The sequence below is a fragment of the Quercus robur genome, chromosome 10 (assembly GCF_932294415.1).
Source record: "Quercus robur chromosome 10, dhQueRobu3.1, whole genome shotgun sequence".
In the NCBI taxonomy this organism is placed as follows: Eukaryota; Viridiplantae; Streptophyta; class Magnoliopsida; order Fagales; family Fagaceae; genus Quercus; species Quercus robur.
The window spans coordinates 43,025,963-43,170,141 of record NC_065543.1 but is presented as its reverse complement, the minus strand read 5'-3'; the positions used below and the strand labels follow the sequence as shown (position 1 = coordinate 43,170,141).

Here is a 144,179-nt window from a genome sequence, read left to right as displayed (position 1 = left end):
TTTCCAAAACAGGGGTGGCTCGCGGCTTGACTAAGTCGCGAGTTCCAGTCGCGAGTTAACCGTATGGCCAGTTGTCCTGTTTTGTCCTGTAGTGCTCCAGCTAGCATGACTGTTCATCTTCCAGCATGCTTGGCACGTGTGCATCTGCTGGCGGGTTGAAGCCGCGAGTCCAGTCGCGAGTCCCAGCCGCGACTCTCTGTTTTCTTGCACACTCTTGAGCAATCTTCACACTATCTCACTCACTACCCTTACAACAATCCCACCTAAATACAGGGTTACTAAATGCTGAATTACAAGCAAATTTGGCACGGAATAAAGCCAATTAGATGGTTGAATAAATTCAACCTTACAGGATGAAACAAAGGAAAACAATCAAGGTTTGGGTGGCTGTTCTTGTACTGTAAACAATGATTCGTGAACAGTAAACGTGAATAGTAAAACTAAAGAAAATAGATAAATTCTAGGAATCACACCTAGACTTCCTAAGCATCACACCTAGGGTTCTTTAGCATCACAACTCGGAGAAGGTTGCATCACACAAACCATAAAAGAAAGCTTCATAGCTCTTAAATTTTGAAAACATTCATCAATAATTAACTCAATAGAAAGTACTACAACATTTTAAATAGAAGACTAATACCTAATCCTAGTTGAACTAGCATTTCTTAAAACCCTAATAAGACTTGGACTTGGACTCCTTGGGCTTTACTACTAAACCCAAACTAAATAACCAAGCTTAAAATAAAACTAAAGTAAGACCCAATAGACTACAAGCGCAACCCATTATAGAATATTAGGAAATTACAAAATTGCCCTTGATACATAAAATCAAATAAGATATAGGAAATTTGTCTTCTCACTGCTTCCTGCATCATAAACATTTTCATTCCTTTTGTCTTTTGCTACTTTATCGTTTGTGAGAAAGGAATTTTCATGGATGCTACACACGTAAAAGTGTAAAACCAATTGCTATCAGAAGAAGATTATAGAGGGAGATTTTGTTAAAGCTTATAAAAAGGCTATGATTCCAAATCCTAGAAATGTCTAAAATGTTCATTATTATTTCCAGTCATCTTCCCAGTGGTGTACTGGTGTTATTATAGCACTTGGACAGATGTACAGGATATTTGTTTGCTTTCCAAACGAAATATGCAAGCTAATTATTTTGGATGTGAGTGCGACTGTGATTGAGTTCAGTTCTCACAACATAAACAACATGATATACTGAGTCAAATGTGGAAAGTCAATATTGAGAGAGATTATAAAAAGACTAGAGAATTTTGCCCGTAATTTTGTAGACTCAATAGCTCAAATCTAAGAGATATTTGTTGTCTAGGAAACAACCATTCTCACATTTGACAAATTATTAGGGTTAGTTTGCAATTCACTATAAATATGGTGTGGTTGTAGTAAGGTCCGTCTATTTCAAATAATAATGTCCTCCCTTAACTAGTAATAAGCACTTTGTCCCAAGCCATTAGGATTTTCTTCAAATTAATAGAAACTTCAAATTCCTATTAGACATTTTTCTCAAGAAATTTTGGGAAGGAAGGAAGAATAGAAACAGTGGCCAACAAAGGAATTTTTTGGCACACATCTCACTGTTGCAGTGATACAAAGCATGCAAAGATTAGAAGAGGCAACTCCACCTAGGGGTCAATGTCTTGATGTAATTCTTTCACCTTGGTGTTTTCTACATAGGATAAATATCTTATTCATCCAAAAGGAAAGATTTGCAAAATGAAGAATTCTGCAGCATTCCATTTGGAAATCTCTGAAATACTAGAAAGGAAGCAAATTATTTGGACTCAAAAAGCTCAACCAGATTGGTGGTTGATGCGAGAGAAATACCAAGAATCTTCATATGTTGGTGGTGAACAAAGGAAGACTTGATAGGTACCTGCAACCATGATTAGTTTAATGATACCTTTAGGGACGATCCTGTCTCTGGTAAAACTCACTAAAGGGGAAGTGAAAGGTCGAAGCCTTTCTTGGCTCAGCTTCATTTGTTGAAATGTAGGCAAATAGATGAGTTCTGTAGAGCTCCCATTGTCAACCAGTACTCGATGAATGTTAAATTCCTCAATTCTGAGCATTATCACCAAAGGATCGTCATAGGGTTGTCTGACACGGTGGGCATCTCTTTCAAAAAAGACGATATCTGGCTCGCTACTCCTTGACATCTTTGGTGACGGGAATAGTGAATGGATGCTGTTCACTTCACTTGCGTATGTCTTCTTCAGTGACTTAGAAGATCCTCATGTTACTAGTCCTTCTGAGATCATCCTTATTTCACCTACGAGAGTCTTCTTACCTCTTCTCTCTTGTTCCCTATCCTTCTCGTCCTTCTGCTGACATCTATATGGCTCTGTCTTATGCACAAACTTCTGCAATTTCCCTTGACGAATCAAGGTCTCTACTTGGTCCTTCAAATGTCTGCATGTCAGTGTGATGTCTGTGGTCTTGGTGAAATTTGCAATACTTGTTACTTTGACCTTCAATCCAGGAGGTTCTTCTTTCTATCTGTTGCATGCCCAATACTCTGTGCTTCCTTCTTTCTGTTGAGGTTATGGCTAGTTCCTTCATCCTACTTCCTTTTGCTTTTCATTCTTTTAGCGATTACTACGTCCTCTGCATTCATGTACTTCTAGGCCTTGTGGAGTAGCTCTTATACTGTTTTTAGCAGACTCTTGGTGATTGAGAAAAAGAAATCCCCAAGTAGCAGTCTTGCTTGGAAAGTTGTCAGGATGACCTGATCCTTCGCTTCATCCACCTGTAGTAGCTCTTTATTGAAACGCGTCACATATTGCCTCAATGACTCTCCCTCTGCTTGATGAATGTTGAGAAGATTTCCAGTTGGCTTCTTATGTCTCTATCCTCCAATGAAATGATGAACGAAAGCCTTATTGAGCTGCTCGAAGTTTGCAATGGTACCTGGGATTATTTTGTTGAACCATACCCTAGCTACTCCCTTCAACGTTGTTCGGAAGGCCCTGCACATTACTTCATCCGGGGTCATCTGCAAGAGCATTAGAGTTTTGAACGTCTCGATGTGGTCCAAAGGATCTCTTGAATCGTCAAATGACTCTAGCTGGGTAAGACGAAACTTTGGTGGGAGAGGATGATTCAATACCTCAGTGGTGAATGGTGAGTCTGTCCTTCGAATCATTCCGTTTAGGTTTTCTATAGCTCTATCCTTTACTACATTCCTGAGTTTGTCCATTTCCCTCCTCATATTACGGAGTTCGTTCTCCATCTTGGATGAGTTTTCTTTTGACGTCCTCATCCTCCTGTTGATCTGGCTATCTAATTCTTCTTCATTTTTGTTTCCTTCGATTCTTCGAGGTTGTTCTTCTTCATTCTGGTTCTTAGTAGTCCGCTGTCATTTTCCATTTTGGGATTCAGCAGCCTTTTGTAGTTCTTCATTCTGGCGAGTTAACTCTTCTACACTAGCTATGAGAGCTTGAATCTGTTATGTGGCCTATTCAGAATCCATCTCGTGCTACGAGGGTCTCTTTTGTCACTTGGAAAAAACAGCTTGAATGATTAGTGTTTCCCACAAATGGCACTAAACTGATGATGCAAGAAATCAGCAATTAAGCTCCTCGTCTTTGTAGATGGACGAAGTTAGGTTGATTACATCTTCGATGTGAAACTTGTAATAAGACTTGAAATGAAATGGGATACACTGATGTGGTGTTTGCCAAAAATACTTTGATGATTAAGTCAGAAAAAGAAAAGGTTTTTGGAAAGAAATTGACGTGGGAGTAGTTTTTGGATGAATTTTTGGTGTACCTTTGGATTTTGTCACTTCTTTCTTTTATAGTTATTCCTGACCTTAATGGTCAATGAATTTCTTATTTATGTCCAACGGTTAGTGCATTACCAATGGGAGCTCTGATGTACACAGCTCACTTGTTACTGTTGCTCCGTCCGTTACTCATTGTTATCAATGCACGTAATAAATATGTAATGCTTGTTGGGATCGTCATTATAGAGAATGACGATTCTGGTTATTTTTTGAATCATCAAGAATAATCTTCTTGTATTTTAAATTGAGTCAAGTTTTATTTCATATGATATTTTGAATTAGAAACTTTTAGAAATAATTGTGATAGACTTTATTTCAGATTTTCCAATCTTATAATCTTCTTTTTGTATACTAAATCGTGGCAGGTTTTATTTCAAATCGATGTATTTTGATTTAAAAAATTTCAAAAAGAATTATGACAATTTATATTTTGATGTATTTCCAATCCTATGTGATAGGATTTATTTTGGTTTAAAAAATTGAATTAAAACCTTTTATGCCATTGTAATTGTGATACTGTATCTCCAAAGAACATTATGGTTGGACATCAGTCCTAGGCCTTTTTAGTAGTTATGGGGTCCTACATTATGTAGTTATTGCATAGTTGCACTATGGTCTTCATTTGATAAGATATTAGTAGAACATTTGAATTTTTACACTTTGAAGATATTGATAGATGTGTGACTATATGAAGAAACTCTTTTGGATCTAGGAATCCAACTAATTAAAATTCCTAGAGAAACATTTACTTTCAATAACATTTTTTTGGGGCTACTTTATTGTTTGTGAGAAAAGAATAGTAAAGGATGCTGCACATGTATAGCCAATTACTATATGGAGCATCACCATAGAATTTGGGTCTCCAGGAGGAGATTCTAGGGAGAGATTTTGTTATAGATTATAAAAAGGCTACGTTTTCTAATTCCTAAAAATGTCTAAAATGGTTATTATTATTGTTAGTCATCTTCTCAGTGGTTTTATTTTGCACAACTGTAAGAATGTATAGCATAATTGTTTGCTTTCCAAACAAAATATGCAAGTTGATTATTTTGGATGCGAGTGCGATTGTGTTCTAGATCAATTCTCACAAACGAAATAATACACTGAAGTATACGTGCAAATTAGTATTGAGAGAGATATAAAAGGCTTGTTTGGTGAGGGATTTCAAGTATTGTTATTCAAAATGATGTGAAAATCGTGATTTAAAAAATGTTGTGAAAACACAAGTTTAAAGTACTCTTAATGAAAAAGAGACTAGAAATGTTGCTTGTAACTTTGTAGAGACTTAAGTACTCAAATCCAAGAGATTTTTGTGCTCTATGAAACAACCAATCTCACATTTGATCAGTTACTATAGTTAATTGTACTTTCCCTCTTTAACTATACTGAAGTTGTAAGGTCATTATATTTCAAAACCGAATAATGTCCTACTATAAGCACTTTGTCCCATACCATTAGGATTTTCATCAGATTTGATAAAAAATTTAAATTCTTATTACCCATTTTTCAAGAAATTCAAATTTCTATAAGCAGCTTAAGATTTGTAGTTTTCCTTCAAAAACTGATAGGAATTTTTGTAAATTAGTGAGAATCAAGAAGAAGAAACATAGCATGGATTATGAACTATGTCAATCTTATTATAGCGAGAAGATTTTTATTAGAGAATAAAGATAAGAATGAATACTGGAAGGAAAATAACAATTTAGCATGACTCAAGTATGCTATTGCAATAGATTACATGATGGATGTCATGCATTGTACAAGACTAGACATTGTCTTCACAATATGATTATAACTCTTTGAATAGAATCAACAATAATGGGAACTTAATCTCGAATAAATTCAATCAAAAGAGGTTAAAAGGGAAACAACAAACTTTTAGTGTGTGATTAGTTATGATTGTTACATTGTGAAGGATGCATCTTATACTTGTAATGGAATTCAATAATATAGTGAAATGTTTATGCAACATGGACATAAGAAGTAGCTTCACCTATGTAAGCATAGAAGTGGTTCCACTTCTATACAAAAGTTAATGCTTTCTCTTGTAAATTCTTATAATCCAATGAGTTGCATAAGACCATAATATTTAAGCAAATTTCCTCATTTCGAATTGTATTTTTCCGCATACTCCTGCTTATTCATCTTAACATTCTCATTTTCACTACACTCATTTTATGGATAACCAGCCAACTATTGGTAAGATAGAGCATAGCTGGTCATATAGCAGTCTTCTAATTTTTTGCCTTTAACTTAATCTATGGTCACATAGTACTCCTAATAAAATTCTCCACTCCATCCACCCTGCTCTTATGCTATGATTCACATCCTCTTCAATCTTATGAAATATTGGTCCAAGTTATCGAAAGACCTCAATCTTCAGTATCTCTTGATGCACTTCTTCACTTCTAATTTTATCCACTTAAAACTATATCATTAATTTGCAAAAGAGTATACACAATGGGACTGCCTCTTGAATTGATTTAGTGAGCTCATCCATCACTAGTGCAAAGAGATATGGGCATATTGTTAATCCTTGATGCAAATCTATAGTGATAGAAACTCACATGCAATTCATAAACTTGTTCTCACACTAGTTACAACTTTATTATAAATATCCTTAATCAACTTAATATACTTTAGAGGAACTTTTTTCTTCTCCAAAACCCACTAGATAACCTCTCTAGGGACCCTATCATATGCTTTGTCAAGATCAATGAAAACCATATGAAGATCTTCACAAGTCTCTATATTTTTCCATTAGTCATATAAGTAAGAAGCTTCTATGGTGGATCGTCTTGGCATAATTAATTCTCTGATATTGTTGTTTCCCATCTTAACCTATGTTCAATCACTCTTTTCTAAAGTTTCATAATGTGACTTATAAGTTTAATTCCATGGTAATTTGTATAGTTTTGATTATCCCCTTATTCTTGTAAATAGGAATTAAAGTACTTTTCTACTCACTAGGCATTTTGTTTACAGTTAAGACCTCATTGAAAAGGTTTGTCAACTAGTATACACCCACATCACTTAAGCACTTCAAACTTCAAAGGGGATTCTATCCAGTCCCACGACTTTTCCCATTTTCGTCTTCTTTAGTGCATTCTTTATTTCAATCATCCTAATTCTTTGAACAAATCTGCAGTTTCTATTCTCCATTGGTCTACCCAAATCACTCCATCTTTCATACCATTTCCATTAAAAAGGTTATCAAAATAACTTTTCCATCTCCTTTTTATTTGCCCTGCATTGACTAACATTCTTTGATCTTCATCTTTAATGCACCGAATACCATTCAAATCCCCTATTTTTATTTATACAAAATTATCATATTGTGCTGCATAATGTGGATGTTGAACACCAAGCTCATAGTGTACAATTAAAATCTCAAATAAACTTTCTTTGCTGCTTATAAAAAAAATTGAGAAAAATTTTTTCAATCAAATTGCACATATTATCAAATTTCGAATGATTTGTAAGCATCAAATTTGGGACCCTAGCTTTGGCAACTTCTTCTACTCCCTTTTTTGTTTGTGATATTGCCATGGTTGGGTCAGATGTAGCATCCTACAAATCTTCTAACTGTTCAGTATTTTTGACGTTGTAACCAAAAAATCATAATAAAATAAGTAAATAAAGGAAGGAAGAAAGAAAGAAATCTTGCTTCACATAAAACGTTAAAACCTTAAAAATTAGCTAGTGATTTTTTTTTTTTTTTTTTTGCAAAAATACAAATTAACCTTTGGATATTTAGTACTGTTACAATTCATATGCCGAATATAGTACAATGAACCTTTGGATAGAGTCATAAGTGGCTTTTTTTTTTTTTTCGTTAAACAACTTATGCCATCTGATTGTCTTCTTGTTCCTTTCAAGAAAATGCTTGAGAAGCTGCCAGAGAAATTGATTTGAATATCTGTAGGAGCCACTCATATATCTGATAAAAGAACTGATAAATCTTTTGAAACAAGCTAGGTACTGCTTTTAGTACCACATTAGCTGCGTAGTAGATTTGTTGGTATGAATGACGCAGTACCCCCACAATTAGGATTGGCCATAAATTAACTATGAATAACCAATACGGGCAAATGAGTATTGCGAGAGCTAGCTGAAATGCAACGATTCCACAGAGCAAGCATATGAGCCTGCATTTTGAGCGGTGCTCGACGTCTTGTGGCTGTAGTTTGTTCTCCAGATATGCAATGCCATAGGCAATTATAGCCATGATAAGAAGCAAGATGATGGCAAAATGAGAGTCGAGTGGTGATTTTCCCAAAGCTTGAAAGTGTAAACCAATTAAGGCAGCCAAAAATGGAAGGAGAAAGGTAAGAAACTCATGAAAGGCTTCAAAGAAACCGCAAGTTTCATCACTGGCACCAAAAAAAAAATAATAATAATAGTCTTTAATATTACTTTTCCTCCAAACATAGTAAAATTAAAATCTCACAAAGTCTACTTTAGTTTCTTCACCAAAAAGAAAAAGAAATAAGAAAAAAAGAAAGAAAGAAAGAAATGAAGACCAAGTCCACCAACACGAGTGCAGTGTAATGCCAAGAGATAAACAAGACACCAACAATAAGTATATGTGAGAGAATAAAAAGAATTTATTCTAGGAGAGAATATTTTCTTTAACACTTATTTTATATCCATGGTTTTACGTAACATCCTTAATTTTTTTTTCTTTTTTTAGAATTTACACAATATCCATAATAAACAAAAAGTAGAAAAAGTATGGAGGCAAATTTGAACTCTGGTTTTCCTCATAAAGGAGACTAGTCAATGTCATTAAACTACAAGACACTTGACATTCAAAGTAAATGGTCATGTTAACGGGTGCCCTTAAGGCAATTATTAATAAACCATTTTAAACAAAAACAAAAACTAGGAGTTCAACATTAGGGGGCATAAACTCTAGTCAAAATCTCAAGCGTTGACTATTCTAAATTAACAAGCATAACAAGAAACCCAACTGGCAAAGGAATAAAACCCATCTCATTAGGGGTGTCAATGTTCGACCCAACCCGCGAACACGACATGAACCCGGCACGGGTTTTTTCGGGTTAGGGTTGGGTCATAAATGGGTCGACCCGAAAGCGACACGATAAGAAACGTGTCATAAGCGGGTCAACCCGTATAACCCGCAATAGACATGTTTGACACGCCAATTTATTTATGTCAACTCGAAATGACCCACTTAACACAACCCGTTTAACTCGTATAACAAATAAATATTTATTTTATTTTAGATTTGTCAAATATCTTTTATATCCAACATATATTTTAAATTTGAAAAGAAAAGTGAGTAATTACAAAAATTTATAAGGGATGTAATTGGAAATTGAAACTTTATAGACTCTAGAACTACTAATACCTTTTTTTTAGGTGGGGCATAGAACTTGCACAAATGAAATTGGATGAGCTTGTGGAAGATGTTATGAATTTGGACATCAACAAAGAATCTATGGATGATAATCGTGGTCATAGTCAAGATTAGTCTATTGTTTGCTCAAATTCTTTCAATATTGATACTTAGCATTTAGCGAGTTCCAAGGATATTATATTTTTGTTGAACTATGTTATTTTATTTTTGTTAAACTTTGTTATTTTGAATTTGGGTTGAAGTGTATGCACTTCTTTTGGAGTGTAAAGAACTTATTTCTAGATGAATATTATATTTTTGTTGAATTATATTATTTTGAATGTGGGTTGAAGACTTGAAGTGTATGCACTATTTTTTGGGATGTAAAAAAAATTATTTCTAGATGAATATTATATTTAATATTATGCAGGTTGAAATGGGTTGTGTTACATTCGTGTCAACCCAACACGACTCGTTTATTAAACATGTCAAATGGGTTGGGTCAGGTCAACCCGCCTTATTAACAGGTCGGGTTAGGGTTGAAAGATTATGACACGATTATTAAATAGGTCAGGTTAGGGTTGAGTCATTTAGTCGAATACCCCTACCTTGACACGACATGAATCCGACATGCTAACCCGAATTGACACCCCTACATCTCATCTTCCTCATTTTTCCATCTCATTCACACTCTGTTTTCATTGGATGCACAAAGCTCATCTATCATTGGCCTTAAATATCAGGGAAGCTTGAAAAACTTGAAAGAAAACATACAACCATGCCAGTACAGAAAAATGTCTTTTCCCCTTTCCTTCTTGCTAATTTTATACTAATCAGAATATGCCCTAACAATGGTAATAGACAACTCTTTTCTTAAATCTTCAAAGAGCTCAAAACAACCAAGCAAAAAACGCATACCATCATACCCCCTTACCCTTGAAAGAGGAAATTATGACTATTTGATAGGGAAATTGTGTGAGGCTTTATGGTTTTCATAGGTAAGAGTAAGGGCTTAACTTGCAGTTGTGTAGAAGAAGAAAAAGATAGAAATTAACAGCACTCAGAATTGACTCCAGAATTTAGCTCATAGGCTTGTTCCTGCACAAGTTTGGTAGTGGGCAAAAAAAACTTGGCTACAACTTATTTTGGATTCCATATTTTTCTACAAACAACTCCTGATCCATATTAGGAGGGAGATCATCATTTAGATAAGTAAACTTCTTACTATCAAAAGAAAAACCTCAATAGCCTGGGCCCATTGCACATAATAACTCCCCTTAAGATGAATCAAAGTAATAGAGAGCATATCAAAGGGGAATAAGAAATTGGGCTATATACCTTCCTTGGATTCCAATAAGCACAAAATTAAGATAAAGAAAGTAAACAAGAGAATAAGATGCAGCACCAGTGAGCAATACTAAAAATAAATAGAAACCGAAACAATGGCTGACACTCAGTCCACAAATTCCCGAAAGGCAATCACCCACACTCCTCACAACAACCCAGAAATTAGATAGGCAACACAGCAGTTCCAAATCAACATATCTAATGCAACCATGGAGCATTAAAATGTTACTACTTTACAAATTCACATATTCAAGATTTATTTTGAGGGGCCATGCTTGAAGTCTAGTTGAAGTAAAAGTCATGTGATGTTAAATGTCTAGTTGTGTCTTTGGGTTAAAACAGTTTTTAATATGGGATTTTATTTAGTAAGTTATGGTCAATTTTGCATTTAGGAGCAAAATTGTAATTTCAGCAATCCCTATGAATTAAAGATATTTTGGTAGTTTCGTAACTTTAGTTGAGTCTAGAATTTTTTAGGAGGTCTTAAATATCTCACATTTTATTTTATTAGACTCCAATGACCCATGGATCAGAAGTGTGACATGAAATACAATAGGATGCACTACCTGATTGGGCTAAAGTGGACGCAAAGGAAGAAGCAACTCCCTTTTGCTGAGCTAGGAATTGAGCATACTCTTCCTTGGGTATGGAGATCAATTCTATCACTAGAGTCATCTTGGGAGTTTAATGTGGCCAATGAAGGACAAAGTTCAAGAATTAGTATTCATTGCAGTTTTGCCTTTGAATACAAAATTGACCATAACATGTTAATTACAACCCATATTGAAACCATTTTAACCAAAGGACACATAACTAAACCTTCAAAAACAAATGATTTTTACTTTAATTGAATTTCACACATAGATCCTTAGAAGAACTTTGAAGTAGTAACAAATTAATCTTCAATGACTGCATCAAACCTGTTAAATGAATATATTATTAATATTAGCATTGATATACCGTGTTGAATATGCTAGAGTGGATGCGGAAGAGGAAGCATAGAAGAGGAACACTGAAAGCACGAGGGTTACGTGGTTCAGCCTTGTCGGCTTACATCCACGGAGGAATCCCTTAAGGGCTACATCTTTATTGTATATAAGAGTGTAGTACAATAACCTGTGTTACAATGAGCCATAACATGAGCATATATAGGCGACTAAACCCTAGACTACTAGTACAAGCAGGACTGGGCTTGGGCCTATTACATTTGGCTAATATGTCTAATATATATCTCTAACACCCTCCCTCAAACTCAAGGCAAAAGCTTGATGAAGGCTTGAGGTTGGATAAGCATGAGAAGATCACTTGGAGATGCCTTAAAGAATGCTTTTGAAGAAACCATAATGAAGAATGTGCCAATTGACTAATTTTGGAGTCTCAAATGTAGAAACGGAGCCCAAAATCGGAATCTACGCGAAAAACTGAGCAAGATAGGCCTTTTGGAAATTTTGACTTTTGGTCAAAGGTCAATGCAAAAAGTCAAAGTCAACTGGTCCATAGTCAAAGTCAACAGTCAAAGTGCTCACGGGTCAGATCCAGGTGGTCTGGGTCGGGTCGGTCCGGGTCAACGGTTAGCTAGGTGACGTGGTGCTGACAAGACGACACTGTTGACGTGGCTGATGACGTGTGGATGACGTGGACTAGGGCTGATGTGGAGGTGCTTGCATGGCTGCTGACGTGGAGTGATGATGTCATCCGGTGACGTCAGATGACATCAGCAGTAGTTTTCCGGCGCTGGCAGGAGCGTGCGATGTTCACTGGCGCATGAAGGAGAAGCCAGAAACCCAGGTAGTGCGTGGAGGTGCGTTCAACATCGATTGAAAGCCATATTTCTTCCGTAGGCAAATCGGTGGTCGACATGGCCGATAGGACGGCACGTGTGGCCAACGGATGAACTACACAATCGGAAATCGTGGCGGTGCGTGGGAAAGATCTGGAAACGCAGGCGGCGCATGTTGGCGCGTGAGACCTCGTATGATTACCATATTCTCAGGCCAAGTGGATCGGTGGACGACAAGGCCGTCTTGGCGGTGCGTGTGACTGAGATCCGAGCTGGGAGTCGAGAATCTTCGGCGGCGCGTGTGAGAGTTCCAGGAGCCATTAGTCGCGCGTGGTGGTGCGTGCGGCCGCCATTGGAGGTCGGGTTTCTGGGTTTTGGTCGCGATATGCCGTGGAGCACGTATGTCTTGTTGGTTTCATCAGGCGAAGTCTTGATGTGCACAGATCTGATAGGGAGAGACACTGATTGCTTGGGTTTGAAGATCTGGACACTGCAGTGAAAGCCATAGCGGCTGCGAGATGCCGTGGAGTCTAGATCCAGCCGACAAGCATATGACTTTTGATGGTGGTGTGCACATGAGAATCTTCTTTGCTTGCTAGAGATGTTTGTTTGATGCCAAGAACGGAGTTTGGCTCTGATACCATGTTAAATGAATATATTATTAATATTAGCATTGATATACCGTGTTGAATATGCTAGAGTGGATGCAGAAGAGGAAGCATAGAAGAGGAACACTGAAAGTACGAAGGTTACGCGGTTCAGCCTTATCGGCCTACATCCACAGATGAATCCCTTAAGGGTTACATCTTTATTGTATATAAGAGCGTAGTACAATAACCTGTATTACAATAAGCCATAATATGAGCATATATAGGCGACTAAACCCTAGACTACTAGTACAAGCAGAACTAGGCTTGGGCCTATTACATTTGGCTAATATGTCTAATATATATCTCTAACAAAACCCATTTAAAAAAAAAAAAAAAAAAAAGAGTAACTCTATAGCTAAAACATATCATGAATTGAGCAATAGTTAAAAAACTCAACTTACATAAAACAAATCCCAAATGAGAATGGACAGCACCCCCCCCCCCCCCCAAAAAAAATAAAAAAATCAATTTCAACCAATAATTTTAACAATTACATATTGATAAATATAATAGACCTAATATGCTTTATCTGACCTATCTAAATAATCCCAAATTATGCATAGCCAGAAGCTAGCCCCTATAAGAACATATTTATACAAGAACCCAAATCTGTTCAATAGGTGATAAAAAGCTTCCAAAATTGAAACCTTCAATAAATTAAGAGCCGAATTTAAGTTGAAACTTGTAGAAAACAAAAATGCAAATAACAATCAAATTTGAAAAATTGAAAAACAAAGGAGAACACAAACCTGTTAAGTAGGTAAACAAGTGCTTCAAAAATGAGTTCCACCACTTTAATCGCAACTGTTTTTAAGCTGAGAATCGTTGAAAACAAAAGTTAAAAAATCAATTATTAAACAAAAAATGATCCAATCATCTTGAAAAAAATGAAAAACAAAGGAATAGAGAGATAAAACCAAGAACCCATACCTGTTCAATAGGCCATAAAAAGCTTTCGAAATAAAAGCCTTCAATCTGATCATTGTGCTCACAGCTTCATCTGAGTTAAAGCTGGTTAAGAATGAAAAAAGAATATCAATTATTAAATAATAAATAAAAAAAAGATCCAAGTAACAATCAAATTTGTAAATTGGAAAAAAAAATAAAGAAAATCAATGTGAATGCGAGCTATTTAATATTTATGCCCAAACGGGGGTTTGGATCCAAGTCGAGCCTCTGAAATCCTGAAGCTCACAACGCTTCTGTCCGCCGCCGACTGATGCGGATGCCATTGCCATACCAATCAATATTATTATTATTAAAAAAAAAAATTGACGGTTGACAGTGACACGAACAACAATGCCAAGTTTGCAAACCAAAAAAGAAAAGAAAAAAAAAAGCATTTTCACAGTCATATTATTTATACATCAGATTATAATTGTATTTATAAATAGTAGAAATTTTCTATAATATTTATAATACTATTTTGATAATAAAAATATTTATTTTATTATTATTAAAATTGAATGAATAAAATTTTAAATTTATATATATTCTAATTTCACTATATATATATATATATATATATATATATATATATATATATATAGTTATTGTTAATTATATAGTATTTCTATGAGAGTCAAATTATCATTCACGTTACTTCTTGCAAAATTTAAGGATAAGAATCGATTTTTTTTTTTTTTTCACATATTCACTTTGTAAAATCTCACATCAAATTATTTATTTTACATTACATTATATTAACATATCAATTTTTCTTAATTTTTAAAATTATTTTTTTCTCTTTACACATAACAAGTAATATCCATTCTCTTCTTTTATCATCGAGATACATAAAAAAAAATAAACAATTATATACAAAGTGAACAGTGTCTGTGTAAATTTATACAATCACGATAGCAATTTTGCATATTAACACAATTATACACAAACTGATGTGAGCCATTTTTAGACAAAATTGTGTAACTTCTAGGCATTTTTCTATTATACACTAATAGTACTAAATACCACAAGGTAATAATTCATTGGTATATATATATATATATATATATATTAAAGAGAATACTTTCCTCCCTTCACACAGTTCATGTTGTAACTTGTAACCCAATACCACAAAGAACAATCGACTACGGCAAAAGTTCAAACAATAATATCGTAAAATCAAAAGATCAAAAAAGATCCAAACTGGCAATTCCAAAGCCTCAAAAACATATTTAGCAACAAACAAAAGCATTTAACTACGATATTGAATTCAATTAGTACAATTCAATTAAAAAAAAAAAAAACAATGGTACTATATATATTAGTACACCAACTATATCATGAACAGAAAAAAGTTTTTGAGGGAATTATGAGCCAATTAACTACGATATTGAATTCATAAATAAATAAAAAATAAAATAAAAACTATGATATTGAAGAAGTTTTTGAGGGAATTATGAGCTAATTAACTACGATATTGAATTCATAAATAAATAAATAAACTATGATATTGAAGAAGAAAATGAAAACACTACCGGTATGTTTCATGATTTTGTAGTTCACGTTCGGAAATATTACTTCTCTCTATTTCAGACATTGTGGCCTGGCTGTGGTTTAGGCTGTTTTTCTGAAAGTTTAAATAACCATTGTGGTTGGGAGTTACTAGCACTGTGGTATTGGATTTTTGACACGGTGATGTGCACTGATTTTGACACTGTATTGCACTGTGGTATTAAATCCACTGTGATGTGTACTGATCTGTGATGTGTACTGATTTTGACACTGTATTGCAATGTGGTATTAAATCCACTGTGATGTGTATTGACTTTTGATACTGTAATTTGGGAATTGGTGTTAGACTGTAGTTTGGGAATTGGTGTTGGTATATTGGATTTGGGAAGTACTAGCATTGTTCACGTGTTGGATTTGGGAGGTACTACCAGTGTGGTATTGTTGGGTCAATTGTGTGAATGAATTTGGTTAATTTTGGAGAAAATAGGTAACTAGCATTAAAAAACTAACTATTCAGTTAGTTGGCCTAGTTTGCTGTTAGTGTATAGCTTAGACGTCCTCCACGTGCCACACGCGCTTACACGCACCCCACGCGCCAGCTCTGTTTCGCGAACTGCCACGTCAGCCCTAGTGTGACGTCACCCTGCCACATCAGCACACGTCAGCCGTTGACTGGACCAGACTTGACCGTTGACTTTGACCGTTGACCAAGTCAAAATTTTTCAACAGGACCTGTCTTGCTCAGTTTTTCGCGTAGATTCTGATTTTGGGCTCCGTTTCTGCATTTGAGGTATCTAAATATCACTTTTTGGTCATTTTCTTCATTATGGCTCAACAAAGTGAACGAGATATCATACGTCCTATCACCATCATGTTGGATGGTCCTACTAGCTATCATGCATGATCTCAGAATATGACCGTCTTTCTCAAGGGTCGTAAACTGTGGAGATATGTGACTGGTTCAATTCCTAAACCAGTACCAAACCCTAAGTCCAAAGCCACAGCTGCTGAAGAGTCTTCCAAGACTGCTGTTACAACAGATGATTATGAAGAACGTTTAGAAGAATGGGAGAGTATTCAGAGTAAGATCTTATCTTGGTTTATCAATACCTCTATTCCCTCCATTCATAATCTTCTTCCTCGTCTCGAAACTGCTAAGGCTGCTTGGAAATTTTTGGCCGATCGTTATAACTGTACTAATGATTCAAGCTTGGAGTTTCACATTGAATCAAAACTTTATCAAATGCGCCAAGAGACAGGTCAGTCTATTTCTGATTTTTATTCTCAGACTTCTACTATGTGGGAACAACTCTCTGTTGCAGATCCTCTACTGGTGTGTTCTAAGGACATTGAGCTCTTTGTCAAATATCGGGATCGCCGTAGATTTATGCACTACATGATGGGTTTACGTGAGGATTTTGAGCCTACTAGGGCTTCTCTACTTAGCCGGTCTCCTACTCCTTCTCTTGATGCTGCAGTAAAGGAGCTCATTTATGAGGAGAATCGTCGGCCCACTTATCACATAACATCATCTGATCATGTCTTGGCTACACCCTCACCACAGCCTCCCATTGTTGCATTCACTGCTTCTCCGCGAATAAACTCCGGGCGTCCCACCTCTCAGTCTTCCAAAGGTGCTCACTGCAAGTTTTGCCGTGCCAAAGGCCATGACATCTCTGTTTGTCGTAAGCTACAGAAATTTGTGCAAGAGCAGAATAAACCTTCTCTTCCTCAGGCAGCTACTGTATGTCCTTCAGATCCATCGGTTCCTACAGGTCCATCTTTGGCTTCCTCACTTACTACGGCTGATATTGAGGCAGTTGTTCAACAGGTTTTATCCCGCACTTCCACTGCCCTTTCTGTCACCTCAGGTAAACAACCTTGGTTTTTTGATACTGCATGTTGTAACCATATGACTCCTGATGAATCCCAATTTTCTGATAAGGCACCCTTAGAACATCCAATCACCATTTACACTGCTGATGGAACTCCTATGCCTGTTAGTCATAAAGGAACAATCTCTTCTCCTTGTTTATCCCTTAGTGACACTTTTCATGTTCCAAAGTTATCCCTCAATTTGCTTTCTGTTGGTCAACTTTGCGAATTAGGCGTAGATCTTCTATTTACTAATCATGGTGTGGATGTGCAGGATCCCCGGACGGGTCAAGTGCTTGGGACAGGCCGTAAGGTTGGTCGCATGTTTGAGGTTCATGACTTGAAGATTCCTTCACAAGTTGTTTCTGCAGCTGCTACCACTGCCACCTCCTCACCTGATCTATGGCATGCTCGTCTTGGTCATCCATCCTTATCTCGTCTTCAATTGTTAGCTTCTCAAGGTCATTTAGGTTCAGTTCAGTTTTCAAAATTTGATTGTACTTCCTGTCATTTTGGCAAACAAACAAAATTGCCATTTAATAAAAGTGACTCATTTTCTTCTGCTCCTTTTGATCTTATACATTCTGATATTTGGGGTCCTGCACCTGTTCCCACTGAGGGGGGATCTAAATATTTTGTCATATTTGTGGATGATTTTTCTCGGTATACTTGGATTTATCTGCTTCACCATAGGTCTGAACTTGTGTCTATTTTCCAAACATTTCATAAAATGATTGAAACACAGTTCAATCGCACCGTTAAAGTCTTTCGATCAGATAATGCTCAAGAATATAATGATAAATCTTTCCTATCCTTTTTAGACAGACATGGTACTCTTCCTCAGCGGTCTTGTCCTTACACCTCTCAACAAAATGGTCGTGCAGAACAAAAACATCGTCACATTCTTGATGTTGTCCGCACCCTTCTCATTTCTGCCTCTCTTCCTGAGCGATTTTGGGGTGAGGCCGCACTCACTGATGTGCACACTATTAATCGTATTCCTTCACCAACTACACACAACAAATCACCATTTGAGCTTCTCTATGGTCAAACTCCTGACTACTCCTCTCTTCGGGTTTTTGGTTGTGCTTGCTTTGTCTCTCTTCCTCCTCATGAACGAACAAAGCTCCAACCTCGTACTCGTCTCTGTTGTTTCCTTGGTTATGGTGTGTCTCAAAAAGGGTTTCGCTGCTATGATCCCATTTCTCATCGCCTTCGTGTCTCCCGTTATGTTGAGTTTTGGGAACATCGTCCTTTCACGAGTCTTCAGCAGTTTCCTACATCTTCTTCCTCAGAGTCTCCCATTTTTACTGATCTTTTCCTCCCTCTCTATCCTGAACTTGTGGAGGATTCTTCAGCATCGACTGCCTCTCCAGACGACTCATCTCCGGTTCTGTCTCCGGCATATGACCCGCCTGTCTTGGATCCTGTGGCACCACCCTCTCCTGAGTCTCCTATTGGTCCTGAACTTCGTCGTTCCACTCGGGTACGCATTCCTCCCCCTTATCTCACTGATTATCATTGCTCTTTTGCTCTTGCCACTCTCTATGAACCTCACACCTATCGTGAGGCTCATACTGACCCTCTTTGGCAGCAAGCTATGAATGAAGAACTAGATGCCCTTCATAAGAATCACACGTGGGATATGGTTGATTTGTCTCCTGGTCAGTCTGTAGTAGGTTGTAGGTGGGTTTACAAGATCAAAACCAAGGCTGATGGATCTGTTGAACGATACAAGGCTCGCCTAGTTGCCAAGGGCTTTACTCAGGAGTATGGTATTGACTATGAGGAAACATTTGCTCCTGTTGCTCGTCTTACATCTGTTAGATGTCTCATTGTTGTGGCTGCTGTTCGCCATTGGCCTCTTTATCAAATGGATGTGAAGAATGCTTTCCTCAATGGAGACCTCCATGAAGAAGTATACATGCAACCACCCCCTGCCTATCCACACTCAGGCAATCAAGTTTGCAGCCTTCGTCGTGCTCTTTATGGCCTCAAGCAGGCTCCTCGAGCTTGGTTTGAAAAGTTTAGCTCAGTTGTTGCTTAGCAAGGTTTCACTTCGAGTCCTCATGACACTGCTCTCTTTGTTCGAAGATCCTCTGCTGGTATCACTCTTATTCTTCTTTATGTTAATGATATGATTATTACTGGAGATGATTCTGCAGGTATCCGCTCTCTTCAGAACTTCCTTAGTCAGCATTTTGAGATGAAAGATTTGGGCACTCTCAGCTATTTTCTTGGGCTTGAGGTTACCTCATCCTCTGATGGATACTATCTTTCCCAGACTAAATATGCTTCTGATCTTCTCTCCAAAGTCGGTGTCACTGATAACAAGACTGTTTCCACTCCTTTGGAATACAATGCAAAGCTCACACCCTTGGACGGTGAACCTATATCCGATGCTACTCGCTATCGTTAGTTGGTTGGCAGTTTGATCTATCTCACTATTACTCGTCCAGATATTTCACATGCCGTGGGTATGGTTAGTAAGTTCATGGATGCACCTCGTTCTGTCCACTATGCTGCTGTTCTTCGGATTCTCCGATATGTCAAAGGCACACTTTATCATGGTCTGCATTACTCCTCTCGATCTTCTCTCGAGCTTCATGCTTATTCAGATGCTGACTGGGCAGGTGATCCGACTGATCGATGCTCTATCACAGGTTTCTGTTTCCTGTTAGGTACTTCTCTGGTCTCGTGGCGCAGCAAAAAGCAGGATGTGGTTTCCTGTTCTAGTACTGAGGCTGAGTATCGTGCCCTTGCTGACACCACTTATGAGCTTGTTTGGCTTCGCTGGCTCTTGGCTGACATGGATGCTCCACAGCCCACTGCCACTACTCTTTATTGTGACAATCGTAGTGCTATCTACATTGCTCATAATGATGTCTTCCATGAACGCACTAAGCATATTGAGATCGACTGCCACATCACTCGCCAGCATCTTAAGAAAGGAAATCTCCAGTTATTCTCCATCTCCTCTGCTGACCAGCCTGCTGATATCTTTACCAAGACTCACCCGCCTGGTCGTCTTCGAGATCTTATATCCAAACTCCAGTTGGCTTCCTCCTTGCCACCTCGAGTTTGAGGGGGGATGTTAGTGTATAGCTTAGACTAGTTTAGCCCATTGGGCTTAGCCTAGTATACTGTACTTGTAGTTTACTTCTTTTACTTGTACTGCACACATATCTAGCCTATATAAGGCTCTCTATTGTACATTATTTCATACACATCAATATACAGACTATTCAGTTTTTCTCACACTTTATATTCTTAACATTTGCAAACAATTTGAGTTAGTAACAACTCGAGCCTTAGAGGCTCGATTTAGGGCCTCTAAATCGAGCCTTTGAGGCTCGGTTTACGTTGTTTGATGTGGCAGAATTCCACGTGGAGTACACGTGGAAATTGAGTGTCTGAGACTCGATTTCCACGTGTACTCCACGTGGAATTTTGTCACGTATACGGTCTCTAAAATCGAGTCTCTGAGACTCGGTTTACTAAAAGTAAAACCGAGTCTCAGAGACTCGATTTTTAAAGCTTCACACTGCCCCCTAGCATGTCTTGGTCATGTCCATGTTTTTGTCTGTTTTGAGTGTGCAGAGAATATCTGACCAACACTGTTTTGGGTATGCATTGGTCATATCCATGTTTTGTTTTTGGGTGATTGGTCATGTCCATCTTTATGTCTATTTTGAATATGCAGAGTTTGTCTGAGTAGCAATAAAGAAAAGTCTCACACGTCTGTTTTGAGTATGCAGAGAATATTTGAATAGTAATAAAAAACTCTCACACAACCTCACACAACTCTCACACCTTTAGCAACTTGTATCATAGAACCTCAACAACTCTCAACTCTCACAGAACCTCTCTCAACAACTCTCACAGAATATCATACAACTCTTATACATCAGCAGCAAAACATTGCTCCTCTCACTCTCATACAATTTCAGCAGTATATTTGCTCATCCTCATGTCAAGTAAGGGTCTCCTCCTCGCTCTCTAGTTGGTTGTTTAGTGTATATAGCTGCTTTAGAAAGTGTTGCTTGCATTGAATTTGTCATACCATTTCTTGATAAAATATTTGTTTGTATTAAACATTTATATTTGTTTCCTGATAAGATATTTGTTTGTATTGAATATTTATATTTGTTTCCTGATAAGATATTTGTTTGTATTAAATATGTATATTTGTTTCATAATATTAGTTTTTTTTTTTTGAGTAATCGGCTTGGAAGCCCAGGCAGGGCTCCTTATGTATATTAGTTGGTTGTTTAAATATGTATATATATTTATATTTATATATTTATACAACTATATATTTAAATATTTAAATATTTATATTTATATATATTTATATTTATATATTTATAGAAATATATTTATATATTTATACAACTATATATTTATATAAATATATATATTTATATTTATATTTATATTTTTATATTTTTATATATATTTATATAAATATAAATATATTTATATATTTATATTTATATATTTATACAATTATATATTTATATAAATATATAAATAATAGACACATAAGGAAACAAAATAGAAACAGGCAACTTTTATGAAATTCCAACCATGAGAAAGACATTATTGAATACAGTAAAAGCTATGAAAATAATTGGGGCACTGGTCCAGTTGCACCTAATTAAGCAGCTGGCATTTTTCCATTTTGTGGATGACATAAAATTGATGACATATTAGCAGATCCAAAACAAATTTACTGTCCTGACGGATTTTTTATTTTATTTTTTTATGATTTAGAGTCAAAATTTGAGTTTGTATATCACATCTAGTATATTTCACTGTATATTAATGCCTTGATTTTCAAATTAGATGATATGTCTAATTTGATTGATCATGATCATATTCACATTAGTGTTTTTTTTTTTTTTTTTCTGATGAACCCTGCTTTATGTTATTTCATTAATAGTAGTGTAATAGGGTATGCCATTAATTTAAAATTACTTGAATGATGTTGTTACATAATTGCACTCATTCATATGCACATCCTCATGACTTTTGTTGTTTGCTTTGATATTTTTATTTATATTTTTGTTAGAGCTGAGTTTAAATTTTGTAATGGGGGTGAGTTTTGTCTTTAGTTTTTTTATTTGTTTGAGTACGAAATTATAATGATTGAGTGTGTTTGTATGTGATGTGGGGTGAGTATATGCAATTGTTACACTTTTAGAAGTTGTGATTTTTGTACTTTGAGTAGATAGAAAAGGTTTTGTAATTGATGTTAAATGAAAGAGATCAAATATGTCACTAACATAAATTTACTTGGCTCTCTAATAGGTTCACAATCTTTGAAGAATATTGACATAAATGCATACTTCGGTGGACCCCTTTACAATCCTGAAGGGATTGACAGATTCCCATTTAGAGGGGAGGGTATCGAATGCTACTACATGATGTTACGTCGTAAGTTGAAGACGTTGACTGATTTGAAGAGGAAAATAATGGACGAATTGAAATTGAACCCTGCTTGGTATGACATCAAGATTATTTATCATTACCCACAAGAAGTCCTTCATGAGCGGATAAATTACGGGTATATGGCGATTAAAGAAGATAAACATGTAAAGATGATGTTTAATAGGATCTAGAAAATGCCTCAAGTAAATGCTGCTAAGTTGTATGTAAGTTTGGAGGCGGGTGTAGACAACACTACTGAGGTGGTGCAACAAACAACTACGGCTTTACAATTTACAGCGCTAGATGATGGATGCAATACAATGGGAGGGTATGCAATGGGAGGTTATACGCTCCCATCTCAAGATTATGTTGCGAATACTAGTGAAACCCTCTATTTTCAAGAGACACATTTAGAGGAGGAAGACGAAGATCATGCTGCGAATGATGGTGAAAATATTGATGATATGGATCAGTACGAAGAGAGGATTGAGCAAGGCGACTTTGAGAACGATGTGGATGAGCATGAAGTCGTTCCTAATTTTGAAGAGGAAAATATGGAGTACCATGATAAAGGTGATGCAGATGATGATGATATTGGTGTCCAACATGATACAGATACGACCACTGGCTACAGACCTCCTGTGGACTCATTCTACGCAAATACTTGGGAAGATATGGTTGATCTTTCACGTCTTCAGATACCATTTCTTTGTACTTGGGAAGATGGGATGCATTTTTGTAAAGGGTTGACTTTTGCAAATAAAGGTGCGGTGAAGCGAGCATTGATAATATATGCAGCAATGGATAATAGAAATTTCTCCATCCAAAGGTCGACCACAACTCAATTGTGCGCCGCATGCGTTGACAACAACTGCAAGTGGTACGTTGGGGCATACATGAAGCCTAAATTCAATGGTCTGTGGATGATCACATCTTATGTGGGTCCACACAGTTGTATACCCTTTGGACTGCGAAGAGACGGTAAAATGATGGATTCTAATTTTGTTGCATCAGAAATTGTGGAAAGATTGCGAAAAAAGCACACTGTTACTATTGATGAGCTTTGAGAGATCATACGTACTAAGTATGATCATGAGCTTTCTTACTATAAAGTATGGGACGCAAAACAAAAAGCAATTGCTAAGATTTTTGGGGATTGGGAGGAGTCTTACTAAAGGTTGCGAAAGTTGTTGTTGGCATACTTGGATCAGGATTCGGGTACCCAGTACAACTATCACACCATACCTAAGCCATTAGAAGGTACTACGTTACTGCGCTATGTATATTGGGCATTCGCTCCATGCATTGCTGCATTCCAGTATTGCAGGCCAGTGATCAGTATTGATGGAACTCATTTATATGGTAAATACAAAGGGGTATTGATGATTGCAATGGCAACCGATGCTAACCAAAAGGTTTTGCCTATTGCCTTTGCTGTTGTGGACAAGGAGTCAGGGCCTAGTTGGGGGTGGTTTTTAGAGTGTCTCAGGACTTTGATAGAGCGTGTTATACCTAACAAGGACATTTGCATTATTTCTGACCGACATAAAGGTATCAAATGCGCCATTCGAGAGTGGCCTAGAAGGCAAGACGGAAGAGAACGGGTATATCATCGATATTGCCTTCGACATGTTGCTAGCAACTTCAACACACACTTTGATAACTTGACTCTAAAGGCATTGGCCTTGAAAGTTGGATATGCGACTCATGAAGCTAAATTTGAGTCCATAATGCAAACCATTAAGGAGGCCGAGATTAATTTACTGAGGGGTGTAGACCCTACTGATCGCCGGATTACACGTTATATGCCATACACATATCTAATGAGTGAGCATCTGGACAAATGGACCCAGTCACATGATGGTGGAAGACGTTATGGGGTAATGACAACCAATATCTCTGAGTACCTTAATGGGGGTGTCCGCGGTTTGCCCATTGCTGCAATGGTTGAGTTCACTTTTTTTAAACTTGTTGCATATTTCCACGATCGACATAAACAAATTACTTCTGATCTCTCTTGAGGTAAGATGTGGAGTGATTATACAATGGAGATCTATAACAATAGAGTAGAAAATTGCAGGACACACTCTGAGGAATTATAATCATGCAGAGGGTATATATCAAGTGGTTACCCCGTATAATGACCATAGAGCTGGAGGGAGAAATCACAGTCATGATGTGCGCATATTTGATGGAACCTGTGGTTGCGGAAAGTGGCAAAACTTGAAGATCCCTTGTTCACATGCAATTAAAGTTCTTAAAGGTCTGCATCTCGATGCGCTCAGCTATATTAACCCATGTTACAGTTTGAACAACGCCATTCTCACATATTCACATAATTTTGTGGTGCCAAAGTCAGAGTCATTATGGAAGGACGTTCGCGGACCACGGTGGGTGCCTGACCCACAATTGTTACGGGCCAAAGGTCGTCCTACAATGTCAAGAATAAGGAATGAAATGGATGGGGTACGGCGAGAACGGGGAAGCCGGAGGGAAGATCCGGACTTGAGGGAGATTCAATCGAGGCAACGATGTAGAGTGTGTCATCAAGAGGGGCATAACCGCAGATGCTGTCCCAATTCCCATGGGGCTTCGACAAGTGGTAGTGCTATAAACTAGGCAAGTGCCGTCACTGTTTTTATATAATATACTCAGAATGTCATTTGGTTTTTGTTCTTTGCATTTGGAAACTAATAACCGTATTTAATGTTTGTCAGGCGAGTGGAGACTCGATTTTGGTAAGTGACATTGTACGTGGGACTTATCGTTATCTTCTGTATGGACAAGTGCTAGGTGATTATGTAGAGTATGTTGTATCAGTATGGACAAATGTTAGGTGACTATGTATAATATGTTATATCAGTATGGAGCTTCCGCTAGGCGAATATGTAGACTATGTTGTATTAACTTAGTTGTTATTTTGTTTATTGTTGTAAATTACGGATAATTGAACTATTTGCTATCCATTGTACTCATTACATTAGTTGCGTTGTGCAGCTTTTTCCTATAATGCGAACAATGATATTACTTTGGCATTAGTAGCTACTACTTTGGCAAGTTCAACCACAAGGCCCTTCTAGTATTGAACTGCCATTGTGTGCTAAGAGGGCAACTATAATTTTATTGAGTAGTTACTGTTTTAATCTGGTTGTAGAACTTTAATGTATGCTCCCTTTGCCTATCATATGCTTGTATGTAGTTGTTTGATGTGTTCTGGATCTAGTCAATCTGTTGCAGGGGAAAACTAATTCTGGTCCCATGCTGCAGGAATACTTGCGCAAAAAAAAAAAAAAAAAAAAAAAAAAAAAAAAAAAAATCCTAGTAGAACTCGAGTATCTTATACTCGATTTCCATAAATAGAAATCGAGTCTCTAATACTTGATTTCTATCATGGAAACCGAGTATAAGATACTCGAGTTCTAATGGGATTTTTTTTTTTTTTTTTAATTACCCCAATTTGAGAACTAATTTCAGGTAATTTCAAGTACAGATAAATTTAAACTATTCGTCCCTAATATTTTTTTTAAATGTACCACATTTATCTAAATGAATAATACATCCTTCTCCAAAAAAAAGAAAAAAAGGAAGAAAAAAAAATGTACGTTGTTTAAAGAAGAAGAATAATAATACAGGTTCTTTTTTTCTTTTATTACTCTTGTATCACTCAACATCTCATGTCTTCACAATCCAACAATACACAAAAAGCACACATTCAGTATAATTTCATATCACATTGTAATGCACAAACTATAAGCAAGAAAATTGAGTGGAATATTAAAAGTTCAAACTTGTTCTTTTAATTTTATTTTGAATATAATTCAAGTTCTAACTCATTATTATATAAGACTACATTTTCAAATTTAGTTCATTTTCTCGTCGATTAAGCTCAAGTTTATTGGCAAGCTAGTTAATTAACTTATTCTTTTCTTTTATATGGTAAAATCATGTCTAAAATTTTTGATCTTTTCACAAATTTATGAATTTTTACTATAAATGAATTGTTTATAATATTAAAAAAAAAACTATAAATAATAATTTGATATCATATAAATCTATTTACAAAGTTATTCAATACAGTTTCAAGTCTATGTAAGTATACATTTACACAAGTAAATATATAAATCGTTAAATCTAGTTTTATTTCGCGAATTTGTTTATGAACACATTATTATGTTTGAATTTAACTTATTTTATTGTTGAGCTTAAACTTAGACTTCAACTTGAATAGTTTGCTAAACAAATAAAAACAATTTTTTACTCTAATTAGCTCATTTACAACCCTACCAAGGTAACCAAGCTAACACTAGAATGCACCCCCACTTAAAACTGAGATCATAACCTCTAATAAGGTCATCTCTTTCATCTTTATTGGTTTTTATTTTTTAAAATATCCAAACTTTTTTGAATATCTAACTATTCCCCAAATATATTTTAACTTCATTCCACACACTTAATAATTCCAAGAAATAATCTCTAAAATCCAACACCTCATGGATCTCATAAAACCTAGAGAACTACTAAACCAATGCTTGGAGGAATCAAATTGTAGGATCCAAAGCATTATGAAACCTGATAGAATTCCTAAACTTTTTTCTTTTGGAGTGTATATATTGCATATCATTAAAATAAAATAAAAACAAAAAAATTAATTCATAGTTTTTAACGATTGAAGTAAAAGATTGATTTAAATATATTAAGTTTAGACATCTAATTTAATTCCAAAAAATAAATTGAGAAAATAAATTCATATAAAGGTTTTAAAAGTATATATAACAACATACATGAAACGTTGTATACACATTGCACTACAATGATTGTGTAGTTGCACGATTTCCTGGCCCAAACCCTTTTGATCAAGCCCTGGCCCAAGATGCAACACACAATAAATACTTGTACAGGATGGGTCAAAGAACTTAGCCTCAGTGAACCTAGTCGGCCTAAGGTATGGAGAATGTTGTTGCAAGTATAAAAACACCAGAATGGATACTCCACAGAAAGTTCTATTTCCTGAGTGCTGAATACAGTTTTTTCCGTCCCCTTCTTTGAGGGACTCCCTTACATTATATAGCTCTCTCATTCTTATCTGAACCTTACACTTGTTGATCATCTAAGCCCCCACTTGAGTACCTGTCCTATCAGACACCTTTATCACTCCTTTGTGAGTTACAGTGGCCAAGGTAGTACTGTTCAGGGGTCTTTTCCTCATTAATGCGGCTAAGAGAGTGGTTGTGGCACATTTAATGTGGTGGTAGCAGCTTTCCATGAGATATTTTGGGTTTTATTCTTTTTTATATACTTGGAGGACGAGCTGCAGTGGTTGGGGCGAGCTTTTTGATCTGGACTTCGTGGTGTCCGAAAAGGTGTTACTCCTCGGACAGGTTTATTTTACCGCAGTTGGGCTTGAATAATGTTTTGGTTATGACTTCTCCTCGGACATGATGCTTCTCGGATGGGCTTGTACTTAACTAGCCCATTATTTTGGGCCGGGCCCCACAGATTGTTTTTAAAAAATTGGCTTCAAAGTAATTAAAATTGAAAATTGCTAAAAGTACTACCAAATTTTCTATATAAAGCTTATAAATTGATGTGTTAATGAATGTGATTTATTTAAAATTTGGATTTATAACAAAATTTAGAGTTTGAAATTGAAATGTCAAGATATGGAGAAGAAGAATAGAAGCCCAAAACCGAGCACAACTAGCACTACATGTTATGATTGATCCCTGAGTGCTATGTCCCATGCTACAGCTACACATGCCTAGAAAACTAAGCCACATGTGCTTGTCCACTAAGCACAGATTTTTAATTATCATTCTGGTCGTCTAACCAATAGATTAATAAAAGATTGACAGTCATTGTCTAGGGACATTCTTGTCAGATACTTGAAGTAAAACACATATTACATAAAAATGTATCACAAAAGAATATTTAACAAAATAAACAGAGATGCCAATGGTATTTTAAAAACTTCAACAAAGTGTAGGCACCCCCGCTCTGTTTTTTATATCCATACAAAGAACAGAACTATTGGCTGTGTGTGAAGAACAAAGCCATGGATCAATGGCTCAAAGGGTGGTGGAGTGAAACAAAACATTAACATATAGGAACACTACTTCCATAGCTTCCGCAATGACATGTTTTTCTCGGTCTCCTTCTTCATTACCTTTGCCACTGCCATCTCAAAATCTTCTTGTGTTACATGAACCCTCCTCTCCCTCAGAGCAAACATCCCAGCTTCTGTGCACACATCCTGCAGAAAAAAAAATAAAAAAAAAAAAATAAAAAGGAAAAAATGTGTGATAATATGATTATGCACAGAGAAAACACACAATCCTTCACTTCTGAAGACTTTAATAGCCCAGTGCAATAGCTCGTTATGGAATTAACAAGACTATACTTATCATTCTGTCCAAATCCATCCAAGAGACTTGAGATTGTTTAAATTGAATAAAATACTGGCAATCTTTAAAGGGGAAAACACTAAATAAAATCAAACAAGTTCAAAACAAGTCAACAACTGCCGCTGCAGCTATAACCTGGGAGCATTACATCAAACAACCTGTTTTTTTTTTTTTTTTTTCTTTTCCTGATATGTAAGATCAAACAACTTGTGGTTAATGCGGTGATAACCTTCCCTGAGTACAAGAATGAAGCCTATTTTGACATGCTTGCCAAATACTTTCAATAAGAGATGAATCTGTTTAAATAGTTGAAAATTTTAAATTTTTATTGGCAAGTTACATGCACCCTGGGTTTAACTTTGTACCTAAACTTCACCTTCACAAGGAAGGAAGCACTTGAACTAGAGGTCATCTCCATATTTGAAGTTTTTAACCAAGGCTGTTTAACCTAATTGACTCAAGTTCACATATTTTTGCTTCATAGACTCCCTTAAGCATTACAAGTATCAACACAAGATTTGGTTAAGATAATTCAAATAGTTAAGAGCTAGGTATTAAGATTCTCAGTACATGATGGCTTATGAAAAAATAGAGAAGGAAAAAAGTGTCTGGCAATAGGTGCCGATGCACTTCACCAGCACAAACTACTGATTACACAAGTTTTGGGACATATCCAAACAGTTTCACGCTAGGAAGCACAAACACAGCAAAAATAGCCGCATGTCCGTTTTGGACATGAACACACCTCAGAAGGCTGCATGCATGTCTGTGGAGTGTCATTCAAAAAAATTGTTTTTAAATCAGGACACAAACTCAATAGTCATGACACGACTGACCAAAGAAAAAAAAACCATCAGCCATCCTCAACTTTCTCAATGTTAGATTGGTGACCCAATAGAGCAATTGCATCTTGTCAACTATTATTTATTATGGTCTGGTTTTGACTTTTAATCATTCTTAAATTAAGGTCCAGTAAAATTTTGACTTGTAATCATTATTTTTATAATTGTTAATTAGTTATAGTTATAAACTATTATTTATTAGTACTTTATGGTCAATTTATTGTTAAAAATTATCATTTAGTTTTGTATTGTTCTATTTCTTTTTGAAATTGAATCGTTTGTAGATAAAATGACTACCAAATATCGGATTGGTACTAAAAAATGATGCCCTAAAATATATAAAATGTACCTAAAAATATGTATTTATTAGTTATTTAAACATGGTGTCCCCAGTCCCCACCATATCATGTCCTAATTATTTGAGAATTGTTGTGTCACTGTGTCTTGTGTCGGTATCCATGCTTCCTTACATTAAAGTTCAACCAATGAATTAAAAAAAATCACCAAAATCGCATCTAATTACTCACAACCAGCCATGGCTCAGTCAATGGAGAAGTAAATAACATCCAAAGCCAGACATTAAAGCCCATTCATCTAGTGTGAAACATACCTTGAGCTCTGCACCAGATGCACCATTCATCTTCTCGGCTATTTTCTTCAGATCAATCCCACGCATCAGGTTCATTCTTCTTGAATGTATTTTTAAAATATCCAAACGAGACTGCATTTTATACACATAAGTATATGCACCTTGTAAGAATTACATTCATTATTACCATGCAACAAGGAATTCATTTCAGATTAGACGTTATAGGCACCAATTGAAATATTCATAAATTTCACTCCTACATATTGTAACCAATTAAACATTTATATATTTAAATATATATCTCTTAGGTATATTCAGAAAGAAGGTCAGGAAGAATAAACGCACAAGAAATGCAATGCTTAAAAGAGAAAACAAGACTACAACAAACTAAAATTGACTCATACATCAATTAGAGGAATATTCAACTAGAAGGTCAGAAAACTCCATGCTAAAAAGAACTCAAAATTAAATAAGATGTTGCTTTAAAATTAAAATATCAAAACTACATGAGTACATGACATGACACAAGAAAACAGACGAGCTGCAAATTGCATCTGATAGAACGTCAATTGCAGGATTAGAAGAACAACATTTCAGCAAATTTAAATTACCCACCAAACAGCACATAGCGACCACTTTCCAATCACAAGATAAACTGAGATGTTACAAACTACAGATTAAGATTACTAAGGCGTGCCAAGAATAAGTAAAAAGTATCTCCCACAACTGAGAAATTACTATTAACCTTCAGAAACTAGAAACACTAGAACACATTTAAAAACAAAAAAAAAAAAATCAAACAAACAAACAAAAACAAAAGTACTTACTATGGAGAATAAGAGCAAATATGTACAAAATTATACACAAAAACACTACGCTGTTAGTCACAGTGACATGTACCTCCTCATTAGGATTAGGAAATTCAATCTTCCTGTCAATTCGCCCTGGCCTAAGGAGAGCTTGATCCAGAATATCAATCCGATTGGTAGCCATCAAAACCTGTCAAAGATCAAGATATTGTAGGTAGAGGTCACAATAAAGAAAAGTACCAAAAACTAAACAACCCAATCTGCATAATGAAAACACACAGGATACCTTTATTTTATTTGATGCTTCAAATCCATCCAGCTGGTTGAGAAGCTCCAGCATAGTCCGCTGCACTTCACTGTCACCATTGCCACTACCAGATTCCATTCGAGCAGATCCAATACTGTCTATTTCATCCATAAATATGATTGATGGAGCATGTTCCCTGCCAAAGAAAAAGAGAGAAGTTGATATCCAAAATGCTTAGTTTAATAGAATTGTAAAACCAGAAACATTAATGCATGACAATCTCTCTTCTTTTTTGTATTCAGACTGCTGAATGATCACTGGTAACTCTACAACTGAAACAAATCAGATACAGATGAATATATTTTGTACCACATCACAAATCCAATGAAATTGTAAAGTGGTTCCTTTGTATATTCAAAGGTGCCACTTGGTGAGACATCTAGGCCAGATATATATATATATATATATAGACATATAATTTTATTTCATGGTATGAAAAGACTTCAATACTAGTCAGCTGAGCACTAACACGTAAAAAAAATTTCTTTTTCCTTATCCATTTTTCCATAAACAAAGCAAAGCCTGTTCAGCTATAAAGAAAGCATAAAAAGCTATACAACAAAAGGAGGAACAGGGGAACATGTGAAACACACACACACATATAATTATATAACATTATGAAGAAACTGAGCATGTGATTTGCGACAGTCTTGCTGCATCGTTTTTCCATCTATAATATTTGCAACAGTCTCTCTTGTCGTGAGCACGTGGTATGTTTGAAATTCCTACCAGGACGCGTCTGTACGAGGATGGTCCAACTTGTGCGCATAAGCTAGCCTAAGGTGTGTTTCAGTTAGGCCAGTCCTGACTCTCCTACCCCATAATCATGGGCCGTGGTACAATAGGAGCAATCCAGCCCAAAACACAAAAAAGACCCACCACAAACATATAAAGTAAGTAAGAATAAGTAAATATTTAATATGAATTGCACGTCAATCTACTCAACATTAATAGTAGATCTAGAACTTGAAATCTTTATACTTGCAAATTACAACTCAAGTTGGCAACCAGCTTCATTCATTAGTCACTTCATCTACAATAATTTTTTTTTTTTAATATAACCTAAGTATACCATCAAAGCAAGAAAATAAATATAGTTAACATTTTATAACTATGACTATTATATAAATTAAATTACATTCAAATCCACGTAGCCAACCTTTTTGGTCCACAACGAAACTTCCACAATTCTCAGGCAAAAGACAAGATCAGTATGGAGTAAGAATTTATTTTCCAAGGCCAAATTTAAATAACCAACTTTTTTATTTTATGCAGACCTTTCTCTTTATATAGTCATAGTTAGCAGCTTCGGTTTTGTTCATAGTGTAGTGCTAGTGTCGTTGTACGTTAAAAGCTGGAATTTTGTTTTTAACATTTTTTTTTTGGGGCGGGGGGTGTGGGTGTGGGAAGAATTAATGGTGTGGCTGGAATTTTTATTACTTATTTATGATAAACTGGAAATTTTATTATTATTTAAACACAATGTGCTCCTCAAAATAAACCAAACAATGATAGTATGAATTATAAAACAAATTTCATTTTTTTAAAATACATTTTAAAAAAATGGGTCGGGTCATAAGTCAATCCATTTTTACTCCAGGTCGAGTTATTGGATCAGGTTTAATTTTGCTAGGTCTAGCTTAAAGGGTAACAACAAGCTATTAATAAGTGATTAATTTAATACAAAATTTTTTAAAGTCACATTCATGATAGATTAGTCCTCACTATTACGTTGTGGAGGTTAATTTTATAGTTATAATGGAATTTAACATATAGTGAAATGTTATAAAGAGCAATATATTAGTCCTCACTATTACATTGTGGAGGTTGAAATGTTATAAAGAGCATTAGATCATTCACACCTGGTATGTAAAAATTATCTCATTTTATCATCTTAAAAACTACTTTATTTATTATACTATACCATTTTACAACACACCTAACCTCCCAAACTCTATTTCTTTTGTCACTTTATTTAAATATTTTTTTAAATCTTTTTTTACTGTTTCTCTCTCTCTTCCTCCAGGCAACCAGCTCTAGCAAAACCCATTAAAAAACTGCCACTCACATCCCATTTAACCCACCAAACACCAAACACCAGCCAGCATCCAACACCACAACCACCACGCCACCACCATGCCAACTTGCAAACCCATTAAAGAACCACCAAACCCACCAACAAGAACCACAAAAAAAAAAAAAAAAAAAACACACACACACACACACACACACACAAACCACCAAAAACCACTAGACACCGGCCACAAAAACCACGCCGCCACCAAGAGAAAACACACACAACACAACAACAACAACAACAACCAACCAAAACCCACAACCCATAACCCCATGCCACCACTGCACCACCATGCCCCACCCACCACAGACCCACCACGACCCACACCCACAACCACCATGCCTCAAACCCACCACGACCCAAACCCACAACCCACCACTCCTCCGCCACCAAATCCGACTCACAATACCTCTTAGCCAGTAGATCGGTGGAGAAGCTTTGATCTCTGCTTCATCGGCATGGAGACCCAACCACTAGAGATGTGAGGATAGAGAGAGTGAGAAAGAAATGGATTGAGACCAGAGAAAGGGAAAGAGAAAGACAAATGAGAGAGAAAGAATCAAAAGGATTAAAAGAATGAGATGAGGAATAAATTTGAATTTTTATTTTTACAATTAAGTTATAGTGCCATCATAAAAATAGGATGGCAATGTAGCACAATTGTAAATTTTTTTGCAATTCTAGGATTTTGCAAGACCGGGTAATGGAGGGTTTTGGGACATTGATGCTAAATATTACTAACATATGGCATTTACAAGATCCAATGTAAATGCTCTTAGAGCATTCACAGCAGTGGTGCTAAATAGCTATATTGCTATTTTTTAGCACCACTTATCACAAATGAAGAGCTCCAACAGTGGAGTTATAGCAAAAAAATTTTGCTTCTCCGCTACAGTGCACATCTAAAGATAGATGTGCACTGTAGCTCAAAGGTAAAAAAATATATATTATTTTATAGTCTGTTCACACTAGGTTAGAATATTTTATTTTATTTTTTCTTTCTCCTCCTTCCCCATTTCTACCCGTTGCTCCTCTCTCCCCCTCAGTCGGTCCTCACACTCTTCATTTCTTCCCGTTGCAAGCTTCAATTCCTCCACTCGTTGTCACAGACCCACGCCCTTGACCCATCCGAAGCTCAACATCACCGGCCCACACCCTTGACCCACTCCGTCGAACCAAGCCATTGACCCACTCCGTCGAACCAAGCCGTTGACCCATTCCGCCGACCCACGCTGCAAACCCGTCTTGCTCACTCTCGAAGTCTCTGCTCTGACCTTGCCGTCACAGACCCACAACAAGAGCTCCTCCTCCTTGCAGCTGATAAGTCTCTCAAACTCTCACTCTCTCTACCTCACCTCTCGCTTGCCTCAATTCTAAATCGGAATCATTGTGGGTCTGTGATATATTGTTGTAGAATGTGATATATTGCTGAGAATGGGTTTGTGACTACTTTTTTTTTGTTGGCTGGTTGGGTCTGAGGTATATTGCTAAGAATTGAAATCATTGTGGGTCTCTCAATCGCTCATTTTTTTTTTTTTGAATGATATACAATAATATTTGTAGTGATTGTGGTTGTGATTTGTATTTTGTTGGCTGCTTGGTTGCCTTTTTCTTCTTTTTTTTCTTTTTTTTTTTTTCTTGCTGTGGACTGGTGGTGGTGGTGGTTGTGGCTGTGGCTGTGGCTGATGGTAGAGGTGGTTGTGGTTGGTGCTGATAATGTTTTTTGGGTAGTGGGATATATATATATATATATATATATATATATATTTTTTTTTTTTTTTTTTCTTCTTGCTGGTGGTGGTGGTTGTGGCAGTGGCTGATGGTAGAGATGGTTGTGGTTGGTTTTTTTGGGTAGTGGGATTTATTATTTTATTGTAGTGGTTATAATATTTTATTGTGGTTTTTATATTATTTTATTGTATTGAAAGCTAAAATAGATCTATTGCTGCAGCATATGTATAGGTAAAATAGATAAAGTGACTTTTTATGTAGCTAAATAACTAAAATTTTGCCTTCACTGCTGTGAATGCTCTTAGTATTGGTGGTGCTAAAAAGCTAAATTGCTATTTTTAGCACTATCATATACAAAAAGTGTATATTTTACCTACTCAACTATAGTATACAGCCATTAAATAATATTTTTTTATTCCCACCTCTCATTAAAATAATATTTCTTTCTTTCTCTTTTCTATTTCTTTTTTTCCTCCACCGTTTCACTCATTCTCTCTTTCTCGAAAACAAAACTCTCACCTCTCTCTCAATCTCTCGCTCATCATCCTCCTCATCAAACTTTCACCTCCAATTCATTCATCATCCTCACCGTTTCGGCTAGCTTGAAGCATTTTTTTTTTCAGTGATGGAAAAGAAAGAGCGAACTAAGGGAGAGAAAGAGAAAGGACTTTTACAAAATGAAGACTACTGACCCACCTGTTTCTACTCTCTAATAGTGCTGTTGCGTGAACTTGTAAATTGAAGGAAAGAAAAAGAAGAATGGTGTGAACTGGGAAGAAGGAAACAAGAAGAAGTATATTATATTATTATGGAGTGGAGATTTCATTTTTTTAAGGTCTTGTGGTGCAGATTAAGCATTGGTGGTTATTAACGTCCACTAGAAGAAGCCTCCCCCTAGTTGGTAAAAGTTAAACACTGATGGGGCCTCACTTGGAAATTCAAGTAAGGCTAGAGGAGGTGGGATCATAAGGGATAGTGCTGGCAGATGGATTAAAGGATTTTCTAGATCTATCGGGTTCACAACCAGCATCACAGCAGAGCTCTGGGCTCTTAGGGATGGTTTGTTGCTAGCAATTCAGCTCGGGGTGCAAAATCTGGAAATTGAACTTGATGCGAAAGTAATTGTTGATTTAATCCAATCCAGGAACTGCCCTAACGCATTCTATTCTTCTCTGCTGGCTGATTGCAGATCTCTTATGGGCTAATTTCCTCATTCCAAGGTGTAGCATGTGTATCGAGAAGCCAATAGGTGTGTGGATGCACTTGCTAAGAGAGGATGTGCTATGTAGGAAGATTATGTTGTTTTTGATATTTCCCATCTAATGAGATTTCATCATTAGTGTATTCTGATGTAAATGGGAGAGTTTTTGTAGGCTTACTGCCACTAACTTAGCCCTCTTAGTTTAATGAATATTCTGTTTAACCAAAAAAAGAGAAAAAAAAAAAAAAACATTGGAAAATGAAGCATTATTATATTTTGAAAGTGGATGAGATGAGACATGAGAGTGACGGTTGGAAAGTGAATTAAGAGAAAAAGAAAAGAAAAGAAAAGAAAATTTAAATTTTTGTTGAGTTAATATTTTATATAATAAATGATACCTTTACAATATTTTACAATAATTTCACAATAAGTTTAGCTGCTAAGTGATCAGGAATAGTTTTAGGCCGAAAAAAAATTGTATGTGTGTATATAATTTGGGATTAAAAAAAAAATATTATTGTTATATTAGATGATTATTTGCAATTATGTGGCAGTGGCGGTGGTGGTTGCGGTGGCAAGGATGGTTATGGTTGTGGTGGTTGTGATTGTGATTGTTATTTATTGTATATATAATTTGGGATGATATTGGATGTTTTGTAAAATGAGAAGGTAAAATAGATAAAATAATTTTTTGTGGTGCCAAATAACTAAAATTATGACTCCACCAATGTAGATGCTTTAACATAGAGATAATAAGTAACTTCACCTATTAAGCATAGAAGTGGTTCTTCTTCTCAAAATAAAAAAAAAAAAAATTGCTTATTAATCTAGGGAGTTGCATAATACCATAATATTGTTAACAAGTTGTGAATTTCTGGTGTAAAGGATGTTTTGTGTGTATATTGTTTTCGGCTCTAAGTCAATGGGTTTTAACTCTTTTAGGTTACTTAACTTTTTGGAGTTCTTTTATGTATAACAAAGCATTAACTCAAGTCATCTTCTCTTTTCTTAAAAATAAAAAATAAAAGTCATCTCCTCAGTGGTGTTATTGTTGCACACTTGCAAAGATGTACAACATATTTGTTTGCTTTCCAAACAAAATATGCAAGTTGATTATTTTGGATGTGAGTGCGATTGTGTTCTAGTTAAATCCTCCAAGCAAACGAGATGATACATTGAGCCTTGCGTGGGAAGTCAGTATTTAGAGAGAGATTATTGAGACGGGAGAACTTGGCTTGTTAATTTGTGGTCTAGGAAACAACCATTCTCACATTTGAACAACTAGGGTTAATTGCACTTACCCCCTTACAAGTATGCTGTAGTTGTAACTTGTAAGGTCCATATATTTCAAAACTGAATAATGTCCTCCCTTAATTATAATCACTCCGTTACATACCATTAAGATTTTCACAAGATAGATTGAAAACTCAAATTCCTATTAGACACGTTTTTGAGAAATTTTGGGAAGGAAGAACAGTAACAGTGGCCAACAAAGGTGAATAACAGAATCTAAAGGCTCAAATTGGCAGGTGAGCAATGGAACAACTTGGTACATGTCAGGATGCTAAAGAAGATCAAGACATTAAAGTTCAACATTCACAGACTGAAGAGAAACTCAAACAGCAAGAAGAAGAAAGACAGAAGAAGCATAATCGACAGTACTTTTATTATTTCATTCATGTACAGACGACTTGTAGTTTTTGTATTGTATCAGTTTTGTTAATTAGTAATAGGTGTGCCAGACACGTGATATAGGTGAACAGGTGTCAAAGATTAATTGGTTGATCAAATTCTGTTTTGAATGGTTAGTTAGGATCTGCAGCTATCTATTAGGCTCTGTTAATAGTATATATAACATAAGTGCGAATATCTGAATGATTCTATTGAGAAAATCAGTTTTCATTCTCAATTTGATAGGACAAGAAACAGAACAAGGAATGGTGGATCAAATCTCTGTAGAACATATTGGGTCAACTTCAAGAAATAAACATTGCAGTGCCTAGACACTGATCAATAGCAGAGGTAGACAATGCCCTTTCAAATCGGGGTTTTAAAGGCCCCTAGTCCATTTGGATTTCAAATGTTATTTTATCAAAATTACCGGAACACCACAATAAATGTGGCGAGGATATCACATTGCAATACTGGTGTTAGGAGAGAATCTATCTAGAATTGGCAAGTGCTGCAGTGGGAAGTCATTTTGATGCTAGATGGTGAGCAGGATCCAACAGAATCAAATGGAGGGTAACTGCTTATGTGCAAAGACAGATTAGGCAATAAAGCATTACCAGGATGTCACTCTTGGGAATGTGACACAAAACGATACTGCAATCAATTTAATTCTTAGACCAGCTATGACTCTTCAACTAAAAAAGGGAATCACAAGCATCATTATCCTATCAAGTGGTAGTGCACAAATATTAGTTAGAAGGGTCCATTCCTGCATCTTGACAGACAACCAATCTGGCTAATGAGGCACCATGGCAATATATGCATGTTTTTGATCTAGGCTTGGGCAACTGTTTTGTCTGTTTGTATTATTTTCTGATCGCTGCTGTGGCTGGGTCAAATGTGGTGTCCTAATGTTCTGGCTTTTTTCTGGTTTTGTTTCCCTAACAGAGATATTTTTGACAAAATCACAGGAAGCAAAAAAAATGGAAATCTTGCTTTCCACAACCTTTTAACCATAGAAATCTAGTTGCGGAAATTTGAAAATTTGCATTGCAACTTTTACTAGCTTAGCAGTTGGATGTGAGATCTTTAGTAAAGTATAAACATATGTTGAATATAGTATAATCAATCTTACTTTGAATAAGTGTAAATAGATGCAGACTTCCACTAACAGAAAAATGAAAATTTTGCTTACATATATCTGGTAATACAACAACAGTCCCACTTAAACCATTTCTAAACCCTGATTATCATTGTCTTCTCGTTCCCTTGAAGAAAATGCTTGACAAATTGCTGATTGGAATATCCGTAGGAACCAGTCATATATCTGATGAACTAACTGAAAAATCTTTTCAAACAAGCTAGGTACTGCATTGAATACTAAAATAGCTGTGTAGCAAAGAAGTTGATAAATTTGTTTGCACAAACACAGAACCCCTACAATCAGGATTATCCATAAATTTACGATGAATAGCCAATGGGGAGGAATGATTGTTGAGAGAAGTAGCTCAATAGCAATGATTCCGAAAACTAGGCAGATGAACTTGAATATGGCATGGTACTCAGAGTCTGGAGGTTGTAGTGTTATCAACACATATGCAATGCCGTAGACGATTGTAGCCACAATGAAAACCAAGAAGGTAGCAAAATGTGTTTCAAGTGGAGAGATGTGAAAGGGTTGAAAACGTAAAGTAATTAAGCCACCAAGAACCGAGAAGAGGAAGACAAGAACTTTATGAAATGCTTCAAAGAAACCGAGAGCTGCATCACTGGCACATACACAAACAAGAAGTCCTTCAGCATTAATATTACTTTTTCTTGCAAACATAAGAAAATCAAAATCCCACAAAATCCACCTAAATTTAAAATAAATAATAAAAAAAAAAAAACTAAAGGAAATCACCTTAGCTTTATTAGGTTTCTCTTTCAAACCTACCAAAATGATTGCAATACAACTTGAAGAGATGAACAAGCCACTAACAATAGTATTTCATTCACCCTTACTACAAGAAATAATATCTGAAAATTTATCTTATCAAGAATTCTAAAAATTCACTCTTTATATGTGCGTGACTGCAATGCTGAGTTTGTAATTTTTAAAGTCATTCAATAAGCTATAGGTCTAATATAAGACTTATTGTTCCTCATTCATGCAGAAGTATTGATGTTGAAATGTAAACAACTACAACAATCAAGCCTTAGTCCCAGAACTTTTGAAGTGGCTTGAGATCCTCAATAGACTAATGAAAGTTGGCCACATATTTTCTTTTCTGCCATTCTATCATATCCAAAATCATACTCTTTGGTCAATTCTATCTCAGAGTCATCTTGGGAGTTTAATGTAGCAAATGAAGGACTAAGTTCAAGCATAGTATTCATTACAGTTTTGCCTTTGAATACAAAATTGACCATAACATGTGAATTAAAACCCATATTGAAACCATTTTAACCCAAGGACACATATAACTAAACCTTCAAAAACAAACGATTTTTACTGTAATTGAATTTCACACACAGATACTTAGAAGAGTTTTGAAGTAGTAACAAATTAATCTTCAATGACTGCATCAGACCCTTCAAAAAAGGGTAACTCTAAAACTAAAACATATCATGAATTGAGCAATAGTTAAGAAACTCAACTCACATAAAACAAATCCCAAATGCGAATGGACAGCCCAAAAAAAAAAAAAAAAAAATCAAAAAATCAATTTCAACCAATAATTTTAACAATTACATATTGATAAATATAATAGACCTAATATGCTCTATCTGACCTATCTAAATAATCCCAAATTATGCATATCCAGAAGCTAGACCCTATAAGAACATATTTATACAAGAATCCAAATCTGTTCAATAGGTGATAAAAAGCTTCCAAAATTGAAACCTTCAACAAATTAAGAGCCGAATTTAAGTTGAAACTTGTAGAAAACTAAAAGGCAAATAACAATCAAATTTGAAAAAAAGGAGAACCCAAACCTTGTTAGTAGGTAAACAAGTGCTTTAGAAATTGGTTTGACCTCTTCGATAGCAATTTTTAAGCTGAAACTCGTAGAAAACAAAAGTTAAAAAATCAATTATTAAACAAAAAATGATCCAATCGTCTTCAAAAAAAAATGAAAAACAAAGGAATAGAGAGATAAAACCAAGAACCCAAACCTGTTCAATAGGCCATAAAAAGCTTTCGAAATAAAAGCTTTCAATCTGATCGTTGTGCTCACACACGAGGGTTTGGATCTAAGTCGAACCTCTGAAATCCTGAAGTTCACAAGGCTTCTGTCCGCCGCCGACCGATGCGGATGCCATTGCCATACCAATCAATATTATTATTATTTAAAAAAAAATTGACGGTTGACAGTGACATGAACAACAATGCCAAGTTTGCAAACCAAAAGAAAAGAAAAAAAAACATTTTCAGAGTCATATTATTTATACATCAGATTATGACTGTATTTATAAATAGTAGAAATTTTCTATAATATTTATAATACTATTTTGATAATAAAAATATTTATTTTATTATTACTAAAATTGAATGATTAAAATTTTAAATTTATACATACATTCTAATTTCACTATATATATATATATATATATATATAGTTATTGTTAATTATATAGTATTTCTATTAGAGTCAAATTATCATTCACGCTACTTCTTGCAAAATTTAAGTATAAGTAACTACTTTTATTTTTATTTTTATTTTTCACATATTCACTTTTTAAAATCTCACATCAAATTATTTATTTTATATTAAATTATATTAAAATATCAATTTTTCTTAATTTTTAAAATTATTTCTCTCTTTACACATAACAAGTAACATCTATTCTCTTCTTTTATCATCAAGATACGTAAAAAAGAATAAACAACTATATACAAAGTGAACAGTGTCAATATAAATTTACACAACCATGGTAGTAATTTTATAAATTAACACAATTATACACAAATTGATGTAAGTTATTTTTAGGCAAAATTGTGTAACTTCTAAGTATTTTTCTATTATACACTAATAGTCCTAAACACCACAAGGTAATAATTCATTGGTAAATATATAAATATATATATATATTTAAAGAGAATACTTTCCTCCCTTCACACAGTTCATGTTGTATCTTTGTAACCCAATACCACAAAGAACAATCGACTGACAAACGGCAAAAGTTCAAAAAATAATATCGTAAAATCAAAAGATCAAAAAAGATCCAAACTGGCAATTCCAAAGCCTTAAAAACATATTTAACAACAAACAAAAGCATTTAACTACGATATTGAATTCAATTAGTACAATTCAATTAAAAAAAAAAAAAAAAAACAACGGTACTATATATATAATTAGTACACCAACTATATCATGAACAGAAAAAAGTTTTAGAGGGAATTATGAGCCAATCATGCAACTACGATATTGAATTCATAAATTAAAAAAAAAAAAAAAAAAAACTATGATATTGAAGAAGTTTTTGAGGGAATTATGAGCCAATTAACTACGATATTGAATTCATAAATAAATAAATAAAAAACTATGATATTGAAGAAGAAAATGAAAACACTACCGGTATGTTTCATGATTTTGTAGTTCACGTTCGGAAATATTACTTCTCTCTATTTCAGACATTGTGGCCTGGCTGGTTGCTGAGGCCGTCTGTGCTGAAGTTATTGTGAATTGTGTAATGGTCGAATTGGTTTTTAGGAAGCTGAGGCCGGCTGTGCTGAAGCTATTGTGAATTGTGTAATGGGTGATGTTTTTATATTGCCATGGCTGTGTATCGTATCGATTACATGGCTGATGTTTTAATATTGCCTGCCATTGCACCTTGACTTATCGATTACATTGTTACCGTTTACATGGCTGAATCGTTAAATGGCTGATGTTTTTATATTGCCATGGCTGATCGTTTACACGATACATGGCTGATGTTTTTATATTGCCACGGCTGGTGTGGGGCTAATTGCACCTTGACTTGTAGGCTAGTTGTGTTTAATTTTTGTGAATGGGTTTGGTTAATTTTTGTAACACAACACTGTGTTTAATACTTCCATGAATATTCCACGCTTTTACACAGTGAAGGAATATCATTCCTTATAAGCATATTTCTATGCACTTTCCTAGGTGATGTGGGACTCTAGAATTGCTTATTTCTTTTGTCCTTTATACAATGTTTATTAATAATGGTAACAATTCCTTGATCTTGAACAGATTGTTGAATTGTTTGATTTCGTTTTAATTTTGCACAATTCCTGATCTAGATTAGGGAAAGGAAGAGAATAAAATGTTTTATATATATTTCTTCTGCAGTTTGAGATATGATTTATTGTCATTTTTCTAAGGCCTTGTTGATTAATATCCCCATTTACAAAACCCTTGATTGGATTTATAATGTTGCAGCAATTATACACCTTATTTGATCCAATTTATGGGGTCTAGAAATTGGAGCAACATAACCTAACTCTTAAAAAAATTGATGTTTTTGAAAAAAAAATTGTGTCATACTTATTTTTGGTGTCATGTTTATTGCAACTTCTTGTGAAATCCTTAAGGTCTCTACTTATTTGTATTCTGTTTGAAACTACTATTCTTTATAACTAGTCGAGTTTTCACATGATATGCGGTGCAACTTATTATTAGTTTTCTTCAACATTTCGATAAGTGTTACCAAAAATCTCGTAACTTAACTGATTGGTACCTTAATTTTCAATAAAAACATTCAGGATTCAGATCTCCACCCCTCAACTATTGATGTATAAAAAAGATATTTCAATGAATTTCATTGTAAAAAATTGTAATATTTAGTTATATTATATATAGAAAAAATAGAAATACACTAAGAGTAGTATAGTGATTTTATACAATATATATGTGTTTACAAATTGAAAATTGCATGATATAATAGCTAATATAGATAGACATGTTTCATGCCTACTAAAAATGCATATATCCTTCAAATTATTATTATTATTATTATTATTATTATTATTATATATTTTTACATTCTTGATTGTGTGTTACTAAAAATTTTTTCCCCTTTTTGTTGGACATGGTTTCAGTTGTTGCAAAAACAACTAAATTTGAGTTAAAATGCCATATTTCAAATCAATTGTTTCTCACATAAAAAAATCAATTGTTTCTCTATATAAATCTTAGAAAAATGATATTAAAATTTCATTTTGCATAAAATAATTAATATAACAAAATAAACATATTTATTATATTAGTAATCTTTCTAATTACATAGAATATATACTACAATGTTAGTTCCACACACACACGCACGTGCGCGCACAAAGGAGTTAGGAAATTTAAAGAATTAAAATTAATTTTAGTGAATTCACAAATATTTAATTTTTATTATGGCTTTTGTGACAATTGTTGTCAAAGCAACTAAATATAAATAAGAATGTTATATTCTAAATTTATTATTATTATTCCAACTAAAAATTATTTTCTATATAGAATTATAAAAATAATCATATAAATTCATTTGATATAAATAATTAATGCACAACAATAGATGATTAATATATGCATTTACTCTATTGGCTAATTCAATGAACTAATACCTTAATATAAATGCCAACTTTGCTGAAGTAGAAAACTAAATAAAGAGAACTTCAAGGAATGCGCCACATGGCATAACCTCATACTCTCCAACATGAGGTCTTTGCTTTTATATATATATATATATATATATATATATATATATTGAATTGAATGATTTGAATAAAAATGATATTACCTTTGTATGTGTATCATTAATGAACTATTTCAAACATCATAAAAACTTAAAATTGTCTATTGTTTGGAGTTTTAATTTTTAGAGCCCATAACTCTATTCATTCTTTCATAGATTCAATTCATATGTAGATAGTTTTCCATTTGTAATTCATTAGGCTACTTTGTGACTATTTTCACAAGATAGTCTTGTTTCAATAAAATTATTTCTACCTATCAAAAAATTTTGTTTAGAGTTCGTTTGGTTTTGTTCCTATTCAAACTTTCGAACATTTCCCTCCTATATAGGTGATGGATAAGAGTAATTTCAGGATAACAACAGATGATGAGATTGAGGTTACTATTTCTTCGTAGTTAAGTCATCTAAAGTGTGAAACTACTTTAATGTGGTTATCTGGCTACCTATTACAAAACCACATTTTGAAACATCATGCACATTATAGCCAAGCATCTATAAATATGCTTACTTGGGAGTTATCATGGGAACTTTCTTTTTAAAATTTTTTTTTTTTGTCTATTTTCTATTTTAGATTGAATGTAGCGTGATAAAAGGCTTTTGAAGTTTTGTCATGGGAGTAGTCAGTGCTTGTTTGAAATTTTGTTATTCTAATATGTTTTTACAATATGGGTATCCTCTTTTTTTCACAAGATCTATTGTTAGATGTTGTTTGTAGACACCGCATTTTGTACCTCTTACTACTCGAGCCCCCATTCCCCAAAAATGCTCAAACTCTAAAGCCCAAGGCCAGTTTAGAGCCCAATCAGATATCAAATTGATTTGAGGAGTGTTAAAATGAAAATATAACCTCTTAAATGAGCAAAAATATATTTTTTGAAATAAAATGACAAGAGTAGCCCTCAGCCCACGTATGTGAGCAATGGCCTGCATATGTAGGCAAAAGCATGCGTACATAGGCACATTCTTATGCATGCAGCTTGGGTTTCAAAAGCATAAGAAATGCAAGTTTTCTACAATAGAGGCTGAGGTTTGGAATGAATTCCACATTGTCTAGGAGCCATTCCAAACCCCATTTTCTCCACTATAAAAAGCTTTACATGGTACATTTTCAAAACACACAAAAATCTCATGGGAAAAACCTAAGATTTATTAGAAAATAGTGAATCAAAGAGGATTTTTTCACAAAACACCCTCAAGTCAATTTTATTTGATTGGGATCTTTTCTGGCTCCAATCCTATGAGTTTAAGATTACTAATCACGTGTTTATTGACTATGATAGATTTGACTAAGGGGAATGGTCAAAATCAAAACTTGGGAACTCTTTTTTTTGAGGTATCAAAGCTTTAACTCTTTCTTTTAATTTATTTTCTATCTTTCTTTCTATGTTTTAATCTTGTTTTTTGCTTGGTTTATGTTTATACATGTTAGCCCAGGTTAGTTTATAGTTCTATTTATGTTTTAAGCATGCTAGGTTGTTAGAATTAGGGTTTTTGTAATTGTGCTCTGTTTTCTATTTCGGTTTCTAGGTTAGGGTCGTTGAACAAGTCCTATGCATGCATGTCATGAGCATGCGTACGCAGGTGCTTGCCCAGAAACCTTAATCCAAATTCCTTATGTTATTTGTTTTGCTTGTTTCACATGTTATATCTCTTTTTAAACCCTTTTTTATGTTTATATGTATCTGAGTCTTTGTCTTACATGCTTGTTTGTCTTCAACATGCTTAGATTAAGGTTTTATGTTTGTTTCTTGTTTGTGATGCCATGAGCATGCATTCACATGATCATTCATGATGCCATAGGTGCTGTGTTGCTGATAGGTAAGTAAATGTAAGCCATGCATAGGTATGAACATGCATTTGATGATGTATGTCGTTTGAATGCTTGTTTTATGTCCAAATGTAGACTTTATATGATTTGGTGTTTGCCATGATATGCTTGTTGCCATGTTCGGTTTGCTGCCTTGCCTTGAGATGTATGATAGGGTGTTCACATGTTAGATGTATGATAGGGTGTTCACATGTTAGATGAATGTTAGGGTTTCTTAGATGTGCTTAGGTTTGGTTCTCTTTTGCTCTAGGTTGATATATATATATATATATATATATATATATATATATATATATATATATTTTGGCATAAAGATGCCATAATTGTATGCTAGATGCATGTTAGTGTGTATATGAGTTTAGGATGCAAATGTTGAATTGGTTCTTAATAGGGTTAAGACATAAGACACAACGATGGGAGGCCAACCTTAAGGTTAGGTGATCTTGGGTGCCTAACACCTTTTCAAGAGCGTATCTAAACTCCGAACCTATACTCTGGTAGTAAGATCAAAGGTCTTTCCTCGAAAAGACGCTATATATATGGTTCCTAGATCATTGCAAAAACTAGATGGCGACTCCAAAAACTACCCCTTGTGTCCACATTGTTAGGGTCATATTTTCAATGTATTGGCTTATCCTTTGACAAAACACACTTTACTTGTAATTGGGTAGATCTAAGTTGGATTTAATGTATCAATAAGTGTGTGAAGTTTACTTTACAAGTGGTATCATTAAAGACATGAAGATTAATCCAAGAAACAAGTGAATAAAAGTTGTTTTATTAAAGCTCAACACTAGCATCTATTAAGGATTAATGAAAAAGTTCGATACAAGCTTGATTTATCAAGATTAATAATTTCAGAATTCTCAGATCTGAAATTCGGCCCATGATGACTTGGTTGATTAGAGTCTCTCTTTACAATCCTAGACCATATAAAAGGCTTATTTTAAAAGTCATCAAAGATATAGAGACTTAGATTAGAGAACTCATACACTCTGTGAAAAGTTACTGCATTTTGTGAGCCTTAGGGTTTTGTAACTAAGTGCTTCCTGATCATCAATGTGCTTTGAAGTGAAGAACTTTGCAGCTAACAACAATCAAACAGTTGCTGGGAGCTAGTCACGTACTGGGGTTCATGCATACGAAGAAGTCTTTTACAAGATCAAGTCCAACTGGGAATTGGAGTAAAGGTTCAACTATAGGTTAGTATTTTAGGATAGTATAAGGTAGTGATAATATTCCTTATTTTTATAATTGCTTGATTATTGATTAGTGGATTATTGGGAGTAGTGACCAGAAATTCACCCGGTGGGGTTTTTTACCTTACAAGTGGTTTTCTCCAGTGTCAACAAATCACTGTGTCATTTAATTTCTACTGCATATTAGTTTATTTGGTGATTTGTTGGTGCCTCCACGATTTGCGTGTAATTTGATCTAATTAATTAATTTGGGTAATTAAATTAATTAACTGGGGTCAATCTATAACCTAATAGATGTCATGCAGCAATAATTCCAAGAGGAGTAAACTTCAAACAAGTTTTGCTTGGAGAGGATGGATTAAATGCTAACATTTTTTTGGTTTTATAATGTTTTGATTGTGGTGGAGAGAATCATCTTCTTGTATTTTGAATTGTGTCAAGTTTCATTTCATATGAATGTATTTTGAATTAGAAACTTTCAAAAAAAATTGTGATATACTTTATTTCACATGTGTGCTGTAGAACAAAAATACGACATTTACATCAAGGCTAGCTACAGTTACAAACTTATTGCAGTAAACACGGGTTTGGTTCTCTAATTCTAATTGGTTTTCAATTAACAGCACTGCTAACTCGAATGATACACTATAGTGAATTAATGACAGTTGACGCATGGCATTGCTCAGGTAAGAACATTGACAACAACAAAACATGTTATAATCAACATAAGGAAATTGTGGAAAATGCACCCATCACAAATCTAAGGTCTTGACATGATCATATAGACAATCATGTAATATTAATTTAGAAGCTTCATTAACACAGTAACTTTTAAAAAAAAAAAAAAAAAAACACTAATATCTTTTAAGATTTTCATTTATTATATTCATTTATTCTAAAATTCAAACTATATATATACAATGACTTCTCCAATTTCTTATCCCTCTAATAGGAAATTCAGGATAGTTTTATATGGAAGTCTGTAAATAATTTTTATTTTAGAGGAGGTAGTAAGTGTGTTATTCCAAATAAGAGGAAAAGAAAGTGTAATACCAGAAAATCTCAGAAGAGTTAGGTATAATTTGACCCCAAAAAAATATATTTCTCGATTAGATCATTAGAAAAGAAAATATAGTGATGTCGGAGAGTAACTCATTACCTTTATGCTATCAATTTACATCAATTAATTGGGAGGTCATGACCTTGTACACAAAGTTTGCATATATACATCTCATCGTTTTAGAGAATGCTTTGATTTTCTGAGCATATAGAACCTCTTAGTACGTTGGAACAATGCAATGACAAAAAGAAATCCCAAGAAAGCCAAGGATGCCATGATAAAAAGAGATAACAGAAAGCAGCGAGCACCAACGCAGGAGTGATCTTCACCACTTGCTTCCTTATCGTATATATAGACAATAACTCTGACAGAGAAAATATATGATCCTATGGGACTTGCTATTCCTATAGTGTTGAAAATGGTACCCAAATGCTTAACACCAAATAAATCTGAAGTGATTGTGGGCATTAATGACCACTGTGAACCATCACAAATGCCCATTATGATCGAACCCACATATAATGCTCCAGGAAATCCAAAAGCAATAACAATGTGGCCAACAACCATCATTGCTAGAGTAACAGTCATCAACAACGGTCTTGCCAAGCCTCTTGTATGTAGTAAATAATCTGATAAATACCCAACCCAAACACGGCTAAGGCAATTCCATATGTTCCATAAAGAGAAGAAATTATTCACCTCCACAGTTGTATAATTGTGAGATTGTCCTATTTGGCTAAAGTTGTTAAGCACAACCTGCGTAGAGCCCATTCCACATACCATTGCAATGAACAACAACCAGAAGTTTACAGTGCGCATGGCTTGCAAAAGATTCATACCCTCTTCATCAAACATAATTTTGTCATCTAAAGCAACATTAACTTGATCCTCACCTCTGGGTACTTCAAGATATGCTAGATCCTTTGCTACAATTGATTTAGACGAGGAACACCTTGACTCGAGGTTCACCATTGAAATATTACTCTCAAAGGAAGGCGTTTCTAGAAATCTCTTGAAGTCCTCCTTTTGGGCTTTGATTGCAACTCCAAGAGGTGATGCGAGTAGAAGCAAAAGAAGTATAAAGCTGAATATGCGTGCCCATAAAGGTAAACTGAAACTTTTTTCTAAAATTACCATGATCATGAGATAACCGGCAATGATTAGAGTCAGTGCAGAGAAACCATTCAAGTGATTCTTATCATCACTTGCGTTGGCTTTATAAATTCTCACCAAAAGCATAAGCACAAGAGAGACAAACGTCGGCCACAGAGCGAGCATTAGAAGGAATTTGCTCGGCTCGCCCTTGTAGAATGTGTCATATGCTTGAATTATTATTGCTCCACTAATTGCAGTACATCCCTAGGAAAGAGAAAAAGTAACATTACAACATAGCATAGCTCAGGCATGAGGGTTGCAAAAGGACTCCTTGCTGTTTGTTTGTTTGTTATTATTATTTTTTTTTCATAAAAGAAGTCATATATATACGCATATTTTAAGCAATCAATTAGGATTAGAAGTTTCACGAAGACCATGACTTCCATATAAAAAATACACCACTTAGTTGTTGTTGGTATCAACTTATAAGCTCAATTTTTAGCTTTTATATATAGTTTTTAAAACCTCATTTTTCTGCATTTTCTCATTTTAAAAAAAAAATTCAAAGTATAAGTATACTTTAACATACTTCTAGCAAAATGTTAGATAAGCTATTTCCAAAAGACACTTAATTTGATTATTAAGTCAGAAAAAGGTAGTGACATATCTATTTGCTTGAAGAAAACTGTAGTCATATTGTCAAGCATCAGGCTATAATACAAATGATGACAAATAAAGTCTAATCAATTCTTCTACACCACAATTTCTGTACTATAATTTTTTTTCACTATTTTGATGTGGTCCATTTGTGATTCACTGACAATCACTTTTACATTGACCCATAACTTTTTCTCTACCATTAATCATGTAGTGTGCCGAGAACTGTGGGTCATTTCTTGAATTGTGTAAGGTCCTACTTCTATTGGGAGAACCTCAGCCCAATGCCCAATTCGAGCCCACATAGCCAAGCAGTTGGGAGTTAGTTGAGCATATAAAGAAGTATCCAAGATATGCCTGGAACAAGAGATAATGTCTTAGGAGAGTTCGCCCGCCGAGCAATAAAACCAGCGTCAGACACAAGTTACTAGGGAGTCATTTTAACAACAAGAGATGGGTCCCCTCTAATCAGTGACACGATACAAAGTGATTTGCTGACATGACAAATATCCCTTCATCGTGACTACTCCACTCAAAGAAGGGTATAAATAAGAATGCAATGGTGAGAAGTAGGGGGAGGGAACAAAATTGGGGAGAGAGACACGAGAGAAGTGAGAAAGATACATTCTAGGGAGAAGGTAGTCCCGTTCGGACTTGAGAGAGGGGGCTTGCTACTTGGTAGCCTTCACGGCCGAGCTGAAATTAAGATAGTTTAGTATTGAGGGATCACCATAACACCACCAGTGATGCCACCAATCACTTCTTTAGACTTCCCATTGTGAGAAAAGCTCAATCCATAGTACAAGTAAATTAGGGATCTAGGCTCAACGGTCCAAGGTTATTGGAAAATGACCACCACAAATCACATTAAAAGTGTGGCAAAATTTATATTACAAAAATTCTATTCTTAGACTTTCTCAAATTTAATTGCACAATATATTGTTGACAAGAATCATTTTTGCCTTTAGTTAAGGCTTCAATCATTGGGGAGTTTGTACTTTGTAGTAAGATTCAAAAGATGGTTTCAATCTCATTACTTGATTATGATAATCTTAAGTTTGTTATTTTCATCCAAAATTGTAGGAAAATTTTATTGTCATCTTCATGAAGAATGAAGTCATCCTTGATTATTTTATTTAGTAATTAAATAAAATTATTAACAATTATAAACTTTTTTTTTTGTCCAAATAATGCAAATGATACTATAAATTTTATGAAATGAAACTTACAAAGTAGTATATCTAACTTCAAAATAGAAAACAAAACATAATTAAAAGATTTCTTTATTATGTTATTAATATGATACTCATCAAATTATTTGTCATGCCATAATTCATTTATAATAAAATAAGATTCAAATGACTTTTTAAAAGAGTCAAATTACTTTCAATTTAGGGTACGTTTGGTAGAGTGTAATAGCAATTGTAATGTAATAGCTATTCCTATGGTTTAGATTTACAGTTGTTTGGTTATGTTTTTATTACCTGTAATAATCATTTCATATGAATCTCTATTCCTTAAAATGAGGAATAGACATTCCTTATTAAAAGTACTGAATCCCTATTCCCTTGCTAAACGTAATACGCTTTGCTTAAACAAAATTCCCAAAATTCCCAAAACCCCCCTCTACCTGCCTTCTCCAAAAATTTCTTTCTCCTTGCTCTAAACAAAAATCCCAAAATCCCCCACTACCCATATTTTCTCCAAAACTTCTCCTTGCTCTGTTAACAAAATTTCCAAAATCCCTCACTACCTGCATCTTCTCCAAAATTTCATCTCCTTCCTAAATTTTCCATCTCTTTCCTCTCTAAAATTTTATTTTCCCGCTGCTAGAGATCTATTTATATGGGTATTGTCTTTCTTTCACCCTCAGTTGCTGCTCCCTCTTCTCAAGGAATTTTTTTTTTCCTTCTTCCCTTAGGTCTGTGATTTCCACAGGTATTGCACCCTCTCTCTCTTCTTTTCTCATTTATTTGTATGGGTATTTCCTTTTACTCACCCTCAGTTGCTGCTCTCTCTTGTCAGGATTTTTTTTTCTGCCCATAGATCTGCAATTTCTACAGGTACTGCTCTCTGTTTCTGCTATCCATATCAATTTCTTTTTTTTTTTTCTTTTTTTTTGACATTATATCAAATTTTCCATAATTGATATTTGTATAGCTGTGAGGTTCTGTGAAGCAAAGATTAGAAACACTGAGCGTAATCAGCCAACCAATCTAAAGCAAATCAATATATATATATATATATATATATATATATATATATATATATATATATATATATATCACGGTCAGCTAGCCAATCTAAAGCAAATCAATAATATATATATATCACGGTCAGCCAGCCAATCTAAAGCAAATCAATATAATATATATATATATATATATATTTTTTTTTAACAAAAGATTTTTATTTCAGCTGTGTAGTTTGGCATATATATATATATATATATATATATATATTAACGTGTCTAATATATACTATATGTAATATGTGGGGATCCTAAGCTCCTAATTGAAACAAAGAACGTACATCAATAAAAATGAATGAATGGGATTTCAAATTGAGATATTTAGTTGTTGGTAATATTTACAGATGAAAGAATAATGAAATAGTGATACTGTTTGTTGGGAAAATTTTACAGGTGTTAGACAACGTTGAGAATAAAAAAAAAAAAAGATAAGTTAATTTTAGTGCAATGAAATGAAAGTAATCCAAAAAAAAAAAAAAGGATTGGGTTTATTAAACCAAAAAAAAAAAAAAAAATCATTAGAGGTCTCCATTCCAGATTGGGATTATTAAAGCAATCCTTATAAAAAATGTATTTATTATAATAAGGGCATTTTAGGCAATTTCATTTAAAAAGCTTTCATTACATCGTTTTAAGATGTTGTACTAAACATGTGGAATACATATTCAGGGTTCTATTACTATAGGGTTACCAAACAACTGAATAGGAATAATTATTACATTACAGCATCTTCCATTCCTTGTAATAACTATTCCTATTCCTATGTAATTATCATTACAATCTACCAAACGTGCCCTTAATAAAGCTCATTAGTTTTTGTTACTTCCTAATATACTTCCTAATATTGAGACTCTTTTAAAACCAAAAATTTTAGGACCATAATTAATTTCACAACTATTTTATATAGCAAATTTATCCTATTGTCTTTACTTTTAAATTAACCCACCACTTATTTTTTCAATAATTACAATTAGTCACATCGAAAAGTTAGCATGATTTTGCCAACAATTTCATTATGTAGTAGGAAAATCAAACATAATAATTATGTAGATAGCATGCCAAGTATGTGACACTCAATTTTGATTGTGGAACTCGAGTTCCGTATTGGAGAATAAGACATAAGAAGGAAACAAAGAAGAAAGCAAAACTTGGGTAGCAAGATCAAATTAGAGAAGAGAAAGAGAACAAATCTAACCAAAGCAAAGCATAGATCTAATAGAAAGATCGGACCAAAGAAGAGAAGAGAGAAACCGATCTAGAGAATAGAAGAGTACAGATCCACCTCAACTTTGCCACCACTTAGAACTCAGTCTCAAAGACCAAGTGTTATTCAACTAATATATTTGGTTGTGATGCTAAAAAACGAAAATGTAGTAAAATAGCTCTTCAAAGCCAAAAAATTAAGCCAATCATAGAAATGTACCTTCATGATGCCCACAGTGGTCCCACTATAATCAGGGAAGTTTTGCACACCAGAAACTATATTGGCTGTGTTAAAGAACGGCGTGGAATGACTTGCCAATATCATGTAGAAACACATCAAAGGAACCGGAGGCCGTTGGATCAATCCAACAACAGAAGCCCACGTTAGAAAATACCCCAAGAAACTCTGTATTGCTCCGACCAGGTGGACCAACCATGGCCCACATAAACCAGAGTTACTATTACTGTGCGTCACGGCGGTGTATAGAACCCCAGCAAGGATCCCGGCGCTTGAGCCTATGTCTCTGGAAACAGCCACAGTTTCGAGCGTTGATTGGTCATAGCCTTGACTAGATTTCAAGATTGAAGAGTAGATGCCGAAGGTGTACGCGCCGCTGCTACACTGGATCCACATGCTTGCCACCGCCGCCATCCATTTGTTGCTCAGCCTCTCCATACTTTTTTTTGGCTCTCTGAGTTTTTTAACTTTTTTTCTGCAGCCTTGACTATATCAGCTATATATATATATATATATATATATATATATAATCTGGGAAACTGAGTATTAGCTTTTTAGGGCACCGTTAAATTTAATTTAAAATTGTTGTTGGTGTTGCATTATTTAAAATGTATATATATATATATATATATATATATATATTTTGTCATTTGCGTGTACCTATGGACAGTAATTTTCTAACTACTCCATGATTGGATTACTCCAAAAAATAAAACAAATGCTGAACCCAGCCTCCTTCTTCTTCTTCTTCTCAGGTCGCCACCATGTCGCCGGTATCCATTAGCTTGAATAAACCCAGCCTTCTTCTCTTTTCTATTCTGTTGTAGTCTTATTATAGATTGATTTCAAACTTCAACTTTTCATTTTGCTTTGCCACGTGATTTGCCTTGAAAATGACAAAAAAAAAAAGTATCAAACTTATTTACTTTACTTTTTTTTTTTCTCAATAAGTTTTTATTTTTATTTTCCAATTATCTAGGTACATACATGTTAATGTTTATTTACCTAAAAAAAAATATATATGCTAATGTTTATTTAATTATTCTAGAAAAAGTATTATTATTGTAAGGATCGGATTTGGCTTCCTAACCTAAATGATGGATGGACTTAGGTCCAAAAAATCTAAAATAATAAATTTGTAGAGAGTGGGTTAAAAAAACTAGGCTAAAATGAGTTGGACGACAAATAAAGTGGGCTCAAATGACAAGAACAAAAAGATAGATTGATTTAAACTAAAAAAAATCATTTTCGACACAGTCCGAGGAGATCGATTCTTATATAATACTCCCAAGTTTGATTACAAATTTATTTCTTGATTGCTATAGTGTTTTTCTCTTGATTTCTCAATCCTCTTCTCTCATTGCTTCCTTCTTCTTTTATACTCTCTTCACCTTTTGTCTTTACCCTTCATGTGCAGGCCAGATGGTTTTTTTTTTTTTTTTGAGAATCCGGCCAAAGAGGGGCCAACTATTTAATTGCTGAAGCATCAGAAACATACAACTTAAAAATGTCAGGGGGGACATGACTCTTCCAAACTAAAATGGGAAAAGATCTTTTTGCTCTCCGGGCTAGGGCATGTGCTAGAGCGTTGCCTTGCCGACACGTGTGAGAGAAAGAAAAAGATTGTAAAGAGTAAACTGAAGACATAATGTCTTTAATCAAATGACCCATAGAAGGGTGGTGAAAGGACTAGTTTTTGATTGCTAGAATTGATTCCTCCGAGTCACCTACAAAGATCGAACTATGCAAGCCGTTTTCTTGGAGGAAGCTTACTGCTCTTCGGGCAGCCAGTGTTTCTAGAGCGACAATGGAGGATGGCAAGGGAATGATCTCAGACATCGCTGCCAGCACTTCACCTAAAGAGTTTCGGATCACTACATCTATGCCGGCTACTCCTAGTTCTTCAAAAATGGCTCCGTCGAAATTTGTTTTCACTGTGCTCGGATCAGGTGGCTTCCAGATGACCTTATTTTGTGGCTGCTTTAAGATGGGCTTGGCATGAAGACGTTGGTACTCTTGGAGGTACTGCTGTGCTAAATCAGTGGTTTTTTCCAGAGGTGCCACGAGTTCCTTAACTCGAATTTTGTTCTGCCTACACCAACTAAACCAACAAATTGTGATAAACACATCTGATCCTTGGAGATTTCGTAGAGATAACCTGAAAACATCAGCAAACGTTAGGAAGAGGTTGTTGCGGCCTGTAGATCCGTGAAGAGTGTTCCCCAGGCTGGCCTAATTTTTTCACAGCCCCACAGTGCATGAGACACAGTTTCAGGTTCCTTGTTACAGTTGGAACAGATTGGCATCTGCGCTACCCTACGCTTCACCAAGTTTTCCATTGTAGGAAGAGAATCTGTACAAGCTCTCCATGCAAAGGTTTTGATTTTGTTTGGCACCTTCAACCTCCACAGGCTAGCCCAGAATTTTTTATTCTCCCCAGATTCTGAAGCCGAAGCAGCATCCACCTTCTCCATATCACAAATAAGTTGATACCCTGTCTTAACTGAGTATTTTCCATCCTTTGTTTTTGGCCAGATGAGTATATCTTCCTGAGGAGTTAAGCAGATTGGGATTGACTTGATTCTTTGTGCTTCAAAAGGTAGGAAGCAAAAATCTATGAGCTGTATATTCCACCAACCCGAATTACAATCAATGAGATCAGTGACCCATGCATCAGTATGTAGAACCGAAACAGGGGAGATGACCTTTCCCGGTCCATCTCCAGGCAGCCAGCTATCTTGGTAGACTCGGATATTGAGTCCATTGCCTAATCTCCATTTAGCACCTGCAAGAATTACTTTGCGAGCACTCAGGATGCTTCACCAAGCATAGGAACCTAACTTCAATTGAGCGGAAAAGATATCACCATTTGGAAAGAATTTTGCCTTGAAGACTTTGTAGAAAAGGGACTCTTTGTCATGGATTAATCTCCATACTTGTTTGGCGAGCATTGCTTTATTGAATTTCCTTAGGTCTTTGAAGTTCAAACCACCTTCATTTTTTGGCAAACAAAGGGTCTCTCATTTCTTCCAATGTATCTTCCTCTTATCGTCCCTCTAACCCCAATAAAATTTCTTTATCATAACCTCTATATCATGGCACAATCCCAAAGGTAGTTTAAAGCAACTCATTGCAAAAGTTGGGATGGCATGGGCAATGGCCTTAAGTAGGACTTCCCTTCCCGCTTGCGACAAAAGTTTTTCCTTCCATCCCTGTTACTTGCCCCAAATCTTCTCCTTGATGTAATTCAAACTTTCCTTTTTTTTTCTTCCCACCACCGCTGGAAGACCCAAATATTTTTCATACTCTTTGATTTCTGGAACCCCTAGGAAATTTTTCAAAGCAAGTTTGGTGTCATTGGAAACTGACTTGCCAAAAAATAAAGTTTTCTTCAAGCTATTGATTTTCTGCCCCGAAGCTAATTCATATTGGGACAAAACAGTTTGAAGTGCCTTCACATCCCCCATCTCCGCCCTATAGAAAATTAGGCTATCATCGTCGAAAAAAAGATGAGAGATTTGTGGGCCATTCTTGCATAGAGAAAAGCCTTTAAGCTCACCCGAAGCAACAATTTTTTTGATAAGTCCATTCAGACCTTCAGAACAAATCAAGAAGAGGTAGGGTGATAAAGGATCCCCTTGTCAGATCCCCCTTATTGGTTGGATTTTGCCATGTGGTTCACCATTTATGAGGATTGAATAAGAAACTGTTTTAACGGTCTCCATCACCAAACCTACCCATTTAGCATGAAAACCCATCTTCAACATCAATTGCTCAAGGAAGAGTCACTCCACCCTATCATAGGCCTTACTCATATCCAACTTCATCGCCATAAATCCCTCCTTGCCCCTTTTTTATTGTTTTCATGTGATGTAAAGTCTCAAAAGCCACCAAAATTTTATTTGAGATAGCTTTGTCAGGTTGGAAAGCACTCTGGGATTCTGATATAACATGTGGTAGAAGACTTTTCAGCCTATTAGCTAAAACTTTGGAAATAAGCTTATAAAGAACATTACATAGAGCAATAGTTCTAAATTCAGAAACTCTTTCAGGACTTTTAACTTTTGGAATGAGAGTAATATAAGTATGATTGATACTGGCTGGGATAGTACCTGCATTTAGACAAGATAATACTGCACATGCAACATCGTCACCAATGGAATTCTCATAGTGTTGATAAAAGATGGGAGGCATACCGTCCGGGCCTGGAGCTTTCAGGGGGGCCATTTGTTTTAGGGCTATGTCAACTTCTTGTCTCGTAAAAACTTTGACTAAACCCACATTCATTGTATCAGTCACTGTTCGAGGGATAGTATCAAGGACAACCTCAACCTAGCTCGGATTTGAGGATGAGAAAAGCGTTCTGAAATACTCCGTAAACAGTCCACCTATTTGATCATCACCTTCACCCCATTCCCCATTTGAATTTCTTAACCGTTTGACACTGTTTCTTCTGAATCTTTGGGAGGCTTTTCCATGGAAGAAGCTTGTATTTTGGTCGCCTTCCTTCAACCAATGTTGTTTTGAACGTTGTTGCCATAACTTTTCTTCACTAGTCAAAAGGTCTCTTAATTCAGCCCTTAGATAGTGCACTCGGTCAACACAAGCCCCATGAATAGCCTGCTTTTCAGCTTCCTCAATTTCCTTTTTTTTTTTATCCCTTACGGCCCGAGTGATATTGCAAAAAGACTCCTTACTCCAACATCTTAACTTTTTTTGACAAGTCATCAAATTTGATTCCACAACTGACATAGGAGAGAGTGAAAAAAGAGAGGGAGTCCAAGCCGATTCGACCGTTGTGTGGCAAGCATCTTCCTTTAACCAAACCTGTTCAAATCTCCATGGTCTAAGTTTCTTGATTGGGATGCCTTCAGGGTGAATGATTAGTGGCTTGTGATCAGAGAAAACTGAGTCGAGGTGGATAACAGATGAGCCTGGAAAGAGTGAGAGCCATTGGGTGTTTGCTACAGCCCTATCCAGTCGCTCCCAAACTGTGATGCTCCCTGCCAAACGTTTGCTCCAAGTGTATTTCTGTCCTACATAACCCAAATCAGCAAAACTACACTTATCAAGCACGTCACGGAAGTCTCGCATCTGATTTTCCAGTCTGGCTTGCCCACCCAGTTTCTCATGAGACTTAACAATCTCGTTGAAATCGCCGGCACATAACCACGGTAGAGGGGAGTTGTGATTTAGAGTTTTCAGGATACGCCAAGATTCAGAGTGCTTGTGGGTTTCCGGGTATCTGTAAAAACCGGTAAAGCGCCATGGGTTCTCCTTGTCGGCGTTGATCACGGCGTCAATGTAGTTTAGAAAGGAGTTAACAACCGTTAAATCAAAATCAGATCTCCATAGCAAAACCAAACCGCCTCCTTGCGTTACCTTAGATACAACATGCTTCTGTCCAAGGTCGAAATTTTTCAAAAGTAACCGTAGCCTTGCTTCATCTAGCCATGTCTCGGCTATAAACACAACTACGGGATCTTGTGCCAGGACCAAATTTCCGAGCTCTCGAATTGTTTGTGGGTTCCCAAGCCCACGACAATTTCAAACTAGAAAACTCATTGCTTATGGCAGGGCTGTTGAACAGCCTCTGCCAAATTTTCATTGTGAACATTGACCAAAGAAGAAACCAGACGATTAGATAATGAGCTCCTGGACCTAATACCCTTACAACAGCCTCTCGAGATTCTTCTTTTTGGCTCCTTGAGAAGAAAGAAGGATTTCGATGTCATTGCACTTACCGCTTGCTCATTACACGTCACCTCTGATTGTGTAGGTGCCTTTTTAATTGCTTAAGGCATGCTCCTGATGCTTCGACATACAAGACGCGCCTTCATTAAATTTTTATGGCTTTCTGCTCCCAACATTCTATGGTACGATGCGAATCCAACGGCTGAGGATTTCACTGGGAATCGAGCGGGAGTTTTTCCGCTTCTAACTCCCTCCTTGATATAAATACTACTCAAATCAATCATTCATCTCACTTTAGCATTCATTTTGTTTTAGCGTACATACACTGAACCTACAAACTTTCCCAATTCACTCGTGCCCTTACAAATACTCAAAGCCTGTCCGAGGATACTTTTCTTCTTTCTATAAGTTTTCACAAACCTTTAAACTTTATTTTTCTATACACTTTTCTTTTCTTTGTGTCTTTTCCTCCTTGGCTCTTCTTCCTTCTCATTATCTCCTTAGTATCTACAAGTCTTTCTTAGAAATGGGTAGGTTCGCTCATTTCGTAAACTCCATGGAGGGAATAGAGAGTTTTAGAGCTCTGTATAGGATTTCTCTAGGAGCGTTCATTAAGTATTGTAAGGAGGGAGAGTGGCACGAAAAAAGGCAAAAGGGAGAAGTAGTGATCCTAATGATTGCCTTCATAAAGGGTGGGATAAGAATTCACATGGGCACTATAACTAGGGATTACCTTAGGGCCCATAGGTTAGCTTCCACCCAGTGTGCCCCAAACATGTTTAGAATTTTAGGAAGTGTAGACGCCCTTAATGAAAGAATGGGTTTAGGGTTAACCCACCATGATATTAACTGAGTTTACAACCTCCACCATTTAAAGGGACAGGGGTATTACCTAAAATTCAGGTACCTCGAGGTTAGGCTCATTTAGTAACAAAGGCCCGAATAAGGATTTCATAATTGTATAAGGGGAATGGCACGATGGCCTCCCCTGCCCGACGAGAGAGGGGCAGCCAGGTAGGATTTTAGACCTAAGATGATTATTTTAAAGTTACCTCCTTTTTCTTTTCCTTTTGTTTATGTTTGTGCATGAAATTCCCTTTGATTTGCTTTATTCTTGACTAATAATGTTTTTTGTCTTTCCCAATGGTTTTGCAGACAAAAACGCTTCTATCCCCAACTTCAATCTTGTGAACCAGCCGAGTTTGGACAAGATCCTGAAGGCCGAGGTGTTCGTCCACATAGACGGCTAACTCAGGGCAGCCCACCTAATATTGGATTACATTCCAATATCCAAGAGTTTCTAGGCGCCTAAGTGCGTCATTAAAGCTAAAGATCCTTGGCTGCAATGAATTAGTGTTGCTGCTCCAGGCTTTCTCCTCACCGGCCTTGTTCCAGAAGGCACATTCACCATCGAGCCCATACCCGAGGGCATACCAAAGGTAGCCTTGCCACCACAACAGACAATCGAAGTGGCCACTTCTTCTCACCCTGCCAACACAGAAGAAGAAAAAGAGGAAGAAATAGTTGAAGTATCTGATTCCGAGGACGAGTTTGAAGTCTTCAATCAAGTTTTGTCCCTAGCAACTTCAACTTTTGACTTCGGCCATCCGTTCACACCAATACTAAATGAGATGGGGATCCAACACAGGTAAAGGTCCACCCTTCAGGAACTGCTGGAGTCCCAACCAGGGAGGGACACGTCGGGGAAGGCAGCCCAGACTAAGCCTCCCCCCCCCCCCCCACCTGCCCTACCCCTCTAACTTGAACCTACTGACCTAAAAAGGAAAAGGGAGCCAAAGGGCAAGGAGGTGGTGGAAGTTGAGAAGATGAGTGATCTTTAGGTCACACCTCTAGCCTGGACCCGCACCCCAATGTTGGATAGGGTTCCACTGCCAGCCAATGCCTCTATTAGGGACTTCCAAGGAAGGATGGCTGGCTACGTGGCTGATGCGGTGGAGTAGGCTCTACTGCTCCCCAAGGACATGGCCGAGCTCTGGCCCATGAGGAGGTACCTCGCCATGGTATGTACTCCACTTAGCCCCTTTTTCTTCTCTCTCTCTCTCTCTCTCTTTAATTTTTTTTTTACTGCTTTCCTCTCTTTCTTTTTTTTTTATCTGTCTCTTTCCTCAGCAGGCTGTTCAAGCCTCATTTCAGGTGGAAAAGATAACCAACTACTGCCACTGGCAGATGAAGGAAGAGGAAGGAAGGCGCAACGCTGCAGTGAAGGCCTTCGATGTGGCCGAAAAGAAAATCCAGGAGCTCAAGTGTAGGGTGCTTAAGGAGGAGAGAGAAAGGAAGAGCGCTATGGCTGCCCTGGACAATGCTGAGAGGCAGGTTGAAGGCCAACAGGTGCTTCTTCACAATGCCGAGGATCAGCTGGCTACCTCTAAAGTATAGATCGTTGCCCTCAAGAAGAAATTGAAAGAGGCCAAGAAGGCTAAGGAACAAGCGAAGAGGGCCCGGGATCAAGCCAAGCAAGAGGGATATGACATTGGAGTGGCAGAGACCGAGGAAGCCCTTAGGGCTGAGATCTCGGGAGTGTGTAGAAATTACTAGTCCCAAGTGTGGTATGAAGCTCTCAACCAAGCTGGGGTTGAGGCTTCATCTGTGCTTAGGAGGGCAGAGAATGTATACTACTCCCCTGCCATCCAAGTGTCTGTTCCATCTGGCTCGAGGACTGATACCACCTCCAAGGTTGCAGAAGTAGGTAAAGACAGCATAGCCAATGTTCCAACCTCTTCTGACACCCCTTCTGAGGAGGCCGAGCAACCCGGGGTCACAGAAAAAGAAAAGAACGCAAATCAAGGAGTGGCCACTGATGCCATAAAGCCCCCAACTGTCACCCAGGATCCTCCTATCGAGAAAGAAGCTCCTAAAAAGATGGAGATTGTCTTGGCCACTCTCCCCTTGCCTGCCAAGGCTAATCCTACAAGCAAGGGCCCCGAGACATCAGAAGCAGCATCCACCCAGCCTAAGAAAGCCCTTCCTAAGGAAAAACTTGTAATAAAATAGAAATAGATTTTAGTGTTGTTCTTTCTTTTGTGTTTTTCTTTTCTTTTGTTTTGCTTGCAACTTCTATTTTGGTTTTCAAAGTTTGTAACCAAGTTGCCCCTTTTGTACTCAATCTGCCTTGCTTGAAGGCTTTAATTAATGAAAGTTATGTATATTTCCTTTCTTCCTATGATTCTCATAATGGTGTTGATATAATTTCTATCTTATCTAACACTTAATAAATATAGTAATGAGGTAAAACTCTTCTCATTAATTTGCATAAGTAACAGAAAGGTTATCCTATCTCATATGGTCAGCAGCAAAACAAGTTAAATCTACTAAGTTCATCATCTTGGCAAAGCATAATTTTAACTTCAAGGACATACACAGTGATATGGCCTACATACAGGTTTAAACTTAATCTGCACCCTACTCATTAGCAAGTTTAAAGGACCAGAGTGATAATCAATTCTCAAACAAATACAGATATGCCTGTAAATGCTTTAAGTGATGCTCATGAGCATCCACTTGAGCTTGTTATCACACTGAAAATTTTTGCTGTTTAAAGTGGCTGATCATTTTCGACATTCAAGTAATCAATAAGAAGCACTAATTTACCTTAAATATGTAGTCGAAGGAGTTTGAAATAACTAAGGTTTTGCCCTGACACTTGGTAAAATGATAGGAAGTATTAATTTACCCAAAATATATGGTTTGAGGAGTCAGGTATAGCTGAGATTTTATTTAATACTTAGACGGATGTCAGGGAGTATTAATTTACCCAAAGCATATGGTTTGAGGAATAAGGCATAGCTAAGGTTTTGTTTAATACTCAAAAAAGTAACTTAACGTATCAATTTACCCAAGACATGTGATCCGAGGAGGCAAGCATGACCAAAGTTTTGTTTGATACTTAGAAAGATGTCATTAAGTATTAATTTACCCAAAGTATGTGATATGAGGAACTAGACATAACTAAGGTTCTATTTAACACTGAAATAGATGTTAGGGAGTATTAATTTACCTAGAGCATGTGGTCTGAGAAACCAGGCATAGCTAAGGTTCTGTTTAATACTCAAAAAAGTAACTCAATGTATCAATTTACCCAAGGTATGTGGTTCGAGGAGTCAAGGATGACCAATGTTCTATTTGATACTTAGAAAGATGCCATTAAATATTAATTTACCCAAAGTATGTGGTTCGAGGAACTAGACATAGCTAAGGTTTTGTTTAATACTTAAAAAAGTGACTTAACATATCAATTTACCCAAGGTATGTGGTCTGAGGAGTCAAGCATGACTAATGATTTGTTTGATACTTGGAATAACAATAATATGAAGCTCAACAGGTAATGTAATAAACGGGAATGTGACAAGGAAGACTTTCATTAATAATAATACATTTTCAAGTTATTACATTCCAGGACTGTAGTAAAACATTCTCATCTAGGTCTTCAAGATGATACGCACCTATTCCAGCCATCGAAGTGATGCGATATGGCCCTTCCCAGTTGGGCCCTAACTTTCCCCATGCTGGGTTCTTTACAGTACCCAAAACCTTTCTTAACACCAAGTCTCCAGGTGCCAGTGGCCTTAGCTTCACGTTAGCATCATACCCTTACTTGAGCTTGTGTTGATAATAAGCTAATTGGACCATGACACTTTCTCTTCGCTCTTCAATTAAGTCTATGCTCTTTCTTAATAGCTCATCATTGTTGCTCGAAGTGAAAGAACTCATTCTCAATGCTGGAAATCCAGTCTCTAGAGGAATAATAGCCTCGGCTTTATAAGTCATTGAAAAGAGGGTCTCCCTAGTGGACCTATGAGGTGTAGTCCTGTACGTCCATAGGACATGTGGCAACTCTTCTACCCATTTTCCCTTTGCGTCGTCCAACCTCTTTTTAAGCCCACTTACTATGACCTTATTGACAGTTTCAACCTGTCCATTCCCTTGTGAATATACCGGGGTGGAATATCTATTCGTTATGCCTAGGTTACAACAATATCTCCTGAAAGCTTTGCTATCAAACTGAAGTCCGTTGTCCAAGATAAGGGTACGAGGGATTCCAAACCGAGTGAAAATATTTTTCCAAACGAATCTCTTGGCATCCACGTCCTTGATATTCGCCAATGGTTCAGCTTCAACCTACTTGGTGAAGTAATTTGTGCCGACCAACAAATATCTTTTATTCCTTGCTGCCCTTGGGAAAGAACCTACAATGTACAAGCCCCATTAAGCAAATGGCCAAGGGCTAGATAGAGGATTAAGGACATCTCTTGGTTGGTGAATGCTTGGGGTAAATCTTTGGCATTGGTCGCATTTTTTCACATACTCTTGTACCTCCCTCTGCATATTTGGCCACTAGTATCCCTGAGTGAGGGCTTTGTGAGATAAAGACCTGCCTCTTATGTGACTTCAACAAATCCCTTCATGTAACTCTTCCAAGAGTAGTTCAACTGCTTCAAGGTGTATGCATAGCAAATACAGTCCAGAAAAAGATCTTTTATACAACTTTTGGTCCTCGGACAGCTAAAACCAAGGAGCCTTTCTTCGTACCTTATCGGCCTCGAACTTACTCTTAAGCAAGATATCTTCCTTAAGGAACAATACGATATAGTCCATCCAACTAGGACCCACCCTAATATGATAAATACAAGCCACATTTCTCCCTACTTTAGTAGGTTTACACAAGTCTTCCACAAGGATCACTCAAGGTAAACTTTGTGCCGAAAAGGTTGCTAATGTGGCAAGAGAGTCAGAGTGTGTATTCCTACTTCTAGGGATTTGTGATAAATTAAAAGACTCAAATCCAGGCTGTAAGTATATTACCTAGTTCAAATATTCCTACATTCTGAGATCTCTGGCTTCTAGATCTCCTTGAACTTGGCCCATAACCAACCTTGAGTCAGAGAAGGTTTCCACTACTTTTCCACCCATTTTCTAAACCATGGTCATCCCTACCAACAGAGCTTCATACTTAGCCTCATTGTTTGTGGCTGAGAAGCTCAATCTCAAGGATTTCTTAATTGTGATCCTCTCTGGAGATATTAAAACTAGCCCCACTCCAGATCCTCTATGGTTCGCAGCACCGTCAACGTATACCTTCCAGGACAAAGGTTCTTATAAGTAGATTGCACCAACCGATTTTCCATCCATGTTTTGCTTTTTTACTCTCTTTTCTAATGAGGTTTCAGCAAACACGGCCACCAGATCGGCGAGGACCTAACCCTTGACAGAGGTGCGAGGCATGTAGTTGATATCAAAAGCCCTAGGATCATACCCCACTTTGCAACCCTTCCTATGTAATCAGCACTTCGAAGTAGAGATTTAAGTGGGAGCTGGGTTAAGACAACAATTGTGTGAGATTGGAAATAGTGGAGGAGCTTACGTGTAGCATGCACCACTACCAAAATGGCCTTCTCCAGTGGTAGGTAACAAACCTTGACCTCATATAGTGATACTCACATAGTAAACTGGCCTCTACACACCACTATAAACCCGCACCAACATTAAGCTTACCGCATGGGAAGCCACTGCGATATAGAAAAACAAAACCTCATCCACCTCAGACCTAGACATAATGGGGGGACGAGATAGATATTCTTTCAACTGCTGGAAGGCTAAAACACACTCCTCGATCCATTCAAATCCCTTCCACTTGTTCAGCAATTGGAAAAAAGGTCTACACCTGTCTACTGACCGGGAGATGAATCAGTTTAAAGTAGCAGTCATCCATGTTAGCTTCTAAACCTCTTTGGGATTCCAAGGTGGTTGTAAATTGTTGATTACTTTAATCTGGTCAGGGTTGACTTTAATTCCACGGTGTGTAACCATGTACCCCAAGAACTTACCCGATCCAATCCCAAAAAAACACTTAGAAGCATTGAGTCGCAATTTATGCCTCCTCAAGATCTCAAAGATATTCCCAAGATTGTTAATGAGCTCAAATTCCAACTTACTCTTAACTACCATGTCGTTTATGTAAATCTCAATGTTCTTTCCTAACAATGGCTCAAACATCCTAGTCATCATCCTCTGATAGGTAGATCCTGCATTCTTTAGACCAAAGGGCATCACTTTGTAGTGGTAATTCCCAGTAGGAATAACAAAAACTGTTTTCTCCTAGTCATCCAAGGCTAAAGGTATTTGATAGTACCCTTGAAAGGCATCCAAAAAGCTCATCCAAGGATGGCTTACAGTCGCATCCACTAGTTGATCAATCCGAGGCATGGGGAAGGGGTCCTTTGGACAGGCTTTGTTTAAGTCTGTGAAGTTTACATACACCCGCCACTTCCCATTCTTCTTCTTTACTACCACTATATTAGTCAACCATTCAGGGTAGAATACTTCTTTGATAGCCCCAGCTTGCTTAAGCTTGTTCACCTTTTCCTTAACAGCATCGAAATGCTCTTTGGATAAGCGCCGAGGTGGTTGTTTTTTAGGGAGGACAGTTGGGTTGACATTCAAATGGTGGAAAATGAAGTCAGGATCTACCCCAGGAGCCTTATAGGCATTCCAGGTGAACATATCAATATTCCTCCTAAGAAACGCTAACAGTTCTTCCTTCTTTCGAGGTGGCAACTAAGCTCCAACCTAAAAAAACTTCTTCGGATTTCCATCTATAGCAATTTTCTCCAACCTCTCACACTTTGCCTCTCTCGTCACCGCATCTGTAGGTAGGATTGAAATCCTTAATTGCTATGAGCCCCCCTATGCAAAGGCTAAGGACTCAGCCGCAAGCTGATGCATGATGGCAGCCACGAGACACTGCCTAGCCATGGACTGACTCCCCCCAAGCTCCTCAATCCGGTCCCTTGATGGATACTTCACTTTCAAATGCAGAGTTGAAGAAACGGCCCTTAGGGCATGAAGCTAGGGTTTGGACACAATGGCCATATATGGAGAGTATGCATCCACCACAATGAAGTCCACTTCAACCACCTCTGAACCTGCCTGCATGGGCAACCTAATCTGACCCCTTGGGATGACAACTTTCTCATCAAAATTCACCAAAGGTGAATCATAGGTTGTCAGATCCTTAGGCTTTAAGTTCAACCCTTTATACAAATCAGTGTACATAATCTCTGCACTACTGTCTTAGTCTATCTTCATCCTTTTCATATCATACCCTCCTATTTTGAGGGTGACCACTAAAGCATCATCATGTGGCTGGATGGTTCCAATCTTGTCTTCATCTGAAAAACTCAGCATCAATTGGATTTGGCTTCCTAGCCTAAATGATGGATGGACTCAGGCCCAAAAAGTCCAAAACAATGAATTTGTAGAGAGTGGGTTGGAAAACTGGACTAAAATGAGTTGGACAACAAATAAAGTGGGCTCAAATGACAAAAATAGAAAGATAAATTGATTTAAACTAAAGAAAATCGTCATCGGCACAGTCCGAGGAGATCAGTTCTTATATATTGCTCCTAAGTTTGATTACAAATTTGTTTCCTGATTGCTACAGTGTTTCTTTTTTGATTTCTCCATCCTCTTCTCTCATTGCTTCCTTCTTATTTTATACTCTCTCCACCTTTCATCTTTACCCTCCATGTGCAAGCTAGATGGTTGGTGTTGATACTTGTCCCATCAACACCTTCCTAAAGTCTTTTATGTAGTAACTGTAAGGCTGAAAACCACTGTTCAGGTATCACCTTCACATTAATGCTGCCAGAGGGTTAGCTGCAGAGCATTTAATGTGGTGGTAGTAGCTTTCTCCTTAAATATTTTAGGACTCCCCCCTTGTCCTATGTTTCTGTAATGCTTATCTATATCAATAGAATTTCCTACAACGTTCCCCTAGATGGCAGACCATCTCTTCGGACCTCAGCTTTGGTCAGTCGAGGAGGTATTCATCCTCGGCCCACCCTCCTAGGCCCTTATAACCAAAACCAACTTTCTCTTTCACTAACACAGATTTCCTTGACAATGTTTACCCCTCCTCGGACGTCCTTTCGTCGTCGTATTGGACCCCAAGCCCAATATATACATAGATAATGAGCTCCTAGGCCCAATATCCCTACAATTATTATCATTATTAATTTATCATTACTATTATTTGGTTTGAGATCCATATATTTATTAAAATATGAACTAATAACCTAAGCCACTTAATAAATTATATAGGTTTTGACTAATAATATATAAAGAAATATATGTATATAAATTAAATAGTGGTAACTTTGAAATAGTACAATAAAATAAACTGGTACCGAAATATTCTGTTCCAATAAACAATTCAAAACAGGCACTGAAACGGCGTTCATAACATGTTAATTAGACCATTGCATAGTTGATTATTTACAAAAATACCATTTTTTTTTTCCTTTTAAAGTTTTAAACTATGCATTAGATTAGTATTTTGAATATTTTAGATTAATAAAGGTAATTCTGAAACGGTATGCTGAAATAGACTGGTACTGAACTATTCCAATATAATGGGCAAACCGAAACAAGCACTGAAATGGTATTCACAACATTCACATTAACTCATAATGGCTAGAGTCTATAGACTCTTTAATCTTTATCTATTGGGTTTTTTTTTTTTTTTTTTTTTTTTTTTTTAGGTATAGACTAGTTTTCTGTGTTTTGTATTATAGTGGGATTTTTTTTAATATACAATGCATTCTATTAGCTAATAAAAGGCCCTTAATTTTTTTAATTTGGGTAAAAGGGCAAATAGGTCTTAATCAAAATATAATATAATATAATATAAATATATTATCTATTTCTATTTCTATTAACTATATAAAATGAGCAAAAACTTAACTACTAGTTTTGGTTTAGTCAAGTTTTGAGGCAAAACAGTGTGTTTGGGTGAGACAAAGGCAAAATTTAAAAAGGTGCATTTTGCTGAGAAAAAAAAAAAATTCAACACAAAGAGAAAAAGGCGGCAAGAGAGAAAGAAGGGACCAGACGAGTCAGTGAGAGAGAGACTGACTAGGCCTCTCTCTCTCATGTTGGATTACAAACTATCCCTGTTAAGGGACAAAATTGATTTCTTTCTCATATTTTTTTATTATTTGATTGGATTAATTTTTGGATGGTTATGAGTTTTTTTCTTTTTGGTTGCTTTACTTGCAATGTTGGATCATGAAGATTTTGGGTTTGGGGACACAAATGGAGGAAGAGAATGACAATTTTTGGGGGTTATCATTGGCAATTACAAGAGTCTGTCTAAGTGATGTCTAAGCTCAAGCCAGGTCTTCTATAATCTTTTTCATTCTTATAAATTTGAGAGATTGTCCTATTTGGCTCAATATATATTGTGGGGGTTAAAAGCAACCCAAAGAAAAGGATCTTTAAGAGAACTTCTGTGACAAATACTAGGGTGATTGACAAACACAATTTATTTAGTAAAAATACATGGTGAATACTCCACAATGGGAAGCTTAAACAACTGATTTGTAGAAACAAGATTGCATCAACATCGAAATAAACATACTCCAGAGGAAAAACAACCTTTTCATGTGGTGTTGGGTTTCAAAATGTAGGGCTCACTCACTCCTACTTACTTTTCTCTTTCTCTCTTCCCCTTTCTTTCTCATTATATATATATATATATATATATATATATATATATATATATATTATCCCCAAACAGTTGCCAGTCCCCCCTTTTTATAGGCATGTTCTCTTCCCTTATCCTCCCAGTCGGCCTATTCCTAGCCGAATTCTCTTGGATATTTCTCTCCTTCTTTATTGGTTTCCCCCATTTCTTATCCTGAAACAAGATTTTTGGGGGTGTTTGTACTGTTTAGGTTGTCTTATACATATTTAATGCATCAAAAGTTAGGTTGAGAACCCTTCATTAATGAGAAGGTAAAGATCTCTATTATCCTTATCTGTTTAGGAGATTTCCCAAGTTTATATAAGGGCACTTGGTGGATTGTCCACGCTTGTGACCTCTGATAAGTCTCCTGGAGATGGAGTGTATTGTGAATTTCAAGGGAATGATCCGTAGAGATTTTCTTTGCTTCTTAAGTAGATGGGCCTGGCCCATTCCACTTCATGGGATCCTCCAAGCATTTGGGCCTTAGCCCTAGGTGTAAATTCGTCCATCCCCCACATATATATATATATATATATATATATATATATCATCTGTCTTTGCATGTACATATTGTATGAACTCTTGACACGTGTTGTATTTAAATATTTATTACAAAGCGACAATGTTTTTCAACAATCGTTATTGGATTTTTCCGAAAATACAACAAATCCATAATCTAAAGAAGTATCAAGAATTAAGTTAAAGATGTTTATATAGGTTTTCAGTTAGCTGTTAGCTCAACTTATTCTAATTAAGAATTTGACTTCGAATTGCGTTTACCTAAAAAAAAGTAATTGGTTTCTTAAACTAATGATAAAGAATTAATAGTTATCATTAAGCTATAGATTCAAATCCTATTGTATTTAAAATAAATAATAAAAGACCATAGACTAAGTTTCATTTTCTTACCGTTCGATGGTAAACCCAAAAACAACCATCATCAATGGCAAAGTATCAAACCATCTTTAGTTTCATATGCATGTTGCAGACTCTGGACAAATTTATGTTTAGGAGTCAACTTAAGTAGATTCTTAATCCGATGAAAAGAAAATCTCGCAGACCATATCATTTAATTCCATGGTCGTGACAAGAAATTGTAATCAATTTTTTTTTTAATTTTTTTATTATTATAACAAGTGAGAAAAATAAATAAATAAATAACTTTGATTCTAGCTAGATAAACCGGAGCAGTGCCTCCACAAGGCTTGTGACTGTTATTTTAATATTATTATTATTTTTTTTTTTTTGGGGTCTTGAAAGATACTTGTGTGACTTTATTCTTTTTTGATGAACGAGAAGATTGCATTGCATCAAATGAATAGAGTACAAAGTTCAAGTAACAACACTTAATAGCAAAACTAGAACACCAATAAACTCTAAAATTAACTCATATACAAGGGAGACAATCACTTGGCCACAACAAGGGAAAGGAATTAAAGAACATCACAAAATTCCCCATGCACATCACAAAATTCAACTGATTAAAGAACATCTAAAGAAATTCCCCATATACATCACAAGATTCTGTTTTAGATAGAATTAGTAAAATAGTCATTCCCTTCAACTTTCCTTCTAACTTCCCACTTGATCAAGTGAAGGATATTTTCTTCAACATAAATTCTCCCTTGGTGAAACATTACATTCCCTACTGCCAAATGTGATATACAACAGACCACAAGGCTAAGTGGAATACATTGGATCTAAGGCTCTTACCTTTGGCATGTCTTTCACCCCAAGCCATTATCTCATCCTAACAAAAGTTAGGGTGCTTCACCATGCACCAACTGATGAGAGTCCTACATAATCTCCTAGAAAAAGAGAAATCAAAGAAGAGGTGCATTATGTATCTGCATTAAAGACCCAATTAATTAAGCCTTCTTTCCTTGGTTGACAATCTATTCAACATGACCAGCCAACCAATGAAGGCCTGCTTGGGAATTACTTGTATACATTAACATTTACAGAATTTTTACAATTAATTGCAATAATTTTTGTTTTTTCTTCTTTTTTAATTTTTAACTTTCTACAGTATTGTGAATAGAGACACTATTTATTCATTTTAAAATAATAAAAATAAAAGACTTTAACAATATAACATTCAGAGTAAATTATGAATTGATTTTTTTTTTTTTTTGAGGAACCAAATTATGAATTGATTAGGGTAAGGTAAGAGACATTTCATATTTCTTTCACACCACCCTCCCTTATGCCAGGGATCCTCCGAGGACTCGTCTTATAGGAAGAGTAATGCACATGAAACTGATGAAAGCAACAATAAATGGTCCGAAAACAAGCTACCCACCTGTAATGCAAGAAAAAACAAGGATGGCCTCAGCCATGACCTTATACACAAAGTTTGCATATATAGTTATTTACTCCATCATTTAACAGAGTCCTTTAATCTCCTCAGCGAATAGAACCTCTTAGTACGAATGAATAATGCAATGGCCAAAAGAAACCCCAGAAGAGCCAAGGATGCCATGATTAAAAGAGATAACATAAAGCAACGAGTGCCAAAGCATGAGTGATCATCACCACCTGCTTCCTTATCGTAAATATAGCCCATAAGTTTGACAGAGAAAATATAAGATCCAACAGAAGATGCTAGGGTAATAGCGCCGAAAATAGTACCCATATGCCTAACACCAAATATATCCGAAGTAATTGTGGGAATTAATGACCACAGAGAACCATCACAAATGCCTATTAGGATAGAACCCACATATAATATTCTAGGAAATCCAGAAGCAATAACGATGAGGCCAATAATCATTGTTGCTAGAGTAATAGCCATCAACAATGGTCTTGCCCAGCCTCTTGTGTGTAGTAAATAATCTGACAAATAACCAGCTCCAACACGGCCAAGACAATCCCATATACTCCATAAAGAGACCAAATTATTCACCTCCACACTAGTGTAATTGAGAGATTGTCCCATTTGGCTCAAGTTGTTTATCACAGCCACTGTAGAGCCCATTCCACATATCATCGCAATAAACAACAACCAAAAGTTTACAGAGCACATGGCTTGCAAAAGATTCATGCCTACTTCATCAAACAGAATTTTGTCATCTAGAGCAACACTAGGCAGTTCATGGTATGCCATATCCTCGGGTACAGAGGAGTCAGAGGAGGATCGCAGTAACTCAGGGTGTCCTCTTAATGGATTACTGTCAAAGGAAAGCGTTTCTAGAACTCTCTTGGAGTCCTCATTCTGGGCTCTGATTGAAATTCCAATTGGCGATGCGAGTAGAAGCAAGAGAAGTATAAAGGTGACTCTGTGTGCCCATAATGGAAAAGTGAAGATATTTTCCAAAATTATTATAATCATGAGATAACCAGCAATGATCAGAGCAACAGCAAAGAAACCATTCAAGTGCTTCTTGTCATCACCTGTGTTTGTTTTATAAATTTTTACCAAGAGCATAAGCACAAGGGAGATGAGTGTAGGCAACAGAGCAAGCATTAGAAGGAATTTACTCGGCTCGCCCTCGTAGAATGTGTTATATGCACGGATTAGTATTGCTCCACTAATCCCAGAAAATCCCTGGGAAAGAAAGTAATATCACAGGCATAGCATATATACATAGCTCAAGCAAGAGGCCAAACTTATTTTTGTTCTTAAAAGAAGTCATATTTATGCCTAGTTTAAGCAATCATATTATTAGGTTGCTAAAGAGTATAATAGTATATATTATTGACAAGAATCATTTTTATTTTTTACCTTTATGCTTCAATCAAACGGGAGGTCATAAATAAATAAATATATATATATATATATATATGACCTAAGAAATAAATAAATAAATAAATTGGAAATTTCTTAGTTATAGTGTATTAGCAATGTAAACTTATATCGTAAAAACGTAAAATACGAGTAATATTGTTCGTATTTGCGCAAAAAAAAATATCTATAATATTATACATGTCTCTACAATAAAAGTTTACATCGATAGTTCAATATAAACGACTTTCTTTCTGTCTATAATGTTATTGATGTGATGCAAATCATATTAATTGCGACTCAAATTTATTGGTTTACTCAATTTATATATGCATTTTATAAAAATATCATATATGAAATGTACCTTCATTATGCCCACAATGGTCCCACTATAATCAGGGAAGTTTTGCACACCTGAAACTGTATTGGCTGTGTTAAAGAACGGCATAGATTGACTCGACAAGTACATGAAGAGACACATCAAAGGCACCGGAGGCCGTTTGATTAATCCCACGACAGAAGCCCATGTTAGAAAATAGCCCAAGAAATTCTGGCTTGCTCCGGCCAGGAGAACCGCCCATGGCCCACCGAAACCAGAGTGATTACTACCGTTTGTTACGGCGGAGTAGAGGAGCCCAGCTAGGACACCACCGATTGATCCAATGTCTCTGAAAACGGCCATAGTTTCGAGCGTTGATTGGTCGTAGCCTTGGCTTGATTTCAGAACAGAGGAGTAGACGCTGAAGGTGTAAACACCGCAGCTACACTGAATCCACATGCTTGCCACCGTCGCCATCCATTTGTTACTCAGTACCCTCTCCATCATCCCTGCAACTTTTTTCTATGGTTTTTTCTTGCCTTTAACTCTAAGGCTATTATTAATTGTGTTTTTTTTCTTTTAAGATAGGATAGAATTCAACTTACTGATGATTATATTCTATTATCAAAGGGAATTCAACTTCAGATACTAATGCTGTTATGTTTTAAAAAGTTTTGAAAGACTAGTAACGACTATTTCTAAGAGATAAAAATACAATTTACTCCTCTAAAATGCTTTTCCTTTTTTATATTTTTTGAAGATAATTACCTTTTGAAAAGCTAGATAGTGAAAGGCAAGTAATAATAGAAGACAGTACCCAAAGAATATCGAAGCACCTACCTTAAAGATGCCCATAATGGTCCTACTTGATTTGAGGAAAGTTTTGGACAGTAACCAAATTGGCTGTGGCAAAGAAAACAGTAGCATGGTTAGAAAAGAATACAAACCAACACATCAACGCCATCGGTTGTCGTTGGATCAATCCCCCCACACAAGTCCACATCATAAAATACCCAAATAAAATTCTAATGCAACTCACCAACCCACAAAAACCAACTTGTAATATTGGGTTAATTAAGTTGCTTTGTCAAGACAATAGGTTGGATGCACGCACACCTGTTTGTGGCCTACAAAGAGGCAATGTCTTACACATAAATGAGGTATTATTGGGTACACATGAGTTAAAAACTATCAACCCAAACCCAATTCAACTCAAGACTCTCAACAAAATTTCAACCTACGAAAACCAACTAGAGACATTGGGTTGGGTTGCTTTGTTGGCCTTCAGGTTGATAGGTTAGATGCACATGCCTATTTTATGTCCACAAAGACACAATGACTCATGCATAAAAGAAGGATTGTTGGGTATACACATGTAAATAAAAATTTCACACAAAAAAAGTAAAGAAATTGAAGAATTATTAATATAACATAATTGCCCAAATCCACATGCTTAAAGTTTTGGGTTACATGATGTACCTTATATGTATCATATTAACTTCTTAGTTGAAGTCTTCCCACAATATTTTGTCCAAATAGTTTCAAAAAAATATTTTGTCCAAATGGGTCACACATAGTTTGAATAGTTTGCATTCCAATATAGGGTGTTATGAGTTAGATTTATTATTTATGAGATAAAAAATTAATATTATAATAGGAAAAATCACATAAAAATAATAAGATTGCTGAAATCAACTGAGACCTTAGGGAAAAAAAAAATCAAACCAAACCAAACCAAAACAAAACACACATACCCCTTCAACCATATAAGTATCCAGATAACATGCTAAGGAGCAAAAACGATGAATGCCTAAGTTATTAGCTTTTCTCTGTACACAAATTTGATATATTTCTTCTCATTATCTTAAATAATGCTTTAATCTTCTAATCACAACCAACTGATAGAACTGCCTGGTACGAAAGAACAATGCAATAGCAGCAAGACACCCCAAGAGAGCCAGAAAGGCCATGATTAGAAAAGATAGCAGAAAGCAGTGAGTACCAAAGCAGGAATGATCTTCACCAGCAGCTTGCGTGTCATAAATGTACCCAATAACTCTCAACGAGAAAATATAAGATCCAACTGGACAGGCTAAACCAATAGCATTGAAAATAGTACCCAAGTGCCTAACACCAAATATCTCCGAAGTAATCGTGGGCATTAGTGACCACAGTGAACCATAACAAAGACTCACTAGGATCGAAACTATGTATAAAATTCCAGGAAAATTGGAAGCAAAAACAATGTGGCTAGTAGTCATTGCTGCTAGAGAAATAGCCATCAACAATGGCCTTGTCCAACCTCTTGTGTGTAGCAAATAATCTGATAAATACCCAACTCCAATACGCCCAACAAAATTACATATACTCCATAAAGTGACCAAATTATTCACCTCCACAGCAGTGTAATTGAGAGATTTCCCTATTTGGCTGAGGTTTTTACTACAGCTACCCCAGAGCCCATTCCACATACCATGGCTATAAACAACAACCAGAAGTTTATGGTACGCAAGGCTTGCAAAAGATTCATGCCCTGATCTTCATAAGGCAGAATTTTGTCATCTAAAGCATCATGAACTTGACCTTCTCCATCAGGCAGTTCGTGATATTCTAGACTATCCTTAGCTTGGTTCTCCTTTGAATGATTACTTTCACTAGAAAACATTGGTGAAAATCTCATGGAGTCCTCCCTCTGGGCTTTGATTGCAATTCCAAGTGGTGATGCAAGTAGAAGCAACATAAAGATAAACGTAATAATGTGCGCCCATAATGGCAAACTAAAAATATTTTCCAAAATTAGTATGATCATGAGATAACCAGCAATGATCAGAGCAACTATAGGGAAACCATTCAATCGCCTCACATCATCAACTGTATTTGCTTCATAGATTCTCACAAAAGACATAAGCACAATAGAGACGAATGTAGGCAATAGAGCAAGCATGAGAATGAGAGTGCTCGGCTTTCCCTTGCAGAATATGCTGTACGCTTGGACCATAATTGCTCCACTTATACCGAGAAAGCCCTTTCATCCAAAATTTTGATGTAATTGGCCGTGAGTGTATAGAAAAAAAAATAGTAAGTATATGTAAAAATAATAAACAATTACTCACAATTTACCGTACTAAAATTGTAATAAAAATTGTGCTTCTAAAGCAATTCATATTTAAATTAATGAAAATTACTTACTTGGGTGCACTATATTATATTTTTCAATTAAGATAAAACTCTTGGTATTTATGAATAAATGCAACCAGTATTGGCATTTACATTAGGCTCTACACATACATCTATATCCATCTCAGTACTACATCACTATTACAATTAAATACCATTTCCTTTCTACATGCATGTTTGTTCATTCAAATTTGTAATCCCAAAATCCACAACCAAATACAATATATATATATATATATATATATATATATATATATATATATATATAAATTATTTAGTATTTTTTATGATCGAGCAATAACTTAATAGAGGTATTGAGTTACTATTTATTTGTTAAATTTTCACGTGCTAGTTTGTTGAGCTTGATGAACTATCATTTTAATTTTAAAAAAATTGAAATGTTAATTTATATGCTAATGCTGTTATGTTTTAAAAGTTTTGAAGACTAGTAAGCACTATTTCTAACTAAGAGACACAAATACAATTTACCCTTCTAAATAGCTTTTCATTATTATTATTATTATTATTATTATTATTTTTTTTTTTTTTTTTTTTTTTGTTGTGTAAGGAGATAATAACTTTTTAAAAGAGAAATTTTAGTGCCACAAAAAGTTTCACAATTTTTACCATATCTTGTCATGTGACGAATTATGAATAGTAGAAAAAATTTAGTGACCTCTAAATTTAGAGATGAAGAAAAACGTTGGAGACCGCCCTCTGTGGATCGAGTTAGTAAAAATTAACTTCGATGGTGCGGTGTTTGTGAATGAAAATAAGTCTGGGATTGGCGTGGTTATAAGGAACGAGGGAGGCTTGGTTCTAGCGTCCTGTGCAAAGAAAATTCTAGTGGCATACAGTGGGTGTGAGATAGAAACCATGACAGCAGCTGCTACTCTTTCTTTCGCTTCAGATATCAGCATTAAACGAGCTATCCTGGAGGGTGACTCATTAGCAGTGATAAAAGCGTTAAGGGAGGACGCTAGCAGTTTATCTCCTTTTGGTCTGTTGTTAGATGATGTCAAGTCTTTAGCTAATAGTTTTGAGGAATTATCTTACTCTCACACTAGGAGAGAAGGTAATCAAGTAGCGCATGGTCTGGCTAAACATGCAAAAAGCATTCTAGATTTTGTAGTGTGAATGGAAGATGTTTCACCACAGTTACTTTCAGTTGCACAAGCCGATTTGATAGGCGTTCATTAATAAAATTTCAATTTTTCCCCCCCAAAAAAAAAAATTTAGAGGGTTCATAAAGTCCACATCTCTGTGGCTCATAATTTCCCACGTAACCAGCTATTAGGAAACTTGTGAAACTAACATTCTTCTTTTAAAAGCTAGATAGTGAAAGGCAAGTATTAATAATAGAAGGGAGAGGCCAAAGAATATTGAAGCACCTACCTTTAAGATGCCCACAATGGTCCCACTGGATTGAGGGAAGAACGGAGTAGCCAAAGAATATTGAAGCACCTACCTTTAAGATGCCCACAATGGTCCCACTGGATTGAGGGAAGTTTCGGACTCCGGTAACCAAATTGGCTGTGGCAAAGAAAACCGCAGCATGGTTAGGCCACATGTACCACCCATGGCCCACCACGCCACCGGTGGCCGTTGGATCAATCCCACCACAGAAGCCCACATCATAAAATACCCAAGGAAATTCTGGATCGCACCGGCCACATGTACCACCCATGGCCCACCACGACTCCAGATGGAAGGGTTATTATTAACTGTTACGGCTGAGTAGAGAAGCCCAGCTAAGATCCCTGAGTTGCTGCCAAAGTCCTTGAAGAATGCCACGGTGTCAAGCGTTGATTGGTCGTAACCTTGGCTTGATTTCAGAACTGAGGAGTAGATGCTGAAAGTGTCTGCGCCACAGCTACACAGAATCCATATGCTTGCCACCGTGGCTATCCATTTGCTGCTGCTAATTCTAAGCCTCCACATGTTTTTTCTTGTCTAAAAAAAAAAAAAAAGAAAAGAGTCTTTCCTATGTTTTTGAATTCTCGTTCTTGGAGAGTAGCTCTTATTATATTATACTATTGCACGCGCGCATGAGCTTGTGTTTGAGTGTTTCACTCGTTTAATACAACAACCCTGATCGTGTTTCACCATTTTGGGCTTTAATGAAAGTCCATGATTAGATTCTTCGAAAAACAACAGGAACCTGGGCCCTGGAGTCCTCGATGGAAGATATTTTGAATATCGTAAACAATTTAATAATTTACTATTCTTTTTTTTTTCATCTCTGAGTCATTCTATCTGAATGACTCGCTCACTCACATCACATACCAGTTTGGGATAGAAAGTGAAGTAGGTGGCCTATGGCTAAAAGTCAGATAAGAAAAAGACCCAATGCTAGCAATGGGATGGGCCAAAGCTTTCTGTAGCTAGCTAAAATCTCACGCAACAAAATTAAACAAAAGAAATTTAATATTAGAAACTAAAAGAAATTGTTATAACTAGTTTATTTGTGGGAAAATGAATTTTTAGAGAGGAAGTCACAGTTGAGTTGAGTACTCAAATGGGAAGAATGTCCGAGGATGCTTGACTGGTTCAATAGGACCTAACTTATTTAATGATTACCACACAAAGCGCAACTTGTAGGGTTGATCGGATGTACTATGAAGGTTTAGTCATACGACAATGGCTAGATTTTTTGCGTAATATAAGAGTAAAGGCTTATGATTTTGTATACCTTTATTAGAATGATGCTTGAGTATCTATAGGGTTTCCTTTGGGCTTGACCATGTTTGGAGTTAATGGGCTCCCCCTGCATTCTCAAGTTAGGGGTCCAAGCGTATCTCTTCCTCCCCCAGATTCATTATAGTGATAATCTCAATTATTGCTAGCGTTTTACTTGGACCAAGTTATCATGATTGCTTCCTTAAAGAGACTTGTCAAGGGTTGTTAATTTCTCTATTAACAAGCTTTGAACATATACTTACAAATTACACTATCTAACTTTTCTCAAAGTCAATTCAATCTTGTAACATCTGATTTATTCATTTTAATCTCATAACTTTTACTTCTACTCAATACGGTTTTTTGGTCTAATTCTGTCATATTGTGTTGTTATGTGTCCTAAATACAATGTTACTTTAGGTCACTACATGGCAACTACTTTAATGGAAGCATACAGAAAGAATACACAAAAAAAAAACGAATGAAATTTATATGAAAATGATAACATTTTAATAATTTTAGAGGTGCTAATGATTTTATGTATTAAAAAATTGATTATCGATTCAAGAAGGTCAAGAACTAATGTACATATAGGAACAATTGAATGGTGGACTCAATGGACTTGAAGGACATGCCATCAATCCAAAGGTCTCATGCTCCATTCATCACATCATCGGTTCATGAGATGTTTCAAGATATCTAGTTAATAAAAAGTGAAATAATCTTATCAAACTTAGAAAGCAAGTTCCTTGTATAAAAAAATGTTGATGTACCCCCTTTATTATTATTATAATTATAATTATTTGAAAAATGATGTGGCTTCGTTATGCTCATGATGGTCCCACCAAATTGAGGGAAGTCGTGCGCAACAATAATTACATTGGCCATAGTTAAGTAAAGAAAGTCACTGAATGAGTTAACAAGAACAGGAAGAAACACATCAACGGCACCAAAGGCCGTTGGAATAATCCCACCGCACAAGCCCATATCACCTCAATAAGGTTTGGATCGCCCCCACCAAGTGGACTTCTCTCTCTCTCTCTCTCTCTCTCCTGTTATTCTTTGATAGGTCGACAGTTAGAATCAAGTTTAAGGAATAGTCAAGTATGAAACTCATGCCAATGGATGACCAATTGGCTAGCAAGTACGGTGCTTCTTTTTAAACAATAAAGCGATGTAATTAATAAGTGAAATTAAATGATGGTGTAATTATGAAAAAATTATACCTCATATCCTATATATATATCATCTCTCTCACAGCAGGTGAACCCACTGATATGCGAGACTTACTTGCTGTGAGAGAGATGTTACATATACTCGATATAAAGTATACTTTCTCATAATTATGACCCAAAGCATTCAGTAACAACATTGAGAACATTAAGATTAGTTGCAAAATATTTTAAAAGCATTGGAGTTTGCTTTGTTGTGACTTATATTAGTGTTGATTTAGATCTGCATGTAAATCATGTCAAAATAAGTGAAAAATGACATGAGTTTGCCTCAAGAAGTGCTAGCAAAATGATATTAATGCATTTAGAAACATTCAGATCAAAAGCAGTGTGCTTGACAAAATTAAAATAACATGCTTAATAAAATCTTAATTTTTCATCCAGCAAAGCTAGGATAATATTTTAGTGAAGTGAAAGTAAAGTTTCTAATAAAGCTAGAACAATGGCATCTAGCAATGGTGATCAAATGTATTCAATGAAATCCAAATAAATGTGTCCTGCATGGCTAAGTTGGCAATATCCAAATGGTTCAATAAACTTAAATGAATATGTCCAGTAAAAGTAAGAAAATGTCCATCATTGCTAAGCAAGCATTTTCAGCCATTTTCAGCCAGCAATAGTAACAAGATTAGAATATTTCTCATAGTCTAGTGAAAAGTGTCCAGTAATGTCAAGTAAAAGGATTAACACAGTGATTAAAAAAAAGGATTAACACAATAGAGTAAACATCTACTGCACAGTAACATAAACTTCAACTGTGAAATTATCAAATTACATAAACATGATGATTATCAAAGAAAATATATATAATAAACTAAATTTAAATGATTAAGAGGAGAGGAGAGGGATTAGAGAGGGGGAGAACAAAATGTTGACAGTGCACGCCAATAATAAGTGAATTCCCTCCCATTTTTATCCGGTATGAGACACGTGCATTTTTTTTCCTTTAAATACAATCATACATCTAAATAAATATTCAAGCAAATTGAAAAATTCAATGGAAGGGGGTCATATCCCATTTGTCACTTTGCATATAATGTACGTATTTATGAGCGCCATTAATTGAATTTGTGGCAAAGTTATAATTTTTTTAATAATAGTCCAAACTTATACTATTCTTAAGAAAAAAATAAATAATAAAAAGTCCTCAAAGATTTTTAAAATCATAAATTTAAGTAGGTAGTTGATGATCATGATAGTGACAATCTTTATTATTGGTGGCATTTTTCTTGGACCAAAGTTATCAACTTATAATCATATTGGTGTCCTCAAAGAGTCTTGCCAACTTGCCACTGATTCTTTCTTTATTAAAAAAAAAGTTAACATATAATATCTGAATATCATATAGAACTCTTATCTAATACATCAATACGGACATGAATCATTATAAATAAACAAATAAAAAATGCTTGATGAATTCCAACCCTTGAGACTTTGATATTTTTGAAAAATTATGGATCAAATCTTATTAATTAAAAGTCCACCAACCAAGTTTTCTTCTTTATGACCAGAGTTGTAAATAAATAAAAAGTGCTTGATGAATTCCAACCTTTGAGACCTTGATATTTTTGAAAAATTATGGATCAAATTTTAAATAAAAGTCCACCAACGAAATTTGCTTCTTTATGACCAGAGTTGGCATATGCTTCCCCCTTTCTCTCACTGGGAGCTGAATTTGGCATTTATTTTGTTTGAAATGAAGATAATTCATTTCATAGTTAAAAGTTATTTCTTAAATAATATGACGCTGAAAGCTCTTTGAAATTTTTACTATTTAATTTGAATCGTCAAATGTTTCAACCTTAAATCCTTTATACTATATGTTAGACATAGTGACAATGTAAAGTATCAATGACACTACATTGAATCCTTGATGGCAGATGGCTTGATGGAGAGAAGACTTCAATTTCCAAAGCCTCAAGAAATGTAATTCAACCTTACCATAAAGCAGGAAACTCCTCCAGTTTTGTTGGAACAGTTTCTGTTGCCCTAAACTATGATATGCCCTGCTATGTTATAAAGGAACATAAATTCTGAACCTCATAGAAAGTGATATTCGTGTGTTTTCTAAGAAATGAAAGGTATATTTAGTTATTAAAATATTAAGATAGTATCAAAGATCAGAGATCAAAACCATTTTTTTTTTTTTTTTTTCAAACTTGGGTTGAAGGATTTCTGGATACAGGGAGGGTTTCCTACTGGGTAGCCCTATCTTTAGAGAGAGAAATTTTTTGTTACTTTATTAAGCATTTCAAACAGCAATAGTTACCTACAAATGCACTCCTTTTTAAATCAGAGTATTTATGAGATTTCCTTGTAAGCTGTTCCTCTTTTTAATTAAATTTTCTAGGTATCCTAGATAGTAGATGCTGAGAGTTTCAAGTCTTTTTCTTTTCCCCTTTTGGTCTGAAATATTAAAATAGGCTGATAATCAAAGAGTTAATAGTTCTATAACATGGGAATTAATGGTTGATACAGCCAAAGATTGAACTTCCATGAATCCGTATGCATATGTTGCAATTTTAGACTAACTTCTTGTCTGACACGATTTTCTATAGAATTTCGGAGATTGTTGGTATTTTTTTATGTTGAGAGCTTACTTTATGTCAAAAAAAATTATAATAAAAGAAAAGAATAGCTTTGTCATAAACCATCATTTAGTCATCTCAAAAAATAAACCATCATTTAGTAGGTATAGGAATTTGACCACTTTCACACTGAGCACGATTCCAAAAATGATGATGATTAATTGAAACTATTAATAATAAATATCAGTAAGGCTCTTTCCTAAATTATCCTTTTCCTTTAAAAAAACAGAGATATCATTCACCCAATTACAAATAAACAATCATATAACACCCAGAACTAATCACAAAGGTTATAGCCTCAGCTAATATTACCTTTACACAAACTTCTCATATTTACTGCTCATCATTTTAAAGAATGCCTAACCTTCTTGGGTTACCTAGTGTACCTTATATGTCATATTAACTTCTAAATTGAAATCTCTTCAAGATGTTTTGTCCAAATCCGTCTTACAATCAACTGATTCAACATCCTGTATAAAATAATTATTCCAATTGTCACGATTAATTGTGACCAATATGCTTGGTTGGAAAAAGTTTGAATAGTTTTCATTTCAATATAGGGTTCTGTGAATTGGATTTGTTATTTGAGCGATACAAGTTTATATAATTATAGGAAAAATCACATAAAAATAACAAGTTATAACTATCCAGATAATAATATCTAATGAGTGAAAAAGATGATTGCCCGAGTTAATAGGGCCCATTTGTTACCATTGTTTAAACAACAGTTTTCAGTACTTCAATCTTCAAATCACAACCAATTGATAGAATCGCCTAGTACGAAAGAACAATGCAATAGCAGCAAGGCACCCCAAGAGAGCTAGGGATGCCATGATTAGAAAAGACAGCGTAAAGCAGTGAGTACCAAAGCAGGAATGATCTTCACCAGTTGCTTGCATGTCATAAATGTACCCAACAACTCTCACAGAGAAAATGTAGGATCCAATAGGACATGCTAAACCAATAGCATTGAAAATAGTACCCATATGCCTAACACCAAATATCTCTGAAGTGATCGTGGGCATTAGTGACCACAGTGAACCATAACAAATGACCACTAGGATCGAACCTATGTATAATATTCCAGGCAAACCAGAAGCAAAAACAATGTGGCCAGTAGTCATTGCTGCTAGAGAAATAGACATCAACAACGGCCTTGTCCAGCCTCTTGTGTGTAGTAAATAATCAGATAAATACCCAACTCCAATACGCCCAACAAAATTCCATATACTCCATAAACTGACCAAATTATCAACCGCCTCAGCAGTGTAATTGAGAGATCTCCCTATTTGGCTGAAGTTATTTATCACAGCTAGTCCCGAGCCCATTCCACATACCATGGCCAAAAACAACAAGAAGAAGTTAATGGTACGCAAGGCTTGCAAAAGATTCATGCTCTCTTCATAAGGAAGAATCTTGTCATCTAAAGCAGCATTAACTTGACCTTCTCCATCGGGTAATTCATGATATGCTAGAGTGTCCTTGGCTGGGTTCTCCTTTGAATGATTACTTTCACTAGAAAACATTTGCAAAAGTCTCTTGGAGTCCTCCATCTGGGCTTTGATTGCAATTCCAAGTGGTGATGCAAGTAGAAGCAACATAAATATAAACATAATAATGTGCGCCCATAATGGCAAACTAAAAATATTTTTCAATACTAGTGTAATCATGAGATAACCAGCAATAATCAGAGCAACAATAGGGAAACCATTCAATTGCTTCACGTCATCAACTATGTTTGCTTCATATATTCTCACAAAAAACATAAGAACAATAGAGACGAACGTAGGCAATAGAGCAAGCATTAAATTGAAATTGCTCGGATTGCCCTCGCAGAATATGTTGTAAACTTGGACCATGATTGCTCCACTTATACCGAGAAAGCCCTGGCAAAGAAAGATAGTATGAAAAATTGTTGTATATTCTGAGAGTATATTCTCTTCCTCTCACGTAAGGTGGCTAGAGGTATGCAATAACAACCCATATAGTACAACGAATGAGAAACCTCTAAACATAACTTTTGTACTACAACTCTACATCATCAAAGTTGTAACAAAAATAGTCATAGAAGAATTCATAATGAGTTAATTAATGAAATCACACCACTAAAACTTAGATACAATTAGGTGTTGTATATTAGATTTTCCAATTAAGATAAAACTTAGATACACTTTTTTAAGTGTAGTATATTAGATTCTCCATTAATTTTTTTTTTTTTTTAAGAAAAATCTATTTGTATTTTATTGATAATCTAGTCACACGCTCATACAACGCGTGGAATTGTTACAATTTTTTGTGTTGACATTTATTATTATTATTTTTGTTTAGTAAAAAGTTTGATACATCTTGCAACCACACAATTGAGTCATTAACTTAAAGAGCTTGCTTCATGCGGCTTTATTTTTTCATATTAACTATTTTGAGTGCTTGTATGAAAGTATATATCATTCTGGTTAGAAAATTGTGAGGACAATAAAATTATTTATAATAGAATTTATGATGTGGTATGTTAAATAACTTATACATTTCAAGATGAGCTTCACATGTTAATAGAAAAAAGTTTTCATGTGCTCAAGTGAATTATTTAAAAGCTTAAGAAAACCATAGTTACATTAATCTCCTAATTTCTATATAACTTAGAAATTGTTCTTCAAATTCAAATTATATCATGTCAAAATACTAAAATTGTGTAATTCACTCAAAAACTAAAATACTAATATCACCTAGGGGGGAAAAGAACATAAAGAAAGATAATACCATAAATCATCAAATTAAACAACTAAAAATAATAATATTACTTTTTGTCTTATATGTTTTTTTAATAAATTTGGATTTAGAATAGGTACTCTCTACCCATACCTATCATTTCTCACTCTTAAGTAAATGCATTGAAACGAACTAAAGTGGACCAAATTAGGATGAAGTAGACCAAATGGACCGCATTGGACCGAATGAGATCAAAATGACCGAACTGGACCAAATTAGATCAAATTGAACAAAAATGGACCAAAATAGACTAAATTGAACCAAGTTGGACCAAATTGACAAAATTTGACTGAAGTGGATCGAATTATCGGCCACATCACCATTTTTGTTATTGATTTGATCTTCTAATTGGTTGATAATATTAAATATATTAACTAATTGACTTTACACATTCATATATTTAATATTATTTTAGAGGAACAAATAAAATAAAATGGTAACATGGTCAATGATGTAACTCAATAGGAATGTGACAATATTAAAAGTTACGCTTTGATTTTTAGATATTCATAGATGTGACCTAGTCTTACTATTCATATCAAGCCATAGTTTTAAAAACCGGACCGGCTAGTTCAACTGGGATGTAGATCTTAATCCGGTCTAGTTATTAGTTAAAACTGGAAATGAAAGAAAAAGCGGACAAATAGTGCAAACCGCCCATTCAACCAGCATAACAGGAAACTGGTACAGTTAAACCGGTTTTAGCATTTCTTCATAAATACTTTAGTTGTTGTGTTTTTTAACCCCAAAAAATAAAAATAAAAATAAAAAGAGAGATCTTGTTTCAGATTTAAGAACAGAGATTTTGATTTTGAAAATGCTCTCTCAAGTATGAAGTGGTGAAGCCTAAGACACCCATAGTGACCCAAAAACATCAGATTTACTTTACTTACCTTTTGCTCAAAAAAATTTTTTTTTTGATTTACTATATTTGCATTGAGGAAGAACCAAAGAAACCCAAAGATAAGCAGATTTGTAATGATTTGTATGCTCAGTTAAGGCTTTTTTTTGTTGCTCTTGCCTCTTGCACATGAACATATTCACGAGAGAGAGAGAGAGAGAGAGAGAGAGATGAAAAGCAAAAAGTGAGATGGGAAAATTATATGTACAGAACTATTGTTGAACCAATTGTGTGGATGTATGGATTTCAAAATGTGTGGTAGTTGGGATATTAATGTGTAGAATGTGTGAAGGGAAAAAAATATCAAGTGGGCAATGATATTGCTACCCATTAGTGCACTTAGTAGAATGTGTAGAGAAAAAAATATATATATCAAATGGGCAATGATATTGCTAACCATTTTTTAGTGTACTTACTTTTTGTTATTTGAAAGGTTAAAAAATAATTAAAATGTTTTATAGTTGGCTTGTGGGTGGTGGGTGCTTGTATATGTTTTTTTGTTTTTGTTTTGGTTGAATTGTGGTAAGTTAAAGTTTAATGTTTTACTATTATTTAATTTTTTTAGTTAAAATGACCAGTTTTAAAATTATTTATTTATTTATTTTTATAATTATTAAATAAATTATTTATGACATCACTAATTTGACCATCGGTCGAACTCTAGTCCGACCAGAAAATTGATAATCAATCCTTTTTTAGGTTCTTTCACCATACCGATTTTTAAAACCATGTATCAAGCTCCACGCATTCTTCACTAACTAAATGAACCCAAAATAATAAAATAAAACTTTTTTATAGTTTATTCATCTATTTTTTATGTACACCTTAATCGACCTCAATATTACATCAATATTCTGATTAACATTAATTATTTCCTTTTTATTTCTTTATTCATTCACATTTGATATCCCAAAGCACTCAAACTCCATGGACCCAATTCAATCAAATCTACAATTAAAAATGTATTTATTAAGTTTTAATAAGATAAACCATTTTTTTTTAAGAATATACCCTTGAATCATACCCTTTTAAAAGCTGGATAGTGAAAGGCTATGTAATAGTACATACACACATGTAGGACTGAGCACTTGACCCGGCCCACCCAAAACCGACCCGACCCGAACCAACCCGATAGGTTTTGGGCGGGTCTGAGAATATTCGGGTCGGGTTTCGGGTCTTATTTTCGGGTTATTGTCGGGTTCGGGTCATATAAATACCCTCAGTCTAAACCCGATTTCTGTGTTTTTGAAAAAAAAACCCTACGTTGGTCTCTCTTCAGTCTCCGCCTCCCTCAGCTCTCTCTTTGTTCCTCAAAGGCTTAAACCTCATCCTTACAAGCCAGTTTCAAGCTATTTGCTCCATTTGTCTTTGTGTAAGTCATTTAATAAATAGCTAAACCTATTCCTTGTTATCTTTGTTTCTTGTTAATATAGTTGGGTTTTTAATACTTTCGGATTTTGGGGTTTTTTTTCCATGTGAATAGCCTGTTTGGGTTTGATTTTCTTGCGTTTTGTGATGTGGGTTTGGCTTGAATCGTTTTTTTTTAAGGACCCATTTCGATTTTTTTTCAGGTTTTTAACTAAAGAGCTCTTCTGCCTCTCTTTGGATCTAAGGCTCTTACCTTTGGCATGTCTCTCACCCCAAGCCATTATCTCATCCTAACAAAAGTTAGGGTGCTTCACCATGCACCAACTCATGAGAGTCCAGCATAATCTCCTAGAAAAAGAGCAATAAAAAAAGAGGTGCATTTAGCATCTGCATTAAAGCCCCAATTAAGCATTCTTTCTTTGGTTGACAATCTATTCAACATGACCAGCCAACCAATAAAGGCCTGCTTGGGAATTACTAGGATGAAACTAACATTGAAAGGATAGTTACAATAAATTTTAATAATTTTTGTTCTTCTTTTTTAACATTCTGTAGTATTGTGAATAGAGACACCATTTATTCATTTAAAAATAATAAAAATAAAAAGCTTTAACAATATAACATTCAAAGTTAATTATGAATTGATTAGGGTAAGGAAAGAGACATTTCATATTTCTTTCACATCACCCTCTCTTATGCCAGGGATCCTCCGAGGACTCATCTTATAGGAAGAGTAATGTACATGAAACTGATGAAGCAACAATAAATGGTCCAAAAACAAGCTAGTCACCTGCAATGCAAAAAAAAAAAAAAAAAAAAAAAGGATGGCCTCAGCCATGACCTTATACACAAAGTTTGCATATATAGTTATTTACTCCATTTTACAGAGTCCTTTAATCTCCTTAGCGAATAGAACCTCTTAGTACGAATGAATAATGCAATGGCCAAAAGAAACCCCAGAAGATCCAAGGATGCCATGATTAAAAGAGATAACATAAAGCAACGAGTGCCAAAGCATGAGTGATCATCACCACCTGCTTCCTTATCGTAAATATAGCCTATAAGTTTGACAGAGAAAATATAAAATCCAACAGGAGATGCTAGGGTAATAGCGCTGAAAATAGTACCCATATGCCTAACACCAAATATATCCGAAGTAATTGTGGGAATTAATGACCCCAGAGAACCATCACAAATGCCTATTAGGATAGAACCCACATATAATATTCTAGGAAATCCAGATGCAATAACGATGAGGCCAATAATCATTGTTGCTAGAGTAATAGCCATCAACAATGGTCTTGCCCAGCCTCTTGTGTGTAGTAAATAATCCGATAAATAACCAGCTCCAACACGGCCAAGACAATCCCATATACTCCATAAAGAGACCAAATTATTCACCTCCACACTAGTGTAATTGAGAGATTGTCCCATTTGGCTCAAGTTGTTTATCACAGCCATTGTAGAGCCCTTTCCACATATCGTCGCAATAAACAACAACCAAAAGTTTACAGTGCACATGGCTTGCAAAAGATTCATGCCTTCTTCATCAAACAGAACTTTGTCATCTAGAGCACCACTAGGCAGTTCATGGTATGCCATATCCTCGGGTACAGAAGAGTCAGAGGATCGCAGTAACTCAGGGTGTCCTCTTAATGGATTACTGTCAAAGGAAAGCGTTTCTAGAACTCTCTTGGAGTCCTCATTCTGGGCTCTGATTGCAATTCCAAGAGGTGATGCGAGTAGAAGCAAAAGAAGTATAAAGGTGACTCTGTGTGTCCATAATGGTATACTGAAGATATTTTCCAAAATTATTATAATCATGAGATAACCAGCAATGATCAGAGCAACAGCAACGAAACCATTCAAGTGCTTCTTGTCATCGCCTGTGTTTGTTTTATAAATTTTTACCAAGAGCATAAGCACAAGGGAGATGAGTGTAGGCAACAGAGCAAGCATTAGAATGAATTTACTCGGCTCGCCCTCGTATAATGTGTTATATGCACGTAGTAGTACTGCTCCACTAATACCAGAAAATCCCTGGGAAAGAAAGTAATATCACAGGTATAGCATATATAAATAGCTCAAGCAAGAGGGTTTATATATATATATATATATTAAAAAGCCATACTTATTTTTGTTCTTAAAAGAAGTCATGTTTATGCCTAGTTTAAGCAATCATATTATTAGGTTGCTAATGAGTATAATAGTATATATTATGGACAAGAATCATTTTTATTTTTTATCTTTATGCTTCAATCAAACGGGAGGTCATAAATAAATAAATAAATAAATATATTTAAAATTTCTTAGTTAGTGTACTAGCAATGTAAACTTATATTATAAACACCCAAAATATGTACAATGTTTTTCATATCTGCAAAAAAAAAAGTATAGTATTATACATATTTTGTGTGTCTGAAATGAAAGTTTACATCCATTGTCCAGAATAAACCACTCTCTTTCTGTCTACAATGTTATTGATGTGATGCAAATCATATTAATTGCTACTCAAATTTATTGGTCATATGTTTACTCAATTTATATATGCATTTTATAAAAATATCATATATGAAATGTACCTTCATTATGCCCACAATAGTCCCACTATAATCAGGGAAGTTTTGCACACCTGAAACTGTATTGGCTGTGTTATAGAACGGCATAGATTGACTCGACAAGTACATGAAGAGACACATCAAAGGCACCGGAGGCCGTTTGATTAATCCCACGACAGAAGCCCATGTTAGAAAATAGCCCAAGAAATTCTGGGTTGCTCCGGCCAGGAGAACCACCCATGGCCCACCGAAACCAGAGTGATTACTACCGTTTGTTACGGCGGAGTAGAGGAGCCCGGCTAGGACACCACCGATTGATCCAATGTCTATGAAAACGGCCATAGTTTCGAGCGTTGATTGGTCGTAGCCTTGGCTTGATTTCAGAACAGAGGAGTAGACGCTGAAGGTGTAAACACCGCAGCTACACTGAATCCACATGCTTGCCACCGTCGCCATCCATTTGTTACTCACCCTCTCCATCATCCCTGCTACTTTTTTCTATGGTTTTTTCTTGCCTTTAACTCTAAGGCTATTATTAGTTGTGTTTTTTTTTTCTTTTAAGATAGGATAGAATTCAACTTACTGATGATTATATTCTATTATCAAAGGGAATTCAACTTCAGATACTAATGCTGTTATGTTTTAATAAGTTTTGAAAGACTAGTAACGCCATCGGTTGTCGTTGGTTCGACCCCACCACACAAGTCCACATCATAAAATACCCAAAGAAATTCTGGATCGCGCCTGACACGGGTATTATCCATGGCCCACCACCCCGTAGAGGAGCCCAGCTAGGACCCCGGCAATGCTTGACTGGTGCAATAGGACCTAACCTATTTACTAATTACCAAACAAGCCCAACTTGTGGGTTGAGCGGAAGTACAATAAAGGTTTAGCCTGACGACAATGGCTAGAATTTTTGCGTAATATAAGAGTAAAGACTTATGATTTTGCATGCCTTTATTAGAGTGATGCTTGAGTATTTATAGGGTTTCCTCAAAAATTGGACTTAAATTAATTATTTAATTACTTTTTTAATAAATTATTGTAATTTACATAATATGCCTAAAAACAATTAAAATAAAGTGATAAGATAAACTTATATATACTTTTTTTTTTTTTTTTTTTTAGAAACAAACACACATATACAAAGGAGAGAGAAAGGGATTCCAACACAAAAGCACACCACAACTCCACTCAAATGCACACCAAAACTTATATATACATGGTGAGTCGAGTTGGACCATATGGGTTAAAAACTATCAACCCACTCCCAATTCAACTTTAATACACAAAATAAAATCCTAATGCAACTCACCAACCCACAAAAACCAACTTGTAATATTGGGTTAATTAAGTTGCTTTGTCAAGGCAATAGGTTGGATGCACGCACACCTGTTTGTGGCCTACAAAGAGGCAATGACTTACACATAAATGAGGTATTATTGGGTACACATGAGTTAAAAACTATCAACTCAAACCCAATTCAACTCAAGACTCAACAAAATTTCAACCTATGAAAACCAACTAGAGACATTGGGTTGGGTTGCTTTGTTGGCCTTTAGGTTGATAGGTTAGATGCACATGCCTATTTTATGTCCACAAAGACACAATGACTCATGCATAAAAGAAGAATTGTTGGGTATACACATGTAAATAAAAATTTCACACAAAAAAAGTAAAGAAATTGAAGAATTATTAATATAACATAATTGCCCAAATCCACATGCTTAAAGTTTTGGGTTACATGATGTACCTTATATGTATCATATTAACTTCTCAGTTGAAGTCTTCCCACAATATTTTGTCCAAATAGTTTCAAAAAAATATTTTGTCCAAATGGGTCATACATAGTTTGAATAGTTTGCTTTCCAATATAGGGTGTTATGAGTTAGATTTATTATTTATGAGATAAAAAATTAATATTATAATAGGAAAAATCACATAAAAATAATAAGATAGCTGAAATCAACTGAGACCTTAGGGGAAAAAAAATCAAACCAAAACAAAACACACACACTCCAACCATATAAGTATCCAGATAACATGCTAAGGAGCAAAAACGATGAATGCCTAAGTTATTAGCTTTTCTCTGTACACAAATTTGATATATTTCTTCTCATTATCTTAAATAATGCTTTAATCTTCTAATCACAACCAACTGATAGAACTGCCTGGTACGAAAGAACAATGCAATAGCAGCAAGACACCCCAAGAGAGCCAGAAAGGCCATGATTAGAAAAGATAGCAGAAAGCAGTGAGTACCAAAGCAGGAATGATCTTCACCAGCAGCTTGCGTGTCATAAATGTACCCTATAACTCTCACAGAGAAAATATAAGATCCAACTGGACACGCTAAACCAATAGCATTGAAAATAGTACCCAAGTGCCTAACACCAAATATCTCTGAAGTAATCGTGGGCATTAGTGACCACAGTGAACCATAACAAAGACTCACTAGGATCGAAACTATGTATAAAATTCCAGGAAAATTGGAAGCAAAAACAATGTGGCTAGTAGTCATTGCTGCTAGAGAAATAGCCATCAACAATGGCCTTGTCCAACCTCTTGTGTGTAGCAAATAATCTGATAAATACCCAACTCCAATACGCCCAACAAAATTACATATACTCCATAAAGTGACCAAATTATTCACCTCCACAGCAGTGTAATTGAGAGATTTCCCTATTTGGCTGAGGTTATTTACTACAGCTACCCCGGAGCCCATTCCACATACCATGGCTATAAACAACAACCAGAAGTTTATGGTACGCAAGGCTTGCAAAAGATTCATGCCCTGATCTTCATAAGGCAGAATTTTGTCATCTAAAGCATCATGAGCTTGACCTTCTCCATCAGGCAGTTCGTGATATTCTAGACTATCCTTAGCTTGGTTCTCCTTTGAATGATTACTTTCACTAGAAAACATTTGTGAAAATCTCATGGAGTCCTCCCTCTGGGCTTTGATTGCAATTCCAAGTGGTGATGCAAGTAGAAGCAACATAAAGATAAACGTAATAATGTGCGCCCATAATGGCAAACTAAAAATATTTTCCAAAATTAGTATGATCATGAGATAACCAGCAATGATCAGAGCAACTATAGGGAAACCATTCACTCGCTTCACATCATCAACTGTATTTGCTTCATAGATTCTCACAAAAGACATAAGCACAATAGAGACGAATGTAGGCAATAGAGCAAGCATGAGAATGAAAGTGCTCGGCTTTCCCTTGCAGAATATGCTGTACGCTTGGACCATAATTGCTCCACTTATACCGAGAAAGCCCTTTCATCCAAAATTTTGATGTAATTGGCCGTGAGTGTATAGAAAAAAAAAATAGTAAGTATATGTAAAAATGATAAACAATCATTCACAATTTAACCGTACTAAAATTGTAATAAAAATTGTGCTTCTAAAGCAATTCATATTTAAATTAATGAAAATTACTTACTTGGGTGCTCTATATTATATTTTTCAATTAAGATAAAACTCTTGGTATTTATGAATAAATGCAACCAGTATTGGCATTTACATTAGGCTCTACACATACATCTATATCCGTCTCAATACTACTTCACTATTACAATTAAATACCATTTCCTTTCTACATGTTTGTTCATTCAAATTTGTAATCCCAAAATCCACAACCAAATACAATATATATATATATATATATATATATAAAAAAAAATTTATTTAGTATTTTTGATGATCGAGCAATAACTTAATAGAGGTATTGAGTTACTATTTATTTGTTAAATTTTCACGTGCTAGTTTGTTGAGCTTGATGAACTATCATTTTAATTTAAAAAAAAAAATGAAATGTTAATTTATATGCTAATGCTGTTATGTTTTAAAAGTTTTGAAGACTAGTAAGCACTATTTCTAGCTAAGAGACAAAAATACAATTTACCCTTCTAAATAGCTTTTCATTATTATTATTATTATTTTATTTAGTTTTTGGTTGTGTAAGGAGATAATAACTTTTTAAAAGAGAAATTTTAGTGCCATAAAAAGTTTCACAACTTTTACCATATCTTGTCATGTGGCGAATTATGAATAATAGAAAAAATTTAGTGACCTCTAAATTTAGAGCTGAAGAAAAACGTTGGAGACCGCCCTCTGTGGAGTTAGTAAAAATTAACTTCGATAGTGCGGTGTTTGTGAATGAAAATAAGTCTGGGATTGGCGTGGTTATAAGGAACGAGGGAGGCTTGACTCTAGCGTCCTGTGCGAAGAAAATTCCAGTGGCATACAGTGGGTGTGAGATAGAAACGATGTCAGCAGCTGTTGCTCTTTCTTTCGCTTCAGATATCGGCATTAAACGAGCTATCCTGGAGGGTGACTCATTAGCAGTGATAAAAGCGTTAAGGGAGGACTCTAGCAGTTTATCTCCTTTTGGTTTGTTGTTAGATGATGTCAAGTCTTTAGCTAATAATTTTGAGGAATTATCTTACTCTCACACTAGGAGAGAAGGTAATCAAATAGCGCATGGTCTGGTTAAACATGTAAAAAGCATTCCAGATTTTATAGTGTGGATGGAAGATGTCCCACCACAGTTACTTTCAGTTGTACAAGCCGATTTGATAGGCGTTCATTAATAAAATTTCAGTTTTCCCCCTCGAAAAAAGAAAAAAGAAAAAATATAGTGGGTTCATAAAGTCCACATCTCTGCTTCTCATAATTTCCCACGTAACCAGCTATTATGAAACTTGTGAAACTAACATTCTTCTTTTAAAAGCGAGATAGTGAAAGGCAAGTAATAATAATAGAAGGGAGTGGCCAAAGAATATTGAAGCACCTACCTTTAAGATGCCCACAATGGTCCCACTGGATTGAGGGAAGTTTCGGACTCCGGTAACCAAATTGGCTGTGGCAAAGAAAACCGCAGCATGGTTAGGCAAGAATATAAACAAACACATCAACGCCACCGGTGGCCGTTGGATCAATCCCACCACAGAAGCCCACATCATAAAATACCCAAGGAAATTCTGGATCGCACCGGCCACATGTACCACCCATGGCCCACCACGACTCCAGATGGAAGGGTTATTATTAACTGTTACGGCTGAGTAGAGAAGCCCAGCTAAGATCCCTGAGTTGCTGCCAAAGTCCTTGAAGAATGCCACGGTGTCAAGCGTTGATTGGTCGTAACCTTAGCTTGATTTCAGAACTGAGGAGTAGATGCTGAAAGTGTCTGCGCCACAGCTACACAGAATCCATATGCTTGCCACCGTGGCTATCCATTTGCTGCTGCTAATTCTAAGCCTCCACATGTTTTTTCTTGTCTAAAAAAAAAAAAAAAAAAAGAGTCTTTCCTATGTTTTTGAATTCTCGTTCTTGGAGAGTAGCTCTTATTATATTATACTATTGCACGCGCGCATGAGCTTGTGTTTTGTGTTTCACTCGTTTAATACAACAACCCTGATCGTGTTTCACCATTTTTGGCTTTAATGAAAGTCCATGATTAGATTCTTCGGAAAACAACAGGAACCTGGGCCCTGGAGTCCTCGATGGAAGATATTTTGAATATCGTAAACAATTTAATAATTTACTATACTTTTTTTTTTCATCTCTGAGTCATTCTATCTGAATGACTCGCTCACTCACATCACATACCAGTTTGGGATAGAAAGTGAAGTAGGTGGCCTATGGCTAAAAGTCAGATAAGAAAAAGACCCAATGCTAGCAATGGGATGGGCCAAAGCTTTCTGTAGCTAGCTAAAATCTCACGCAACAAAATTAAACAAAAAGAAATTTAATATTAGAAACTAAAAGAAATTGTTATAACTAGTTTATTTGTGGGAAAATGAATTTTTAGAGAGGAAGTCACAGTTGAGTTGAGTACTCAAATGGGAAGAATGTCCGAGGATGCTTGACTGGTTCAATAGGACCTAACTTATTTAATGATTACCACACAAAGCGCAACTTGTAGGGTTGATCGGATGTACTATGAAGGTTTAGTCATACGACAATGGCTAGATTTTTTGCGTAATATAAGAGTAAAGGCTTATGATTTTGTATACCTTTATTAGAATGATGCTTGAGTATCTATAGGGTTTCCTTTGAGGGCAAAATGATAATTTCTATGGGACTCATGAGATCGACGCAGGAGGTACTTTCTCTCTTTAGAGAGCCCGAGACGAGGTGGTTGAAGAAGAACACCTCCCCTACTCCCTCCCAAAATTTTGAGTCTGTAGAACTAATCAAATGTAATACTACAATTAATGCAATTGAGAGTAGGGATCCTTGCATCAAACTAATCCTTTAATGGCCGGCGCCAGTCATTTTCGAATTAGGAGCTCTAGAGGAAGACTTACTCAGCCAACCATGGAAAAAAGGTAGTTAGGTCATCTACATGTCCTTCTTAGAGCATCCACATCCGGATCTCATATCTCATCTTATTTTACCATCCCAAAAAGCTACTTTATTACTTATACCATACCATTTTTCAATACACCCAACATCCCAACTTTTATTTTTCTATCTTACTCATTAAAATAATATTTTTACACAATAAAATAATATATCCTAAAACCCAAATAAAAACAAAAACCCAATCCCCAAATAACCTCTGCAACCAACTGCTGCTACCACCACCACGAAGAACATACCCAAACTATTCGTTTTCTTGAAACCCCAAAAACACCAGCCACAAACTCATGGCCATCCAAACCCAGAAACCCATAGATTAACAAAATTAAAATCAAAATCAAACCCATAGATTAACCCAAAACTCCAAACCCGCCGATCCTCAGCCCTAGAGCCACCACAACCCACCACGATCCACACCGATTCAAAAAAATCGGACTCCATTTCCAAATCAATCGAGCCAACACACACACACACAAACGATTCACAAAAATTGGGTTCATTCCCTCAAATCTAAATCAATCAACTTTCACATTAATTCAGACAAATTTTGGTTTATATCAACAATTTCCCCTAACACCCAAACCAAAACAGAAACAAAAAAACCCACAATATTTTTGTCTCACACACCAAACAGTCAAAAGCAAACCTTGCAACCACGGTCAAAAAACAGTCAACACCACCACCACCACCCTCTCCGCCCATCAACACCACAAAAAAAAAAAGCACACACACAGCAACCCACGGTTAAAAACCAAACCCACCACCGTCGAAGCTCGAAGGAAGCGGATTCACCGCTGGGAAGCTTGAAGGAAGTTGATTTTGTTGACTCACGCGGAGAAGGAAAAATGAAAGAGAGAAAGAGTTGCCGGAGAAGGAAAAAGGTGGAGACCCACCTTCTGCACAAACAAACCCAGCAAACACCGAAACCCACCATCAAACCCATCGGAACAAATCCCCCAACCCATCGGAAAAAAATCACAACTACCGGACCTAAATCCAACCACCCAACACCAACCCAAACACCACCCAAACGCCACCCAAATCCAACCCAAACCCAGCAAACCCATAGCAACTCAACCAACCAAACGCCGGCCACCAAACCCAGAAACCGGCCACCATGTCAACACCACCAAACGCCGGTCTCTATGCCGAGCTCCACATCGGTCTCTATGCCAAGACCCACATCGGTCTCCACGCCGATCTCCACCACGCTGACTTCCAACCACCACGCCCATCGCAGCCGCGCCACCAGCCTCGCCACCACGCCGATCTATAAATCCGATCAGGCGTGAGCTCCGATCTGGCTTGGTGATTCGGCGTGAGCTCCAAGAGAGAAGCTTCAAAATGGCGAGAGAGAGAGGGGATGAGAAACAAAGAAGGAAGAGAGAGAAAAGAAATAGAAAAAATGAGAGAGGAGAGAGAAATTACCGGGTTTTAAAACGGTTTGAGAGTATTAAAAAAATATTTTTTTTATACCATTCAACTACAGTACCATCTTACATTTGAGATGGTACTGTAGCTAAATCTCAAAAAAATTTTGGCATATACAATATGGCCTTCCCATTGTTGAGCAGTTTTGGGGCTTAAATGCCAAATGTTCCTAACATTTGACATATACAAGCCCCACTGCTGATGCTCTTAGAGTATTCACATCAGCTCATCTAAAAGATTCCGTCTATTTTACACCAAAAACCTACTTTTTCTATTTTACATCATCACTTTTACAAAACACCCACATCAGTTCATCTATTCTATCACCTCTCTTATTTAAATAATCAATTTTCTTAATTATTTTATTATTTCTCTCACCTAACTCATTTTACCCATTTTAATACGCGCTCTCTCTCTCTATCATATTTTCTGATTTCTTTCTCTCTCTCTTCTATCTCTCCATACCCAGTCTCTCCCTCTCGGTCTATCTCTCTATACTTATCTCTCTCCCTCTCGGTCACAAACCAATCCACATCATCACAGCTCCGATCACAAGCATCGATCCACAGCTCTGATCACAGCTCCAATCACAAACATCAATCCACAGCTCCGATCCACAGCACCGATCCACAACTCCGATCACAACTCCGATCACAAGCATCGATCCACAGCTGCACTGATCCATAGCTCCGATCACAAGCATCGATCCACAGCTCAGTTCTCCCTAGCTCCGATCCACAAGCACCGATCTCCCAAGCTCCGATCAGGCAAGACCCATACCCACGAGCTCCGATCAGGCAAGACCCACACCCATGAGCTCCGATCAAGCGAGACCCACGAGCTCCGATCGTTCCGATAAGCACCAATCTGTCTCTTTTTTGTTTTTCCGTTTGGGTTTGTTTGTGTGTCGGTGTGTTTGTGTATCTCCTTTTTTTTTTTTTTTTTTTTTAGCAAGTATATCTCTGTGTTGATTTTTCTGTGAGGATGTGTTTGTGTGCATCTGAGGAAAAGAAAATGAGGAGTTGAGGTTGTTGTGCACGGAGAAGAGAGAAAAATTAGTGCGAACGGAAATTAATAAAAAACTAAATACATATGCTACAGTGCCCCTGTAAATTTACACGGGTACTATAGCTCGTTGAAAATTTTAAATGATTATACACGATTTTAAATGGACTGATGTAGTGTTTTTTTTTGTTCAAAATGTGCAAAAGTGGCCAAAATGTATATTTTACACATTTATACAAGAGCTGATGTGAATGCTCTTAAGGGGTTGTTAGTTAGCATAGGCTGTCTCCAATTACCAATATGTGAGGTTGGAGGGGAGTGTTATAGGTTCAATTTCTCAGTGTACGAACATGCCTCTTTAGATTTGGGCTTGACCATGTTTGGAGTTAATGGGCTCCCCCTGCATTCTCAAGTTAGGGGTCCAAGCGTATCTCTTCCTCCTCCAGATTCATTATAGTGATAATCTCAATTATTGCTAGCGTTTTACTTGGACCAAGTTATCATGATTGCTTCCTTAAAGAGACTTGTCAAGGGTTGTTAATTTCTCTATTAACAAGCTTTGAACATATACTTACAAATTACACTATCTAACTTTTCTCAAAGTCAATTCAATCTTGTAACATCTGATTTATTCATTTTAATCTCATAACTTTTACTTCTACTCAATACGGTTTTTTGGTCTAATTCTGTCATATTGTGTTGTTATGTGTCCTAAATACAATGTTACTTTAGGTCACTAGATGACAACTCCTTTAATGGAAGCATACAGAAAGAATACACAAAAAAAAAACGAATGAAATTTATATGAAAATGATAACATTTTAATAATTTTAGAGGTGCTAATGGTTTTATGCATTAAAAAATTGATTATCGATTCAAGAAGGTCAAGAACTAATGTATATATAGGAACAATTGAATGGTGGACTCAATGGACTTGAAGGACATGCCATCAATCCAAAGGTCTCATGCTCCATTCACCACATCATCGGTTCATGAGATGTTTCAAGATATCTAGTTAATAAAAAGTGAAATAATCTTATCAAACTTAGAAAGTAAGTTCCTTGTATAAAAAAATGTTGATGTACACCCTTTATTATTATTATTATTATTTGAAAAATGATGTGGCTTCGTTATGCTCATGATGGTCCCACCAAATTGAGGGAAGTTGTGCGCAACAATAATTACATTGACTATAGTTAAGTAAAGAAAGTCACAGAATGAGTTAACAAGAACAGGAAGAAACACATCAACGGCACCAAAGGCCGTTGGAATAATCCCACCGCACAAGCCCATATCACCTCAATAAGGTTTGAATCGTCCCCACCAAGTGGACTACTCTCTCTCTCTCTCTCTCTCTCGTGTTATTCTTTGATATGTCTACAGTTAGAATCAAGTTTAAGGAATAGTCAAGTATGAAACTCATGCCAATGGATGACCAATTGGCTAGCTAGTACGGTGCTTCTTTTTAAACAATAAAGTGATGTAATTAATAAGTGAAATTAAGTGGTGGTGTAATTATGAAAAAATTATACCTCATATCCAATATATATAGCATCTCTGCTCTCACAGCAGGTGAACCCACTGATATGCAAGACTTACTTGCTGTGAGAGAGATGTTACATATACTTGATATAAGGTATACTTTCTCATAATTATGACCCAAAGCATTCAGTAACAACATTGAGAACATTAAGATTAGTTGCAAAATATTTTAAAAGCATTGGAGTTTGCTTTGTGGTGACTTATATTAGTGTCGATTTAGATCTGCATGTAAATCATGTCAAAATAAGTGAAAAATGACATGAGTTTGCCTCAAGAAGTGCTAGCAAAATAATATTAATGCATTTAGAAACATTCAGATCAAAAGAAGTGTGCTTGACAAAATTAAAATAACATGCTTAATAAAATCTTAATTTTTCATCCAGCAAAACTAGGATAATATTTTAGTGAAGTGAAAGTAAAGTTTCTAATAAAGCTAGGACAATGGCATCTAGCAATGGTGATCAAATGTATTCAATGAAATCCAAATAAATGTGTCCTGCATGGCTAAGTTGGCAATATCCAAATGGTTCAATAAACTTAAATGAATATGTCCAGTAAAAGTAAGAAAATGTCCATCATTGCTAAGCAAGCATTTTCAGCCATTTTCAGCCAGCAATAGTAACAAGATTAGAATATTTCTCTTAGTCTAGTGAAAACTGAAAAGTGTCCAGTAATGTCAAGTAAAAGGATTAACACAGTGATTAAAAAAAAGGATTAACACAATAGAGTAAACATCTACTGCACAGTAACATAAACTTCAACTGTGAAATTATCAAATTACATAAACATGATGATTATCAAAGAAAATATATATAATAAACTAAATTTAAATGATTAAGAGGAGAGGAGAGGGATTAGAGAGGGGGAGAACAAAATGTTGACAGTGCACGCCAATAATAAGTGAATTTCCTCCCATTTTTATCCGGTATGAGACACGTGCATTTTTTTTCCTTTAAATACAATCATACATCTAAATAAATATTCAAGCAAATTGAAAAATTCAATGGAAGGGGGTCATATCCCATTTGTCACTTTGCATATAATGTACGTATTTATGGGCGCGCCATTAATTGAATTTGTGGCAAAGTTATAATTTTTTTAATAATAGTCCAAACTTATACTATTCTTAAGAAAAAAATAAATAATAAAAAGTCCTCAAAGATTTTTAAAATCATAAATTTAAGTAGGTAGTTGATGATCATGATAGTGACAATCTTTATTATTGGTGGCATTTTTCTTGGACCAAAGTTATCAACTTATAATCATATTGGTGTCCTCAAAGAGTCTTGCCAACTTGCCACTGATTCTTTCTTTATTAAAAAAAAATGTTAACATATAATATCTGAATATCATATAGAACTCTTATCTAATACATCAATACGGACATTATGAATCATTATAAATAAACAAATAAAAAATGCTTGATGAATTCCAACCCTTGAGACTTTGATATTTTTGAAAAATTATGGATCAAATCTTAATTAAAAGTCCACCAACCAAGTTTTCTTCTTTATGACCAGAGTTGTAAATAAATAAAAAGTGCTTGATGAATTCCAACCCTTGAGACCTTGATATTTTTGAAAAATTATGGATCAAATTTTAAATAAAAGTCCACCAACGAAATTTGCTTCTTTATGACCAGAGTTGGCATATGCTTCCCCCTTTCTCTCACTGGGAGCTGAATTTGGCATTTATTTTGTTTGAAATGAAGATAATTCATTTCATAGTTAAAAGTTATTTCTTAAATAATATGACGCTGAATGCTCTTTGAAATTTTTAATATTTAATTTGAATCGTCAAATGTTTCAACCTTAAATCCTTTATACTATATGTTAGACATAGTGACAATGTAAAGTATCAATGACACTACCTTGAATCCTTGATGGCAGATGGCTTGATGGAGAGAAGACTTCAATTTCCAAAGCCTCAAGAAATGTAATTCAACCTTACCATAAAGCAGGAAACTCCTCCAGTTTTGTTGGAACAGATTCTGTTGCCCTAAACTATGATATGCCCTGCTATGTTATAAAGGAACATAAATTCTGAACCTCATAGAAAGTGATACTCGTGTGTTTTCTAAGAAATGAAAGGTATATTTAGTTATTAAAATATTAAGATAGTATCAAAGATCAGAGATCAAAACCTTTTTTTTTTTTTTTTCAAACTTGGGTTGAAGGATTTCTGGATACAGGGAGGGTTTCCTATTGGGTAGCCCTATCTTTAGAGAGAGAAATTTTTTGTTACTTTATTAAGCATTTCAAACAGCAATAGTTACCTACAAATTAATGCACTCCTTTTTAAATCAGAGTATTTATAAGATTTCCTTGTAAGCTGTTCCTCTTTTTAATTAAATTTTCTAGGTATCCTAGATAGTAGATGCTGAGAGTTTCAAGTGTTTTTCTTTTCCCCTTTTGGTCTGAAATATTAAAATAGGCTGATAATCAAAGAGTTAATAGTTCTATAACATGAGAAATTTAATGGTTGATACAGCCAAAGATTGAACTTCCATGAATCCGGACCGTATGCATGTGTTGCAATTTTAGACTAACTTCTTGTCTGACACGATTTTCTATAGAATTTCGGAGATTGTTGGTATTTTTTATGTTGAGAGCTTACTTTATGTCAAAAAAAATTATAATAAAAGAAAAGAATAGCTCTGTCATAAACCATCATTTAGTCATTTCAAAAAGGCGAAAAGTACATTTTAGTGCCTACATTTTCAAGCGATTTCTATTTTAGTCCATAAATTTTATTTTTACCTTTTTTAGTCCCTATCCTGAAAAACGCTTTTTATTTTGGTCCCTGCCGTTACTGACGTAACGGAAATTACACAGCTGGCAAACGGCATGCACTGTTGGCCTGACGTGGCCATTAAAATAATAATAATAAATGTCTCAGCATTTAAATTAAAAAAATTAATTTATTAATTTTAACTAAATAAAAAAAATTAAAAAACAAAATTTAAAACTAAAAATTATATGAATTAAGATCTAAGTATGTCTTGAACAAGAACACAAGCTCAAATCCAAGAACACAAACCCAGAAATTAAAAAAAAAAAAAAAAAAAAAAAAAAAAAAAAAAAAACCCATCAAAGCATTAGTTCAAACCCACTCCGATCTCCGCCGATCCAAACCCACGCACACATCATAGCACATACCCAGTTTCGGTCACGCCCAGATCAACCTAGAAACCCACTGAGAAACCCACTGATCCAAACCCACGCACACATCACAGCACACACCCAGCTCCGATCACGCTCAGATCAACCCAGAAATCCACCACCCAACAAATACCAAATCAAAACAATCACTTACCCAAACCACAACTTACTGATTTGTTTTCCGTTTCACTATATGGAGATATCTCACAATACACACTGATCTAAGCTCCATGCCGATTTGAGAGTGAGGACCGTTTGGTTCTCCACCAAAAAAAAAAAAAAAATCTAAGCTCCGATCTAAGAATGAGGAAGGATAGAGAGACTGAGATCTACGGATTCGACAATCCAAACCCAAAAATTGATGCGTTAGCTATGGGTTCAAAAGGGTTTTTCAGTTTGGGTTTTTCTTTTACGCTAATGATTGTTTTTTCAATAGTGTTAGGGGAAGATGGTTTTTGGGGACTAACGTTTTTGAGAGATGAGTTTTTGGGGAAGGAGAGTTTTTTTATTATCCGGTTCTAGTTTTAGTTAATAGAAGAAGTGTCAGGTGGATAAATAGTGAAAAATACCTTCTTCTTCCTTTTGTTTGTTTTTTTAATTTCTGGGTTTGTGTTCTTGTTGTTCTTGTTCAAGACACACTTAGATCTCAATTCATATGATTTTTAGTTTTTAATTCTGTTTTTAATTTTTTTTATTTAGTTAAAATTAATAAATTAATTTTTTTAATTTAAATGTTGACGTGGTATTTTTTATTATTATTTTAATGGCCACGTCAGGCCAACAGTGCATGCCGTTTGCCAACTATGCAATTTCCGTTTCTGATGTGACGGCAGGGACCAAAATAAAAAGCGTTTTTCAGGATAGGGACTAAAAACGGTAAAAATAAAATTTAGGGACTGAAATGGGAATCGCCTGAAAATGTAGGGACTAAAATGTGTTTTTCACCTTTCAAAAAAATAAACCATCATTTAGTAGGTATAGGAATTTGACCACTTTCACACTGAGCACGATTCCAAAAATGATGATGATTAATTGAAACTATTAATAATAAATATCAGTAAGACTCTTTCCTAAATTATCCTTTTCCTTTAAAAAAACAGAGGTATCATTTACCCAATTACAAATAAACAATCATATAACACCCAGAACTAATCACAAAGGTTATAGCCTCAGCTAATATTACCTTTACACAAACTTCTCATATTTACTGCTCATCATTTTAAAGAATGCCTTAACCTTCTTGGGTTACCTAGTGTACCTTATATGTCATATTAACTTCTAAATTGAAATCTCTTCAAGATGTTTTGTCCAAATCCCTCTTACAATCAACTGATTCAACATCCTGTATAAAATAATTATTCCAATTGTCACGATTAATTGTGACCAATATGCTTGATTGGAAAAAGTTTGAATAGTTTTCATTTCAATATAGGGTTCTATGAATTGGATTTGTTATTTGAGCAATACAAGTTTATATAATTATAGGAAAAATCACATAAAAATAACAAGTTATAACTATCCAGATAATAATATCTAATGAGTGAAAAAGATGATTGCCCGAGTTATTAGGGCCCGTTTGTTACTATTGTTTAAACAACAATTTTCATAACTTCAATCTTCTAATCACAACCAATTGATAGAATCGCCTAGTACGAAAGAACAATGCAATAGCAGCAAGGCACCCCAAGAGAGCTAGGGATGCCATGATTAGAAAAGACAGCGTAAAGCAGTGAGTACCAAAGCAGGAATGATCTTCACCAGTTGCTTGCATGTCATAAATGTACCCAACAACTCTCACAGAGAAAATGTAGGATCCAATAGGACATGCTAAACCAATAGCATTGAAAATAGTACCCATATGCCTAACACCAAATATCTCTGAAGTGATCGTGGGCATTAGTGACCACAGTGAACCATAACAAATGCCCACTAGGATCGAACCTATGTATAATATTCCAGGCAAACCAGAAGCAAAAACAATGTGGCCAGTAGTCATTGCTGCTAGAGAAATAGACATCAACAATGGCCTTGTCCAGCCTCTTGTGTGTAGTAAATAATCAGATAAATACCCAACTCCAATACGCCCAACAAAATTCCATATACTCCATAAACTGACCAAATTATCAACCTCCTCAGCAGTGTAATTGAGAGATCTCCCTATTTGGCTGAAGTTATTTATCACAGCTAGCCCCGAGCCCATTCCACATACCATGGCCAAAAACAACAAGAAGAAGTTAATGGTACGCAAGGCTTGCAAAAGATTCATGCTCTCTTCATAAGGAAGAATCTTGTCATCTAAAGCAGCATTAACTTGACCTTCTCCATCGGGTAATTCATGATATGCTAGAGTGTCCTTGGCTGGGTTCTCCTTTGAATGATTACTTTCACTAGAAAACATTTGCGAAAGTCTCTTGGAGTCCTCCATCTGGGCTTTGATTGCAATTCCAAGTGGTGATGCAAGTAGAAGCAACATAAATATAAACATAATAATGTGTGCCCATAATGGCAAACTAAAAATATTTTTCAATACTAGTGTAATCATGAGATAACCAGCAATAATCAGAGCAACAATAGGGAAACCATTCAATTGCTTCACGTCATCAACTATGTTTGCTTCATATATTCTCACAAAAAACATAAGAATAATAGAGACGAACGTAGGCAATAGAGCAAGCATTAAAATGAAATTGCTCGGCTTGCCCTCGCAGAATATGTTGTACACTTGGACCATGATTGCTCCACTTATACCGAGAAAGCCCTGGCAAAGAGAGATAGTATGAAAAATTATTGTATATTCTGAGAGTATATTCTCTTCCTCTCACGTAAGGTGGCTAGAGATATCCAATAACAACCCATATAGTACAACGAATGAGAAATCTCTAAACATAACTTTTGTACTACAACTCTACATCATCAAAGTTGTAACAAAAATAGTCATAGAAGAATTCATAATGAGTTAATGAAATCACACCACTAAAACTTAGATACAATTAGGTGCTGTATATTAGATTTTTCAATTAAGATAAAACTTAGGTACACTATTTTAAGTGTAGTATATTAGATTTCTCCATTAAATTTAATTTTTTTAAAAGAGAAAGCTATTTGTATTTTATTGATAATCTAGTCACACGCTCATACAATGCATGGAATTGTTACAATTTTTTGTGTTGACATTTATTATTATTATTATTATTATTGTTTAGTAAAAAGTTGGATACATCTTGCAACCACATAATTGAGTCATTAACTTAAAGAGCTTGCTTCATGCGGCTTTATTTTTTCATATTAACTATTTTGAGTGCTTGTATGAAAGTATATATCGTTCTTGTTAGAAAATTGTGAGGACAATAAAATTATTTATAATAGAATTTATGATGTGGTATGTTAAATAACTTATACATTTCAAGATGAGCTTCACATGTTAATAGAAAAAAAATTTCATGTGCTCAAGTGAATTATTTAAAAGCTTAAGAAAACCATAGTTACATTAATCTCCTAATTTCTATATAACTTAGAAATTGGTCTTCAAATTCAAATTATATCATGTCAAAATACTAAAATTGTGTAATTCACTCAAAAACTAAAATACTAACATCACCTAGGGGGGAAAAGAACATAAAGAAAGATAATACCATAAATCATTAAATTAAACAACTAAAAATAATAATATTACTTTTTGTCATCTATGTTTTTTTAATAAATTTGGATTTAGAATAGGTACTCTCTACCCATACCTATCATTTCTCACTCTTAAGTAAATGCATTGAAACGAACTAAAGTGGACCAAATTAGAATGAAGTAGACCAAATGGACCGCATTGGACCAAATGAGATCAAAATGACCGAACTGGACCAAATTAGATCAAATTGAGCAAAAATGGACCAAAATAGACTAAATTGAACCGAGTTGGACCAAATTGACAAAACTTGACTGAAGTGGATCGAATTATCGGCCACATCACCATTTTTGTTATTGATTTGATCTTCTAATTGGTTGATATATAATATTAAATATATTAACTAATTGACTTTACACATTCATATATTTAATATTATTTTAGAGGAACAAATAAAATAAAATGGTAACATGGTCGATGATGTAACTCAATAGGAATGTGACAATATTAAAAGTTACGCTTCGATTTTTAGATATTCATAGATGTGACCTAGTCTTAATATTCATATCAAGCCATAGTTTTAAAAACCGGACCGGCTAGTTCAACCGGGATCTAGACCTTAATCCGGTCCAGTTATTAGTTAAAACTGGAAATGAAAGAAAAAGCAAACAAATAGTGCAAACCGCCCATTCAACCAGCATAACAGGAAACCGGTGCAGTTAAACCGGTTTTAGCATTTCTTCATAAATACTTTAGTAGTTGTGTTTTTTAACCCCAAAAAATAAATAAAAATAAAAAAATAAAAAGAGAGATCTTGTTTCAGATTTAAGAACAGAGATTTTGATTTTGAAAATGCTCTCTCAAGTATGAAATGGTGAAGCCTAAGACACCCATAGTGACCCAAAAACATCAGATTTACTTTACTTACCTTTTGCTCAAAAAAAAATTGATTTACTATATTTGCGTTGAGGAAGAACCAAAGAAGCTCAAAGATAAGTAGATTTGTAATGATCTGTATGCTTAGTTAAGGCTTTTTTTTGTTGCTCTTGCCTCTTGCACATGAACATATTCACGAGAGAGAGAGAGAGAGAGAGAGAGAGAGAGATGAAAAGCAAAAAGTGAGATGGGAAAATTATATGTACAGAACTATTGTTGAACCAATTGTGTGAATGTATGGATTTCAAAATGTGTGGTAGTTGGGATATTAACGTGTAGAATGTGTGAAGGGAAAAAAATATCAAGTGGGCAATGATATTGCTACCTGTAGGGGTAAAGTCCCTAGATCACACAATCCCTTGGGCCCCATATAGAATTCGACCACGTCTGAGGAGAAGGTGTGGGCACCAAAAGGGCTCCCGGCCCAATTCTTATGGGCCCAAAATTGTTGAAAGGGCAGTCCGAGGAAGAATATCTCCTCGGACGTACCAAATATGACTCAAACATGCACTCTGCCAGCAATAAAGACTCGCTCCAACGAGTATTAGTAGCAGGGATGAGTCCTACAAGCCTGTGAGAGGGAAGAAAGTGTAGGATGTCGATGGAGAGACTACAGCTGCCACATTAAATGCATGACAGCTACTTTTCTAGCCGCATTAATGTGGAGAGGACTTGCGAACAGTGTTATCTTGGCTACTACAACTCATAGTAAGATAGGGAAAATGTCCGATGAGACGAGCACTCAAGTGAAGGTCCAGATGATCAACAAGTGTAAGGTTCTGATGACTTCCAGGGGCTATATAAGAGAGGGGAGTCTCCATGAAGAAGAGGACGAGAAAAAGGAGGAACTTAGAACAGAAGAAGAAGAGAAGAACCATAGCCTTTGATTAGAGATAGAGATACATCCCATACGTCTCCTCGGACCGTATATCTAATGGACGTGAAGGAGATTTTCTTATTTTCGATTGTTGTATGGCCCAAAGTTAACTAGCACGCACTTCGTTAGGACCTAGTTCTGTAACTCACTCTCTACAAATTCATTGTCTAGGGCTCCTTGGGCCAGAACCCCATAACTGTTGGGCCTGGACCCCGAACTGTGACCCTACACTACCCATTAGTACACTTAGTAGAATGTGTAGAGAAAAAAAAATATCAAATGGGCAATGATATTGCTACCCATTTTTTAGTGTACTTACTTTTTGTTATTTGAAAAGTTAAAAAATAATTAAAATGTTTTATAGTTGGCTTGTAGGTGGTGGGTGCTTGTATATGTTTTTTTGTTTTTGTTTTGGTTGAATTGTGGTAAGTTAAAGTTTAATGTTTTACTATTATTTAATTTTTTTAGTTAAAATGACCAGTTTTAAAATTATTTATTTATTTATTTTTATAATTATTAAATAAATTATTTATGACATCACTAATTTGACCATCGGTCGAACTCCAGTCCGACCAAAAAATCGATAATCAATCCCTTTTTAGGTTCTTTCACTGTATCAATTTTTAAAACCATGTATCAGGCTCCACGCACTATTCACTAAATAAATGAACCCAAAATAATAAAATAAAACTTTTTATAGTTTATTCATCTATTTTTTATATACACCTTAATCGACCTCAATATTACATCAATATTCTGATTAACATTAATTATTTCCTTTTTATTTCTTTATTCATTCACATTTGATATCCCAAAGCACTCAAACATATACCCTTGAATCATACCCTTTTAAAAGCTGGATAGTGAAAGGCTTTGTAATAGTACATTCACACGTGAACTGCCTTAAAAGGCTAAAATATTTGATGTACCTACCTTCATGACGCCCACAATGGTCCCCCGGATTGCGGGAAGTTTTGGACTCCGGTGACCACATTAGCTGTGGTAAAGAAAGCCGAAGCATGAGTTGACAAGAATATAAACAAACCCATCACCGCCACCGGCGGCCGTTTGATCAGCCCCACCACCGCAGCCCACATCATAAAAAACCCCAAGAAGTTCTGAATCGCACCAGCCAAGTGCACCACCCATGGCCCACCAAAACCACCGCAGTAGTTATTATTGTGTGTCACGGCGGAGTAGAGCAGCCCAGCTAGAACCCCGGCGTTGCCACCAGTGTCCTTGAACACAGCCACGGTGTCCAGCGTTGATTGGTCGTAGCCTTGGCTTGATTTCAGAACCGAGGAGTAGATGCTGAAAGTGTCTACGCCACAGCTACACTGAATCCATAAGCTTGCCACCGTGGCAATCCATTTGCTGCTAGTATAACTAGTTCTAGTTCTAAGCTTATCCATTTTTTTTTTTTCCCAATGTTTTTGGATTCTCGGAGAGTGAGTACTAGGTCTTATATTATGTTGTCAGTGCGCGTGTGTCACACCCACATGAATTTTCAAGTGAACTATGTTAATGGGAAGAGAAGTAACCTCAAACGTCTCATTAATTATCAAAAGTACACAGTAAGCCCACCTGCTGATTTTTCAGTGGTTGGCATTCTCGCGTGTCTTTTAGTTTAAGACGATATCTAGAGCTAGAATTAGGCTTCATTTGGTTGTCGGAAATATTATTAATAATTTGCGGGTCCAACTTTATGCTGTCACTGCATTTATATAAAGTAGAGCAATGCGACTTCTGTCACACCTTGTAACATCTTGTAACTTGTGACACTAGAATTATCTTATAAAATTGGTAGATATTTATTAACTCTATTATTTGTTTTTCTTCTTGAGTTTAGAAAGCTTTTGTCTTATTAAAAAAAAAAACGTGACCTTGCCACGCAGATATCCACAACAAACAGGCCATGATTGCACATTGAGAGAGAGAGAGAGAGAGAGAGAGAGAGAGAGAGAGAGAGAGAGAGAGAGAGAGAGAGAGAGAGAGAGAGAGAGAGAGAGAGAGAGAGAGGACAAGAATAAATTAATTAAAAATTATACAATTGTGTTACAATACCATCATATATTTGGGATGGTATTAGCATAATTGTAAATTTTTTTGAGTTTACAAGTTCGAGTAATGGGTGGTTTTTGAGGAATTGATGCTAAACATACCGACATATGACATTTGCAAGATCCAATGTGAATGCTCTAACAAGTTGTAAATTCTTTTAGTAAAATAGTCTGTATTTTTAGCATTATTCTAAAAGTAATATTGTTTATTAAAAACAAAACAAAAAATAATTAGGATTTTGTTAATGTGTGCCCTAAGGTCACACAATAATTAATCATTTTTAGAAAAAAAAATTTCTCGAGAATTAAAGAAGTATTGACAACTTTTTCAATTCTCGAGAAAATATTTTAAGAAATTGATGGCTTAATGTGTGCACACATTAATCAGACTCAATTAATTATAGTTAGTTCACTGTGGGGCAAGAAATTTTTAGAGAGGAAGTCCCAGTTAAGTTCTCAATTGGGAAGAACCTCCCTAGGGTACTTGACTATTGGAGTAGGACCTACAACTAGAACAAAAGCCTGCTTGATTGGAGGTGCGGTACATGTTAAGTCGAATAAAAATGAATAGGAAGAATTTTTGCAGAATAAATAATTGGAAGTGCTGTAATTGTGATTTTACCTTCATCTAAATTTGGAGGTTAGGTTAATCAACCCCATGCCTTTTTAGGGAACCTGAGATGGGACAACTGAAGGACAACATTAACACCTCTCTAAGTCTACCCGTTTTCCTTTCCAAGTCACTGAGCTAATCAAATCTTTGAACTAGACCTACTCCAGTCGACGATGGAGAAACGTTGTCAGGTCCTTTAAATGTTCATCTTAAGCGATTGTTCATCAACACAATCGAGCTATAAAAGGTTGGAGTGAAGTGTTATAGGTATTAAATCCACCAACTCAATAAAATTGACCCAATCCGATACCTTAAGTTGGTTTTTGTTGGTTGGTGGGTTGAGTTGAGTTAGAATTTTATTTTGAATCAGGTTTGAGTTAATAGTTTTTTCAACTTATTTGACCCAACTCGACCCACTATGTATATAATTTTATTTTATTATCCTTATTTTAATTTTGTTAGTTTAATTGGTTTTAGTATTTTAAGGATTAGCTTTTATGAATTTGGAAATTTGGGATATTGTTTAAGCATATATGATATTGTTTAATTTTGTTAGTTTAATTGATTTACAAATAAAGCCCAATTTTTTACAAGGTATAAAACATATATGCACGATCCACCAACGCAAAGGGTTGGGTTGGGAATTTCTCAACTCGACAAGGTTGGGTTGAGTTAAAAAAAAACCCTCCAATCCAATTCATGCACACCCTTAGTTATAGGTTCAATTTCTTAATAAACATGCATTTCTAACTTGGGTTTGTAAGTGGGCTTCCATACAATATTCTCGATGGATCCCATTATTTTTTTAATGGGAAACTTTGAATCATAGAGTGAAACAATTCAATTCAAACTTCTTACTGTCTTTTGTTTTTTTTGCTACAATCTGAATATGTTCTACTACATTTTTTATTATATCTTATAAGTTTATTAATAAATATTAATATATTTATTAATAAATATTAGTATATTGCACAATACTGCATGCATATCTTACAGTATGATACATAATATTAAGAATAAAGTATTTGCTATCTTCTCTAAAAAAAAATAAAAAAAATAAAAAAAAAAACACATTAAAAAGTTCTGAGTAACTTCACAGATGGTCTCTTACTATATTAATGCACACTCTGGTTCCACCACCAAATTGAGAGAACTTGTGCATGCCATTTACTACATTTGCTGTAAAGAAAGTCAGAGAATGAACCCACTAGAACACGAAGAAATATAATCAACAGCACCGGAGGCCGTTGGATTAATCTCACTGCACTGGCCATATCAGAAAAATGTTTAAAAAGCATAAACTTTAGCATTTTCCCCAGAAATTAGTAAGCCCGCCGACTTTTTTTTTAAAAGATTATTTTATATAACATATTTGCTACTATAGTATTGCATTAGGTGGATATTTATTTCTCCAATAGCCAATTCATTTGTCCCTTTGTATATAATGTGTTATGTTTCTTGAAGGAAAATAAGGCAAAATGAACAAGTTTGATTCAACAATACAAACCCTAAAAAATTAGCAATGACAAAAATAAATAGATAGAGTTAGAAAGATCTCACAAACTATAGAATCACGCAAAATGCATTGTCTTTAAAGGTTGATTCATGCCACTTAGAGTAGAATTCAGTGTGAATGGCTCTCTTAACCAAACAACCCCTCAAGATTAGATTATAGTGATTTCTTCAAGTTAATCACACAAGTAAGAAAAACTAAGAACAACCTTAATTTGCTTTTCCTTAAAACTAAAAATTGATGCTGAAATTTTTAGTGGAGATGAGTAGAAAAAAACATAACAAAACAGAGGGGAAGAGGCGGCTTTGTAGCTGAAAAAAATTGAAGAGAATAAAGAGGGGAATAGAGGGTTTTATAAACCAACTAATGTGAGGGCTTGTGGGCTGCAACGGTCACTGTGCATGTCAACGGGCAGCACATTAAATGCCCCAACGGGCTGCTTGTTTAATGCCCAACGGGCAGAACCAAATTGGGCTAAAAGGAAAAGAAAGGAGATCCAAGAGAGATAGAGACAAGCCTAACTCTAACCCTTAGCCCATTATCTTTCAACCCATCACTGAAGTGGTGCTATGGTTTATAAACATACATGAGAACTCATCTCTAACCAATGTGGGACACAAGCACGTTTAAGAGCTTAAAACACACATACTCCAACATTTCTTACGTAATTATAAATTTATAAATGTTTGTTTGTATTTTCTTTCTTTTTTTAAGTAGTTCGTCTTCTTCGAAAAGCAAAAGAAGTCCTCAACCAAAGAGATTTATGATGTCATAAAATTGATTTGGTAGTTGATCATAGTTATAATCTCAACTATTGGAAGCATTTTACTGGGTCCAAAGTTATCATATCATTGTGCTCCTCCCAACTTGCCTAGATTCTCTCTTTATTAAAACAAAGTTTGAAGAAATAATATATATATATATAATATTTTTTTTTTCTGAATAGAAAAGAGGATTTTCAGTGTGGACTCATTGATCCACGCTATACATATGATACATTATCTTATAGAGCTCTTTTCTAGTACATACATAAGTAAACGGTGAATCAGTTCAACCCTTGAGGCCTAGACCATTTCTGGAAGAATAGGTGATCGAATCTTCATTACTACTCCAACCAAATTCATGTCTTCATTCTTGATGCTCACAGTATGAGTATGACCATACAGAGAGTTGGCATATATGCTTTCACTTGAAATGAAGAGTGTCCTTTTTATGGTTAAGAGAGAATTTTCATCTGAAACGAAGAGAATCCATTTCATAGTTAAGACTTGAGTATATTTTTTGGATGGCATGACACTAGAATTTCTTTAAATTTATAATATTTAATTTGAATCATGAAATAAATTTGTTTAAAGTACTATTGCTTTTGCTTAAAAATAAAATTGACTTAAATAGAGTGGATCCTAATACCTAATATATTGCGTTTCAAATTAATGACACTGTATGTTAGACATAGTGATAATGTAAAAAAACACCGCGGGGGGTTTTCATTGACAATGGCAGGTAACTCAATGGAGAGAAGACTTGCCAAAACTAATTCTGCCTAAAATCTTCGTGCAAATCACAATTTGGATAGACTGATACATAGGGTAGTGTTCTTCCAATTTAATGCAGACCTCCAAGACTGCTGGTTGATACAGTGATGTAAGTGGTCAATCAAAAAAAAAAATCAATATCATGGGTGATAGGCCAGAGCTTTATGAAAAGTAATTCAACCTCACAAGGCAGGAAAGTGGAAACTCTCTGTTTTTGGAACAGAATTTGTTGCCCTGAGCTATGACACGCCCTCCCTGCTATGTTATAAAGGAACATAAATTATGAACCCTACAGAATGTGATGTGTGTGTGTTTTCTAAGAAATGAAGGCAGTATCTGAAGGGTTCTTTTTTTTTAGGAAATGGTGTCCTAGTCTTTTGGATCAAACTATTCCAGTTTGTCCATGAGATACTCTGGAAATCTCATTGATCACTAGTGTGGTGGGTGGAGCTTGGAACCTTCGGGTTTACGATACATTCTTCAACTCTATTAAACCATCACCGACCCGGATGTTTCCCATGGAACTAAAAGTGTCTGTTAGTTTAGTTATTAAGATATTTAAATAGTATCAAAGATCTCTGATCAAATCCTGTTTTTCCTTGGGTGAAGGGATTTATGAATAGAGCGTGGGGAGGGTACCCTATTCGGTAGCCCAATCTTGAAAGAGAGAAGATTTGGCATTTCAAGCGGCAACAGTTACCTAGAATTTTACAAATACATTCCTTTTTAAAGCAGAGTAGCTGAAATCTCTAAGATTTTCCTGTACTGCTATTCCTCTTTTCATCTAAATTTTGTAGGTGAATCATACAGAAGAAGCTGAGAGAATGAGAGTTTTTCTTTTCGCCCTTCGGTTCGAAAGATTAAAATAGGCTGATAAGTTCAATAACATTGAAAATTTAATGGTTGATAGATGTGAAGATTGAACTTCATGCATGTTGCAATTCTAGACCGACTTGTTCTCTGACACGATTTCTTTTATAGGATTTCAGTGATTTCTGGTGATTTTTATGTTGAGAATTTACTTTATATAGAAGCCCTCTTATGCAAAGTCTTATGATAAAAGAAAAGAATAACTTTGTCCTAGAAAAATCATTCAGTGGGTGTAACAATTTGACCACTTTTTAAAAAGATGATGAATGATGTGAAACTACAATAAATATCAATAAGATGACAAAATACAACTATAAAAGTTTTTCCATAAACTTTCCTTTTATCATACAAACAGATACCATTTCACCCGATATCAAATAAACCACCGTATATATGACACCCAGAAAAAATCACAAAGGTTATGGCCTCAGCTAATATTTCCTTTTCACCATACACAAAGTTCTCATATTTACTTCTCATCATTTTAAAGCATGCCTTAACCTTCTAAGCACAACTAGCTGATAGAATCTCTTAGTCCGAAAGAACAATGCAACAGCAACAATGAACCCCAAAAAAGCCACAGAAGCCATGATAAAAAAAGATAACCTAAAGCAGTGAGTACCAGAACATGAGTCATCTTCACCAGATGCCTCCTTGTCATAAAAATAACCAATTACTCTCACAGAGAAAATATAAGATCCCACTGGACTTGCTATGGCAATAGTGTTGAAAATAGTACCCATGTGCCTAACACCATATATCTCAGAAGAGATGGTGGGCATTAATGACCACTGAGAACCATAACAAATTCCCACTAGGATTGAACCAACATACAAATTTCCGGGAAAACCAGATGCAATAACTATGTGGCCAGCAGTCATTGTGGCAAGAGTAAAAGCCATCAGCAATGGCCTTGCCCAACCTCTGGAGTGCAGAAAATAATCTGATACATATCCAGCTCCAAAACGGCCAAGAAAATTCCAGATACTCCATAAAGAAACCAAGCTATTTATCTCTGTAGTTGTGTAATTTAGAGATTCCCCTATTTGGCTCATGTTATTAATCGTAGCCAGCCCAGAGCCCATTCCACATATCATGGCAATAAACAACATCCAGAAATTTACAGTACGCATGGCTTGCAAAAGATTCAACTGTTCTTCATTGACAAGCATTTTGTCATCAGAAGTTCCCTTGACTTTGCTGTCACCACTTGGCAATTGATGATACTCTATAGGATCCTCTGCTGTAGAAAATTTAGGGGATGTGATTTGCTCAGCATTGTCTGTTAAAAGATTAGTCTCAATTGAATATTTTTGTAATGATCTATTTGAGTCCTCCCTCAGGGCCTTGATTGCAATTCCAAGAGGTGATACAACTAGAATCAGAAGAAGAATGAACGTAGAAATGCGTGCCCATAATGGCAAAGTGAATATGTTTTCCAAAATTATGATAATCATGAGATAACCAGCAATGCTTAGAGCTACCACAGAGAAACCATTTAAGTGCTTTTTGTCATCAGCTGTGGTTGCTTTATAAATTCTCACCAAAAACATAAGCACAAGAGAGACAAGTGTAGGCAACAAAGCAAGCATCAGAAGGTATGTGCTTGGTTCGCCCTTGCATAGTGTGTCATACATTTGGATTAGTATTGCTCCACTGATACCGAGAAAGCCCTGTCCATGAAAGAATGTAGTATGACACATTTTTCATGATTCTATACCATGCATAAAACAAGAGCATTGATAGAAAGATATAATATAACTAGCTTAAGGAACTTGTATAGAATGGACCTTATAGCTTAACCATTCATTTTTAAGCATTAAAGGTTTCAAGAACCAATAGCAGCATATTTTGTTCATCAATGACTTCACAAGGAGAATTTAATCATTTTGATTCAGAATTGTTACAAACACAATTTGGTCAAAAGTCACAACAAAGTGTCTAGGCAAGATGAAAAGTATGTCATTCTCTTGACATTCAAAACAAGATACTTATACATAATATGAAATGCAGTTATACCAAATGTCATGAGAGCCAAATGGCTCAGAACTTGGCTAGTAAGTTTAGCGAGTAGAGCTGAGCTCAAACATGAGATATTTTTAACTTATTATCCAATTTTCCAAAGAAAACGACCAAAATCCATTTTTGGCACAATATACCTTACATACTCGCTTGGTTCACAAGATAAAGGAAAAAAGAAAATAAATTTTGGTTATTTAAGTTTCATGAGGAGAAACAAGCCTCAATAAAATATCTCACCCAGGCTAATGCTGCAAACCTATTTACACTTAAAAGAAGAAGAATAAAAGCCAATTAAGTACAAAAGATTTTCACAAAAAAATTTTACAATTGTTTAAGTGTCGTACAGTTATTGATACTCATAAAAATAGTATCAATGATGAGAGTGTGTAAGAGTGATATGTGTTTACCCAAAAAAAAAAAAAAAAAAAAAAAAAAAAAAAAAAAAACAGTAAAAGTGATGTGCCTCTAATTTTGTCATAATGTGAAAAGTTTTCTTGTGCCTAACATCGGCCTATTTTCATTGAGCTTGGTTTCAGCTTTTGTATATGTCCATTGAAAATTCCCTTCCAAACTGTACTTTGGTTAGGTGATGCGTAGTGGGCCAAAGAGGTAACTTTTCCAAGATTCCCATTTTTTCTCTTTTTCAAGATTCACAAGCAAGAGGAAATTTCTAAATGTTTTCACCAACGAAAGTTGTAAATTTTATTTCACTTCCACCAACATAATAATTGAATTATGTTTGATGATTGTTGAAATCTCAATTTTTATGATTTAATCTCTCACCTAAAGGTGTTATTTATTCAATAATGTTGCAGATTTAACAAACTTTAGTATTTACTACAGTAGCAACTTGTGATTTATACAACATCATGCATCAATTTGTTGTGTGGTTATTACTTCTTTCAATTGATCACGCACCAAGCACAGGGAATCATCCCCATCAAAAAAAAAAAAAAAAAAAAAAAAAAGTACTGGGAATCTTCAAGATCAAAGCAAAGAAAAGCGTTACTTCTTTCCATTAGTCAGCTTTGCGTACACATGTCCTTAACTTTACTCAACACTGTTGACTCAACAGTTCTCTAATTCTGACTCAGTTTTCTAGAAAAAAGTACAATGTTTTCTCTTATTATTGCGTTGAATAATGACCCAATTATTTGAAGGGTTTAGCTTCCTTCTATATTGTTTTTAATGGGTGGTTTCTTTTTATTTTAAATACCCAAAAAAAGAAAAATATTGATAGTGAGTTTTAATCTCCACCATTTATTTAGTTAGAGTGTGATTTGATAGTTTTTTATTAAAACAAAAGGAAATTTCAGTTAGAAAAGTACTGGAGATAAACTAAACTCTTATTTGAAATAGTTTTTTCAGTCAATTTTTTAATTGACAATTGCAACTAATAGCAATAAAAATCCAAAGAAGGTTTTTGAGATTCATATATAACACACTAACTATTGTTACATACAACTTGTTACACATTGCAGTACACAGTTTGTGAAATCATATTTTAAAAGCATAATTTCAATTGTAATTGTAAAACTGTGAATGGAAAAATAACTCTTTAGTCATAATTTTTGAACTATGTAGCTAGCATCATTTTCAAACGAGGTAGGAAAATACCTTATTTTGAAACTCGACATTACTGATGTCAAGTTCTGCATGAATATTTTGTCACTTAAATTTTTGGATAATTTTGCATAGAAACTTGATACTAATATGATGATTTGTATTTAAAAATTTGCAAAACAATGATATTTTGCTACATAGGGGCTATTTGGCTACATGGTTAAAAAAATTAAGATTAAACAATCATTTTTCCCAAATTGTGAAATCATATTTTGATAATTCGATTTTAACAAGGTGTAAAAACTTTTCAGTAAAAAGTTAAACTGGGAAACATAGTAAAAAACAGTAACAACGATATTTTTGTACGAGCTCCTCCGATGATGGAAGTGAAAATTGAAGAAAGACAAGAGACACGCGTAAGTACCGTACCTTCATGATTCCAACGATGGTCCCACCATAATTCGGAAAGTTTTCTAAGCCACTGACAACGTTGGCGGTGTTGAAGAAAGTCTGAGAATGAGCTGCGAGAAACATGAAGAGGCACATCAACGGCACCGGAGGCTGGTGGATCAATCCAACGACGGAGGCCCACATCAGAAAATAGCCTAGGAAGCACTGGATCGCACCGGCCACGTGGACCACCCAGGGTCCGAGGAAGGTGGAGGAGGAGGAGGAGGAGGAATTGAGCGTGACGGAGGAGTAGAGGAGGCCCGATAGGATGCCGGCGTTGGCACCTATGTCTTTGAAGACGGAGACGGTGTCGAGCGTTGATTGGTCGTAGTTTTGGGTTGATTTGAGGACGGAGGAGTAGATGGAGAAGGTGTAGGATGAACCGCAGCTGCACTGGATCCATATGCTCGCCACCGTTGCTATCCATCTCGTGCTCAGTCCCAGCCTATGCCTATCCATCTCTATCTCTCTGCAAATTTTTTTTTTTTTTGAGAAACCTGCAAATTCTCTTCTATAAAACTTTTTTTTTTTTGGGAAAGATATTCTATAAAACTCGTGCTTTGTGTTTTTTGGGTTGTAAAGTTGTAATAATAATAATTGTTTAATAGGATATGGTATTATTTATTGGTATTGGTATTGGTAATCAGCTGATTAATGTCTCTAAAAAAAAAAAAAACTGATTAATCATTAATGTCCTCTCTATGCTCGAACGGTCCACTCAGCAAATAAAATAAGAAAAAATGTGCTTTGTACAAACTCCAAAGTAAATGGAGTGTGGACAAGGAGAATAATACATTATTTCACGTTAGATTAGGCAAAATTTTATTTTAACATAAAATTTTTTCTTTTTTTTAATTTTACCTTACTATTTTTCAAAATATCCATTTAAATTATCTAATTTAAATTCTATTTTATTTTTTTTTTCTTGACTTTTTTAATTATTTCTCTTTTTTCGGATACAAAAACTATCATCCACTCTCTTTCTTCGTTCTCGGAATAAGTAAAAAAATGATAAAAAAATTAATTGCAAAATAAATAATCTTAGAGTAAATTTATATGGTTATTGTAGTTGTGATTTGTGAATAGATTTTACACAATTATACAGAGATTGATGTGAAAGGCTTTGGGTTTTTTTTTTTTTTGAGAAGAAAGTTTTGGAGGTTTGTTGGGCAAAATGTGAAGTTTTTCCTATTTTACAAAGAGTAATATGAATGCTCATAGGTGTTTCACACTTTTATTTTCACACACTTTGTAAAATCATGTTTTCAACACACATTTTTAATTATAATTGTGAAATTGTAAACTCTTATTCTGAAAACACGATTTCAGCTGACGTAACACACAAGGGAAAGAGAATAAGATTTTAGTACAACAGCTAATGAAGTGTTTTTTTTTTTTTTTTTTTTTTTATGTAAGTTAATTTACAACTATTTGATTATTTTGTTCCTCAAAAATTTATATGAACTGCTTTACCAAAAAATTTAAAAAAAAAAAAAATTACATGGCCTTTAATTTAATCCCCTCATATATAGTTCCACTAATGTCTTGGGTATGCTTCCTTTTAGGTTCATCGGTGCGTCATTCTTTATGATTCACATAAGCTCCATGTCTAAGATGTATTCCTAAAAACATTTCTCAAAATATAATTGCATTGGATCTATTCAGCAAAAAAAAAAAAAAAAAATTGCATTGGACCTATGTCATAATTGTCATTTCCAATCACAGACAGACAATACTTTTTAGGGTCCATAGCAATTATTAATATCATCCTTCACACGTTTTTATTTATATGAAGTATGAACCCAACCCAATTGGTCCCTTCACAACGTTGAACATTCCATTATTAGGGCTACCTGTGTCTTTATTTTTTTCAATAACACCAAAATAATTTATCTCTCCCACATCAATTACCAGAATAATAAAGTTTAGTTACAAAATTAGTTGTAGTCTTAACCTATAATCTTACTAAATATCTTTTTATTGTATTTGAATTTTGAAAAATCCACTGTTGCATTACATCTTTTTCTTATATCCTCATGCTTGCAAAATTTTAACAAAATTAAAGATTAATAGCTATTTCATTAACAAATTGTTTAAATCGCAAGTTTTTGTAATTTAAAATTATGCATAAAATATAAGCTTATAGATCATATAGTAAATAACATCCGATTAACGCAAAATTTAACATATGTATTAAGAATGTAAAGAGCATGCAATTTAACAGTTAGATTTTCAAAATATGTAGTAATGTTTATTTTATTAAGTAAGGTTATAGCCTTAGGCTACAACCTTACTTAATCTTTTTTTATTGGATTTGAATTTTGACAAGTCCATTGTTGGATTGCATTTTCTTATTATACCTCCATACTCTTTTAAGATTGGGTGTGATGGGAAAAATTATTGCCTCTTCCCTCTCCAATATGTCCCTTACACCTCCATTGTGGACTCTTTTTAAGTTGTAATCTTATTTGAAAATTTTTTGTATTTACTATTTACGGTATTTTTATATTTAGATGACAAATCTTTCAATTTAAATTTAAAATCTGACAATATAAACAAAAGATGTGGATGAATAAAAGGTATGCCAGTAACACTTTTATTTTGAGATTGGATTCTATAAAAAATTCAATGTATTAATCAAAAAAAAGGCGTAAATGCACTTTTAGTCCCTACATTTTGACGTTTTTCCATTTTAGTTCCTACATTTTATTTTTTCCATTTTTAGTCCCTAAAACCAATTTACGCTTTCCGTTTTCGTCCTTTCCGTCAGTCAACCAACGGAAATAGCTGAGGTGGCAGCTGGAACAATTAAAATATTATAAAAAATGCCACATCACCCTGACAAATCAGCATATAAATTTTAAAAATTAATTTATTAATTTTAATTAAATAAAAAAATTAAAAACATAATTAAAAACAATAAAATCAAACCTAAACCCAGAAAATCAAATCCAAGAACAGCAACCCACAGCCACCAAATCCTAAGAACCACAACCTATTCAGACCCACAACCCATTCAAACCCAAGCCTCAAAATCGATTCAACCCACGGCGGCAAACCCACAACAAGTGAACCCCAATGAGCAAAAGCCACAACCGACGACAACAAACCCAGGCGAGTAAAAGGTCGTCTTCAAACTCTATCATCGCCGTCATCGCCTTCAAGATCTACCATTGCCACCGTCGAATTCAAGCACTGCCATCGCCTTCAAGCTCTGCCATTATCGCTGTCATCTTCAAGCTCTACCGTTGCCTTCAAGCTTCGCCATCGAGTGAGATAGCTCAACTCTCATCCTTAGAGACCGTGCTCCGAACCCACCAAAACGAAGAAGAATCCGACACCGGCAATTTTCAAGCACGATCAAAAGAAACGCTGGAAGCGCTGGCTAGATCCGAAGCCGAGTATAAGAAACCCAAAACGAATACCCAAACCCAGAAAATCAAACCCGAAAATCAAATACCCAAACCCAAAAAATGAAACCAGAAAAAAAAAAAAAAAAAAAAAAAAAAAAAAAAAAAATCAATGAGCCGAGTTTGATTCAATGAGCTGAGTTTGGTTGGGTTTTTCTAGGTTTGTGTGTTTGTTTGATTCAATGAGCCGAGTTGGCCTTGTTGTTTGATTTTGTTGTTGATTGTTTGAAATAAACTGGGTTTTGTTTGAGTTTTTGGGTTTTTGAGTGTTTGAGATTTCTGGGTTTTCTTTGATTTTATGATTTTGGCTATGAATCTTTGGGGAAGAACGAGAAAAACTGATGGATTTTCAGCATGGGTCTTTCAGCATTGGTCTTTGTTCTCTTCTCAAATTTTATTGCATTATTGATTTGATTTTAAGTGGGAAAGGAAGTTGATTCAATGGGTTTAATTTTGAATTCTTGTTCTTGGTTTGATTTTCTAGGTTTGTGTTCTTGTGTTCATAGGCATTTGATTTCATTGTTTTTAATTCTGAATTCGTGTTCTTGGATTTGATTTTCTGGGTTTAGGTTTGATTTTATTATTTTTAATTATGTTTTTAATTTTTTTATTTAATTAAAATTAATAAATTAATTTTTAAAATTTATATGCTGATTTGTCAGGGTGATGTGGCATTTTTTATAATATTTTAATTGTTCCGGCTGCCACCTCAGCTATTTCCGTTGGTTGACTGACGGAAAGGACGAAAACGGAAAGCGTAAATTGGTTTTAGGGACTAAAAGTGGAAAAAATAAAATGTAGGGACTAAAATAGAAAAACGTCAAAATGTAGGGACTAAAAGTGCATTTACGCCAAAAAAAAATTCAATGTAAAAACCCTTTTTTACACTGACTAATAAATATTGCAGCATCAGTTTTATTCTTCTATATATAGAAGAATTAAAAGTACCACACTCATACATAATCCGACTAAAATCCTATCCATTTAGATAATTTAGAATTCTAATACTGAATTAAAAATAAAAGTAAACAAAAATTGTTTAAGAACCCTATCAAAGAAGTTGCTCTCAACACACTTATGCCCACTGCTCAGCCTATGACCCTCCTCCAATTCCCTAATTTAGGTTTTCTGATCATCATTTTCTTTCTCAAAGATTGACTTAGAGCATTCACCCAAGGCTCAATTGAGTTTAATTCAAATTGACCTTAAAACTCTTCCTTTTTTTTTTTTTTTTTTAACTAACTTATTAACACATGCATTGCATAATTTGCATTAGATTCTCTATTCATTTCTCCATTCTCTTTATAATTTTATACATAATCTTTTTTTTCCCTAAAAAATAAATTAATAAATGTTTTTATCTCTTCAGCACATTAATTCCCCCTTCACAACAACAATTCACAAATCACTACCAATCAGGGCTAGCCCTAGGCCTAGGTCACTTAGGCCATTGCCTAGGGCCTCCTACTAGAGGAAGGCCCCCAAATTTTGGGACACAAATTGATATATTTTTTTGGAGATATTGGAAAAAAATTAGTTATACATTTTTATCTACTTTTAAGAAGTCCCAAAGAATTGAATAATACTAGATATAATACAAATTTAAATATATGGATCTTACAAATATGTGTCACTAATCGCAAGAAATAATTCATATAGGAAAATGCTAGAAATATTATTAATTTTACTTTTTTTTTAATACAAGATAAAATTTCTACTCTAGCCTAATCTAAGTGTATATATGTGTGAAACTCCTTCTTGGAAACTTGAACCCCGGCCCTTACCCTTTACAGCCCACAAACATTTATATTTGTAGAGTGACCACAGCACCAAGAGTGCGCAGTGAATTTTACTTGAAAACATTTACAAATTGATGTGACAATTAATATGATATGTGAACGTCAACAACCCATTAAATACATTTTTTGAATTACTTTTTGTGATGATGATACATCTTTGTAATCCTCATGTTTTAAAGTTTATAATATTCCTGACATCATTTATTCAAATACTTATTTATTATCTTCTTGAAGTGTCACTAATCACATTCATTATTACATTGTTTGTAAGTTTTTTTAGCAAAATTTTTTTTATAGCTTTAGCAATTTTTCAAAATAAAAAGAGCATATTAAAAAAAATAAAAAGAATGGATTTTGCTATAAAAAAATTATGATAATAAATACTAGTTAAATATTATTTAAATGATAACAAAAAGACTCCATTTAAATATATCACCTTCGGCTTCCAAATTTGTTAAGCCACCCTGTGACCAACCATCATACCTTTAGTAAATCTACCATTTTTATATTTCACCCACAAATCATATACTCAGTCAGTGGATGAGATTTAGGCCGATTAGCCTAAGGGCAACAATGCAACTTCAATAAACCAATTTAGGCAAATTAGCCTCTGCAATGTGCTTTATAAAATCATCTCTAAACTCCTTGAAAATAGGCTCAAGCAAGTCCTTAACAAGTTGATTTCTCCATAGCAGATAGCCTTCATTCTAGATCGTAAAATCCAAGAAAACACCTTCTTGGCTCAAGAAATTCTCCATGCAATGAAGATAAAGAAGGGTAAAACATGTTGGATGGCTTTAAAAATAGATATAGAAAAGGCTTATGACCACCTGGAATGGGGCTTTATTGAGAAAGTCCTCCACTGTTTTGGGTTCCCTGATACTTGGATACAATGGGTTATGCAATGTGTTTCTACAACATCCTTCTCCATCCTTATAAATGGAAGTCTGTTTGGGTTCATTAGGCCTCAAAGAGGGGTGAGGCAGCGTGATCCTCTTTCTCCCTTCCTTTTTGTATTAGCAGGGGAGGTTTTGGCTCGATTGATTGAGAGGGAAGCCTTGTGTAATGGGATAAAGGGTTTTAAGCTAACCAGAGATCTAACTCCTATTACTCATCTGCAATTAGCAGATGATCTTTTTATTTTTGCTCAAGCTAATGAGGAAAATTTAGAAATGATAAAATTTAATTTGTCTGGATGTTTTTTCAAGCTGGTCGGGGTAGAAGATAAAGTTCTTTAAATCTGTTATAATTTATAGCAGAAATACTCCTCATTATTTGGAATCTCAGCTAGCAAACTCTATTGGAATTAGTGCTTTGAATAAGAAGGAGAAATATCTTGGTATTCCAATAGCCTCTGACAAAGACAAAAAAGTAGCCGCTGAAGAGATTATTGAGAAGGTTAAGCAAAGGTTGCAAGGGTGAAAAATAAAAACACTCTCTCAAGCTAGTCGAGCGACACTCACCTCATTTGTGGCTTCTTCCATTCCATCTTACCAAGCTTCATCCCTAATCCTCCCAAATGAAGTTTGTACAAAACTTGATTCCCTTAACCAAAGATTTTGGTGGGGTACAATGGATGACAGTAAGAAATGTTGTTGTCTCAAAAGCTAGGAATCAATATGCACACCTAAAAATGTCGGAGGACTTGGCATTAAAAAAACAGCAGACATGAATAAAGCTTTGGTGGCCAAAATGAGTTGGGATGTGGTCAATAATAGCTATAAAATGTAGGTGATGGCTTTCAAGAAGAAATATGTTCAGAACTAAAACTTCATAAAAATGCCCATTCCAAAGGGTGCTTCTTGGGCATCTCAAAGTATCTTTGAGTACAGGAAGGTTATTAGTAAGGGGTTGTGCCATAAAATTGGCATTGACCTTAACACTTGGATCTTTGAAGACCTATGGGTCCCTAATAAGCCAGGGTTCATTCCCCAAGCAAGAAGCGGTATTTCTATTGATGTTCACCTGGTTGCAGATCTAATTGATCAAGATACCAAACAATGGGATAAATGTAAACTTTCAACCTTATTTGAACCTCCCACAGTAAGTAAAATCCTAAATATCCATTTATCTCATCAAACCATGAATGACCAAGTATTCTAGTGTCTTACTCCTTCAAGCGAGTTTTCAGTAAAATCTGCTTATAATGCTATTAGGGGGCTGAATTCTCCAAGCCACCCCCACATGCTCAATAAAGATTGGAAGGATTTATGGAAGCTTAAAGTAAATGCCAAACTCAAAAACTTTTTGTGGAAAATGTGCTGGAACGTTCTTCCAACTTGTTTTGTTCTTAACAGTCGATTTCCCATTTCTTCTTTGAATTGTATTTTATGTAATAATGCCCCTAAAACTATTGAGCATTTGTTTTTGCAGTGTGATTGGGCTGTTCAGCTTTGGTTACTAGCCCCGTGGCCTTTATATATGAGTAAGTTATCCTCTCTATCTATCTTGGATTGGATTAAGGTTATTTTAAATCCAAAATCCATGTTGGGGTTGAATGAAAATCTGTCAAAGACTTCTAGCTTTATGCTACCATTCTCTGTGATCATTTATGGATGGCTAGAAATAAAGCTAGAGTGGGGGGTTCCAAAAGTAATCCAACTGATCTTTCCAAGTAAATTTTTAAAGTCTTCATGGAGCATAAAGAAGCTTGGAAGGAGCAAAATGAGAGACCATCCAAAGATGTGGTCTGGTCTCCACCTCCAAAGAACTGGATCAAGCTAAATTTTGATGCTACAATCCGTGAAGAGAAAACCACAGTTACAGTTGTGGGAAGAGATACAGTTGGCAACCTTCTATTGGCATGGTCAGAGCAATTTAAGAGTGGAAATTCCCTGCTGGGAGAAGTGAGAGCAACTTGGTGTGCCATGAGATGTACTATGAATGAAAGATTTAAGAATATAATCTTAGAGGGAGATGCCTGAAATGTCATTGAGCCACTGAAAAAGTCAGATGTAGCCCCGCATTGGAGTATCAGATCTATTTTTGAAGATATTTTGTACTTTGCTAATTACTTTTCAAATGTTGAATTTTCTTTTGTTCATAGGAAGGGTAATGTATCTGTACATTTGCTTGTCTAATGGGCAGCTCTTGTAAACTGGTCCAGGCCGATTCTCATCTCCAATCTGCCTTCTGATGTATCTCAGGCCATTGTTAGAGATGGGTCCAGGCTTGATCTTTTTGTTTCTCCCCTGTTTCAGGTTGAGTTTTTTGAGCAATAAAGTATTTATTCAGCGCTAAAAAAAAAATCTCAAATATAGAGCCTCACCCACAAATCATTTTTCACCCATAAGATATTCAAGGATGACCCATCGCAGTTACAAAGCCCATTGCGACCCAGCCATCATGAAATCCAAACCCATCGTGAACAATAAAAAGGAAAAGGTGCTTCACAACAACTACTTTACTTCTTTTTTTCATCCACAAGAAAACACTCAACAGTAAAACATCACAATGTTTTGTTATGTTAAATTACCATTTTAAATATCAACCCGTAGCAATCTTATCGAATTTGATAGTTCAAATGCGAACACAAGTTTATTCATGTTTTAAACGTGAATATCACATATATCATTGTACTTGTACACACAACGTCGTTGTGTACATAGCAAACATAAAAAAGTGAGCGAGAATCATTTTGCTTTTGTTAAAAGTGAGCAAATTAAGTGTACCTTTCTTTTTATATCTAAGTTTTAAAAACGATGCATAAGCAAAATTAAGCCACACACTAAATCAAAACGTGGGTGACATACCAATTAAGTATCAAATTAAACGTGTCTCTAAAAAAAAAGTATAAAATTAAACCATTTTTAGAAGATGCACATTGTTACTTGTCGTAAACCTACCCATTTAGCCATTTTTTGGAAGATACACGTTGTTAACTTGTTGCAACTTTCCTTCCCATGCGTTTGTGTTCATCTGACTGCGTTTTCCATGCTACAAAACCGATGAGTGTGGGAATTACATGACCTTTTCACACTCTCCCTTTTTTTTTTTTCTTTTTTTTCTTTCTTCCTTGTTCGATTCATTGTTTCTATTCTACCTTCCTTTCCTTTATTCTGCAACTGTTTTCTTCTTCTGTTGAGTCATTCTTCTTCCATTACATTTGCTTCTATGTCTTCCTTAATTTGGCCTCGATCTCCCTTCAGTCTGGCAGCTGCGAGTCTAACAAGCTTCTTCCTTGAAGCATGTTTGTCCTCTTCGTCACACCTACCTCATGATTTTTTGGAATAGAATCCTCTCCATTTCATCCATTTCTCAATTTAAAATTTATCTTCTAGACTTAACAACATATAAACTGTTATTGTACACCTTTGTATATACGTAAAATTTAATCTAAACCATAAAATAGAATGGATTGTTTCTCGTTATTTTTGTTAGGCATCTATGTTGTATGGCGTAATTTTTCTTTTATGTTAACCGTGTTATGAGACCCTTTTTTGGCCAACCATGCGTATAATGTTTGAGTATGCTTGTATTTGTCTTCTTGTTCTAGCTGTATGCACGTAAGTTTACAACATAATATAATATAATTCTTATAATGCATAGTGTTTTTAAATTTCCTTAAATTTATTAGCCTATTTAGTTTAATCCCCTAAAAAATGCTTATTTAGTTTTTTTTTTTTTTAAGTTTTATTAAGAAAAAAAAATTTGAGGCTTTAAGAACATTGAATAATTTGAAAAAATAAGTCATATGGCACAACATTAACAAGTGTTATATTGCTTAATTTGTTTGGTAAAATATTTTAGTACGTGCTTATCTGTACACCATATCAGTTGCCCTCAAGGCCCAAATATCTGAAAATGTGAAAATGTTACTCCAAAACAAAGGACCTGAATAAATAAAAAATAACAACTTATTCCAAAAGATGAGATACTGTAACCATCTTTTCTTTTTGTTTAAAATATATATGAATAAATAAATAAAATCCATTTGTAAATATGTGAACTATCATATTTTTATCATGAAATTGACTTTTTTGTCCACTTCAAAACAGATGGTGACGATCATTATCCTTGTTGAACATAAGCATGTAGAGCCAGGTGAAAGTCATGTATGAGCCCAAACATCATTTTTTTTTGGTGATGTCTGTATGCGTAACTGTATGCTTTGCACTGGTCCCTCCTATCTGATGCCAAGTTAGGTGAAGATTGAGGCAGTGTACAGTGCCAATTTGCATATCAGCAATCAGCATAGGGGCGTAGCCAGGAATAAATACTTGGGGGGCCGGGTTGTAACAAAGATATACTAAATATAATTCTTAAGTCTATTGGATACAAAATTATCAACTTTCATATATCATTATATACTTGAACATGTTGGGAATTCAACCGAAATTCCAAACCTGTGAGAAACAAGAAAATAAAGAAAACAAAATGCCAAAAGAAAAACAATCACACGCACAAGACAATATTTACGTGGTTCGGCAATTTGCCTACGTCCACAGAGTTGCAAGGATTTCACTATTATCAAAGAAAATCACAATAAACTATATTGCTTTAATTTATTTGTCATTAATTATACTGCTTTAATTTGTTATATTGTTTAGCCCCTTGTACATATTACATTAAAAGAGCCGAACATTATACATTCCATGTGCAGCACAATAATTAAAGCAATGTAATGTACTGCACATTACATTGCTTTAATTATTATTTACCCGGCCCTATGAGCCCATCTACCCCCTCCCCACCCTATTCAACAGACAACAGACAAGCACAACATGCGCCCCAATCACAATAGCCAGCTGCAATCAGAAAATTTCGCAATGCCAATCACAAATCACAACACACATTACACTAAATGACAATCAATATTTCACCAACACCAACACACTGACCAACAAAAAGGGATAAGATAAAGCCAAATTTAAAAAGACAAAAACAGGAAAAAAGCAAAAGCCAGCCAATAAGAGACTCACAGTTCAAAAGAGAGAGAGACTTATTGAGATCAGATAAGCTATTAAAGAATAAAGAGAGAGACTTGTTCATAAATTTCATTTCATTTTTTCATTCAGTGAGATAAAGAGAGAGAGACTGAGAGAGTCAGAGAGAAAAACCTTGAGGGAGGGCCAGACTGCCGAAGGGAGCAACGAGCATCGCTGCACCGGAGCAGAGGCAAAGCGATCTGCGATCTCCGATGACCGATCTACGATCTGCGAAAATTTCATTTCATTTTTTCATTTCAGTGAGATAAAGAGAGAGAGACCGAGAGAGAGTCAGAGAGAAAAAGAGAGAAATACCTCGAGGGAGGGTCGGAGGGAGCACCGAGCACCGAGCACCGGAGCAGAGGCAGAGCAATCTGTGATCTGCGATCTTCGATCTCCGATCTCCGATCTAAGATCAGCGATCTGTGATGAGGGGCGAGCGACAACAACGACAACGACAACATGACCATGGGTTACTGGGTTTGGTTTGCTGGGGTTTGGTTTTGGTTTGTGTATTGGGGATTTTTTTTTTTTTTTTTTTTTTTAGATAAACACCTCTGTGTTTGGTTTGCTGGAGTTTGTTTTGCTTTTGCTCTGTATAGACAGTATTGGGGTTTGATTTCTCTGCCAACGACGTGATGGGTTTCATTTTTGATTCTCTGTATTGATTTTTTTTTTTTTTTGGGTTGAGAATCCGTGGGCTTGTTGTGAGTGAGCTACCTCTGTAACCTATTGGGCTCGTTGTGGGCTTGGCTCTGTTACAATTTTTTTTTTTTTTTTTTTTTTTTTTTTTTTTTTTTTTTTTTTTTTTTTTTTTTCAGATTTTAGTTCAAATTTTTTTTGGGCTTTTTTTTTTTTTTTGCTTGAAAGTAGAACAGATAATTTTTTTTTTTTTTTTTTAAATTTGAGGGTGTTCCTAATTTTTGATTGAGGGCTGGGAGAATGGGTGAGAAATGGGTAGGGGGGCCGACTGTCTAATGTTGGGGGGGCCCATTTATTTTTTCTTCATAGTCTAATGGGAAATTTTTTTTTTTTTTTTTTTTTTGCAGGGGCCACGCCCCCCCCCCCCCCCCCCAAGCCACTATGTGGCTCCACCCCTGATTATCAGCATATGTACAAATGGTTAGGTGAGATTATGGCCATGGGGTAGTTGGATCATGCATATATGTCGATGTCATGAGGCCTCACTATGAGCCCATGAAAAGTGTGATTACAAAATTCAAAAAGGCTGTAACAATGGCGTGAAATTCAAGGGTAGTAGTGCTACCATAGGTCAAAAAAATTGGGTCTGGTTTCTGTCTGGTGCCCACTGGACAGAAGCTGAGTCCAAAAAAATTTGTAGAGATAAGAAAATTGTAAAGAATCAAAAATAACTTTGGGCCATGGAAAGTATGGTGGTATAGTATTATGTGCTTTTAGCTTTGTTTGTCTAAAATCACGTTTTTATTGCTCTTTCCCATTAAGGGTTTTTGAGAGCCTCTTTCGCTTTTCACTGAGGTGGCTCAAAAAGTGGTTCTTTTCTCTCCTATGTAAAAGAACTATCGGTCTCTTTATAGCAGATTTATTCATCATCTTCTTCGTCAGAATTGTGAAGAGAAAGTAGAGATATGGAGCTCAATTCAAGAAGAAAAGAAGAAGCAATACAATTCGATTTATGGAGCATAAGAGCAATTACATCAGCTTGGGCATAATTGTGCAAAATGGAAAAAGTGGCTAATTTTACACAATTTGAGCAATAAAACATCCACACCAGCTTGTGCATAATTGTGCAAAAAGTAACCGTGCATATATGCACGGTTACTATAGCATGTGTATTTATTATTTTATTAATTTCCGTTCGCACCTTTTTTTCTCTCTCTTCTCCATGCTCAACGAACTCAATGACTTTCCTCTCCTCATCTTCTTCTTCCTCAGATGCACACAAACACACCCACACCCACACACAAAAACATCCACACAGACAAATCAACACATAAACACACCCACACACAAACAAACCCATACAGACAAACCAACAGAGAGATACATCGGTTTACCAAAAAAAAAAAGAAAAAAAAGAAGAGAGATAGACCGGTGCTTGACTGGAACGATCGGTGCTTGTGGGTGACAGCGGCGATATTGGAGAGGTTTGTTAAAAAGTGTGAGGCTTAACAAAGCGGTAGAAAAAGCCATTGATGGCGAGCAATCTAGGTCGATGGGTCGAGAAAAAGACCCGGGAGGTTGGATCGATAAGAGGGTTGTGGAGCTTGGTTTGAGGATCGGTCGGTGAAGAATGGATCGGCCGGTGATGAAGTCCGGTCGGCGTGGTTTGTGGATCGGTCAGTTGGGTTGGTAGTTTTTGAGAAAGAATGAAAGGTTCGTGGATCGGCCGGTTGGGTTGGTTGTTTTTGAGAAAGAATGAGAGAAGGTAGAAAAGAGAGAGAGAGAGAGAGAGAGAGAGAGAGAGAGAGAGAGAGAGAGAGAGAGAGAGAGAGAGAGAGAGAGAGAGAGAGAGAGAGAGAGGTGATCTGTTCAGAAATGGATATTGAGAGGCGTAGAGAGATGGGTATAGAGAGAGAAACAAATCAGAAAAAAATGGGCACAGAGAGAGAGAGGAGAGACAGAGAGAGAGACACAGAGAGAGCATGTATTGTATGTAGGCAATTGAGAAAAATAATAAAAAAATTGAGAAAGAAGAATATTTTATTGAAATATCTTGTAAAATAGATAAGTTGATGTGAATGCTTTGTAAAAATGATAGTGTAAAATAGAAAAAGTAGGTTTTAAGTGTAAAATAGACGGAATCTTATGCACAAGCTGATGTAATTGCTCTAATAATGTCCGAAATGGCCAAAGACAAAGAGGGTGCACCCAAACTACTTCCACCTCCTAAGAGATTAGTGATCTCCATGAACCACAAGAGTCTCCAACTATGTACAGAAACTCTGGGATTGGAGAGCGACCCACTTCCTGATATTTCACGTACTTATAATATTGACCTAGAGCTATCTAAGACTGGCTCTTACAGTTTCTCATCGTACCCTCCTATGGAGACTATGAAACAACAACAAGGGCAACCACAAGAGCAAGATGAGAAGGTGTGTGGAGCTTTTGAGAATAAGGAAGATCGTTCTATAATGCTTGTTCCATAATGCTTGTTCTAGTAAGAATTTATCGAAGCCTAGATCAAGATCGTTCCCACCACCTCTTCCTTCATTGTCTTGCATGGAGTTGGAGCCTCGTCGAGACAATGGTCGATTAGTACTCCAAGCTGTGTCCTTATTCCCTTCACAAAACCAATTTCAAGCAAGGTAATCCGGTGAGTCGGTAATCCGGTGAATCGGTGATTGGTATGTGCAAGCATATATTCTTATATTCATGTTTTATGATTCTTTTTTGTAATCAATAAACACTGTGTATATTAATATGCTTAATTAATTAGAAAATATGGACTATAATTTGTATTGAAAGGAGTGGCATTAGTATTTGGAATTATAAATTTTCATTTCCATCAAAAGCTCCTTCTAACTTAAACCAAAATTATAAATAATATATTAAGAATACTTAGAGAAAAATGACACACTAATGATTATAGGCAACTGGTTATCATGTTTGGGAATAATGAGTGTCATTTTCCAAATCCTTCTTAAGCCAAAGGAGTCAAAAAAAACTTTGATTTCTCAACAATAATTACTTTAATCTCCACTACTATCATGTTAATTATTGAATTTTATATTGTTGGAATTCACTCCAATATTGTCCATATCAAAATTGAAGAACATAAATGCAATCCCACAAAAATTATTGGAAAATAGTTTGAGGGGATAGCATGAAACAGCCAATTATATAATAAAATCCTCTGATATCCCACTAAAATTTGGGATCGAATTTCTAAGAATTAGAATTTAACTATCCAAGAGTCAGTATCCAATTAAAATAATAATAATGTCAATATTAAGATCATTTGGTCAATATTAAGAGGTTGTAACTTGTACGTTTTTAGACTCCTTAAAAACACAATCAAATTAACCTAGTTATTTAGCCAAGTGATTAACTTGAGTAAATTATGCAGTTCTAGGTTAACACAGATAAATCATATCATTGAAAGTGCGGAAAATAAAGAACACAACGATATGATAACCCAGGAAAACTAAACCGGTAAAAAACCTGGGGAGGATTTAACTTAACTATTCTCAAGGTAAAACGAATTCACTATGAAAAAATTAAAGTTTACACAATAGTGACTTAAATCACTAACATCCTTTTACTACCTCGAGTAGTAAACTTACTACCACAACCACGTGACAGCTCCGAGTCTACGAACTACTTCTTTCTTGGACCATAAAGCAAAATAATGGGGCAAAAAAGAATTGAGATGTAGAGATACCTCAACCGAAGCAGGAAGTTCGGTCAATACTTATACACCATGTGGAAAGAAAGGAAGGAAGGAAATCAGATAGGTAGTCGTTATTGCGAAACGGTAGAGTAAGAAGGTGGGTAGTTTTCAAACTCTCTGTTTTCTCACGCAATTCCTGAAGGCTTCAATTTTTTTTTTTCTTCTTTAAGCTTCAATCTTCAAACTCTCTGTCTGCTCACAATTCTATTTGGTCACGCAAAACCCTGAAGACTTCAATGTGTTGTTGTTGTTGTTGTTGTTGTTTTTTTTTTTTTTTTTTTTTTTTTTTTTTTTTTTTAAGTTGAAAAGGCAGACACAATACCCTAAAGGCTTCAACATTTTTTATTTAATTTTTTTTCCTTTAAGCTGAACTGAAAAGGCTTTGGGTTGGGCTTGATAGTGGAACTAAATAAATAAAAGGTGAACTGGATTAATTATACAAATTTATTATAGGGTGATAGTAGAAGTAAATAAATAAGTAATGGGCTGGATTTATTATAAGATGATAGTAGAAGTAAATAAATAAGTAATGGGCTGCATTTATAGGGCTGAAAATTGTAAAAACCATTTAAAAATTGTAGGACAAATTATATTTAAAAAAAAAAAGAATGATGTGGTAGTTGATGTTGCGAAACGTAAGAGCAGCCACATTAAACGCTACACTTTAGCTTTTAGTAATATATTGATATTGATGTATCATTTATAATTTTGGTTTAAGTTAGAAGGAGCTTTATATGGAAATGAAACTTTATAATTCCAAATACAAATATCATTCCCTTCAATGGCAATTACACACCAAATATTCTAATTAATTAAGCATGTTATTACACATGGTGCTTCGTGCTTATGAAGAAGAATCATAAAATATGAATATAAGAACGAATGTTTGCACACACAAATACATGGATCTCTTAACTTTATACACAAGAATGTAGCCAAGGAGAGTATACACATCACTTCTTATTTATTTACATCTCTTACTTTGAATTAAAATGACATATATGTTTATTTATTGACATCATTTACCACAAATTACAATAATATAAACATTTATTTATTTACATCACTTACTATTAAATTAAACAACAGAAATATTTATCTATTTACATATTGTACTACAAATTGCAATGAAGAAATGCTTACGAATTACGGAAGGAACATGTGACTTTGAATTGAGCAACATTTAGAATCTATTGATTGTAACTTGTGTTGAACTCCTGAAATGAAATTTGCAATATATAGTATATAAGAAGTAAATACTACTAGGAAAAATGTATTTACAAAAGATAAATAAATAAATAAATAAAAACTATTATGTTCATTCAAGTTTTTGGGTGCCAATACCTTGCTTAGAAACACAATGTTACACAAACAAGATAAAATTCCTCAATTAATTAAATAGGATAAATCTCTTCTTCTCTACTTTTTCCTTGTGTGTGTGTGTGTGTTTTTTTTTTTTTCCCCTTCTTCTTTTGCTGGGGAAGGTCCGAAGGGGTGGACAAAAAATTAAGATTTAGAAGACCACTTTACTTTTGGAAATTCAATTTCATGCATGCAAAAAGATATTTTTGTTTTTAATTTACTTTAAATCTAATTTGGACAAAGAGGGCTTTGACTTTTTTTTATTAAAAAAAAAAAAGGAAAAAAAGAAAAAAGAAAAAGGGAGTTTGGGTTCATTAACCAACTTTAGGATTAATTTAAATCAGTAAAGAGAGTAGAGATAGAGACTATAATAGTACAAAAATAACAAGAAGACATATATGCCTTTACCTCATCATCTTCTCCTTGTAAATATAAGCTGATGTCGTCATCTCTCTCTTATGAAATTCCAAAATCCTCATAGAAAAACTCATCGAAATCAATGTTTGGTACATGAGCAATCTTGTGCCTAACATCTTCTATGCACTTTCTACTCAACTTAGGACATCTCCAAATCTGAAATTCTCTTAGTGCAATGAGATCTTGCATCCCGTCCAGGAGTGATGAGAACATATGGCAACGTTTAATTCTAAGTGTTTGAAGTGATTTTAGATGTGGCAGCCACTCAGGAAAAGCAGTGAAATTACAACAATCTTCAATCTGTAGGTGCTGTAAAGTGTTGGCAGATGCTTGGAGCCACTGGGGCAAAATCTCCAACTTAGGTAACTTCTCAATCATCAATGATCGGATGCTTAACTTGAGATCTTGATTCTTTTCTTTATCCGTCAAACTAAGCTTTTCACAATCCCCAATTATTAGGTTCTCTAGGGCAGTTAGGTGTTTGATACTAAGTGACAAAGAGGGCAACCTTGGACATTGTACAACAACCAATGTTCGAAGATTGGTGAGGCGCCCCTCCATCCCTTCAAACAAACATTTTAGATTCTCACATTCAATTATCCACAAAGATCGAAGAGAATCCAAGAAACCCACTGCCTTCTCCGACAAGCAGGTATGCTTTGTTGTAACACTCAAAACCCTAAGACTGATTATGTCGCTTATACCTTTGGGCAACCGTTTAAGATTGCTGCAATTACCAAGCCCCAAAGTTTGCAAACTATGTAGGTTGCAAATGGAATCTGGAAGTTGATTGATTATGCAATTATTTGATAGGTCAAGATATCTCAAATGTTTCAAACTTCCGATGGAACTTGGCAACACCTCAAAGGATGAATCAAGCAGATCAAGCACCCGCAAGTACTTAAATCTTGCAATACATGCTTCAAGTAAGGACGCAAATTGCTCTGTTTTGAAAATAATAGTCTGGACTTTGCTCAACTTCTCTAATTGTGTTGTAACTTTTTATCCATTCTCCAAAAATGACAGATGACAAACTTCTGCTGCAAGAGTAGACTTCTTGGTCACTACCGAACACTCACCTCTGGCAATTGAGAGTGCAAGATCATGGACTAAATCATGCATTTTAAAGGTATAAATGGGCATAAAGTCTCTTTGACCAAAATCTTGAAAGAAAGATCTTGACAACAGCTCTTTGATATACAAGTCACCAACATCTTCCAACTCTACATTTTCATCCTTAGGTGATTGAAGAATTCCATATGCCATCCAAAATTGAATCAAGCAAAGGCTTTTGAATTCAAAATCTTTTGGAAAAACAGAACAATATGCAAAGCATTGCTTTAAGTGAAATGGCAACTGATTGTAACTGAGCTTCAATGTGGGTAAGATATCACCTTCCTTTTGTTCTAAATTCCATATCTCATTATCTCTAATAGATTTCCACTCATGTTCATCAACTTTTGAATAAAGTAGGCCAGCTAAAGTACTCACTGCCAATGGAACCCCTTTACATTTTTTGACAATTTCTCTTCCAATATTTAAGAGGTTTGGATATTTATTTTCTTGTCCTACCTTAAATGCCAATTTCACAAACAAAGACATACAGTCCTCTTTGGGTAGACCTTTTAGATTGTATGTGGTAGCAGTGCCCATAATAGTAGCAACAGAGCTATTCCGTGTTGTCACTAAGAGTTTACTTCCATTACAACCACCAAGCAACAAATTTTCCAACTCAATCCATTTTTTATGATCTTCATTCCAAACATCATCCAAGACAAGTAGAAATTTCTTATCTTTTAAAAGTCCTCTTAATTGAATTTGCAACTGATCTAGACTCAAATTCTCATCAATTGTAACAAGTGCAGATTTAAGGATTTCTTTTATCAACCATGTAACATTAAAATCCTCAGACACACATACCCACATTCTCAATTGAAAATGTCTTTCTACCAGTTCATTGTTATACACTAACTTGGCAAGTGTGGTTTTTCCCAAACCTCCAATTCCAACTATAGGAATTACACTGACATTTCTGCCAGCATCTTGCTGCATCAAAAGATCTATAATCTGTATTTTGTCATCATTCCTACCAATGACATTCTGAGAAGGAACAAAGGAGTGCGTCATGTCCCTACTTTCCTGCATATTTAACTTTCTATCTTCAAGTCCTTGAGCAAGATTGAATTTATCTTTCTCAGCTGAAATTTCATCTACCCTCTTCCTAATACTTTTGATTTTATGTGCCATTTCAAAACGGACTGCAAGTGGATTAGAACTTGAAAAGAAATTACTCACCTTTTTGCTAGTGCTCCCGTTTCTCTTCATGACTTCCTTCTGCAGAACTATGTACTGAAATTCGTCCAGCACATTCTCGGCATCTTTAAGAACGTCTTTGAGCTCCCCTAGCCAAATACTCAGCCTATGGTCACTGGCTTGCTTCTCCTCAACATCCAAGAGTACGGCTTTGATGGCTTTGATAGTGCGCTCAAGCTTTGTCAGATCACTTTTGATGCCCCATGCCGAGCTGATCTCTTGGAAAGTAACCGATCCGAGAAGCTCCAGGACCTTCACTACGATGCCATAGCCAAATTCAGCCATGTTCTTGGGAAAGACTAAAGAGCAAAGACAATGGAATGTGAAGATGAATGACTGTTCTTTGTTGCAAGAATGGTAAAGTGTAGAACGTGAAAGCAACAAAGCAAAGAGACTTTTATTGGAGTTGGTGAGAGACCTTCAAAGTCTTTTACCGCGTTCAAAGTCATTTATGATTATTGGACGGAGCTCTATTCACCACCGTTTACCAACTTAGATATTTCTAAGTCACCAGATATAGTTTGTATGGTATGAGTAATTCTTTCTACATTTTTTTGAGACCATATGCTCTTTTCATTTTGGTAGGGTCCATCTTCACAGTCCTAATATTTATAGTATAAATTTTGCCAAAGCTATTAAAATAATTATGGGTGATTCAAAGTTATGTATATAAAGTCTTCATATTTTGCTAAGGATTGCCAAGATTAAATATCCTTGAAGCACGTTTGTCCTCTTCATCCAACCTACCTCATAAATTTTTGGAATAGAATCCTCTCCATTTCAAATCATGTCTATTTCATCCATTTCTCAATTTAAAATTTATCTTCTAGACTTAACAATATATAAACTGTTATTGTACACCTTTGTATATACGTAAATTAAATTTAATCTAAACCATAAAATATAATGGATTGTTTCTCGTTATTTTTGTTAGGCATCTATGTTGTATGGCGTAATTTTTCTTTTATGTTAACCGTGTGATGAGACCCTTTTTTTGCCAACCATGTGTATTATGTTTGAGTATACTTGTATTTGTCTTCTTATTCTAGCTGTACGTAAGTTTACAACATACTCCCTCCGTCCCACTTTGTTTGTCCTGTTTGAAAAGTCAAACATTTTAAGGGAACATCATTTATTGTCTTGTCTGCCTTATAAAAATGTATAAATTTACAAAACTACCCTTAAATAAATTTATTAGCTTTTTTTAAAAGGAGTTATTCTTAATGAGGCTTAGGGGTATAATAGGAACATTAGTAAACTAATAACTTTTATTTTTAGAAACAGGACAATATTTTGGGACATCCCAAAATGAAATAGAGGACAAACAAAGTGGGACGGAGGGAGTAATATATTCTGCATGTTCTTTGGAGTTGTGGAGTGGCGCAAGATGTTTGGGCTGGGAGCTTGGGTAGACTTCAGAAATCTGGTACAACACAGAACGATTTTTTTGCAGTTGGTCACAGGTCTTCTAGTGAAGCTTTCTGAGGAGGAATGGAATCTGTTCTGGATTACTTGTTGGCTGATATGGCACCAAAGGAATACGGTTATTCATGGAGGGGTTTTCCAGCATCCCTCAAGATCAGCCCAACGTGCAGTTGACTATTTAAAGGAGTATACGGTTGCACAAGACTCTTTGCATGTGCCTATCCTGAATCATGGTCCAGTACAGCAGACATGGCAGCCTCCACCAGAAACGTTTTTCAAGCTGAACTTCGACGATGCTTGTTTTGATGAGGGTGCTGCATCAGGTTATGGGGCAGTGATTAGGAATGAAAAGGGTGACGTCATGGCTGCTTTAGCAGTACGAGGAGGAGCTGTGCGTGACAGTGAGGAGGTGGAAGTGATGGCGTGTCGTAAAGCGCTTGAGTTTGCCATTGATGCGGGTTTTACAGAGATAGTACTGGAAGGCGATAATGCTTTGGTGATGAAGATGATTACTCAGGCCCAACCAGACCTATCACGACTTGGCTTAATCTACGAAGACATCTGGTGTTTGGCTGCAGGTTTCAGGTCCATCTCTTATAATTGTATTAGGCGTAGTGCTAATGGTGTTGCTCATTCTTTGGCTAGGTTTGCTAGATTACTTGACAATGAAATTGTTTGGTTGGAGGAGGATCCTCCACCTGCTGTGGATGCTTTGTATTTGGATTCTTCTTTTCTAAATTAATGATATTGGTTCCGGTTTCAAAAAAATATATAATATAATTCTTATAATGCATGGTGTTTTTAAATTTCCTTAAATTTATAAGCTTATTTAGTTTAATCCCCTAAAAATGCTTATTTAGTTTAAAAAAATAAGTTATATTAAGAAAAAAAATTGAGGCTTTAAGAACATTGAATAATTTGAAAAAATAAGTCATATGGCACAACATTAACTAGCGTTATATTGCTTAATTTATTTGGTAAAATATTTTAGTATGTGCTTATCTGTACACCTTATCACCTTTTCAGCTGCCCTCAAGGCCCAAATATCTGAAAATGTGAAAATGTTACTCCAAAGCAAAGGACCTGAATAAATAAAAAATTACAACTTATTCCAAAAGATGAGATACTGTAATCATCTTTACTTTTTGTTAAAAATATATATAAATAAATAAATAAAAATCCATTTGTAAATATGTCAACTATCATATTTTTATCATGAAATTGACTTTGTCCGCTTCAAAACAAATGGTGACGATCATTATCCTTTTTGAACATAAGCATGTAGAGCCAGGTGAAAGTCGTGTATGAGCCCAAACATCATTTTTTTTGTGATGTCTGTATGCGTAACTGTATGCTTTGCACTTCGTCCCTCCTATCTATGTCTGATGCCAAGTTAGGTGAAGATTTTGAAGCAGTGCACGAGAAATTATTGGAACCTCCAGGAGGACCACTGATGTGG

The 144,179-nt window shown here is 35.3% G+C and overlaps 8 protein-coding genes and 3 pseudogenes across 9 annotated transcripts; all 11 read right to left on the bottom strand.

The window, feature by feature from the left end:
• Positions 1-28,476: 28,476 nt before the first annotated feature.
• LOC126703234 (26S proteasome regulatory subunit 8 homolog B-like) lies at positions 28,477-31,992 on the bottom strand. The gene is made up of 5 exons (XM_050402188.1): positions 31,973-31,992; positions 31,643-31,799; positions 31,448-31,546; positions 30,569-30,679; positions 28,477-28,965 (listed from the first exon to the last, which is right to left on the bottom strand). The coding sequence occupies exons 1-5, from the start codon at positions 31,975-31,977 to the stop codon at positions 28,825-28,827; spliced, it is 513 nt and encodes a 170-aa protein (XP_050258145.1). The 5' UTR covers positions 31,978-31,992; the 3' UTR covers positions 28,477-28,824.
• A 17,184-nt stretch (positions 31,993-49,176) lies between these two features.
• Positions 49,177-55,037, bottom strand: LOC126703491 (protein NUCLEAR FUSION DEFECTIVE 4-like). Its single transcript, XM_050402452.1, has 2 exons — positions 54,553-55,037; positions 49,177-50,485 (listed from the first exon to the last, which is right to left on the bottom strand). Exons 1-2 carry the CDS (start codon positions 55,006-55,008, stop codon positions 49,298-49,300), a joined length of 1,644 nt encoding a protein of 547 aa, XP_050258409.1. The 5' UTR covers positions 55,009-55,037; the 3' UTR covers positions 49,177-49,297.
• Positions 55,038-72,177: 17,140 nt separating this feature from the next.
• Positions 72,178-75,521, bottom strand: LOC126702248 (protein NUCLEAR FUSION DEFECTIVE 4-like). 2 transcript variants are annotated; one of them, XR_007647691.1, is made up of 3 exons: positions 74,896-75,521; positions 73,110-74,354; positions 72,178-72,615 (listed from the first exon to the last, which is right to left on the bottom strand). XR_007647691.1 is itself a non-coding variant. In XM_050400920.1 (2 exons), the coding sequence occupies exons 1-2, from the start codon at positions 75,355-75,357 to the stop codon at positions 73,188-73,190; spliced, it is 1,629 nt and encodes a 542-aa protein (XP_050256877.1). In that variant the 5' UTR covers positions 75,358-75,521; the 3' UTR covers positions 73,087-73,187. The 2 variants fall into 2 exon arrangements, 1 of the variants encoding a protein (XP_050256877.1); XM_050400920.1 differs by lacking the exon at positions 72,178-72,615 and having other exon boundaries at positions 73,087-74,354.
• Positions 75,522-76,612: 1,091 nt separating this feature from the next.
• LOC126702250 (protein NUCLEAR FUSION DEFECTIVE 4-like) lies at positions 76,613-80,040 on the bottom strand (annotated as a pseudogene).
• Positions 80,041-85,272: 5,232 nt separating this feature from the next.
• Positions 85,273-86,385, bottom strand: LOC126704208 (protein NUCLEAR FUSION DEFECTIVE 4-like). The gene has a single exon (XM_050403229.1). It carries the CDS (start codon positions 86,383-86,385, stop codon positions 85,273-85,275), a length of 1,113 nt encoding a protein of 370 aa, XP_050259186.1.
• A 3,799-nt stretch (positions 86,386-90,184) lies between these two features.
• Positions 90,185-92,736, bottom strand: LOC126702247 (protein NUCLEAR FUSION DEFECTIVE 4-like). The gene is made up of 2 exons (XM_050400918.1): positions 92,144-92,736; positions 90,185-91,601 (listed from the first exon to the last, which is right to left on the bottom strand). The coding sequence occupies exons 1-2, from the start codon at positions 92,600-92,602 to the stop codon at positions 90,429-90,431; spliced, it is 1,632 nt and encodes a 543-aa protein (XP_050256875.1). The 5' UTR covers positions 92,603-92,736; the 3' UTR covers positions 90,185-90,428.
• Positions 92,737-94,198: 1,462 nt separating this feature from the next.
• LOC126702249 (protein NUCLEAR FUSION DEFECTIVE 4-like) lies at positions 94,199-97,480 on the bottom strand (annotated as a pseudogene).
• Positions 97,481-107,174: 9,694 nt separating this feature from the next.
• Positions 107,175-112,581, bottom strand: LOC126702246 (protein NUCLEAR FUSION DEFECTIVE 4-like; annotated as a pseudogene).
• Positions 112,582-117,963: 5,382 nt separating this feature from the next.
• On the bottom strand, positions 117,964-122,249 carry LOC126703506 (protein NUCLEAR FUSION DEFECTIVE 4-like). Its single transcript, XM_050402463.1, has 2 exons — positions 121,672-122,249; positions 117,964-119,330 (listed from the first exon to the last, which is right to left on the bottom strand). The coding sequence occupies exons 1-2, from the start codon at positions 122,149-122,151 to the stop codon at positions 118,137-118,139; spliced, it is 1,674 nt and encodes a 557-aa protein (XP_050258420.1). The 5' UTR covers positions 122,152-122,249; the 3' UTR covers positions 117,964-118,136.
• Positions 122,250-137,919: 15,670 nt separating this feature from the next.
• LOC126703510 (disease resistance protein RGA2-like) lies at positions 137,920-139,981 on the bottom strand. Its single transcript, XM_050402467.1, has 3 exons — positions 139,064-139,981; positions 138,974-139,017; positions 137,920-138,420 (listed from the first exon to the last, which is right to left on the bottom strand). The coding sequence occupies exons 1-3, from the start codon at positions 139,541-139,543 to the stop codon at positions 138,387-138,389; spliced, it is 558 nt and encodes a 185-aa protein (XP_050258424.1). The 5' UTR covers positions 139,544-139,981; the 3' UTR covers positions 137,920-138,386.
• Positions 139,976-141,682, bottom strand: LOC126703508 (disease resistance protein RGA2-like). Its single transcript, XM_050402465.1, has one exon. It carries the CDS (start codon positions 141,578-141,580, stop codon positions 139,985-139,987), a length of 1,596 nt encoding a protein of 531 aa, XP_050258422.1. The 5' UTR covers positions 141,581-141,682; the 3' UTR covers positions 139,976-139,984.
• Positions 141,683-144,179: the final 2,497 nt, after the last annotated feature.

Coding starts and splice junctions, on each gene's coding strand:
- LOC126703234 (XM_050402188.1), bottom strand. Junction 31,547..31,642: donor AAGCATCAAATAAAATAAAG/GTATCCTGTGTG, acceptor GATCTTTGACAG/GTTTTGATGGCTACCAATCG. Junction 28,966..30,568: donor CATCTGGTGCAGAGCTCAAG/GTATGTTTCACA, acceptor TTTTTTCTGCAG/GATGTGTGCACAGAAGCTGG.
- LOC126703491 (XM_050402452.1), bottom strand. CDS start 55,008: ATGGAGAGGCTGAGCAACAAATGGATGGCGGCGGTGGCAAGCATGTGG. Junction 50,486..54,552: donor CCACTGTGGGCATCATGAAG/GTACATTTCTAT, acceptor TCTCTTTCCTAG/GGATGTACTGCAATTAGTGG.
- LOC126702248 (XM_050400920.1), bottom strand. CDS start 75,357: ATGATGGAGAGGGTACTGAGTAACAAATGGATGGCGACGGTGGCAAGC. Junction 74,355..74,895: donor CCATTGTGGGCATAATGAAG/GTACATTTCATA, acceptor TTTCTTTCCCAG/GGATTTTCTGGGATTAGTGG.
- LOC126704208 (XM_050403229.1), bottom strand. CDS start 86,385: ATGGTCCAAGTTTACAACATATTCTGCGAGGGCAATCCGAGCAATTTC.
- LOC126702247 (XM_050400918.1), bottom strand. CDS start 92,602: ATGATGGAGAGGGTGAGTAACAAATGGATGGCGACGGTGGCAAGCATG. Junction 91,602..92,143: donor CTATTGTGGGCATAATGAAG/GTACATTTCATA, acceptor TTTCTTTCCCAG/GGATTTTCTGGTATTAGTGG.
- LOC126703506 (XM_050402463.1), bottom strand. CDS start 122,151: ATGGATAGGCATAGGCTGGGACTGAGCACGAGATGGATAGCAACGGTG. Junction 119,331..121,671: donor CCATCGTTGGAATCATGAAG/GTACGGTACTTA, acceptor TTTCATGGACAG/GGCTTTCTCGGTATCAGTGG.
- LOC126703510 (XM_050402467.1), bottom strand. CDS start 139,543: ATGGAGGGGCGCCTCACCAATCTTCGAACATTGGTTGTTGTACAATGT. Junction 139,018..139,063: donor TTGCTCATGTACCAAACATT/GATTTCGATGAG, acceptor TTTCATAAGAGA/GAGATGACGACATCAGCTTA. Junction 138,421..138,973: donor TACAAGGAGAAGATGATGAG/GTAAAGGCATAT, acceptor ATTTCATTTCAG/GAGTTCAACACAAGTTACAA.
- LOC126703508 (XM_050402465.1), bottom strand. CDS start 141,580: ATGGCTGAATTTGGCTATGGCATCGTAGTGAAGGTCCTGGAGCTTCTC.